General features: G+C 47.1%; 5 protein-coding genes and 1 long non-coding RNA gene across 16 annotated transcripts; 5 read left to right on the top strand and 1 right to left on the bottom strand.

Moving 5' to 3' along the window:
* The first annotated feature begins 13,602 nt into the window (after positions 1-13,602).
* Positions 13,603-28,036, top strand: LOC146337822 (protein NKG7-like). 2 transcript variants are annotated; one of them, XM_084815317.1, is made up of 5 exons: positions 13,603-13,759; positions 16,782-17,003; positions 23,207-23,353; positions 23,952-24,083; positions 26,100-28,036. In XM_084815317.1, the coding sequence occupies exons 2-5, from the start codon at positions 16,832-16,834 to the stop codon at positions 26,138-26,140; spliced, it is 492 nt and encodes a 163-aa protein (XP_084671443.1). In that variant the 5' UTR covers positions 13,603-13,759; positions 16,782-16,831; the 3' UTR covers positions 26,141-28,036. The 2 variants fall into 2 exon arrangements, with proteins under 2 accessions (XP_084671443.1, XP_084671442.1); XM_084815316.1 differs by having other exon boundaries at positions 13,632-13,759; positions 23,952-24,027; positions 26,100-28,030.
* Positions 28,037-35,344: 7,308 nt separating this feature from the next.
* On the top strand, positions 35,345-54,748 carry LOC146337821 (claudin-15-like). The gene is made up of 5 exons (XM_084815315.1): positions 35,345-35,655; positions 38,897-39,114; positions 45,774-45,920; positions 50,495-50,626; positions 54,432-54,748. Exons 2-5 carry the CDS (start codon positions 38,949-38,951, stop codon positions 54,488-54,490), a joined length of 504 nt encoding a protein of 167 aa, XP_084671441.1. The 5' UTR covers positions 35,345-35,655; positions 38,897-38,948; the 3' UTR covers positions 54,491-54,748.
* A 1,290-nt stretch (positions 54,749-56,038) lies between these two features.
* On the top strand, positions 56,039-72,606 carry LOC146337820 (protein NKG7-like). Of its 8 annotated transcripts, none has more exons than XM_084815309.1 (6): positions 56,039-56,182; positions 58,667-58,884; positions 63,369-63,515; positions 63,968-64,099; positions 65,848-65,959; positions 72,208-72,606. In XM_084815309.1, the coding sequence occupies exons 2-5, from the start codon at positions 58,719-58,721 to the stop codon at positions 65,940-65,942; spliced, it is 540 nt and encodes a 179-aa protein (XP_084671435.1). In that variant the 5' UTR covers positions 56,039-56,182; positions 58,667-58,718; the 3' UTR covers positions 65,943-65,959; positions 72,208-72,606. The 8 variants fall into 8 exon arrangements, with proteins under 8 accessions (XP_084671435.1, XP_084671439.1, XP_084671431.1 ...); XM_084815307.1 differs by lacking the exon at positions 56,039-56,182 and adding an exon at positions 56,814-57,502; XM_084815308.1 differs by lacking the exon at positions 56,039-56,182 and adding an exon at positions 57,610-57,766.
* A 24,417-nt stretch (positions 72,607-97,023) lies between these two features.
* On the top strand, positions 97,024-113,449 carry LOC146337819 (protein NKG7-like). Of its 2 annotated transcripts, XM_084815314.1 has the most exons (6): positions 97,024-97,107; positions 99,144-99,258; positions 104,963-105,191; positions 110,025-110,171; positions 111,208-111,333; positions 113,197-113,449. In XM_084815314.1, the coding sequence occupies exons 3-6, from the start codon at positions 105,011-105,013 to the stop codon at positions 113,286-113,288; spliced, it is 546 nt and encodes a 181-aa protein (XP_084671440.1). In that variant the 5' UTR covers positions 97,024-97,107; positions 99,144-99,258; positions 104,963-105,010; the 3' UTR covers positions 113,289-113,449. The 2 variants fall into 2 exon arrangements, 1 of the variants encoding a protein (XP_084671440.1); XR_014785105.1 differs by lacking the exons at positions 104,963-105,191; positions 110,025-110,171 and having other exon boundaries at positions 97,045-97,107.
* Positions 107,394-122,299, bottom strand: LOC146337818 (uncharacterized). 2 transcript variants are annotated; one of them, XR_014785107.1, is made up of 3 exons: positions 122,131-122,299; positions 121,451-121,799; positions 107,394-108,828 (listed from the first exon to the last, which is right to left on the bottom strand). It is a non-coding gene; the product is annotated as an uncharacterized LOC146337818 (long non-coding RNA). The 2 variants fall into 2 exon arrangements; XR_014785108.1 differs by having other exon boundaries at positions 121,451-121,802; positions 122,131-122,190.
* LOC146337817 (uncharacterized) lies at positions 122,097-134,763 on the top strand. The gene is made up of 5 exons (XM_084815318.1): positions 122,097-122,150; positions 125,971-126,190; positions 130,609-130,755; positions 131,782-131,913; positions 134,511-134,763. Exons 2-5 carry the CDS (start codon positions 126,031-126,033, stop codon positions 134,567-134,569), a joined length of 498 nt encoding a protein of 165 aa, XP_084671444.1. The 5' UTR covers positions 122,097-122,150; positions 125,971-126,030; the 3' UTR covers positions 134,570-134,763.
* Positions 134,764-142,294: the final 7,531 nt, after the last annotated feature.

The following is a 142,294-nucleotide window of genomic DNA, read 5'->3' as shown; positions in this document are numbered from 1 at the left end:
ACTTGATGGATGCGTGACGCCGACGCAGAGAGCGGTGCCAAATGGAGGGCGCGGAAAGGAGGCGTAGTGCCTGGTTGGCGCGCAAACAACAGTTGCACCCAGAGAATCCAAGGGAAAAGGGGAGGGACTCTTCCTAGCCCTTAAGTTCAGGGTCTGTCAGTGATTCCCTTTCAAACGGGGACCAACTGTTCCAACTTAGGGCATAGGTACTCTGCTGCTCATATCTAGTTGCTAACAGTAGAGTTGCTAAGCTGTAAAAGAGGAATAAAGCTTTGAAAAGAATCCCTTTGTCTGTGTCTGGAGTTGGCTACTGGATTAGACTGAGAGAGGCCTCCAAGGAGCCCTTGACAGTCAGTGCCCTCCACCCCACACTCCAAAAAGTTGGGAAGAAAGGACACCAAACACTGTCCTGAATGCACTGGCAAATTTTATTTGGGTCTTGCACAAGTGCATGCACTTGAAAGTCTGCTGCTTTGAAATTTTCATAATTTTCCATCCATTTTACTGCGTTGCCATGAAAGCTGCATAGATATACAGATTCCAATCACTGCTCTACCTTAACATTTGTGCATCTTTACCGATCCACCTCACTCACTGCTCTGCTTTGAAATTTGCGTATCTTTACTGATCCTCATCACTACTCTGTAACCCATATGTATATTTGACTGCTAACAATGGAGACCAGAGGAGGGAAGTGACAAGCATGAAGGGCAGGGGGACCTGAAAGCAGCTGGCAGAGAAGGAGCTTTGAGGGTGAATATAATTACATTAGTAGTACATGAAGAAGACTTAAAAAAGAAAAGAAAAGAAAAAAGAAAAGAAAAGAAAAGGGGTGTTCACTAGCAAGGGAAGTGCTGAAGTGGAGAATGAAATTGACAAGGACATTGACAAGAGGCAGATATTGGTTTGCTGGGCTAAAGAGAGGACAGGTAGTCTAGTCTCCTGCAAACTTGCAGAAAATATATGATTTGGTGATCTGATGCAGGAATGTGGGAGTTTCCCCCATGAGCTGGCAGCCTCAGCAAACAAATTGCACAAACAGTGCTGACAAAAGGAACAAGGAAACTAGGATTTCTGCCACAAAGGCACGAGATATGTGCCGGGAGTGGGCAGGAGGTCTGAATGAGGAAACAAGTAGGGATGTATGAAAGCCCCTTACCTTGCCCAAAATTTGATTCGCGGTGGGGGGGAGGCGCTCCATCCCTCCCCCCCAAATTCTGGCTGGGGGGGAGGTGCCCTGTCCCTCCCCCCCCGAAATTCTGGCTGGGGGGGAGGCGCCCCGTCCCTCCCACCGCGAATCATGGCTGGCCGGGAACGCAAATGGCGGCGGCCATAGCCGCCGCCGTTTGCGTCCCTGCAATCAGCCGTAATAGGCTACGTAAACATTTACGTAATCAGCTATCAGCTATCACGGCTGAGTAAAAAAACAAAAAACAAAACCCCACACGTACGCAAATGGCGGCGCCCATGGGCGCCACCATTTGCATTCCTTATTTTGGAACGTGTACTCTACGTAAACATTTACGTAGACTACGGCGAAAATAAGGGGGACACAAATAGTGTAGCGTCTACGCTATTTGCGTTGCCCTTATTTTCGCCATAGTCTACGTAAATGTTTACGTAGACTACACGTGCCAAAATAAGGAACGCAAATGGCAGCGCCCATGGGCGCCGCCATTTGCGTACGCGTGGTGTTTTTTTTTTATTTACTCAGCCGTGATAGGCTACGTAAACATTTACGTAGCCTATCATGGTATTTTTTAAAAAATATAGCTGTGATAGGCTACGTAAATGTTTACGTAGCCTATCATGTTTTTTTGGTGTTGTTTTTTTTTTTACTGGAAATGGCGGCGGCGGCAGCCGGTCAGAAGACCGGCTGCTGCAGCCGCCGCCGCTGCACCGCCGCCGCACCACTGCCGGAGCCGCCACCACCAGGGACATTCGCACAAGGTAAGTCCCGTCCTGGGGGGGGGCAGACCGTTTCGCCACCTATTTTGGGGGGCCGAATGCGCTGGCATTCAGCCTTCCCAAGATTTGTGGCGAAATTCTCTGACATCCCTAGAAACAAGCCATGGCAAGCCACAGAAAGCCCAACTGTCTGTCAGGAGTGATGAGCAAATCACCAGCACACCATGGCATGTTCTGAGGGTGGCTTAGTATGATGTGCAAACTCACCGTACAAGTACTTACAAGAAGGTGAGTGTAGAGTCCTCCCTAGGGATGTCAGAGAAATCTGAAATGAATTCACATAACGTCTGATTTCTATGAATTCAACTTGCAGATTCCAAAGTGGAATGGCATCTTCTGAGTGGCATGGATTCTTTGAACTTGTAGACCTCTTTTTTTTCCCTTTCCAAACTTATCTCTCTTCAGCTTCTGCTGTGTATCTCTCTTTACTTGTGCACTTTGCTCATTGATTGTATGATGATCTAAGAAAAAGACAAAATATTATGTAGCAGTGAAATGTATGTAAATTTCAGCAGACCTTTTTTGTGGTGTTTTCCAAAGAGGGTGGTGGAATCAGCTCCTGTCAATGAGTGAATGGCGGAACAAAAGATGCCTGACAATCCGCGGTGTACTTTCCAGGGCTGTGTACAAATTTAGTTGTTTGAAAATATGAACATTACTGGAAAATACACAAATGCATATGCCATTTTTAACACACACACAAACAACATTCTTTAGTCTCTTACCTCTCTTCAGCTTCTGCTGTGTATCACCTTTTACTTGTGCGCTTTGCTCATTGATTTATGCTTATCTAAGAAAAAGGCAAAATGTTATGGACAGTTCTGCAGAGTTTTCTGGGGGGAGGGAATCTGCTACTGTCAATCTGCAGATGCCTGAATGAAAGATGCCTGACAATACATGAAACACAGAATGGATTAAGCAAAATCCATACATCCCTAGTCATCCCACTGGGTGATCCTGCTGGAGCTGGCAATAGATGGCACAGTAAAATGCTTGCATGGCAATGCTGGGATGAAGAGTGGAGGCAGCTATTTAATGAGAGCTTTGCAATGATGAGGACACAGGGCCAGCCCTACCATTAGGCTGAATGAGGAGGATCTGGTGATTTGCATGATGATACTGTCATGTTCCCTTGGCCCCCACCTTCCTCATGCACAAGAAGGGAGGCTTCAGGCTCATGCCTTTAATTCACTATCGACAGGTTCATTACAGATACAAATCCCCAAAGGCTCTCAAGCTACAAAGAAATAACAGCAGGGAATCCAAATGGGAGCTACGAGATGTTGCTAGCAGTTTGAACAGGGACTTGCTGGCTAGAATAACTTAGGGAGGGAAACCTCTCCCATCCAGTAATGCTCCCCTACGTCGACCCTCACGCATCGCCAACCGGGTTGACCGTCTGAGCACTGCCTCTAACTTTTCCCGCTTCTCTCTGCACCACAGTCTAGCATCCCTCAGGTCATGCCCTGCATTCTCCTCCTTCTCCTCCTCCTGGATTCTCATGGGGGGGGGGCTTCAGGCCCAGCCATCTGGGTGCTGGCCTCCTGAGAAGCATGCCTCTCCATATCTGAACTCGCTGGGGAAGATGCCTCCCCCGGTTCTGGCTGTTCCCCTTCTGAATCTGAACTGCTAACTCTCTCCATACACTCAGAATCAATCCTGACAGATGCTGGGATTAAGTGGAGGTGGGGGGAGATATTAAGTAAGACCTTCATAATGGTGACTGTTGTCCCCCTCCCCACCAAACCCACCCTTCCCTCTTTCCTTCCAGAAGGCAACAATCGTGCCACCAGATTTTTCATGCTGATTTCAGAAGTCACTCCATCTTCAGTCTTTGCTTCTCATTTTGTTACTCACATGTTGGCTCCGTCTCCGTGGCCATGATGGCGGCCATAGCCAGCTTTATAGCAGGTATTCTATGTAAAGGTTTTATATTTATTTAATTAAAATGTCATTTAAACTCTTTCTATGCTGTCTTTTATCCATTCAGCCATGTTCAAATGCCATGAATTTGGGAATAGAGTGAAGAAGCAAGTTTGGTGGTGCACATGTCTGACTGCACTCACTTGGCTCCTCCTGCCAGGAGAGAAAGGCGAGGGGGAGGGGGGCACATCACCAGCAATGGCAAGCAGTATGAAGCCTTGTGGATTGGCCACTCACAGTATACATACTAGGAGCCCATTTTTAGGGATCTCCAAATGAGCAAAAACTGAGCTCACCGAAGTTATCCAAATCCCATCTCAAAGCTCATTTTGACTGGACTCTGTATCAGATTGAGAGCTTTGCTTTATTTTTCTTTTCACATGAAAATGTCTGTGGATTTTCATGTGGATTTTCCCAAATGTACACATATTTTGTGCACATCCTTGCAGTGTGTGCATTCTTCTCCCATTGATTAAAGTGTGTTTGTGAGCATTTTTTGGAAAGCACACTTCTTTTTTTCATTTGCATTTTTCAAATGTACACATGCTGGCAAATGCATTTCCCTTTGTTCTGCAAATCATGTTGCAATTGCGTAAATGTACGGACTTCGACACAGGTTGTGTCCAAGTCTGTGTGTGGTCTGGAAGGTCTGAACTGGGTAAATCCTAATAAAAAATGCACTGAAATTAATTTCTTGTACATCCCTATCTGTCTTCAAAGCAGCACTGACTTTTGTGCTTGGTCAACAGAGCACTTTTATCTGTCTAAATAACTGACCTCAAAGACCCTAAAGTAGAGTATGCACCTTCCATGCCTGGATTTGAGCTCAGCCACACATGGGCCTGGCCTCAGCCTGACACATTGCAACCCCTGTCTCCTTCACATCTGCTAAAGCCTAGGCTGCCTCCTGGAAATATCTGACTTTCAAACAGATCCCCTCTGTGATGAAACATGGAGACAAGTTCTGCAGCAACCCATGGTTCCCCAGTGGGGTGTTAATACACTGTCCTTTTGGCTTCTAGGTCTTTGTACCCTGATTGCCATGGCTATATTCCCAGGCGTGCATTCTCCTGGTGAGGGCTGGGCATCTGGGCTTCTGTTCCTATTAAGTGGTGAGTATGTGCAGAACAGGGACATCGACTTCTCTTAACACACAGGGATCCCAGACCTCCTCCCCTCTCCCCACACACACACACATTCTTATCGAACCTTTGGGATATGTCTCAGTGCCTTTTCTTACAAAACGATTAGAAATGGTGATGTCATAATTTTCCTGAATGTGTGGAGTAGAGCTGAGATTTCTCTCTTTATCTCACTTCTCTGGAAAAAGTGGGCCACTTTGCAGAGTTTTCTCTAGATATTCTCCACCATCATTTTATGCTGCCAGCCATACCCCCCCATGATGCTCCAGAACTCTGCTAGGGCCATGGCATTGTGGAGGATTTGAAATGGTGCCTAGGCTGCCAAAACAGTTGCTGCCAGTTCAAACGTTTTTATGCTTTAATTTCTAATAGCATTAACCCCCCCCATCACGGCAAAAAAAAAAGGGAATGCAAATGGCGGAAGCTACGGCGGCCGCCATTTGCATTCCCATTTTTTTGCCGTGATAGGCTACGTAAATATTTACATGATAGGCTACATAAATATTTATGTAGCCTATCATGGTAAAAAAAAAGGGAACGCAAATGGCGGCCGCCGTAGCCGCCGCCATTTGCGTTCGCTGTTTTTTTTTTGCTGTGATAGGCTACGTAAATATTTACGTAGCCTATCATGGCAAAATAAATACAGGGACGCAAATGGCAGCAGTTACGGCTGCAGGCTGTCCAGCGGCCGGATGTCCAGCTGTGGGCGGCCCCGGCCGGCGGCTCCACGGAATCTCTGTGTAGTGGAGCTGGCCGGAGAGAATTTCACCGCGAATGTCACCCTTCGAAATTGCAAGTGACTTTCGTACATCCCTACTAATTCCCCACATCCAGTCACACTATCTCGAGGCTGAGGAACCTGTGGATGCCTAGATGCTGGACTACATGCTCTGATAACTTCTCATCTGGATTACTGCAATGCTTTATACGTGGGGCTGCCTTTCAAAATGGTCTGGAAACTTCAGCTGGTCCAAAATAGGGCAGAAAGATTGTTAACAGGGACTGGCCTGCGAGCTCATATTATGCCAGTACTTTTTCAGCTGCACTGGCTGCCAGTCCATTTCCGGGCCCGATTCAGAGTGCTGATATTAACATTTAAAGCCCTTAACGGCTTGGGGCCAGGTTACCTGAAGGATCGCCTCCTCCCATATGTGCCTGCCCGGACCTTAAGATCATCATCAGCAGTCCTTCTTCGTGAGCCCCTGCCAAAGGAAGTGAGGCGGATGGCTACTAGGATGAGGGCTTTTTCTGCTGTGGCACCCTGGCTCTGGAATGAGCTCCCTAGTGAGGTTCGCCTGGCACTTACATTGTATTCCTTTCGGTGCCAGGTGAAGACCTTTTTATTTTCCCAGGCATTTTAGCATTTTAGCATTCTAGACTTTTAGCTTTGCTGTTTTAAATCTGTATTTTAAACTCCTGCACTGCTGCTGCTAGGTTTTATTGTGGTTGTATTGTTATATTGTGGTTTTAATGTTCCATATATTTTAAATTATTTTATTGTGTGCTGTTTGGTTTTAATTTTTGTGAACCGCCCAGAGAGCTTCGGCTATTGGGCTGTATAGAAATGAAATGAATGAATGAATGAATGAATGAATACAATTGCCATCATCCCTACACACTGGATGTGCTGGCTAGGATTGGAGGGATTTGGAGTCCAACATCTGGAGGGCCACAGGATCACTACCACTGCACTGTAGCATGACCAAGAGACAGTGGAGTGGAGCTATGCAGAGATGACCAGAGGGGTGGTGGGTTGAGAAGAGGGGCTAGGAAAGGACTGGAAATCTCCTTCCCTCTCCATAAATGGGGCAATGGATTTGGGGAGGGGTTGCCTCATGTGGTGCAGGGTGGTAGGTGGCAGTATTGCAACCGAAACTCTCCCCACGACCTGAGTTCAATCCCAGCGGAAGCTGGTTTTCAGGTAGCCAGCTCAGGTCGACTCAGCCTTCCATCCTTCCGAGGTCGGTAAAATGAGTACCCAGCTTGCTGGGGGAAAGGTAGTCACGACTGGGGAAGGCAATAGCAAACCACCTCACTATAGTCTGCCATGAAAACGCCAGCGAAAGCGGCATCCTAGGGGTCAGTAATGACCCGGTGCTTGCACAGAAGGAACCTTTCCTTTTTCCTTTCCCTTTTCACTCAGACCTCATCCCATTCTCCCTCCACAGATGAATTACATATGTGAAAAATTCTTAGTTCAGCCCACTCCAGAAGTCATGTTCAAAGAACAGTGGGAGGGAAGAGAAGGGGCATGTGGTGGCTTCGCTCCCCAAAAGCCCATCCCTCCTGGGTCCACTTTTCCATTTATGTGTTGAGTGAAAGGTCTGAAAGAACCTTTCAAATTCTTGAAAGAAGGAATTCAAGAACATGCAGCTGAACACATGTAGTCCTCTCCATGTGATCCGGACCCCCATACAATCAGGTTCCTGACCTGAGGTCATAGCTATTCACAGATAAAAAAACAAAAAACCAACTGGTTGCGCATGCCAAATCAAGCTTTGGAGTAAAGTTCAGAGTGTTTCAGCAAGTTCGAGGATCCCTGGTTCTCCCATTCCTAGGAATTAATTCAGCACGTGCAAGAATGTAAAATGTACATTCATGACTTTGGGGAAAGTAACTTGGTAGAACAATCATAAACATGTACATGCGATCAGTTAGGCTGTTCAGAACCTGTGTAGATAACCAGATGATGGGGGAAATAGCTTGGTTCTCTCTGAGGCTGGATCCGAGGGTTCCAGATCTTAAGTTTGGCCATGGATATGAGTTTTCAGTCCTTGCTGATACAGGATGGATGTTTAAGTGTGAGAGGTCCAAAGTTGGGGAATAAGCAAATTGGAGTCCCTAACATGATAAACGAAAAGAAAAGTGCGAGCATTTGAGAGTGGGGAGAAGGGAAATGAATCAAGAGGCTCATCCTGCTGCACAGACACAATAACAATTTGGGGATCAAAATTTGGGGATCAAGTTATAGCCCTTTGAGTGCTTCGCCCCGGATTCCTCTCAAAGACGGGCCCTGGTTTGCACCAACCAAATCCTGCATTCCTCAAGAAAACTTAGTCACTGGCCTGCTTTGCATCATCACCATGGCTTGTCAAAGCTGTGCCACTTGCCTAATCACCCACTTGGGAGCAGCTTGTCGTGTCATCCCAAACTGGGTGGCATGCCTTCTTGGAGGGGGAAACAGCCTTCCTATAACCCAACAACAGTCCTTGGGTGTTGGCTGGCTGGGGAATGCTGGGAGTTGTAGGCCTTTTCTCTGTCAAAACATGCATAGGATTGTGCCCTTAGCTACTCGCCTGCTTCTCAAGATCACCATGGCTTGTTTAAGCTGCAGAGAGTGCTGGTGCATGCCAGTTGCCTAATTACCAAGTACCAAGCCAGGAGCAGCTTGTCGTGTTGTCCAAAATTGGGCGGCATCTGTTCTTGGAGGGGAAAACAACCCTCCAATTAGGGATGGACTGACTCACCTCCATCTGGGGCCGTCAGTCATTCAACAAGCCACCACCATCCGCTTGCCATGCCGCGCAAGCCCCCCAACAGCTCATTGAGAGACAGACAACAAGTGCTGCGGGCCCACCCACTCCTTCCTCGAGCTGCCATCTTGTGCAAAAATGGTGGGTCAGGCATTTCCAGGAAGGGAATGTTGCATAGATTGTGGCCATAAAAAGGCGATCTACCCAACATTCCTGGCGTGAATAGGCCATTCTCACATGTAATGTTGCATAGATTGCCCTTTATGGCTGCAATCTATGCAGCATTCCCTTCCTGGAAATGTCCAAGCCACCATCGTTGCACAAAATGGGGCTTGGGGGAAGGAGCGGGCAAGTTGCTGGATGCTTGCGGACTGTGCAGCACTCATGGATGGGTCTGGTGAGTGCTGCATGGTCTGCGAATGGTGGCCCGGGGGGCGGGGGGGAGTCCATTGGACTTCACCCCTGTATCGGGCGCTCACAACATCCCTACCTCCAATAACCCAACAACAGCCCATATGTTATTAGAGGGTAGTTTCCCCACTCCAACAACCCAAGGTGGCTTGTATAATCCCCGGTGGTTGTGCAAACCAGATCACTACCAATCTCAACATGGTCAAGTTTCAAATTACGGAAATGTGGCCCTCGGCAGGAAAAGGTTCTGCACCCCTGTACAGCAAAGTAGAGGCTTAGCCTGGAAAACCCTTCCCCAACTTGGTGGGCTGCAAATGTGTTGGTCTACAACTCCCACCATCCTCAGCAGACATGGCCGATGGGGATGATGGGAGTTGTAGCACATTACAGTTGGAGGATCCAGGTCCAGACTGAGGGCTAAAGCACATATTACACACATCTAGGTGATGCGTTTGCAGAAGGCAGTGGCAGGAAGTGGGAGACTGATGGCCCTGGGGCAGCGGAAGGGAGATATAATCTTGCTTGCACCTAAATAAATAGGTAAGCAATTTTATGAACCGCACTTTTCTTTATTATATGTAAAATTACTTAATATGTCTTGTTAGAAGGGAAGTGTCCCAAGATGGGAGGGGTGCTGCCACATGGGCCCAGCTAAAGGAAGATGGAGGCTACAACATTAAGAACAGTGCCTACAAAAGACATCCCAGCATCACCTTCACCACACTGCTTACATGACAGTTCCTCAGCTGGCCCTCTGACATCTCAAGAACTAGGAATCCAAAACGTCTGGGAATGGTTTAGCGAGAGTCTCAAACCTTGACACTTTTCTTTATACACAAACGACTCAGCCAACTGCTCCATTCGGACTGGAGAGGATAACACCACGTGTCGAGAGTTTTCTCTTACCTGTCGTTTTGGTCTTTAACTCCTATCAGCCCTAGTCAGCATGGCCAATGGCCATAACAGAATTTAAAGGAAGATTGGCATTTGTCAGCCTGGAGCACGGTTCCATAATCAAGGGAAAAGCTGTGGGGAAACAATGGCTGTCTGGGAATCTTTGCCATCAGAAACACATTGGCCACATCCTGCAGCCCTCAAGCAGATGCACTTAAGTCCCATTGGCCATCATTGGTGTGGTCCATGCAGAGGCAGGCGCACCTCTGGAGGTTTATCCTGCGGACTAGTTTATACACAGGTGGCAAAAAGAGGTGGGAGAATCCCAGGATTTGAGAGCAGACTGTCGCCATTCGCAAGTCAGCGCGGACAGCAGCAGGTAAGTGCTCCGTTTCGCGCGCCTTTCGTGGGGGGGGGGCTTCGTTCCACCACAGATTTCGGGGGGCCGAATGCACTGGCATTCGGCCTCACCGAGATCCATGGCAGAATTCTCTGACATCCCTACTGCCCACACATACAGTGACCCTGGGAACAATGGTACATTGTCACCTACCATAATTTCCCAGAGCACTTTAGGCTCTCATAGTTAAGACACACTGCACCTTGCCTTTGAAATTAAGTTTACTACTACTAGTAGTAGTAGTGGATGCTGCTGCTAATGATGATAGTAATGAAGCATCAGCAGTAGCTCTCTCAACATTTTAACATTTGGTGTGCCATTTTATTTCCTTTTTAAAGTTTTCTTTTTAAGGACTTCTTCTAGAGAAGGGGTGCACAACATTTTCAGCTCGGAAGTCTGCTGCAGCGATGACGTCTGAACATGTGTGTGTGCAAGTGCATGAGCACACATGCACACACTTGTGCACATGCACACAAACAACAAAGATTCACATATAACTCACATGCAACATACAACTCACTCTTTCTCTCACACACACTCACACCATCCCCCTGCCCTCTCTCTCACACACATATCACTCACTCACTCGCTCACTTACTTTCAACTCCTGCCCATGAGCATTTTGGAGGCCTGGTCCCTGCTTTGATCAGACAGAACCAACCATCTCCCAGAAACCTTCATTCTCAAAATAAGAACAATTTGGAGACAGGAGCAGGCAGGGGGAACATCAGGGCCTGCTCCTGTTGAACTGCCCCCCGTCCCAAGGGTAACTGACATCAAGTGCCCCCTGGGAAGTAACCTCAGATGCTGACTCTAGGGTTGCAAGAGAATTTCATTTGGAATTGTTGTAGATCACAAGCTGAATATGAGCCAACAATGTGATGTGGCTGCAAAAAAGGCCAATGCTCTTTTGGGCTGCATTAATAGAAGCATCACTTTCAAATCCCGGGAAGTACTAGTTCCCCTCTACTCAGCACTGGTTAGGCCTCATCTGGAGTACTGTGTCCAGTTCTGGGCACTGCACTTTAAGAAGAATGCAGACAAGCTGGGGAGGGTTCAGAGGAGGGCAACAAAGATGATCAGGGGACTGGAGACAAAGCCCTATGTGGAGAGACTGAAAGAACTGGGCATGTTTCACCTTGAGAAGAGAAGACTGAGGGGAGACATGATAGCACTTTTCAAGGACTTGAAAGGTTGTCACAGAGGGGAAGGCCAGGATCTCTTCTCAATCATCCCATAGTGCAGGACACGGAATAATGGGCTCAAGTTACAGGAAGCCAGAATCTGGCTGAACATCAGGAGAAACTTCCTGACTGTTAGAGCAATACGACAATGGAACCAATTACCCAGGGAGGTGGTGGGCTCTCCCACACTGGAGGCATTCAAGACGAGGCTGGACAGCCATCTGTCAGGGATGCTCTGACTTGGATTCCTGCATTGAGCAGGGGGTTGGACTCGATGGTTTTGTAGGCCCCTTCCAACCCTGCTATTCTATGATTCTATGATTCTATGTCTTGTTCAAAGCCCAGAAGACAAGTGCAAACATGTGTCTGCTGAAAGTGTTAGTAAATTGCTCAACATGTCCTTGCATTCAATTTGCACACCTTTACCCTGCAGACTACAAGCCCTGCTTTAGTCTTTGGAGGAAACTTGTACAAATTAGGAAATTCTGCAGACTTACATTCGTGCAGAATGAGCAGCGATTGCAACAGACCGGAATTGGGCACAAGATGAGCGGCAAGACATTTTGAACATCGATCGGTCACCCACCCTTAGCTGGCTCCTGTGCCTCTTGTGGAGCTGGCTGTAGGGATGGACGAAAGTCCCTTACCTGGTCCCGCAGCTTTTTTCGGGGTGGGGGGGAGGCGCTTCATTTCTCCCCCCGAAAATTCTTGGCGGGTGGGAAGGCGCCCCGCCCCTCCCCGCCGAAATTCTGGCCGGGTGGGAGGCGCCCCATCCCTCTCCGCCGAAGTTCTGGCCGGGGGTGAGTGCCCCATCTCCCCAGCCGCGAAAGGAAAAAGTAAAGTGTAAAAAATAAAAATAAAAATGATAGGCTACGTAAAGATTTACGTAGCCTATCATGGCTAGATTTTCAAAGTCAGCTGTGATAGGCTATGTAAATCTTTACGTAGCCTATCATGGCTGAGTAAAAAAAAAAAATACGCCATTTGCGTATGCGCTTCTTTTTTTTTTTTTTACTCAGCCGTGATAGGCTATGTAAACATTTATGTAGCCTATCACGGCTGACTGCAGGGACGCAAATGGCGGCGGCTACGGCCGCTGCCATTTGCGGGCCCAGCAGGCCAGGATTTGGGGGTGGAGGGATGGAGCGCCTCCCCCCCCCAGCCAGAATTTCAGGGGGGGAGGGACGGAGCACCTCCCCCCTGGCCAGAATTTCGGGGGGAGGGACGGAGCGCCTCTCCCCCACCGCGAAACAAATTTCGTTAAGGTTAAGTGACTTTCGTACATCCCTAGGATTCACGTTAAAATCTACTAAAATAAATAAATAAACCACCCAGCCATCGAGGAATTCTGGCTCAGAGCCCTTCTCCCACCTCTAATCTACTTTCTTGCTGAAGTATCCTGATGTCAAACTCTTTGTTCTTTGGCACCTTTTCAGGAAAAAGAAAAAGTGGTGGGGGGACCCACAAAGATAATTTCTAGTGTGTGTTTTTCATTTATTTTTTCCTGGGAGTTTGGGGATCTACCATATAGGGCTGGGGTGGGGGGAGCCTGCAGCCCACACTTTTTGCACCCCATTATAGAGGGTCAAATACACCAATCCTGGTTTCTCCCTGTTTCTATCATTCTGTGTTCAAAGTCACAGGAAAACCTATGTTAGTTTAAAATCAACAAGTAGGCAATGTATATCTATTTAAATGGTAGTAATCATTTCAAAATTTGCATACATATAGGAAATAGCTTTTGCATATTTAATATCAATGTGTGCTACCATCTGTCGCTTTTTGGTGGTATTTCTTCTTTTGGAATCATGTGTAAGTGTCCACTTTAGCCAGGAGGCTGTGAGGGTTGACCGTGGGAACGGGTGTGAGCCTCAGCAAGGGCCCTCTAATGCCGGCTCTGAAAGGAGGTGCCTATGTGTGTTGTTTTAATCCATTCCGACCAGGGGCGGGCGGGATGGCTTGGATCCCAATTTAGTCAGATTTAGAAGGGACCCACTGAAATAACTGGGGATTAAATTAGTAATGACAAACTCAGGTCCCATTGATTTCAATGGATAAACTCTAGCTATGGGTAAAAATGGATCCATCCCAATATTCAGAAAGACTGAAACACTTTCACTGCCATTGGGACACCACAGCAGTTGAGAGAGGAAATGCAAAAGGGAAGAAATGTGTCGAAAGCTAACGGGAGGAGGGAGATGTGGGCCATTAGGGAAGTTTTTGCAATGTTTGTCAAGAGGTGCCAGTCCTGTCCATCCCTGTTAAAGTACGATCCCATGCGCAGTGGAGGTAGAGCATTCCGGGGACTCATTCCAGAGTGCTACCTTCACCTGAAGAAAGGAGGAAGGGGTGATTCTGAGCCAGGTGAGGAGCTACCTGTATAGCTTTCTGTGGAAGGGAATGTATAGTTCAATGGCTTGAAGGCTGGTAAATTTCAAGGTTACATGAGCGGAAGCAAGGAAGAGACACTAAATGCAAAGCTACAAATCAAATTATTTTGTACTGGACTTCTGCAGTAATTGTGTCTTTTCAATGTCTTATTATTAGTCCTCCTTCCTATCAAAGGATGCAATCCAGAAACCCAAAGGAGAACTTTGGGAGATTAGATCATCTAATCCAGTCAGTCACCCTCTTTCTAGCAGCGGCCATCAGCCAGCTGCCTCTGGAAAGCTAAGAAACAGGGCCTGAAGACAACAAACCTGCCTGGGTGTTTATCCCAGGCATGCGGGACACAGAGATAGACTGCTTCTGAACCTGGAGGTTCTTTAGCTGTCATGGCTGATAGCTGTTTACAAACCTGTCGTCTAGGCATTTGCGTCTAATCCCTTTTTCGATGCCATCTAAACCATTGCCACTACCAGGGGTGTTGCTAGGCCCTTGAAAGATCTGAGGCCAAGGCCCCTGGGACCGAAATCTGCATAAAAATGAGATGTTGATTTCTATCTATATATGTAAATGCAGAAATAATTGCTAGGATGTATTTAAATTTCACAGGCAGCAAAACCAGACACTTTTTTCTCAGCCAGATAATCTCAAATAAAATAAATTCTTCAGTTGATTAGTATCCTACACAAGATAAACCTAAACCAAAGGGAAACACTTTTTTTTTCTTCCTCTAAACTAAATTGCCATGCAGGGAGAGATTGGGGGGCTCGTGGTGAGGTATTGCAACATGTGGGGAGGACAGAGCTAACCCTTTGCTCCCCAGCTGCTATTCCCCCTTGGAATATGACCCCCTCCCTGGCAACTGAACTATGAAAAATAACCTCCCACTAGAACCTATGTACATGCAGGGATCTGGGAAATAGATCCAGGGCCTTAGGAAAGAGATTTGGGGTCCGGGCTCCATGGACCCAGGCCTAGCAATGCCCCTAGCCATGGCAATGAAGCCAGAAATGGATGGGCTTAAATGTGCTGAACTCTGTGCTGAATCATGCCCACTGGCCACCACCCAGAGATGTGCACAGAGAAGTCACTGGGGGCAAAAAAACCCCTTTCTTTTACTAACTGCTAACAACTGGTCTTTTTGGCACTCCCACATTCAGCTGCTGCTTCCTATCCAACATGGTGTGTGGCCAAGTGACCAGAAGAAGAAGGAAGGCCTGGTTTCCTCCTGTGTCTTACAGAGTGCAGGCAGACAAAGCTTTTGATGACAAGGAGATTAGTAGGATGAAGACAGAACTTGATTTTTAAAAGCTTGCAGTTCAAGCCACTATAACAGTTACAAGGGGACCAGTTGGTGAGCCTAAGACATGGGCTGCACCTGCACTTGAGGGAAAATTCCCTAAAAAGCCTGAAATTCCTGCACTTTTTCAAGAGAATTCATTCTTTCTTTCTTTAGGTATTGATTGATCGATTTGTAAAATGTATAAACCACCCTTCATCTGTAAGGGATCCCAGGACTGTGGATAGAATGTTATGAAAAGATGACTGCAATCCAACAGCAGTGATAACATCATGAGATAAGAGGAATAAAAGCTATCCAGCTACACACACACACACACAAGATTTATTATTATTATTATTATTATTATTATTATTATTATTATTATTATTAAATAATGTAGAATGCAAGATGCCTGGACAAACAGGAAAATTTTGATTTCATGCCAAAATGAAGGCAAAGTCAGCAACAGAAGTGTGTGTGTGTGTGTGTGTGTGTCCAGGGATGGGGGGGGCGGCGTTCAAAAGACAGATGGTCACAGGCAGATGGCCACTGAAAATGGGGTTTATTGAGGAACACAAATCCACACTGCAATATTTCATTGCAGGTCTGGTCTGACTTGTACTAAGTGCTTTAAAAAAATAATCTATAGAGTGGGTATCCCAGGATAAGAATTCCTAGCTTAGCCTCATCCAGTAGACATAAAAATATAGTCAATTGTGTTGTTTATGGTATTTTATTACCCCAAGCCACTTTCCAACATAGACTGGGGTGGTAAAATGCCTCGGAACCAGAAAGGTGTCCGTGGTGCAACAAGATGTATTTATCATAAACTGCCAAGGTAAAATTTTAGGTAAAATGTTATTATTTGTTAAGAACTACTGTTCCTTGGTGTTGTGGGATATTTCTCTGTCCCATCACCATTTACATTTCTGTCTCTGATGAAGTAAATTTCCCAAATGAAAGCCCATGATTTGTGCTAACCTACTGGCACCCAGAGGACTTAAGCTGGTTTCCCTAGACTAATTTTCTTCAGAGAATCCATGGGATATTTTTATACCCCAGGTACGTTCCTGGGGTTTGGGACATAAAGGTACCCCAAAGGCACAATCAATATCTTCCTGGGATATTTCATGCCCCAAATCTGGGTTTTCCCTCAGAAAGAAAGCAGCAAGTGGTTATAGGCTGAAATTAGGGGACATTATGTAGGTGACAGAAGACAACGATTTTGTTGGAGGACTATATTATAGGTCTACTTCTGTGTAAAATCTACAGTGAAAAGTGCAGTGGGGTAGCCCTTGGTAACCCCAGTAGTGTAAAATGGTAACCCCATTTTATCGGGGTTAAAGATTAAAGGATCAATAGTCTTTCACACTATCTTAGGACCTAAACAATGTCAGCTCTGGATAAGCTTATCACAAGGAAGGGAGTGCAAAGAGGGTGCAACAGTGTGTGTGATGCAGAGATGCCACAGCTGTGCACCTGCCTATAGCACACTGCAGGGGCTGATGACATCGTCTCTTAACATCTTCCACATCTGCTGTAGGATTCTGGACCTGGGCAGTTTTGGGGGCAGCTGCATAGCACACACTGGATGTTCCCTTCCCCATGGCCACTAGTGGGCAGTGAGTGACACTTGAGAAGGGCAGGGAGCCCCCTCCACACGCACACAAGCCACAATTGGTGGCGTGGCGTAACATCAGTGTTCCTCTCTTTCTTCAGGTTGATCCAACTGTGCTGTCCTGTGACCGGGAGACTTGCAACTCCCCACCATGGGTTGGCTGCAGTTTAGTGCTGCCATCAGCTCTTTCATCAGCTTCCTGCTGCTCCTCATTGCCCTGGCCACAGACTTCTGGGTGACTGGCAATGGCAGTTTGCACATGGGCCTGTGGAACATCTGCATCTCGGGTTTAGCATGTGTCCCATCTGGAATGAAGGTAGCAGGTAAGATCTGGCCTGGAAAATGACAACTAGAGGTGTGATCATCAGAAGAACATGGAGTACTACATTTTAGGGATGTACGAAAGTCATTTACCTTTTTGAAGGGTGACATTCACGGTGGGCGGGAGGCACTCCATCCCTCCCCCTGAAATTCTCTCCAGTTGGCTCTGCTCCACGGAGATTCCATGGAGCCGCCAGCCAGGGCCGCCCGGACATCTGACTGCTGGGCAGCCTGCAGGGACTGCTGCAGTGCAGGCAAAAAAAAAAGGGGGGGAATGCAAATGGCGGCCGCCATAGCCGCCGCCATTCGCATTCCCTTTTTTTTTTTTGCCGTAATAGGTTATGTAAATATTTATGTAGCCTATTACGGCAAAAAAAAAAAAGGGGGGGGGAACGCAAATGGCGGCCACTATGCCATTTGCGCCCCTCTCTTTTGCTGTAATAGCCTACGTAAATATTTACGTAGGCTATCACGGCCAAAATAAAAGGGGAATGCAATTGGCGACCGCCATAGCTGCAGCCATTTGCGTTCCCTTTTTTTTGCTGTGATAGGCTATGTAAATACTTACGCAGCCTATCACGGCTTCCGCAGGGATGCAAATGACGTCCCTGCGTTAGCCGTGATAGGCTACGTAAGTATTACGTAGCCTATCACAGCTATAGTGATGAAGCAAATGGCGGCCACGGCCGTGGCCACCATTCGCAAGTCAGCGCGAATGGCAGCAGGTAGGTGTCCCATTTCGCGCACCCTTCGCGAGGCGGGGGGCGGGGGGGCTTCGTTCCACCACGGATTTCAGGGAACGAAGATCCGTGGCAGAATTCTCTGACATCCTTACTACATTTGAAGTAGTTTGTGAGACACTTGATGGGTCAACCCTCTGATCATCCTATGTGAGAAACGATCGCTCCCCGGCTCTTGCATACGCCAGACACTTTCAAAGCCTCTGCCTTCAGGGAACTTTCTGCATTGGCTGTTCTGCCGAGGAAGCCTTGCTGTACATCCGACATAATGTCCCTCCCCATAGCAGAGGATTCTGGTAGGGATGTAGGAATCCCTTACCTGGCTCTGCGCCGGGGCATCCGTGGTGTGGGAGAGGCACTCTGTCCCTCCCCCCGGAATCCTCCCTGGCCGGCTTTGCTCTGCGGCGGCTCCGTGGAGCCGCCGGCCAGGGCCAGCCGCAGCCAGAGTTCCAGTTGTGGCCGGGCTGTTGTGGCCGCAAGTGGTGGCCTTCATAGCAGCCGCCATTTGCGTCCTTGCAAGCAGCTGTGATAGGCTACGTAAGTATTTACGTAGCCTATCATGGCAAAGAGCAGGGACACAAATGGTGCCTGCTACGCCATTTGTGTGGCTGCCTTCACCGTGATAGGCTATGTAAATACTTACGTATCCTATCACGGCAAAAAGCAGGGGCACAAATGGCATAGCGGCTGCCATTTGTGTCCCTGCTCTTTGCTGTGATAGAGTATGTAAATATTTATTTAGCCTATCATGGCTGCAAGAATGCAAACGGCAGCTGCAGCAGCCTGGCTGCAGCCTGCCGGGGGACCAGCCAGAGCCACCGCATCCACCCCAGGTAAGTTCCATCCCAGGGGGATTCCGCAGGGGGGCAGGAGGCCATTGCGCCACGGATTCTGGGGGGGGGGATTCTAAAGAATCTGGCCTCACTGGAATCTGTGGCGGAATTCTCTGACATCCCTAGGTTCTGGAGAGCTACCGTTCGGTGTGTGAGGCTATTGCCTCTCGCTCAGTTCACACTCCAGGTTCTTGACAAGCCTAGTCTATCTTTTGAGTATCCCCCCGTCACTCCCTGTGAACTAAGCGTGCATCTTAGAATGCATGCAACACTTCCGTCGCATCTCTGTGGGAATATCCACCTTTAAATAAATAAATAAATGCAGCACAGGAGGATTCTGGGGAGTGCTCTGGATCAGTTCACATACTGGGTTCTTGACAGGCCAAGAGCAGTGCAGCGGGGGGGGGGGAGCAAACATCCACCCAGAGAGAAGCAGCTGAGGACATCAGGGAAGCAGAACCCAGCTCCATTGTGTCCTTGCAATCAAGATGGTACCATGATTTCTGTGAGTTTAAAATGCAAAACTGCACATGCTCAGAGGTTGGTGTTGTTTTTTGGTGGGGCTATATCGTATTCCGTATTATATAAGGAATGCTGAAGAAATTGTAAAGCTTGGAATTGTGGTTGGTCGGGGAAGAGAAACGTTGCATTTCTTTGGGAATATGCATTTTTTAATTAAAGGAGAAAAGAAGTACCCATTTCATTAAGGCAATATCAGAGTTGGATTGTCCTTCTTCCCCCTTCGCAATCAACAACAGAAGGAGGCAGGGCTTCAGGCTATTACTACTTTATTTTGCTAGGAACTAGCCTCTTTACAAATGCAGATTCCAGGAAAACACTCAGACTGCCTCAGGCCCCTAAACAACTAATCTGTAATCCCCAATTAGAGGAGACAAACTAGAGGGCGATGAAGTTGCCAACAGTTTGGGTGTGAACCTCACAGCCAGATTTGCTTCACAGTATTGTCCCTCCCTTAGGGTGGCTCCCTCCTAAGTTGGCTTCCAACAGTGGCTATCCTAGTGGAGCGTCTGAGCCCTGCCCCTAACTTTTCCTGCTTGGCTTTGCGATGTGCTCTAGCATCTCTCAAGTCATGACCCACTTCCTCCTCCTCCAAAATGTGAGTTCTCACAGTGGAAGAAGGGGGCAGGGACTCAGCCTGGGCTATTTGTTTGTCAAGGTCTTTGGAGGAATCTCTCCCAGCGCATTGGCTCACTAGGGAGGATCCCTCCCCTGGCCTCTGATCTGTCTGCTCCAACTCTGATTCAGAATCTGAATCAGAAGCTGTCAGATATCTCAGGGATGGAGTAATCCCTGACAGGTGAGTAGCAAAACAAACAAACACGTTTCTGCCATTATAGGCCTCAAAATGCTATTGCTTATACAAAGAACATCAGTTGAGGTAATAATGTGAAGTGTGGCATCCACAATTGTCACGATGGCAAATTCCAAACCAATCCAGTGAAAATGGCCATAAGCGCAGCAAGTATAAAATTTCTGAAGATTGACATATTTACCTTTTTACTCCAATTTTTAAGCAGAAGTAGTGGTTAAGACGCTGAACTGCAGACCGGAAGGTCGGCAGGACAGCAGTTCGAGACCCGAGTGCCGCGTGACGGAGTGAGCTCCCGTCTTCAGTCCCAGCTCCTGCCAACCTAGCAGTTCGAAAGCAAGAAATTGCAAGTAGATAAATAGGTACCGCTTTGGCGGGAAAGGTAACAGCGTTCCGTGCACCTTGGTGTTCAGTCATGCCAGCCACATGACCACGGAAGCGTCTTCGGACAGCGCTGGCTCTTCGGCTTAGAAATGGAGATGAGCACCACACCCTAGAGTCGGACACGACTGGTTGGGGACACCTTTACCTTTACCTTTTATCATATATTGCTTTGATATTTTGGTGAAAACTACTGCTGTACTTTGCTCAGCCTTGTTGAGGAAGGGAATCCTACTTTCAATTGATGAAGTTCTGAGCAGTGTTTCAGAAGTTATGACGGTTTTCCTGGCCCATTAAAGCCTATGGCAGTAACAGCTGGCAAAGTACACATGCAGTGCATGATCGATTTCAGTCTGAAATTAGAATTTTGCCAGTACTGCAATGCTTTCCGAGAGATTCTGTTTTGGAGAGGGATCCTATGTGCATAGCCTATTCCTTTAGTTATGGAATGTGAGGTCTCAGGGTGAAACTACACATTAATGCATGGATTGGGGCCATAGTATGATGGGTGTGAGTGTGTGTGCAGGTTTCTCCTCCACTGTTTTCTCTAGTTAGTGCTTTTTATTCTCTCCCTCTCTAGTGACCCCAGTCTTTTCCTTTCTCAAATCTTCCACTGTCCCTCGGGATGCTTCACAAAAAACACCTCTACAGAATCTCAGTGGTCTCTCCTCAGGGCCAAAAAAGGGTTGAGCTCCAGGTGTTCTGCAGGGGGCTACACTTCCATAAGCTGGAAATACTGCAGGGATGTTGCATCAGTACTGTCTACTGTGAAGCACTAATACCAGTAAGGATTCTAAGCATCAGTTTGTGGCATGGAAAACCATGCAAACTTTATTTATTTATTTATTACATTTATATCCCACCTTTTTTCCTCTTTAAGGAACTCAAGGCGGTGTACATCCTCCTCCTCCTCTCCATTTTATCCTCACAACAAGAACCCTGTGAGGTGGGTTGGGCTAAGAGTCTGTGACTGGCCCAAAGTCACCCAGTGAGCTTCCATGGCCGAGTGGGGACTAGAACCTGGATATCCCAATTCCCAGTCCAGCACTCTTGCCACTACACTACACTTCTTCTAGGGGAAGAGGTAGGAGGGATGGAACACTGCCTGCTAAATTTCTGCCTCTGTAATATAAACTTTGATGTGAAAAGGTGTGTGGCATCATGTACCAGCAGATCAGCAGGCAGAAGCCCAGCAAGCAAGGCAAGAAACAGGGAAGGGCTAACAGGAGGAATCCTCTAGCAATCCACCAAGGCTCATGTGCTTCATAAGGCAATAGGACAACATGAAGCATCTTTGCTGGTCCCTGGCACTCCATCCCCCTTATCTGGCTTTGGGCCTGAAAGTAAAGTGTGGGTGAATGAAGGGTATTAGATAAAAAGTTCTTGCTTCTGGTTGAAAGAAAGGATGCCAGACAGGCAGCAGTGGATCCAACACTATTTTATTGAATGTTTTGCAAAACGGGTGCAGAGCAGTCAGCAGTCTGGACCCCGAGCTAAGCAAGCATAAGTCTTTTTATACCCCCTCCCCTTTACAATTTTTTGTTAGCCACATGTCAACTGATTGAGCCGTTAGCTGACTCCTTAGAGCACGACTGTGTCAACATGTTTATTTCTGATTATGCTTATGTGACTGTCTCACCAGACTTCCCCTTTTTAACAGATGTACACTGCCACTGGACATGTGTCCGGTGGGCTCATAATTATGACTAATAGCTCAAAGGTCTAGCAAAGAGCTGACAGCCAAAGAATAAGAGGACGGTCTTTTTCTAACAAGGGTAAGTTGTAAGCAGGCAGGGAATGAGGAAATAAGGATTGCAGCAACAAATGCATCCAGGATGACTGCCGGGAGTGGGAAGGAGGACTGAGGGGAAAACAAGCCATGGTAGGCCACAGAGCACCTGTTCATATGGCAGAAGTAACGCGCAAGCCACCAACCGTGGCTTATTCTCATGGTTGCTTAGCATGACTTGCCCTATAGGTGAGTGTGGTGTCATCCCTGCATAGGGCTGGATGTGCCCGATCTCATCTGATCTCAGAAGCTAAGCAGGTCAGCCCTGGTTAGTACTTGGATGGGAGACCGCCTGGGAATCAGGCTTCCTGCATTGAGCTGGGGGTTGGATTCGATGGTCTGTAGGCCCCTTCCTACCCTATGATTCTATGATGTTAGAGAAATCCGAAATGGATTCAAATGACATCTGATTTCAGTGAATTCGACCTGCAGATTCCACAGTGGAATGGCATCTTCCAAGTTGCACAGATTCTGTGGACTTCAGGACCACTTTTGTGTTTACTTTCCAGACCAGTAGGCAAATGTAGTTGTACAAAACTACAGAAGTCCCTGGAAAATACATGAATGTATGTTTATGCCATTTGTAAGATGCACACACACAGTTTTATACATCTATTTCTCTTCAGCTACAGCTGTGTATCACTCTTTACTTGTGCATTTTGCTCATTGATTGTATGCTGATCTAAGAAAGAGAGAAAATGTTATGTGACAGCAAAAGTTACAGAAATCGCAGTTGACATTTTTGCGGAGTTTTCTGAAGGGGGTGGAATATCTCCTTTGTCACTCAGAAAACGATGGAACAAAAGATGTCTGACAATCCATGAAACATAGATGGAATAGATTAAACAAAAGCCATACAACCTTGATCCTCCTGGATGTGGCAACATTAGGCACAGTAAAATGCTTGCATGCTGATTCTCAGGTGTAGCGTGGAAGCATCTACTCAACAAGAGCTTCACAATGATGCTTAAGGCAGGGCCTTCCCTACCATTAGGCCGAGTGAGGCGGATCTGTCAATGTTGCATGATGATATTGGGATTGGGGGTGGGGGGAGGTACTAAGTAAGACCTTCAAATTGGTGACTGTTGTCCCCCCCCCACCATCCCTATCCCTCTCTCTCGCCTTCCTGTAGACTACTTTCATGCAACAAGAGCGTTCCTGCTGATGGGAGCAGTTGGTGGTGCCATCTCCTTCTTTGGCCTTTGCTTCTCTGGTTGTTACCCACGTGTTGGGTCCATCTCCCTGGCCAAGATGGCGGCCATAGCCAGCTTTATAGCAGGTATTATATTTTGAGGTTTTATATTTATTTAATTAAAGTGTCATTTTAAATTCTTTCTACACTGTCCTTTATCCATTCAGCCATGTTCAGATGTCACAAATTTGGGAATAGAGCGAACAAGCAAGTATGGTGGTGCACATGTCTGATTGCATACGCTTGGCTCCTGCCGCTAACAGAGAAAGGCGAGGGAAAAGGGAGCACAACTCCAGCTCCTGAAATTAGCAAGCGGTATAAAGCCTTGTGGATTGGCCAGTCACAGTACAAAATACTAGGATCCTGGCTACAGAGCACTTCTGTACTTGGTCAACTAAGCACTCCTGTGTCCTGTCTGCCTACAAATAACTGACCTAGAAAACCCAAACGGGAGTTCGCAACCTTTAGGACTGCCTGGATTTGTGCAAATAGGCCTGGTAGGAGCATGAGATCTTGCAACTCTCTTCTCCTTCACTTTCACTAAGGCCCAATCTGTCTCCTGCAAATACCTGACTTTGAACATGCATCCTAACAGCTCCCCTCTGTGCTGAAACATGGAGAGGAGTTCTGCAGGAATACATGGTTTCCTACAGGGGTGTCAATATATTGTATTTTGGGCTCCTAGGTGCTTGTGCCCTGGTTGCCATGGCCACCTTCACAGGAGTGTATTCTTTATACTACGAACGGAGGCTGGAGATGAGGTATGACTGGTCTCTCGGTCTGGGCTGGGGCTCTGGGCCTCTCTTCCTTTTAACTGGTGAGTATGTGCAGAACAGGAAAGACAATGTCTCTTAAAACATAGGGTTCCCGGATTTCCCCTCCCCCCCCAAACACATATTCTTATTGGATCTTTGTGATATTTGTCAGTGCCTTTCATTACAAAGCCATTAGAAATGGCCACCTCATAATTTTCCTAAATTTCTGAAATACAGCTGAGAGTTCATTTTTTTATCTTCACCCTCTAGAAAGTGTTGGCCACTGTGCAGAGTTTTCTCTGAATATTCTCTGCAATCATTTTGTGCTGGCAGCCATTTTCCCCCCCATGATGCCTCAGAACAATGCTAGTGCCATGGCACTGTGGAAGATTCAAAGCCGTGCCTAGGATGCCAAAACAGTTTCTGCTGTTGCCAAAGCAGTTGATGCCACTTCCAATGTCATAAAATAAAAAAACAGAGGGGAAAAGAAAGAAGCTATGCTATTGCTATTGCACTGGTGAGTATATCTCAGTGCCTTTTATTACAAAAATATTAGAGATGGTCAGCTCATAATTTTCCTGAATATGTGTAGTAGAGCTAAGACTTCTAGAATCGTAGAATTATAGGGTTGGAAGGGGCTTACAAGACCATCGAGTCCAACCCCCTGCTCAGTGCAGGAAGCCTGATTCTCAGGCAGTCTCCCATCCAAGTTCTAACCAGGGCTAACCCTGCTTAGCTTCTGAGATCAGATGAGATCAGGCGCATCTCTTTCTTTATCACAGCTCTCTGGAAAAAGTTGGCCACTCTACAGCATTTTCTCTGAAATATTCTCCTCCATCATTTTGTGATTGCGGCCATTTTTCCCCATGATGCCCCAGAACAATGCAAGGGCCATGGCACTGTGAAGGGTTCAAAATGCCATTTATTTATTTATTTCATTTATATTCCACCTTTCTTCCATCGTGGAACGCAAGGTGGCTACATGTGGTTCCCAGGTAGTCTCCCTTCTAAGCACTGACCAGGCCTGGACCTGCTTAGCTTCAGCACGGTAGCTGCCTCATGTGCCTTCAGACTATGCCCTTGGGCAGAGTATGCCTAGGCTGCCCAAGTAGTTGCCGCTGATGACACCACTTCCAATAGCATTAAAAAACACACACCTTAAGAAAAAGAAAGAAGCTATGCTATTGCCATTGCTACTGGTGAGCCCAGCCCCTGAGAAAATGTTGAAGAATTTCTTCTCCCATTGGAAAAATTCAGCAAATGGTGTGTATCTGTACACATCTGTATCTACATTCAGGATGAAGAATATCAAGACTCTTTTGTACAACTAGTGGGAATGACTGCAAGAATCAGCAGGCCTCAAACACAACTGTCCTTTATTTATCACAGACAGAAGGGAAGAACTTAGCGGAAGCTCCACCCACTGTTGCTACTCCCAACATTACAGGAGCTGCCAAGGTTCAAAACAATAACCAAGCCACAGTAACCCCCCCCCCCGATACATAATAACTCCAGATGCAGAAAGCTCTATTCTGGAGTGCAACTGCATCACTGTAGGCTTCAGGTGAGGATTAAAAGCTATCTGGGACAATGGAGGGCCATCACCTGTCAGCCAGGAGATACAAGACAGGGCTATATAGAGTCATGGTCTGACTTGATAAGTCATCTCCATGTGTCCAAATTTGGCTCACCTACACATTCCAGGTTTGCAGTGGTCTAAGAGGGATCCTTTAGTATCAGCCTCACCATCGCCTCATTTAGAGGACCAGGGGCCACTCCCAGACTGAAGTTTACCATTATTCTGCTGGTCCTCCTTGGCAGGTGATAGGGAGTAGGATACTTCCAAATCTTTCAAACCTTGGCTTCTTAAAAAAAAAGTTTCAGGATACTCCAGCCATGCAAATTTTGTAGAAGAGAAGATATCTTGGGCTATGCATGTGAGAAGACTTTGAGGATCAGAGTATCAAGCCACTGATAAAAGTAGAAAGAAAGCCCAGGTGAGGATGGGCCAGGAATTAGTGGCTGATTTAATGTTATTTGACCTATTCCCCAAACCAATCCCTTCTCTCTCCTGACAGGTATGATTGCTTACAAAGTACACACCGAAACAGTGATATGAGGACTGGGAAAAGACCGTGCCACCTTCTTCAGCTGCACATGGGCTCAGATGCTCTTCCTTGGTAATATAGATGAATGGAGGCATACAAACAACTAAGTGGTTATTATAATCATCTCCAAAAATAGTGTTTCCTCCAAAATCAGAACGTCTGAGGAATTCTGAAGGAAGCTGAAAGAGTTTTAAACACCATGATGAAATTTCTCAGATGGTTTTTGTACTTCCTGCCAGAAATAAATAACAAACAAATAAATGAAGTTTCTTGTCCTTGTGATTGCAGAGACAATTGAGAAGATATAATGGCCATATATATGAAATACTCAGAAGCTAAATATCTCTCCCTATACAAGCTGAATCCCCACATCTTGTCACACTATCTCAGAGCAGAGGTGGGGAACCTGACACAGACACAAGTAGGGAGATCACCCAGCTGGGGAGCCACCAGGAATTAGTTTCTGATTCAATTATATTTGATCTCTTGCCTCAGCCAATCACTTTAACCTCCTAACAGCTTGGCTGGCTTTCAGAGTACACACCAAAATGTTCAGACCCTCTCCATGTATAAAATAACTGTATACAGGTATACAAACAACTAAAGAACTCCAACCCCTTCACGGATCACTGCCATGTTGTGGCAAAGGGGCTTGCGTGACTCAGTGAAGCCATAAGCTATGCCGTGCAGGGCCACCCAAGACGGACAGGTCATGGCAGAGAGTTCTGACAAAATGTGGTCCACTGGAGAAGGAAATGGCAACCCACTCCAGTATTCTTGCCAAGAAAACCCCATGGAACGTATCACAAGGCTAAAAGATATGACGCCGGAAGATGAGCCCCTCAGGTCGGAAGGTGTCCAATATACTACTGGGGAAGAGCAGAGGGTATTTCCAAGTAGCACCAGAAAGAGTGAAGCGGCTGGGCCAAAGCTGAAAGGACACTCAGCTGTGGATGTGTCTGGTGGTGAAAAGAAAATCCGATGCTGTAAAGAACAACATTGTTTAGGAACCTGGAATGTAAGATCAATGAATCAAGGTAAGCTGGAGGTGGTCAAACATGAATGGCAAGATTGAACATCGACATCTTGGGAATCAGCGAACTAAAAAGGACAGGCATGGGTGAATTTAATTCAGGTGACCATCATATCTACTATTGTGGGCAAGAATCCCTTAGAAGAAATGGAGTAGCACTCATAGTCAACAAAAGGGTGGGAAAAGCAGTACTGGGGTACAATCTTAAAAATGATAGAATGATCTCAGTACAAATCCAAGGCAAACCATTCAACATCACAGTAATTCAAGTCTATGCCCCAACCACTGATGCTGAAGAAGCTGAGATTGATCGGTTCTATGAAGACCTACAACTCCTTCTAGAAGTAACACCAAAAAAAGATGTCCTCTTCATCATAGGGGATTGGAATGCTAAAGTAGGAAGTCAAGAAATCACCGGGATAACAGGCAAGCATGGCCTTGGTGTACAAAATGAAGCAGGACAAAAGCTAATAGAGTTTTGCCAAGAGAACACGCTGATCATAGCAAACACTCTTTTCCAACAGCACAAGAGACGACTCTACACATGGACATCACCAGATGGTCAATATCGAAATCAGATTGATTATGTCCCTTGCAGCCAAAGATGGAGAAGCTCTATACAGTCAGTAAAAACAAGACCTGGAGCTGACTGTGGCTCAGATCATGAGCTGCTTCTTGCAAAATTTCGGCTTAAATTGAAGAACGTAGGGAAAACCACTAAACCATTCAGGTATGACCTGAATCATATCCCTCATGAATATACAGTGGAGGTGAGGAATAGATTTCAGGGATTAGACCTGATAGACAGAGTGCCTGAGGAACTATGGACAGAGGTCCATAACATTGTTCAGGAGGCAGCAACGAAATCCATCCCAAAGAAAAAGAAATGCAAGAAAGCCAAGTGGCTGTCTGAGGAGGCTTTACAAGTAGCTGAGGAAAGAAGGGAAGCAAAAAGCAAGGGAGAAAGGGGAAGATATATCCAACTGAATGCAGATTTCCAGAGAATAGCAAGGAGAGACAAGAAGGCCTTCTTAAATGAACAATGCAAAGAAATCGAGGAAAACAACAGAATGGGAAAGACTAGAGATCTCTTCAAGAAAATCGGAGATCTCAAGGGAACGTTTTATGCAAAGACGGGCATGATAAAGGACAAAGAAGGCAGGGACCTAACAGAAGCAGATGAGATTAAGAAGAGGTGGCAAGAATACACAGAAGGACTATACAGGAAAGATCTGAATGTCCCTGATAGCCATGATAGTGCGGTCACTGAACTTGAGCCGGACATCCTCGAGAGTGAAGTCAAGTGGGCCTTAGGAAGCATTAGTAACAACAAAGCTAGTGGAGATGACAGTCTTCTAGCTGAGCTATTTCAAATCCTAAAAGATGATGCTGTTAAAGTGCTGCATTCAATATGCCAACAAATTTGGAACACTCAACAATGGCCACAAGACTGGAAAAGGTCAGTTTACATTCCAGTTCCAAAGAAGGGCAACGCCAAAGAGTGCTCAAACTACCGCACAATTGCACTCATTTCACATGCCAGCAAGGTGATGCTCAAAATCCTACAAGCTAGGCTTCAGCAGTATGCGAACCGAGAACTACCGGAAGTACAAGCTGGGTTTCGAAGAGGCAGAGGAACTAGAGATCAAATTGCTAACATTCGCTGCATCATGGAGAAAGCAAGAGAATTCCAGAAAAACGTCTATTTCTGCTTCATTGACTATGCTAAAGCCTTTGATTGTATGGATCACAACAAACTGTGGCAAATTCTTAAAGTGATGGGAGTACCAGACCACCTTATCTGTCTCCTGAGAAACCTGTACAAGGGTCAAGAAGTAACAGTAAGAACCGGACATGGAACAACCGAGTGGTTCAAAATTGAGAAAGGAGTACGAGAAGGCTGCATATTGTCACCCTGCTTATTTAACTTATATGCAGAGTACATCATGAGAAATGCTGGGTTGGATGAATCAGAGGTCGGAATTAAGATTGCTGGGAGAATTATCAACAACCTCCGATATGCAGACGATACCACCCTAATGGCAGAAAGCGAAGAGGATCTAAATAGCCTCTTGTTGAGGGTGAAAGAGGAGAGTGCAAAAGCTGGTTTGAAACTCAGCATTAAAAAAACTAAGATCATGGCATCTGGCCCTATCACTTCCTGGCAAATAGAAGGGGAAGAAAGGGAAGCAGTGACAGATTTTACTTTCTTGGGCTCCAAGATCACCGCAGACGGTGACTGTAGCCATGAAATTAAAAGACGCTTGCTCCTTGGGAGGAAAGCTATGGCAAACCTAGACAGCATAGTAAGAAGCAGAGACATCACCTTGCCGACAAAGGTCCGTCTAATCAAAGCTATGGTTTTCCCAGTAGTAATGTATGGCTGTGAGAGCTGGACTATAAGGAAGGCTGAGCGCCGAAGAATTGATGCTTTCAAACTGTGGTGCTGGAGAAGACTGATACGAGTCCCCTGGACTGCAAGGAGGTCAAATCAGTCAGTCCTAACGGAAATCAACCCTGAGTGCTCACTGGAAGGACAGATACTGAAGCTGAAGCTGAAATATTTTGGCCACCTAATGCGAAGAGAAAACTCTCTGGAAAAGAAAGACCCTGATGCTGGGAAAGACTGAAGGCAAAAGGAGAAGGGGACGGCAGAGGATGAGATGGCTAGATAGCATCACCGATGCAATGAATATGAACTTGAGCACGCTCCGGGAGAGAGCGGAGGACAGGAAGGCCTGGCGTGCTATGGTCCATGGGGTCACGAAGAGTCGGACACGACTGAACAACAACAAAGAACTCCAAACATAGAGGTTCCTCCTCAAGTGAAACTTCTGAGGACTTATGAAGGAAGCTGAAAGGGTTTTGACACCATGATGAAGTTTCTCAGATGGCTTACTTAAATACTTACGTAGCCTATCATGGCAGCCTGGAAGGACGCAAATGGCAGCCGCTATGGCGGCCGCCATTTGCGTCTGCAGCAACTCGTCTGCGGCCGGAACTCCGGCAGCAGACGGCCCTGGATTCTGGGGGGGAGGACCGGATCACCTCCCCCCGGTCAAGGATTCCAGGGGGAGGGACGGAACAAAGGTAAGTGAGTTTCGTACATCCCTACTGCCTCCCTGCTCTTTGCTGTTTATGTCCCTGCTTTTGCTGTGATAGGCTATGTAAATCTTTACATAGCCTATCGCACAAAAGACTTATGTAGCCTATCACGGCAAAGAGTAGGGATGAAAATGGCTTCTGCTATGCTGGACGCCATTTGCATCTGCAGACCGGCAGTGGATGGCAGGGGAGTGAGTGGACGGACCCAGACCAAGCCGGTGGCAGGTAGGATCCAGCCGGCATGAACCTGACAGGGTGGTGGAGGTGAGTGGTCCGTTCCGCCATGGACTCGGGAGGGGGGGCAGATTCTTTAGAATCTGGCCTCAGGCTCATTGGACTCTGTGGTGGAATTCTCCACCATCCCTACTTGGAGGGGAGAGCAGGGCCATGTGGTGGCTCCACTCCCAACATGCCGACCCCTCCTAGTCTAACTTTCCATTGGTGTGTTGAGAGGAACTTCTGAAAGGGGAATCTAAGCATGCGTAGCTAAACACATGATGTGTTACCAAATATGCTGTTCTTTGACATGAGCACAAATTCGCAGATGTGCTGAGGACCAGCATTCATTAAGAACCGTTAGACCTTGTCATTCATGGCTAGGGATGTACGAAAGTCACTTACCTTTTCGAAGGGTGACATTCACAGTGGGGGGGGAGGTGCTCAGTCCCTCCCCCCAAAATTATCTCCGGCCGGCTCCGCTCCGCGGCGATTCTGTGGAGCCACCGGCTGGGGTTGCCCGCAGTTGGACATCTGGCCACTGGGCAGCCTGCAGGGACGCAAATGGTGGCTGCCGTAGCCGCCGTCATTTGCATCCCTGTATTTTGCCATGATAGGCTACGTAAATATTTACGTAGGCTATCACAGCAAAAAAACACAAAAAACAGCAGACGCAAATGGCGGCGGCTATGGTGGCCGCCATTTGCTTTCCCTTTTTTTTTTGGCTGTGATAGACTATGTAAATATTTACATAGCCTATTACGGCAAAAGAGATGGGTGCAAATGGTGGCCACTATGCCATTTGCACCCCTCTCTTTTACCGTAATAGCCTACATAAATATTTACGTAGGCTATCACGGCCAAAGGAAAAAAGGGATCTCAAATGGTGGCCGCCGTAGCCGCCGCCATTTGCGTCCCCTTTTTTTTGCCGTGATAGGCTACATAAATATTTACGTAGCCTATCAGGGCAGCCTGGAGGGACGCAAATGGCAGCTGTTATGGCGGCCGCCATTTGAGGCCACAGCAGCCAGCCAAGAGACCAGCCACCGCTGCTGGAGCGGCCGCCGGAGCTGCCTCCGCCCCAGGTAAGCTCCGTCCCGGGGGGATTCCATGGAGTGGGGGTGGGTGGGAGGCTGTTCCGCCACGGGTTTTGGGGGGCCAAATGCCAGTGCATTCAGCTTCACTGAAATCTGTGGTGGAATTCTCCGCCATCCCTATTCGTGACTGATGAATTTGGTTGTGTTGCCTTCTTTGGAAGTTGACATTCCATGCCATTTTCTGGAATATGCACTATTAGGGATGTACGAAAGTCACTTACTGTTTCGTGGAATCTTTCGCGAAGGGGGGGGAGGCGCTCCATCCCTCCCCCTGGAATCCTCGATGGGGGTGAGGCACTCCATCCCTCCCCGCTTGAATCCTCGACGGCTGGCTCCGCTCCGCGGGGATTCCGCACAGCCACCAGCTGGCTTCACCAGCAGCCGGACATCCGGCCACTAGGGATGGCAGAGAATTTCTCCCCGAAACTTCGGGGGGCCGAGCGCCAACGTGTTCGGCCCCCCGAACAAGTTTCGGGGAGAAATCCTCCCCACCCCCCCGCACCCCGCCCCACCCCCCGAGACGGGACTTACCTTCCCTGAATGTCCCTCCAGGCGGCGGGTCCGGCTGGCGGTTCGTCGGATGTTCGAGCAGGGCGGGAGCAGCAGTCGGTCTTTCGACCGGCTGCCGCCGCTGCCATTGCAATAAAAGAAAAAAAAAAAAGTCCCCTGATAGGCTACGTGACGATTCACGTAGCCTATCACGGCTAGATTTGCAAAGTCAGCAGTGATAGGCTACGTCAATCGTCACGTAGCCTATCACGGGTGACTTAAAAAAAAAAAAAGAAGTGTGTATGGATAATGGCGGCCCCCATAGGGAGCCGCTATTCCCGTTCCTTATTTGGTCGCTGTAGTCTACGTAAATGTTTACGTAGACTACGGCGAAAATAAGGGCAACGCTATTTGCGTTGCCCTTATTTTCGCCGTAGTCTACGTAAACATTTACGTAGACTACAGCAACTAAATTAGGAACGCGAATGGCGGCTCCCTATGGGGGCCGCCATTCGCGTATGTGCTTTTTTTTTTTTTTTAAGTCACCTGTGATAGGCTACGTGACGATTCACATAGCCTATCACGGCTGACTTTGCAGATCTAGCCGTGAAAGGCTACGTGAATTGTCACGCAGCCTATCAGGGGGCGTTTTTTGTTTTTTGTTTTTACTTTCGCGTTCGCGGCCGGGCGAGGCGAGGCGCCTCCTCCCCAGCCTGAATTTCGGCCGGGCGAGGCGGGAAGCCTCCCCCCCGGCCTGAATTTCGGCCGGGCGAGGCGGGAAGCCTCCCCCCCCGGCCTGAACTTCGTGGGGGGAGCAGCGAAGTGCTCCCCCCCCACCGCGAACAAGCTGCGAGAAAAGGTAAGTGACTTTCGTCCACCCCTACCGGCCACTGGCTAGCAGGGATGCAAATGGCAGCTGTTGTAGCCACTGCCATTTGCATCCCTGTATTCAGCCATGATAGGCTACATAAAGACTTATGTAGCCTATCACGTCTGTTTTTTTTTTAAAAAAAAAACGCATACGCAAATGGCAGCGGCTACGGCCGCCTCCATTTGCATTCCTTATTTTTGGCCGTCGTAGTCTATGTCAATATTTAGGTAGACTAAGACGGTGAAAATAAAGGGGAACGTAAATAGCGCCCACTACGCTATTTGCATTCCCCCTTATTTTTGCCCTCTTAATCTACGTAAACTACGTAGTTACGTAGACTAAGAGGGCAAAAATAAGGGGGGAACGCAAATAGCGTAGTGGGTGCTATTTGCGTTCCCCTTTATTTTCACCGTCTTAGTCTACCGAAATATTGACGTAGACTACGACAGCCAAAAATAAGGAACGCAAATGGAGGCGGCCGTAGCTGCCGCCATTTGCATATGCATTTTTTTTTTAACCCAGATGTGATAGGCTACGTAAGTCTTTACGTAGCCTATCACATCTATGTAAAAAAAAAAAAACCACAGAAGTGACCAGACTGCAAATGCCAGCGGTGGCAGCTGGTCGGAAGACCAGCTGCCGCCGCTAGAGCTGCCGCCATCCTGAACATCTGCCCCTGGTAAGTCTCTTCCTGGGGGGGATCCACGGGGGGGCAGGCCATTCCGCCATGGATTTCAGGGGACCGAATGCACTGGCATTCGACCTCACCGAGATCCATGATGGAATTCTCTGACATCCCTATGCACTGTTGCCTGGAACAGCTACTGAAACATGATTTCAGTGGAAGCTTGGTAGCTTATTATACCAATCCCATGCAGTTATATGTTGTGATGTCAGAGAAAACCATTTGGCAGGTGGAGTTCGACAAGGTATCCTTGGTTTGGGTCATATGAACGTTCCAGTTCTTGCTGCGGAAGCCGACTGTCCACAGGGTGTTGGACCAGTTCATGGATTTTCTGGGCATTTTGTGCATTTGTTGCAGGGTTTGCAATTTGTGCAAATTTTGAGCACTTTGGGCACGTTATAGCCAAATTTGTGCAAATCCAGCTGTAATTCACATAAATTGCTCAGAATTTGTGGAAATAGCTCAGAAATTGGCACAAACTGCAAAACCCGGGAGAAAATCTGCAAAAAATGTTTGGGGAAAAGCCCACACCTTGGCTCGCAAACGCAAATGAAGTCGTACATACTGCAGAACTCCATCCAAAAAGAAAAAAAGTCCTGGATTTCCCAGCAACAGACCACCCTAATCTTATGTGACTGGTGAGTTTCATTGAGTTGGCTCACTGGGAAGTTGCCATTCCAGGCCATTTTCCAGAATACCAAATATTGTCCAAAATGGATATTGGAATGTGGTTTCTGTAGAAGTTTTTTTGGAATGTGGTTTCACACTTTTTGGAACGTGGTTTCACATTTTGGAACGTGTTTTTTTGGAACGTGGCTTCTGTAGGAGGTTTTTTGGGGGCTCATTGCACTCTTCCCATGCAATTATATCTGACTGGTGATTTGGCTCACTTGGAGGCTGCCATTCCAAGCCATTCTGTTCTGTTCCAGACATTATGCGGTTAATAATAAGAGAATATTGCAGTGGCTTCAGTCCTAAAATACTGTTCTCAAGTGTCTCTAACAAATGCCATTGTATTTGGCATGTCTGTCTGTCTGTATACAGATATATATATATATATATAGAGAGAGAGAGAGAGAGAGAGAGAGAGAGAGAGAGAGAATCCATTCTGTTCCATCTTTTACACCATCCCCTTTTTTTCTCCTCCCTGGATGGGTAGGAGAGTTTCCCATTTCAGCTGTATAGGAAGACGCCTCCACAGCTAGTATTTCCCTGGCTATTTAAACTGCTCCCCCCCCCCCCCCGTTGAGAAGAGGACCAGGGAGAATAACTATGTAATGTCGAGCTCTGAGGAGTGTTCTTTCTTTCTTTCTTTCTTTCTTTCTTTCTTTCTTTCTTTCTTTCTTTCAAGGAGTTGCTTTAGATTAGGTACTAATGCTTTGGTGGGGTGGGGGTCTCCATCTCCTCCAATCAGGAAGAAAGCTTGAAGGCAAGCATCATCCTTGCTTTCAAAGGGCGCTTTTCCTTCTCTGCTGAGGAGGTGAAGGGATAGCAGAAGAATATATGAAAAACAGGCAATCTCTCAGCCAACAACTTCCTGGAGTGTCTATGGAAGAACCTCATGATGGGTATTCTTCCTTTTATGGGTATTTTTCTCCTCCCTGCTGTGGAGGAGAAGTCATAGCGAAAGAGTCAGTGAAAGATGCAGGCAGGCAATCTCACAGCTAGCATACTTCCTGGAGGGCCCACAGAAGGACGTCACAAGACTGTTTTATGGGTATTCCAGGAAGTACACGAACACAGGAGACTTTGAAGAACAGCAGACGAGGCTTTTCACTTGTGGTTTTTAGCATATTGCCATTTTCTCTCTTGCTGGTTGACAATATCCAACTGGTTATTTTTAGAAGTTTTGGTTTGTTTAAAAAAAGGAGTTGCTTTAAACAAAGTAACTGGAAAGGCAGAAAGGCCTCAGGAGGACTTACACATGCTAATAGTAAGAACAGGTGCCCTGGAGGCTTAGGACTGCAGGATAGATTGTATAACGGAAGAACACACACGCATATCCCTCGCCCTCAACAGCTCCTCATAAGGTAAGCAGTAAGCTATCCTATCACAGAAAATGTCACTGAAAGATTCCACCCTTTCCCCCAAAATCAGACAAAAATCTTTTCACCCTTCAAGCAAATGGGTGGGAAAAATTGGCAGCCAACATTTTGGCATAGCACTGATTATTGCTGCTCCTTCCCATCTAGCCCATTGCACTGCAGAAAATGTGCATCAAATGGGGCCTGAAGACAACTGACCTCCCTGGTTTCTTATGCCAGGCATCTGAGATGCACAGGTGGGCAGCCTCTGAACATGGAGGTTTTTAGCTATTATGGCTAAAAGCCATTTACAGACCTGTCCTCCAGGTGTTTGTGTCTAATAGCTTTTGATGCCATCTAAGCTCTTGCCACAACAAGGGGTGATGATGGTAGGCACTTGAAAGATCTGGGACCCAGGCGTATGTTTCTCTCTCTCCATATATATAAATATATATATATATGTGCATGCATTTGTTGTTGTTGTTGTTCAGTCGTGTCCGACTCTTAGTGACCCCATGGACCATAGCACGCCAGGCCTTCCTGTCCTGCACTCTCTCCCGGAGTGTGCTCAAGTTCATATTCATTGCATCTGTGATGCTATCTAGCCATCTCATCCTCTGCCGTCCCCTTCTCCTTTTGCCTTCAGTCTTTCCCAGCATCAGGGTCTTTCTTTTCCAGAGAGTTTTCTCTTCGCATTAGGTGGCCAAAATATTTCAGCTTCAGCTTCAGTATCTGTCCTGCATGCATGCATGCATGCATGCAAATGCAGAAATAATTGCTAGGCTGTATTTAAAGTTCACAGGTGGCAAAGCCAGTCACTTCATTTCTGAGCCAAAATCATCTCAAATAAAATAAATTCTTCAGTTAATCTGCATCCTACCAAGGATCATCCCAACCCAATGGGAAATGTTTTTTTTTTCTCTTTCTAAGCTTATTTGCCACGCAAGGAGAGATTTTGGTGATGGTATTGCAACATGTGGGAAGGGTAGAGCTAAGCTTCCCTCCCCAGCTGCAATCCCCCTTGAAAAGTCACCTTCTCCATGGCAATTGATCTATAAGAAGAAGATGAAACCTCCCATTGGAACCAGTGGACACTCAGAACTTTGGGAATAGATCCAGGGCCCCAGGAAAGAAACTTGGGGTCCAGGCCCCATGGACCCAGGCCTAGCAATGCCTCTAGCCATGGCAATGAAGCACGGAATTGATGGGATTACATGTACTTAACTCTGTGTTGGATCTTCCCGCTGGCCACCACCCAGAGATGCACAGAGAAGTCACAGGGAGCAAAAGCGCCTTTCTTTTACTACCTGCTAACAACTGCTTTGTTGTGACCAGAAGAAGAAAGGCTTGGTTTTCTCCTGTGTCCTCAAGGATCCAGAAACCTGCAGGTGAAGCTTTTTATGACAAGAAGATAAGTACCATCATGATAGAACTTGATAATAAACATTGAGGTCCAAGCTGCTATAAGAGTTATCAGGTGACCAGTTAGTGAGTCTAAGAGTGTGGCTGCACTTGAGGGAAAACACCCTAAAATGCCTGCAAATCTGTGTGCTTTTTAAAGAGGAGTTCTTTATTTATTCAGGTATGGATTGATTTATTTGTGGAATGCATAAACCACCTTCAACCGCAAGGGATCCAAAGACTGTGTAAAGAATGTTATGAAAAGACAAATACAATACAGCAGCAATGATAACATTATAAGATAAGAGGAATAAAAACTATCGTATCTATCTATCTATCTATCTATCTATCTATCTATCTATCTATCTCTATCTATCTATCTATCTATCTATCTATCTATCTAATCAATCATCTGTCTAGTCTGTCTATCTATCTATCTATCTATCTTTCTATCTATCTATTTATCTATCTATCTATCTATCTATCTATCTATCTATCTATCTAATCAATCATCTGTCTAGTCTGTCTGACTGTCTATCTATCTATCTATCTATCTATCTATCTATCTATCTATCTATCTATGAATGTTAAAAAAAATAAAACCAGTAAAATGTAAGATACCTGGACAAACATGAAAATTTTGAATTTGTGGCAAAAAGAAAGCAAGGTCAGTGCCAAAATATTTTCCATGTGTGCATGTGTGGGGACCAGGGTGCCAATGCTGCACCCTGGTCCCCACCCTAAGGCAGATCATCACAGGCCACAGAAAGTGAGGGTTTGTTGAAAAGCACAATCTCTGTCATGGAACACTCCACACAGCAATATTTTGTCTGGTCCCACTTGTTCTAAGTGCTTTAAAAAAATCTCCAGAGAGGATAAATCAGGATAACGATTCCTATCTTCACCTCGTCCAATAGTCATAACAAATATACACAATTTTGTTTTTGTACGATTTCATTACCTCAAGCCACTTTCCAATGTAAACTGGGGTGGTAAAATGCCTCACAATGAGAAAGGTGTCTCCAGTGGAGCAAGATGGATGTATCATAAATGGTCAAGGTAAAACTTTATCTACAACTTTATTAGGATTTATTAAAAACTAATATATCTTTGTGTTGTGGGGTATTTTTCAAACCCATAACAATTTAGCTTTCTGCCTATGGTGAGGTAAATGTTCCCAAACTGAATTCCATGGTTTGTGCCAAACTATTGGCACCCAAGGTACTTAAGCTGGTTTCCCTAGACTAGTTTCTTTTGAAAATCCATGGGATATTTCTATACCAGAGGTACGTTCCTGGGTTTGGGGACATAAAGGTACGCCATTGGCAAAACTTTTTGATTCTTCAGATATTTCATGCCTCATTAATGGGTTTTTCCCCATAAAGAAAACAGTAAGTGGTACTGGTAAGAGGCTGAAATTTGGGGACATTATGCAGGTGACAGAAGACAACAGGGTTGTAGGACTATGTTGTAGGTTGCCTTCTGTGCCAATTCTGCAATGAAAAGTGCATTGGGGTAGCCCTTTAGGCTGCTCCATTTTAGCAGGGTTAAAGATTACCAGGATCAATAGTCACTCGCACCATCTTAGGACCACTAAACAATGTCATGTCTGGATAAGACATGATTGATCAAAGGAAGGGGAGTTCTGGTGGTGCAGATGCAGAAATGTTCCTGCTGTGCACCTGGCTATAGCACATCATCACCGTCTGCTATAGCAACTGTATTGCACAAACTAGGTGTTCCCTTCCTCAGTGGGCAGCAGCACTTAAGGTGGGCCAGGAACACCCCAACACAAGTGGGCAGCTGATTGTGTGGCTTTAGCATGCATGTCTCTCTCTTCCCTCAGATTCATCACAACTGTGCTGTTCAGTGACTGAGAGACCTGACATTTGCCCACCATGGGCTGCCTGAGGATCAGCGCCATGGTCTTCTCCTTCGTCAGCTTTGCACTGCTTCTCCCTGCCCTGGATTCAGATAACTGGGTGACTCAGAGGTTCCATATGGGCCTGTGGAAGATTTGTATTTTGGATTCCGGATGTTTCCCACTTGGAATGGATGTGGAAGGTAAGATCCTGCCTAGAAAATGACAATGAGTTTTCCATATTTCTTAATGCTTGCTTCTTGTTGGTGGCCCCCAAATTATGGAATGATCTCACTGATGAGGCCCACCTGGATATCTTTTTTGTTACCTTTTCAGCAGCAGGTTAAGACCTTTCTCTTCTCCTTGGCATTTGGCAGCATATGATAAGTTTTCATCTATCCTGGAATGTCTTATGGTTATGGTTGTTTGCTTTTGAGATTGTTTGTTTGAGGTTGTTTTAGATGCATGTTTCTTTTGTGTGTATTGTCGGTTCATGTCTTTTTTATGTAAATGGTTTTTAATCTCTGTATATTATATTTTAAAGGGGCCGCGGTGGCTTAGTGGTTAAGACGCTGAACTGCAGACTGGAAGGTCGGCAGGTCAGCAGTTCAAGACCCAAGTGCTGCGTGACGGAGTGAGCTTCCGTCTTCAGTCCCAGCTTCTGCCAACCTAGCAGTTTGAAAGCAAGAAATTGCAAGTAGATAAATAGGTACCGCCTCGGCAGGAAAGGTATCAGCATTCCGTGCACCTCGGTGTTCAGTCATGCCGGCCACATGACCATGGAAGCATCTTCGGACAGTGCTGGCTCTTCGGCTTAGAAACGGGGATGAGCACCGCACCCTAGAGTCAGACACGACTGGTTGGGGACACCTTTACCTTTACCTTTATATTATATTTTTAATGTTTTTCATCTTTGTAAACCTCCCAGAGAGCTTCAGCTATTGGGCGGTATAGAAATGTAATTAATAATAATAATGATTATTGTTGTTGTTGTTGTGGGACAGTTGATAGGTCAACCCTCTGATTATCCTATGTGACCAAAGTTAACTCCCCTGCTGTTGCATACACCGGGCACTTTCAAAACGTCTGCCTGCAGGGAACTCTTGCTGCATTGACCGTTCTGTGGAGAAAGCCCTGTTGTAGATCAGCCAGAATTTCCCTCTCTGACAGAGGGAAATAACAGAGGTTTTGGGGGGTGCTGTCACTCAGTTCACACACTGGGTTCTTGACAGACATACAATGAAGCAGCTGGGGGAGGGGGAGTTCAAATGACCACCAAAAGAGCAGCAGGAGAGGACATCAGGGTAGCAGAAGCAAGCTCCACTTGATTCTTGCAATCATGATGGTGCCAAGATTTATGGGAGTTTAAAATGCAATACCACACATGTTCAGAGCTTGTTGGGGGGTGGGGTGGGGGTGGGCAGGGTTAGCAAACAGTCTATCTTATAAGGACTGCAGAAGCAGTTGCAAAGCAGGGGATGGTGGTTGGTGGGGGAAGAGAAATGTAAGTTGTGTGCTTCACCATTGAAGTAATACGCAAGGCTGTATGAAGCCCCTGACCCAGACCCATAAGAACATTAAGTCTGGGGCCTAAAATTACCTAGCTGTACCACTGCAGGCCTAACTTTTGAGTATCCCCTGTAAATCCATGTGAAACGAGTGTGTATCTTAAAACGCATCCAACACTTCTGTTCAATCTCTTTGGTAATATGCACTTTTAAAATTCGAGGGGCACAGGAGTGCCCTTTATTTAAGGCTAGTACCAAAACAAGAACACCAACAGCAAAAGATTCCGCCATTATAGGTGTTGTGATGTCATTGTTTATACAAATAACACCACTTGAGCTAATAACGTGAAGTGTGGCACCCGCTGATCCTCATGATGGGGTAGACAAGGTGAAGTGCTGGTGAATGGAGGGTTAGTTGTAACAAGCACAACATAATTACTGATCACGGAGCATGTCAGTTAAGGCATGAGCCTTAGCTTCCAAGTCCTAGCATTGTGTAGGGATGTCAGAGAATTCCGCCATGGATCTCGGTGAGGCTGAATGCCAGTGCATTCGGTCCCCTGAAATCTGTGGCGGAACAAAGCCCCCTGCCCCCTTCCTGCGAAAGGAGCATGAAATGGGATACTTTCATGCTATTTTGTGAATTTGCGTTCCCTATTTTTGCTGTGATAGGCTATGTAAATACTTACGTAGCCTATCACGGCTAATGCAGGGACGCCATTTGCATCCCTGCGGAGGCCGTGATAGGCCACGTAAATATTTACATAGCCTATCATGGCCAAAAAAGGGAACGCAAATGGCGGCCGCCATAGCCGCCATTTGCATTCCCTTTTTTGGCCATGATAGGCTACATAAATATTTACGTAGCCTATCACGGCAAAAAAAACAGGAACACAAATGGCGGCCGCTACGCCATTTGCCCCCCTGGTTTTTTTTGCTGTGACAGGCTACGTAAATATTTACGTAGCCTATCACGGCCAAAAAACAGGAACGCAAATGGCGGCCGCCGTAGCCACCGTCATTTGTGTCCGCAGGCTCCACACGGTGCCTGCGAATGCACCTGGCCTGCAGCTGTGCAGAATTGCTACAGAGTGGAGCCAGCCGTGTTAAGATTTTGGGGAGAGGCGCAGAGCGCCTCCCCCCAACCGTGAATCACCCTGTCGAAAAGGTAAGTGTGACTTTCGTACATCCCTAGCATTGTGTAGCTTGAACCAACATAAGATAGCCTTAACCCTGGCCTTCAACCAGTGGATGGTTGTGCTGGTGGCTAATAATTAAATCTCACCCTTGGCTCTCAAGCAGCACAAGAAGTGATGACTGCATTTTTTAAAACCATGGCTGTATGCCAACAGTCTCCTTGAGCTGCTGCAATTGAGATGTCTTTTGGACAACCGCAATATGGTGAAAGAGTTTTGACCATCTTTTTTTCTTTTTTCTTTTAAACCTGTTCGAAGGGAGAAATCGTAATTTAATTTACAATCCATTTGTTTAGACTTGTATTATTTGAAGTTGATTTTTTAAAATTGTATTGCTTATATTTTTAGTTAGAAAAGGACTTAGTTTGAATCAGTTTGACTGGAGGTAAAAAAAAAAAAAGACCTAGGGATGTGGTCAGCTTAGCTGAGGTATCAAGGGGGGTAAACAGTGTAAAATTGACTTACTTTTTAAAGAATGAAGATGAGCTAATTATAATTGATATTTTCAATGGCGAGTTGATAAAAATGGTCAGTCCACTTGAAAACAGATTCGCTTAATGCCAGAAGACGTACACAGGATGCCCCCACAATATTTTCCCAACAAGGCTACAGAGAGTATTTCAGCCTCAGCTTGGATGTTAGCCTAACTTCAGAAGGTTGGACAGGTAGAGTCCTTGGAACCAAGACACTTCAAATCTCCCACCAAAATAGGAGACAAAGTTGCCATGGTTTATCTCCTCTATACCATTCATGGGCTTGTACTCTATTGGCCTAGAGCCCTGCTTGTCACAGCAGATGAGAGAGGAGGCAGCCAATAGGAGCATGGAGTGAATGGGCAGCCAAAGCCACCACTCTAGAATCACTAGGCTACATCCAGGTGGCCTGCTGAGGATTCAGGTATCTGGGATGATGTTGCAGTAGTAGCAGGAGGTGATCTGTTTCACTCAAGACAATAAGCCACGTTGGGTTATCACTGTGGGTTGTTTCAAGGTTGCTTCTCATTACATCTGAACCTAGAGCAGCTTTTTCTTTGTCTTGGGTTGCCTTCCACAAATAAGCCACCCTGAGAACCCATGGCTTCTTGCTGGGTAAATCAGGGTGGGGTTTTTTCAGGGTAGCTTGTCGTGACATCCGAACTTTGCACTGTGACTTCATCATGGGTGGTTGGAATGGCTAGACGCCCACCCAGCAAGAGCAGTGAAAACCCCTGCTGCTGCTTATCATATCTCCATCCTCCCTCATCCCTTTTCAGTGTCCTCCCATGCACCAAAAAATTGCGAAGAAAGGACACCAAACACTGACCTGAACGCATTGGCAAATGTTTTTTTAGGTCGTGCAGAAGTGCACACATTTGAAGGTCAGCTGTATGAAATTTGCATATTTTCCCCCTCCACATTACTGCTCTCCCCTGAAATTTGCATATGTTTACCAATCCCCCTCATTCCTTACAAACTGCCTTGATTTTTTTTTGTAACTTTACCAATCTCTATCACCGCTCTGCCTTGAAATTTGCATAATTTTAGCGATCCCCATCATTGCTCTGTAACCCATATGTATATTTGACAGCTAACAATGGAGATCAGTGGAGGGAAGCAAAAAGCATGAAGCAGGGTGGGGGGAGGGGGGAGCCAAAAGTGGCTGGTGGCTGCAGGAGAAGGAGCTTTTGGGGCAAGTGTAATTACTTTATTAATATGTGAAGCAGCCTTTAAAAAAAAAAAAAAGTGTTCACTAGCAAGGTAAACCCTGAAGTGGAGGATGATATTGACAAGCACATTGACAAGACGGGAGATATTGGTGTGCTGGGCTAAATAGAGGACAGGCAGACTTGCGCTCCTGTGAACTTGCGCAAGACCCTGAATAAAATGTTTTTAAATAAAGTTTTAGAATGTGTTAGTCCGCTAATAAGGCTCAGAAAAGTATAGGCATTTGGCAATCTGATGTGGGAGGGGGGAGTTTCCCCCATGAGCCAGCAGCCCAATGAACCAATTACAGAAATGGTGCTGACATAAGGAATGAGGAAACTAGAATTTCTACCACAAAGCCACCTGGTCTCACAAATCCCTTGGCCCCCTCGATGGCCTTGTAGGCCCCTTCCAACCCTACTATTCTATGATCCTTAAGCACGCACACACACACAAAAGGAGAGGCTTCAGTCTCATGCCTTTAATTCATTATTCACAGGTTCATTACAAATGCAAATCCTCAAACACTCTCTGGCTGCAAAGGAATGCCTCCAGGGGATTCAAATGGGATCACCGAATGTTGCCCGCAGTTTGAAAGGGAGGCTTTCTGGCTAGGCTAACTTAGAGAGGGAGGTCCCGCCCCTCTTGTGATGCTTCCCTGCATAGCCTGTCACTCATCGCTAACCGGGTCGACCGTCTGAGCTCCGCCCGTGACGTTTCCCTCTTAGCTTTGTGCCGCTGCCTTGCATCTCTTAGGTCACAGTCCTCAATCCCCTCCTCCTCCTGCTCGCTGCTTCTCACAGCGGGGGCCAGGAAGAAGCTTCATGCCCAGCCACCTGGGAGTTGGTAACCTGAGAAGCATGCCTACCCATATCTGAATTGGCTTGTGAAAATGCCTCCCCCAGTTCTGGCTGCTCCTCTGCTCAATCTGAGTTGCTATCTCCCTGTGCTCAGAATCAATCCTGACACCTGGGATATGTGCCAGGACTGGGTGGGAAGACTGAGGGGGAAACAAGCCAGGGCAAGACACAGAGCCCCCATCTGTTGGAAGTAATGAGCACACCACCAACCCAGCCTGGCTTATTCTCAGGGTGGCTTAGTGTGACGTGTGAACTCACCTTACAATTATTTACATGGAGGTGACTGCAGGATCATCCCTAGGAATGTTGAAGAAATCCAAAATGGATTCAAGTTACTTCTGATTTCTGTGAATTGGACCTGCAGATTCCACGGTGGGTTGGCAACTTCTGTGTAGCATGAGTTCTGTAAACTTGTGGAACTTTTTGTTTTACTTTCCAGACTTGTACACAATTTTAGTTGTATGAAAATATGGAAGTTGCTGGAATATATATACCATTTTTAAATTATGCACACATATACAGCGTTTTATATATCTCATCTCTCTTTAGCGTCTGCTGTCTATCACTCTTTACTTGTGTGCTTTGCTCATTGATTGCATGCTGATCTAAAGGAAAGAAGAAGAAAAATTACGTGACAGCAAAAGCTATGTAAATTGCAGCTGATATTTTTGTGGAGTTTTCCAAAGTGGGGAGGGATACGCTTCTGTCAATGAATGAATGAGGAATGAAAGATGCCTGACAAGCCACAGACAGAACAGGTTAAACAAAATCCATACATCCTTAGTCATCCCACAGGGTGATCCTGCTGGAACTAGGGATAATAGAGAATTCCACCACAGACTCAAATGAGGCTGGATTCCAAAGAATTCGACGTTCAGAGTCCACTGTGGAGTGGCTGCACTTACCTCCAGATCTGGGGGAGATCCAGTGGGGTGGCTCTCTGGCTCCCTATAAGACATGATACGCTAATTAGCTTATTAGGTTATCACAGGAAAATTTCAGCCATAAATGGCATATTGTATGCCATTTGCAGCTGTAAATAAAGCACTTACTTTGACCTAAATACAGCCATAAACAGCTGCAATTTAGGTCAAAATCAGTGATTTATGGCTGCAGATGGCAGAAAATACTCCATTTAAGGCTGTATTTTTCCCACGATAGGCGAATGGCTGCCACCATTAGTGTATTGGGTATTACAGGGAGCCAGAGAGCTGCTCTGCCAACTCAGGCAGACACGACTGGGCTCCAGAGGATTCTGTGGGCCCCTGAGAAGCCCGAATTACCCCTACACGGACCCCCCCCAGGACCAGACAGTGGGGGGGTTGTACATCCCTAGCTGGAACAGGCAATAAGAATCACAGTAAAATGTTTGTATAGCAGTGCTGGGATGAAGGGTGGAGGCAGCTATTAAACAAGAGCTTTGCAATGATGCTGACACAGGGTTGGCCCTAGCATTAGACCATGTGAGGCAGATCTGATGACATTGCACGATGATGTTGGAATTAAGTGGGATGGGGGGAGATATGGTGGGGCAGGGAGAGATATTGAAACCTTCATAAAGGCGACTGTTGTCCTCCTCCCCATCAAACCCACCTCTCTCTCTTGCCTTCCTGTAGGCTTCATTAATGGCACCAGAGCTTTCATGCTAATGGCAGCAGTCGGTGGTGCCGTCTCCCTCTTCAGTCTTTGCTTCTCATGCTGTTGCCCACATGTTGGCTCCGTCTCCCTGGCCAAGATGGCGGCCATAGCCAGCATTATAGCAGGTATTATGGTTAGAGGTTTTATATCGACTTAAAATGTTATATTAAACTCCTTCTATGCTATCTTTTTGCCATTCAGCCATGTTCAAGCATCATGAATTCAGGAAGAGTGAACAAGCAAGTCTGGCTGTGCACTTTTCTGGTTGCTCCTGCTTAGGTCCTGCTGCCGGGAGAGAAAGGGGAGGGGGAGGGGGCACATCATCAGCTCCTGCAATTGGCAAGCAGCATGAAGCCCTGTGGATCAGCCAGTCATAATATAAATACTTGGAGCCTGTATTTAGGGATGTGCAAAGCAGGAGAACTTTAGGTCACCAATGTTCTCTGAATCCCATCTCAAAACTTGTTTTGACCTGAGTCCGTATCAGATGGTGAGCTTCTTTTTTTTTCTTTCCATATGAAAATCCATGCATATTTTCATGTGTATTTTTCCAAATGTACGCATCAGTTGTGCACATCTTTGCAACGTACACATCCTTCTCCCATTGATTAAAGTGTGTTTGTGAGATTTTTTCAAATATATGCATTTTTTCACATGCATTTCTCAAATGTGCCTGTGCTGTCAAACGCAGGCCGTGGGTGGGGGGAGTGTCTGTGAATTGCAAGCTTGGAAATGTATGGACTTTGACCGTAGGTTGCGTCAGAGTCTTTGTTCAGTCCAGAAGATGTGAGCTGGATACATTCTGATAGGGATGTCAGAGCTTTCCGCCACGGATCTCAGTGAGGCCAAATGCTAGGGATGGGGGAGAATTTCTCCCCGAAACTTCGGGGGGCCGAGTGCCAACGCATTCGGACCTCCAAAGGTTGTTCGGGGAGAAATTCTCCGCCACCACCCCACCCCCCGCCCAGGATGGGACTTACCTTTCACGAATGTCGCTCCCAGCGGCGGGTCCCGGCGGCGGTTCGGCAGGTCTTCGTCAGGGGCGGGGGCGGGGGCGGCAGCCGGTCTTTCGACCGGCTGCCGCTGCCGCCATTGCAAGAAAAGTAAAAAAAACCACCGCCCCTGTGATAGGCTATGTAACGATTTACGTAGCCTATCACGGCTAGATTTGCAAAGTCAGCCGTGATAGGCTACGTTAATCGTCACGTAGCCTATCACACAAATAGCGTTGCCCTTATTTTCGCCGTAGTCTACATAAATCTTTACGTAGACTACAGGGACCAAATAAGGAACGCGAATGGCGGCTCCCTATGGGGGCCGCCATTTGCGTACGCGCTTTTTTTTTTTAAGTCACCCGTGATAGGCTACGTGATGATTAATGTAGCCTATCATGTCTGACTTTGCAGATCTAGCCGTGATAGGCTACGTAAATCGTTACGTAGCCTATCACGGGGCTTTTTTTTTTTTTTACTTTTCTTTTGACGTTCGTGGCCGGGGAGACGGGGCGCTTCTCCCCGGCCTGAATTTTGGCCAGGCGAGGTGGGAAGCCTCCCCCCCCCCCGGCCTGAACTTCGGGGGGAGAAGCGAAGCGCCTCCCCCCCACCGCGAAGCAAGCTGCGAGACCAGGTAAGTGACTTTCGTACATCCCTACCAAATGCCACTGCATTCAGCCCCCCAAAATCCATGGCGGAACGAAGCCCCCCCCCGCCCCACCACACCATGAAAGGCACGCAAAACGGAGCACTTACCTGGTGCCATTCACGCTGCTTCGCGAATGGCGGCCACATCTGCGGCCACCATTCGCTTCCCCATTTTTGCTGTGATAGGCTACATAAATACTTACGTAGCCTATCACGGCTAACACAGGGATGCCATTTGCGCAAGACAGGGGCGCAAATGGCGGCTGCTATGCCATTTGCGCCCGTTTTTTTGACGTGATAGGCCAGCTCCTTGGTATACACCTGAGCTGAGGGCAATGAAGCAAGAGGGGAGACGGCTAGAACGCAGGTGGAGGAAAACCCGTGCTGAGTCTGACCGAACACAGGTAAGAGCCCACTATCAAGCCTACTCTGTGACGGTGAGGGTGGCAAAGAGGCAGTTCTTTTCCACCAGCATTGCATCTTCTCATTGTCATCCAGCGGAGCTTTTCCGAGTGGTTCACAGCCTGTTACATTCTGGGCCAGGGAGAGAGACGGTGGAACCCTCGGTAGCACGCTGTGACAAGTTTGCGCGGCACTTTGAGGATAAAGTCGCTCAGATTCATCATGAATTGGACACCACCATTAATGCAGTTCCATTGGTGGAGGCGTTCAGAGCACCGTCTGGTCCAGTTTTATTGGATGAGTTTCAGTTACTGAGGCCTGAGGATGCGGACAAGGTGCTTGGCCAAGTCTGTTCGACCACTTGTGTGCTTGACCCTTGCCCTTCATGGCTTATTAAATCAAACAAGGAGGGGTTGTCCGGCTGGGTCCAGGAGGTTGTAAATTCCTCCTTGAGAGAGGGAGTGGTGCCTGCTGCTTTAAAAGAGGCAGTAATTAGACCACTCCTGAAAAAGCCTAACCTGGACCCAGAGGATGTTAACAATTATAGGCCAGTGGCCAACATCCCCTTCCTGGGCAAGGTGCTTGAGCGGGTGGTTGTAGGACAGCTCCAGGCACTCTTGAATGAAACGGATTATCTAGATCCATTTCAATCGGGCTTCAGGCCTGGTTTTGGAACGGAAACTGCCTTGGTCGCCCTGTGGGATGACCTCTGCCGGGAGAGGGACAGGGGGAGTGCAACCCTGTTGATTCTCCTGGACCTCTCAGAGGCTTTCGATACCATCGACCATGGTATCCTTCTGGATAGGTTGTCTGGGTTGGGAGTTGGAGGCACTGCACTACAGTGGTTCCGCTCCTACTTGGATGGCCGATTCCAGAAGGTGGAGCTGGGAGATTATTGCTCTGTGCCATGGCAATTGTGCCATGGGGTTCCACAGGGCTCTATTTTATCCCCCATGCTGTTTAACATCTACATGAAACCGCTGGGGGAGGTTATCCGGAGGTGTGGGCTGAGGTGCCACCAATATGCGGATGACACCCAGCTCTACCTCTCTTTCTCATCAAAACCAGGTGAGGCAGTGGCTGTTCTGAACCAGTGCCTGGGCACGGTAATGGACTGGATGAGGGCTAATAAACTGAAACTCAATCCAGACAAGACGGAGGTACTGTTAGTGGGTGGTTCATCTGCCCGGCTAGGTGATATTCAACCTGTTCTGGAGGGGGTTGCACTCCCCCTAAAGGATCAGGTTCATAGTTTGGGGGTGCTCTTGGATCCAGAACTGTCACTTGAGGCACAGGTGAACTCAGTGGCACGGAGCACTTTTTATCAGCTTAGGCTGGTATACCAACTACGCCCTTATCTGGACAGAGATAGCCTAGCTACAGTTATCCATGCTCTGATAACTTCTCGTCTGGATTACTGCAATGCGTTATACGTGGGGCTGCCTTTGAAAATGGTCCAGAAACTTCAGCTGGTCCAAAATAGGGCAGCAAGATTGTTAACAGGGACTGGCCTGCGAGCTCATATTACGCCAGTACTTTTCCAGCTGCACTGGCTGCCAGTCCATTTCCGGGCCCGATTCAAAGTGCTGGTGTTAACATTCAAAGCCCTTAACGGCTTGGGGCCAGGTTACCTGAAGGATCGCCGCCTCCCATATGTGCCTGCCCGGACCTTAAGATCATCATCAGCAGCCCTTCTCCGTGAGCCCCTGCCAAAGGAAGTGAGGCGGGTGGCTACTAGGAGGAGGGCTTTTTCTGCTGTGGCACCCCGGCTCTGGAATGAGCTCCCTAGTGAGGTTCGCCTGGCGCCTACATTGTACTCCTTTCGGTGCCAGGTGAAGACCTTTTTATTTTCCCAGGCTTTTTAGCTTTCTAAATTTTTATCTTTGCTGTTTTAAATCTGTATTTTAAACTCCTGTACTGCTGCTAGGTTTTATTGTGGTTGTATTGTTATATTGTGGTTTTAATGTTCTATATATTTTAAATTGTTTTATTGTGTGTTGTTTGGTTTTAATTTTTGTGAACCGCCCAGAGAGCTTCGGCTATTGGGCGGTATAGAAATAAATAAATAAATAAATAAATAAATAAATGTAAATATTTACATAGCCTATCACGGCAAAAAAACAGGAACGCAAATGGCGGCCTCCATAGCTGCTGCCATTTGCGTCTGCAGGCTCCACACACCTGCAAATGCACTCGGCTGGCGGCTCCGTGGAGTTGCCGTGGAGCGGAGCTGGCCGAGTTAGGATTTGGGGGGGAGGTGCAGAGCACCTCCTCGTCACTGCGAATCACTCCTTCGAAAAAGTAAGTGACTTTCGCACATCCCTAGAAAAAATGGACTGAAATGAATTTCTCATACTTGTCTTCAAAGCACTTTCATGCTTGGTTAGCAGAACACTTCTGTCTGTCTGAATAACTGACTTCAGGACCCTAAACTGGAGAACACACCCTCCAGGCCTGGATTTGAGCTCAGCTGCATATGGGCCAGGCGTGGGTTTGACACCTTGCAACCTTGGTAAGGCCCAATTGGTCTCCTGGAAATATCTGACTGTCAACGCACATCCCAGCAGTTCCCCTCTGTGATGAAACATGGAGGGGAGTTCTGCCAGAATACATGGCTGCATAGAGGGGTGTTAATACATGGTCTTTTTGGCTCCTAGGAATTTGTGCCCTGGTTGCCATAGGCACCTTCACAGGAGGGCTGTATGGAAACTATGAGCAGAAGCTGCAGCCATCCTATAATTGGCCTCCTGTTGTGGTCTTGGTCTCTGCGCCTCTCTTCTTATTCTCTGGTATGTTCAGAACAGGAATGACATTTCTTAACACATAGGGTTCCCAGACTTCCCAAACCCCACTCCGCACACACAGACATTTTTACTGGACCTTTGTAATATGTCTCAGTGCCTTTTATTACAGAATAGTTACAGATGGCCACCTCATAATTTTTCTGAATGACTGTAGTAGGGATGTTGGAGAATTTTGCCACGGATTCCAGGGAGGCCGAATGCCAGCACATTCAGCCCCCCAGGATCCATGGCGGAACGAAGCCACCCACCCCACCACCCCACGAAATGGGCCCAGAATGGAGCCTACCTTTGTCGGCCATTCTGGTGCTCCCTGAATGGCGGCCGCATCTGCAGCAGCCATTCGCCTCCTTTCGAATGGCTGTGATAGGCTACATAACTATTTATGTAGCATGTGACGGCTAACACAGGGATGCCATTTGTGTCCCTGTGGAGGCTGTGATAGGCTACGTAAATATATACATAGCCTATCACGGCAATAGGTAGGAACGCAAATGGCGGCTGCTGTAGCCGCCGCCATTTGCATCCCTGTCTTTTGCCATGATAGGTACGTATATATTTACGTAGCCTATCACGGCCTCCGCAGGGACACAAATGGCATCCCTGTGTTAGCCGTAATAGGCTACGTAAATACTTACGTAGCCTATCACGGCCATTCAAAAGGAGGCGAATGTCTGGCTGCGTGTGGCCCCTGCTGACGGCTCCGCGGAGTTGCTGCGGAGCAGAGACGGCCAGGGAGAATTTTGGGGGGAGGAACGGAGCGCCTCCCCCCCCCACCATGAATGACCCCAGACAAAATGGTGAGTCAATTTCGTACATTCCTATGGAACAGAGCTGAGACATCCTTCTTTCTCTCTTTCTGGGAAAAGTTGGCCACTTTGCAGAGTTTTCTCTGAATATTCCACACCATAATTTTGTGCTGGCAGCCATTTCCCCCCATGGTGCCCAGAACAATGCTAGGGCCATGGCATTGTGGAGTTTTGAAAATGGCACCTAGGTAGGGATATAAGAAAGGCTCTTACCTTTCGCGGATTATGTTGATGGTGGGGGGGGAGGCGCTCCGTCCCTCCCCCCGGAATCCTGGATGGGGGGGGGAGGCGCTCTGTTCGTCCCCCCCCCCGGAACCCTGGCCGGCCGGCTGTGCTCCGCAGGGATTCTGCGGAGCCGCCGGACGGCTCCACCAGCAGCCAGACATCCGGCCGCTGGCTAGCAGGGATGCAAATGGCAGTGGCCATTTGCGTCCCTGCAGTCAGCCTTGATAGGCTACGTAAATGTTTATGTAGCCTATCACGGCTGACTTAAAAAACAACAACAATGCGCGTACCCAAATGGCGGTGGCCACAGCCGCCACCATTTGCGTTCCTTATTTTGGCACGTCTTAGTCTACGTCAAGATTTACGTAGACTAAGACGGCAAAAATAAGGGGAATGCAAAAAGCGTAGCGCGTTTTTTTTTAAGTCAGCTGTACGTACACATTTACGTAGCCTATCACTTTTTTAAAAAAAACTTAGCCGTGATAGGCTACGTAAATCTTTACATAGCCTATCACTTTTTTTAAAAACTGGAAATGGCGGCGGCGGCGGCAGCCAGTCAGAAGACTGGCCGCTGCAGCCGCCGCCGCCAAACCGCCGGCGGAGCTGCTGCTGCCAGGAAGATCCGCCCCAGGTAAGTCTTGTCCCGGGGGGGTGGGGGGGGTGGCAGACCATTCTGCCACCGATTTCGGGGGGCTGAATGCGCTAGCATTCAGCCTCCCTGAGATCCGTGGTGGAATTCTCTGACATCCCTATACCTAGGCTACCAAAGCAGTTGCTGGTGCTTCCAATGTTATAAAAAAAAAAACTTGTGGGAAAAGGAAAGAAACTATGCTACTGCCATTGCTAGTTATGAGCCAAGCCCCCAATAAAATGTTGAAGAATTTCTCCTTCCTCCTGGAGAAATTCAGTGAAATGGAGTGTGTGTCTTCATGCCCCCCCCCCCAATATCTGTATCTACATATAGGATGAAGAATTTGAAGGCACCATTTTCACAAGGCTCTATTCTGGAGTCATTCCCCAAATATACTACTGTAGGCTTCAGGTGGACGTTCACAGCTACCTGGGGAAACGGAGGGCCACCACCTGTCAGTCCTGGAGGAGATGTCTATCAATGGAACTAGGCTTGTGGGATATGTGCTACCTTGAGTACCTGAGGCAGTATGCCTATGTACACCAGTTGCTGGGGAACCTGATGTACTTGTGTCCTGATGCTGATGTACTTGTGTGCTGCTTGTGGGTTCGTGGTCAACAGCTGGTTGGCCACTGTGTAAGCAGAATGCTGGACTAGTAGGGATGGCGGAGAATTTCTCCCCGAAACTTCGGGGGGGCGAGCGCCGACGTGTTCGGCCCCCCGAACAAGTTTCGGGGAGAAATCCTCCACCCCCCCGCACACCGCACCGCCCCCCCCGGGACGGGACTTACCTTCGCCGAATGTCCCTCCTGGCGGCAGGTCCAGCCGGTGGTTCGGCGGGTGTTCGTGCGGGGCGGGAGCGGCAGCCGGTCTTTTGACCGGCTGCCGCCGCCGCCATTCCAATGAAAGGAAAAAAACAAACAACGCCCCCTGATAGGCTACGTGATGATTAACGTAGCCTATCACGGCTAGATTTGCAAAGTCAGCCGTGATAGGCTACGTCAATCGTCACGTAGCCTATCACGGGTGACTTTTTTTTTTAAAAAAAGCGCGTACGGATAATGGCGGCCTCCATAGGGAGCCGCCATTCCCATTCCTTATTTGGTCGCTGTAGTCTACGTAAAGGTTTACTTAGACTACGGCGAAAATAAGGGCAACGCAAATAGCGTTGCCCTTATTTTCGCTGTGGTCTACGTAAATCTTTACGTAGACTACAGCGACCAAATAAGGAACGCGAATGGCGGCTCCCTATGGGGGCCGCCATTAGCGTACGTGTTTTTTTTTTTTAAAGTCACCCGTGATAGGCTACGTGACGATTGACGTAGCCTATCACGGCTGACTTTGCAAATCTAGCCGTGATAGGCTACGTTAATCGTCACGTAGCCTATGAGGGGGCGTTTTTGTTTTTTTTTAACTTTCGAGTTCGCGGCCGGGTGAGGCAGGAAGCCTCCCCCCCGCCTGAATTTCGGCTGGGCGAGGCGGGAAGCCTCCCCCCCGGCCTGAATTTCGGCCAGGGCGAGGCGGGAAGCCTCCCCCCCCGGCCTGAACTTCGCGGGGGGAGCAGCGAAGCGCCTCCCCCCCACCACGAACAAACTTTGAGGACAGGTAAGGGACTTTCGTCCACCCCTGTGGACTAGATGGACCCTTGGTCTGATCCAGCATGGCTCTTCTTACGTTCTTATACAAGACTGGGCTATATAGTGTCATGGTCTGACTTGGTATAAGTCAGCTTCATGTGTTCAAATTTGACTCACCTATGATTTCCAGATTTGCCAAGTCCAAGAGGGATTCTTTAATAACAGCCTCACCATCATCTCATTTAGAGGACCAGGGGCCACTCCCAAATTCGCGTTTATACTTTCTCTGCTGGTGCTCCATTGGCAGGTGTTAGGGGTGTCTGATTCATCCAAATCTTTGAAACACTGGCTTCTTAAAAATAAAGTCTCAAAATACACCAACCATGCAAATTGGGTAGAAGAGATCTTGGGCTATGCACATGAGAAGACTTTAAGGATCCGTCCCTGACACAAGTAGGGAGATCACCCAGCTGGGAGGAGCCAGGAATCAGTAGCCGACCGAGATAATATTTGATCTCTTGCCTAAACCAATCCCTTTTCTCTCCTAATAGGTGCACTTGCTTGTAAAGTACACACCAAAATGCTCAGACACTCTTCGTCCATAATATAAATACACACAGTTATACAGACAACTGAGTAGTACATATAAAGAATTCTGAACATCAAGGGTCATCCTAAAGCAAAAATTCTGAGAAACTCTGAAGGAAGCGAAGAGAGTTTTAAAAACCGCAATGAAGTTTGTGTGCCTTTGTGCTTTTGTGTGTGTGTCCTTTTTGCACTTTGTTGTACTTTTATGTATTTGTTGTACTTTTTTTGTACTTTGGTACTTTTGTGCTTCCTGACATAAATAAATAACAAATAAAATGTGTCTAGTCCATTGAATTGCAGACTGTGAAGATGTAATGGCCACGTATATGAAATACTCAGAAACTAAACATCTCTCTCTGTTCCTCTCCATGAATGAGGCAATGGATTTGTGAGGGGGTCCCTTCTCATTTAGCCCCAGGCCCGTTCACTCTCCATAGATGCAGTAAATATGTGCAGTGGCCTTGGTTTAGCCCACACCAGAAGTCATGTTCAAAGAACACTTGGAGGGGAGAGCAGGGCCATCATGTGGTGGCCCCCCTCCCAGCAGGCTCATCCTTCCTAGCGCTACCCTTCCTTCACATGTTCAGATGGATATTTGTTTCAGTAGGAATGTTGGGAGCCTTTACCTTTGTTGTTTCGCTGCCTTAAAGAAAGACATAGAGCAACTAGACTTAGTGCAGACCCATTCAAACCATGACTAACGAGTCAAGTTGATTTCACCGGGTCTACATTAAGTATATTATTATTACCATTATCATCATCATTACTACTACAAATTTATATCCTGCCTTTGTTCCACTTGTAAGGAACTGAAGGTGTTTTACATGGCCCTCCTCTCCATGTCATCCTCACTACAACCCTGTGAGGTAGGTTAGGCTGAGAGTCAGTGACTGGCCCAAAGTCACCCAGTGAGCTTCATGGGGGGGGGGGCTCTAGAATCCAGATTTCCTGAGTCCCAGTCCACCACGCTAACTACTACATCACACTGGCCCTCAGTATGACAAAGTGTAGCTCCAACCAACGATTGTTACTTTTGTTGAACTTTAATTAAGACTCTCTTCTTTTTTTATAATGTGTTCTGGAACTCATGAGAGAGAGAGAGAGTATGATGGAAAGTTCTTTCTGCAGTAGTTACACTTATAAAAATGTAGCACTAGGGAAAAGATTAACAAGCTTTCTATTCTTTGAATCAGAAGCACCCTCTGCACATGCTCAGTGAATGACAAAATGAGGAATAAACATACCCGGGAAGAGGAGCTACATTCTTCCATTATGTGTGTGTAGGGGGGGAGCCCACTCCCACCAAGAACTGTAGGGGCAACAAGGGTGCAAGGTTGGCTCACACACATACACCCCCCCCCGCTGTTTTTCTGGAAGCTCCCCCCCTCCGCCCCTCCCCCAAGGCTCTTCTGAGGGAAACTAAGGGGGCATTTGGAAATGAGCCCAGTATGGAAATGCAAACCTGAGCTGGAGGCAAGGGGGGGGGGGATGCTGACATGTGCAGGTAAACAGCGCATCAGGAAGTGATTATGTGAATGCCATTGAGGCTGCAGTTGCATACACACTTCCTGGAGAGTAAGTCCATCTGAACTCAGTAGGCCTTTACTTCTGAGTTGGCGCACACAGATGTGTGCTGTAAATCAGTTAAACATCCCCAAGGCTTCTCGGAGATCGCACTGAACACAGCAATGCTTGCTTCTGAGTAAACACATGTGTAAGTATGTAGGAAATTGGCTGCGGATTGCTAAGGTGGGCGAGTGTGCGTGTTTGAATTGAACTTTCACTCCGCTGGAACAGCGGCAACCTAACCTTCCTCAAGAGCCATTTTTGTATACATGCATATCTGCATCTGACGGGCGCAGGACGTCTTGTCTAGTTCAGCAAGCCCCGGTGCTTTGCTGCTCGGGACCCGGCGTCAGTTCTACGTCCAACAGGATTCGACTGGACTTCAGCTCGGGCCGTTGGGCTGAACTGACTGTGGATCATGCTGTAAAGCAGGGCTCGGGCCGCGTGGCCCGATCCCTACGCATCAGCCTTTCCTCTCCTGCGAGTAAGCGCCGCTGAGCTCAGCGGGGCTTGCTTCTGAGTAGGCTTGCGCAGGCGCGCGCTGGGAGGCTGCCCAACTCCCCCAACCCGGCCCTTGCTCAAAGCATGTGCGCGCAACCTGCGCAGCCAGCCCCCTTGACTTCAGCGGAGCTCGCTTCCCGCAAGGGCTCCTGAGAAAGACCGGGCTGGGGGAAGCGGAGACACGTGTGTGTGTGTGGGGGGGGGGTCAGGGACCCCTCGCCCCCCCCCGCGTGCTCGGAGGCGGAGGCTTGGATGCTCCGCCCCGCCTGCCGCTCCTCTCCGTTCTCCCAGTATTCGCCCCGGGAAGCGCCGTTTTGCCAGGGCCAGGAAACAGCAGCGAGCGCCCCGGCTCTACCGGCCAGGGAGAGGGGCAGAGGCCCCTCGCCGAGGCTCCTCGGGGCGGAAAGCGCGCGCTCGCCGGGGGGCTGAGGCGCTGCCACGGAGGGCTCCGCTGCCCTCGCGGGGTCCCCCCGGGAGGGAAGCGCCGAAGACGCCCGCGCGCTCCGTCCATCCGGCTGCCTTAAAGCGGGCGGCCCCAAGCAGCGGGGCGAGGAGCCGCCTGCCCTTCTCCCCCGGCGCGGCGGAAAGGCAGCTCGGATCGCGGCGGCGGCGGCGGCCCAGCGCATCCTCGCTTTCAGGGGGCGGGGGGGGCGGGCCCCCTTTCGGCCCCGCGGGAACAAGCCCCGAACGCCGGGGTTTCCCCGGCCGCGCAGCTGCTTTCCTCTCCGATCCGCGGAGGGAGGGTAACTCCGCCGCGAGCAGCGGCACGGCGCTTTTTTGGACTCGCGGCGCTGCTTTCCGCAAAGCGCTCGTCGTCGGAAAGTTCCCCGCAGCCCGCCTTCTGGAAAGCCCCCAGGCCGGGAGGCGGCGGCCCACGTGCAGAGGGCAGGTCCGGCTTCTTTCTTTCTGCGCCGAGAAAGGGAGGCTCGCGCGCGCATTCCCCTGTCCGGCCCCAGCTCCTCGGAAGGTAAGGACCAACCCATCTCGCCACACAAAAGTCCGCCGGATCTTTCCAGCCTTTGCCAGGAAAATCGGGGGGGAATTGGATTTCCTCCTCCCTCCCAGCGAACGGGTGAGAAAACCGAAAGCGAAAGTGCCCGCGCAGCCCGAGGTACTGCTGCCCCTTCCTTTTCTGGCGCGTCGCGCTGCAGAAGATGGCTCTGTGCGTCGAATGGGGCCGGAAGACCACAGGCCCCCCTGGTTGCTTCTGGCAGGCATCCGAGACGCGCAGGTAGACTGCCTCTGAACAGGGAGGTTCTTTAGCTATCACGGATGACGGCCGGTCGCAGACCTGTCCTCCGGGCGTGTGTGTGTCTAATCCCCTGTTCGATGCCATTTAAGACCCTGCCACTGCCAGGGGTGATGCGAGGCACGTGAAAGATCCAGGGCCAGGGCCGGAGTATGCAAGCCGGCATAAACACTGCGTGTGTTGATTTACATCTATATACGCAAAAGCAGAAATTATCACTAGGATGTATTTCAGTTTCGCGGGAGGCAAAGCCAGCCAATTTGTCTCTCAGCCAGATAATCTCCAATAAAACAAATGCTTCAATTAATTTGCACCCTACCCAAGATAATCCCAAACCAACGGGAGACTCCCCCCCCGCCAAGGTAAATTGTGACAGAGGGAGAGATTTTGGTGATGGTTGTGTGGCGTAAAGTTAACCTTCCCCTCCCAAGCTCCAGTTTCCCATACAAACCTATCCGAAGACAACAAAGCTGTGGGAGGACTATGCTGTAGGTCTACATCTGTGCACCTTCTGCAATGAAAAGTGCATTGGAGTAGCCCTTTAGGCCACCCCATCTTAGCAGGATGAAAGATTAGAGGATCAATAGTCAACTGCACCATCTTAGGGCCGCTAAACAATGCCATGTCTGGGCAAAGTGCGACTTATCAAGGGAGGGGAGTGAAGAGAGGCTGCCACAGCTCAGGTGCTGCAGATGCAGAAATGCCACTGCTGTGCACCTGCCTACAGAGCATCTTCACGGTCTGCCATAGCCTACTGAACATGGGAAGCTTGGGCAGATGCATGCATCACACAAACTGGGTGTTCCCCTCCGTATGGCCACCAGGGGACAGCAACACGCAAGGTCACCCCAAAAGAACATGACCTTCCCTCTCTTCCCTCAGATTCATCTCAGCTGGGCTGTTATTTGTCTGACAGACGTGACACTTCCCCACCATGGGCCACCTGAGGAATACCACTGTGGTCATCTCCTTCATCAGCCTTGTGCTGCTCCTCGCTGCCCTGGCCACAGACTACTGGGGGACTGGCGATTTCAAAATGGGCCTGTGGAGGGTTTGCAAAACAGATTCCCAATGTGTCCCGCTTGGAATGGATGTGGACGGTAAGACTGTGTCTGGCAAATGACAACTAGAGGAGTGGTCAGAAGTACACTACGTTCTTCTTCACCACTTATTGTTTGCATTGTGGGATGGTAGATGGGTCAACCCCTTGATCATCCTATGTGACAAAAGATAGTGGTGCTGCTGCTATCACCAGGCACTTTCAAAGCTTCTGCCTTCAGGGAACTCTTTCAGCGTTGACTGTTCTGCCAAGAAAGCCCTGCTGTACGTCCGCCAGAATTTTCCTCCCCATAGCAGAGGTTTCTGGAAAGCACTCCCCCTCCCTTCACACACCAGGTTCTTGACAGGCATACAGTGGTGCAGCCTGGGCATGGTGGGCAGGGGGTAGGGATGACCAACCACAGAGCAGCAGGTGAGGACGTCAGGGATGCAGAAGCAAGCTCCCTTGTTTTCTCACAATTGTGGTGGTGCCGTGATTTATGTGAGGATAAAATTCCAAACTGCACATGTTCAGAGGTTATTGGGGTGGGGTGGGGGGCATATTAGCAAACATTCTATCTTGTATGGAATGCAGAAGCAGTTGCAAAGCAGGGGATAGTGGTTGGTGGGGGAAGAGAAATGTTAGTGGTGTGCTTCACAAGTGAAGTAATACCCAAGGCTGCATGACACCCCTCCCCTAAGAAAATGTTCTGAGGTTTAAATTATCAAGCCACACCACTGCAGGCCTAACATCTGAGTATCCCCCGTCAATCCATGTGCACTGAGCATGTATCTAAGAACATATCTGACACTTCAGTTGCATCTCTTTGGGAATATATATATTTTTTTAATTAAATGGGCATAGAAGTGCCCATCTTGTTAAGACTAGTAGCAAAAGAACAACAACAAAAGATCCCACCATTATAGGCCCCCAAATGCTCTTACTTATACAAATAACACCAGTTGAGCAAAGAATGTGAAGTTGTGGCCTCCGTGATCCTCATGATGGCGAATTTCCAATGTATCCAATAAAAATGGTCATGAGCACAGCAAGTAAAACAGTGCTGAAACCTGACATATCTCCTTTTTTATTCCATTTTTTGAACAGGCATACTATATATTTCTTTCACATTTGGGTGAAAATTACGGGTGTACTTTGCTCAGCCGTTTTGAGGAAAGAAATCCTACATAGGCTTGTTGAATTTCTGAGCAGTGTTAAAAAGCTCGTGAAGGTTTTCCTTCCTAAGACACCCTATGGTAGCCGCTGCTGGCAAAGCACTAATGCAGTGCATGGTCAGTTCCATTCCGAAGCTAGAATGTTCCCAGCACTGCAGTGTTTTCAGCGGGATTCTTGGTAGCTGAGGGATTCTAGTGGATTCTGTGTGCAATGTCTATTGCTTTAGTTATGGAATGTAACTGTCAGGGTGAAACTACACATTTTCCTGCAGTGGAGGAAGAAATCCGTATACGTGTTGCTCCTCCCACTTGCTCCGATAGGCAAGAATATGCACATTAACTGAATTAATATGCCGCTAGCTACGGCAGGCAAAATCCTGGCAAGGATCCTCGCAAACCGCCTTTTACCTATCTCAGAAGATATCCTCCCTGAATCCCAAAATGGCTTCCACTCCTCCAGGGGGACAGTGGATATGATCTTCACCGCACGACAGCTCCAAGAAAAATGCAGGGAGCAAAACCGACCTCTGTACATGGCGTTTATTGGTCTGACTAAGGCCTTCAACACTGTTAACCGAACTGCTCTCTGGACCATCCTTTTGAAAACCAGGTGCCATAATAAATTTGTCAACATCTTGTGGCTCCTCCATGACGACATGATGGCAACAATCTTGGATAACAATGGCTCTCAAAGTGATCCATTTAAAGTGGGATCAGGCGTTAAACAGGGATGCGTTATTGCTCCAACTTTATTCGCTATCTTCATCGCTATGATTCTACACCTTGTTGTAGAAATCATATATCGAACAGATGGAAAACTTTTTAATCTCAGTAGGCTGAAAGCAAAAAGTAAGGTAATTACAACCTCTGTCACAGAACTTCAATATGCTGATGATAACGTAATCTGCACACATTCAGAGGAAGATCTCCAAACTATCGTAGACATCTTTGCAGAAGCATATGAAAAGCTCGGCCTCTCACTTAACATCAAAAAAACCAAAGTGCTTTACCAGCAAGCATAAACCAACCCATCTGTAGCGCCATCAATCCAGCTTAATGGTGTGATGCTGGAAAATGTCAATCACTTTTCTTATCTTGGCAGCCATCTCTCCACAAAAGCCGACATAGACTCTGAAATTTAGCATCGCCTGAGCTCTGCGAGTGTAGCATTCTCCCGAATGAAGTGTAGAGTGTTCGAGGATTGGGACATTCACAGGGAGACCAAAATGCTTGTTTACAAAGCCATTGTACTACCGACCTTACTGTACGCCTGGGAAACATGGACCATCTATAAACACCACCTCCAACTAGGGATGTCAGAGAATTTCGCTACGAATCTCGGGGAGGCCGAATGCCAGCGCATTCGGCCCCCCGAAATCGGTGGCGAAACGGTCTGCACCCCCCGCCCCCCCAGGATGGGACTTACCTTGGGCGAATCTTCCTGGCGGTGGCGGCTCCAGCGGCAGTGCGGCGGCGGCCGGTCTTCCAACCAGCTGCCGCCACCGCCATTTCCAGTAAAAAAACCCCCAAAAAGTGATAGGTTACGTAAAGATTTACGTAGCCTATTACGGCTGATTTAAAAGAAAAAAAATGCGCATATGCAAATGGCGCGCCCATGGGCGCCGCCATTGGCGTTCCTTATTTTGACACGTCTTAGTCTACGTAAACATTCATGTAAACTAAGATGGCGAAAATAAGGGGAGCGCAAATAGTGTAGACGCTACGCTATTTGCGTTCCCCTTATTTTCGCCGTAGTCTATGTAAATGTTTACGTAGACTAAGATGTGTCAAAATAAGCAACGCAAATGGCAGCGCCCATGGGCACCGCCATTTGCGTACGCGCATTTTTTTCTTTTAAATCAGCCATGATAGGCTACGTAAACATTTACGTAGCCTATCACGGCTGACTGCAGGGACACAAACTGCGGCAGCTACAGCCGCTGCCATTTGCACACCCGGCCGGCCAGGATTCGGGGGGGGGGAGGGACGGAGCGCCTCCCTCCCGGCCAGAATTTCGGGGTGAGGGACGGAGCGCCTCCCCCCCACCTTGAATCAAATTTCGTTAAAGGTAAGTCACTTTCGTACATCCCTACCTCCAACTTCTCGAAAGATTTCATCAACGCTGCCTCCGAAAAATTCTGCAAATTACTTGGGAAGACAGATGGACTAATGTCAGCGTATTGGAAGAAGCAAAGACCACCAGCGTTGAAACACGACTCCCCAACATCAACTTTGTTGGACCAGCCATATTGTTCGAATGCCTGACCATCGTCTTCAAAAGCAGCTATTTTATTCCCAATTTATGAATGGAAAACGGAATATTGGTGGACAAAGCTAATCTAAAAAAATTAGGACCGGGAAGCTCTAACCCATGAGCGTTCCAACTGGAGGTCAGCCTATATTAAAGGCGTTATGGACTTCGAAGAAGCATGTGCACAGGGAGAAAGGGAGAAACGAGCTCAGCAGAAGGCACATCAAGCAACCCTCATCATGATCGCCTCCCACCTGGAAACCTATGTCCTCGCTGTGGGAGGCTGTGTGGATCCAGAATTGGCCTTCACAGCCACCTACAGACGCACTGTCAAGACTCTACCCCTGGAAGACCATCTTACTTGGTCACGAGTGATTGCCAAGAATGGATTAACTGAATTGCCTTCTCACATGGGAGAGCAACCTACTTCCAGTTTTGTTTCCTGTCTCAGCTCCGAGCAGTTTGCTGGAGTAGCTCCTTTAGCACTTCAGCCCTTGATAGCTACGGTTTGCACCACTTTTTTCTTATCTCTTCCTCTCTATCCTTCCTCTCTATCCCACACATGCACAACATCGTGTACATATCTCTGTTTAGATTCCACTGTGTATCTATCTTTACTTGTGTACTTTGCTCATCGATTGTAGGATGATCTAAGAAAAATGACAAAATGTTTTGTGACAGGAACATTTACATATATTGCAGCAAACGTTTTTATGGAGTCTTCCACAGTGGGGAAGGGGGAAGGGGAGGGGGATGAATCTGCTCCTGTCAATGAGCAAATGATGGAAGAAAAGATGCCTGCAATCCATGAAACAGAGAACTGATTAAACAAAATCTGCGCATCCTTAGTCATTCCACAGGGTGATCCTGCTGGAGCTGGCGATGTGTGGCACAATAAAACGCTTGCATGGCAATGCCAGGATGAAGGGTGGAGGCAGCTATTTAAGGAGAGCTTTGCAATGATGAGGACACCGGTCTGGCCTTACCATTAGGCCGAGTGAGGCGGATCAGATAACATTGCATGATGATGTTGGGATTTAGGGGAGTATTGAGACCTTCATAATTCCGACTGTTGTCCCCTGCACACCAACCCCTTCCCGCTCTCTTGGCTTCCTGTAGGCTACATTCATGCAACCAGAGCATTCATGCTGATCGCAGTGGTCCCTGGTGCCATCTCCTTCTTTGGCCTTTGCTTCTCATATCGGTGCCCGAATATTTGCTCCTTCTCCCTGGCCAAGATAGCAAACATAGCCAGCCTTGTAGCAGGTATTGTATTTAAAGCTTTTATATTTATTTAATTAAAACGTCATTTTAAATGTTTTCTATGCAAATCTGGTGGTGCACATGTCTGATTGTTCCTGCTTGGCTCCACCTGCCAGGAGAGAAAGGCGAGGGGGAGAGGGCACATCATCGGCTCCTGCACCTTTGTGCTTGGCCAAGAGAGCACTTTTGTCCATCTGAATAACTGACCACAGGACCCTAAGCTGGAGTACACAGCCTCCAGGTCTGGATTTGAGTTCAGCTGCACATGGGCCTGGCGAAGGCCTGACACCTTCCAACCCTCATCTCCTTCACACTCGCTAAGGCCCAATCTGTTTCCTGCAAATATCTGACACCCATCCCAGCAGATCCCCTCTGTGACGAAACATGGAGAGCAGTTCTGCTGGAATACATGGCTCCCCAAAGGGATGTTAATACACCCCCTTTTTGGTTCCTAGGTTTATGTGTCCCGATTGGCCTGTTAACCTTCACAGTGGTGCACTATGGAGATTTTGAGTACGAAAAGATGTCACAAAAGGCATGGTCTCTTTTTATGGCTAGTTTATCTGGGCTTCTTTTCATGTTCACTGGTGAGTATGTGCAGAACAAGAATCACATCTCTTAACACATAGGGTTCCCAGACTTCCCCCGCCCCCACACACTCATTTTTATTGGATGTTGGTGATATATGTCTCAGTGCCTTTTATTGCAAAACCATTATGAGATGGTCACCTAATAATTTTCCTCAATATGTGGAGCAGAGCTGAGATTTCTTTATCTTCCCTCTCTGGGAAACGTTGGCTACTTTGCTAGGGATGTACGAATCCCTTACCTGGCTCCTCAGTGGGGGATCCGCAGTGGGGGGGAGGCACTCCATCCCTTCCCCCCGAATCCTCCCTGGCTGGCTCCGTGGCTGCTCTGCAGAGCCGCGGGCCAGGGCCGTCCACAGCCGGAGTTCCGGCCACAGCCGGGCTGCTGCGGCCGCAAATGGTGGCCCTCTTAGCAGCTGCCATTTGCATCCTGCCAGGCTACCGTGATAGGCTACGTAAGTATTTATGTAGCCTATCACGGCAAAGAGCAGGGACGCAAACGGCGGCTGCTACGCTGTTTGTGTGGCTGCCTTTACCGTGATAGGCTACGTAAATACGTAGCCTATCACGGCAGCCTGGCAGGATGCAATTGGCAGCTGGTATGACAGCCACAATTTGCGGCCGCAGCAGCCAGCTGAGAGACCAGCCACTGCCGCTGGAGCCACTGCTGGAGCTGCTGCCACCGGAGCATCCGCCCCAGGTAAGCTTCGTCCCGGGGGAATTCTGCGGGGTGGCGGGGGGTGGGAGGCCATTCTGCCACGGGTTTCGGGAGGCTGAATGCCAGTGCATTTGGCCTCACTGAAATCCGTGGCGGAATTCTCCGCCATCCCTACGTTGCACAGTTTTCTCTGTTTTGTGCTGGCAGCCATTTCCCTCCATCATGCCCCAGAACAACGCTAGGGCCATGGCACTGTGGAGGATTCAAAATGGTGCCTAGGCTACCAAAGCAGTTGCTGCTGATGGCACCACTCCCAATACCATTCCCCCTGCCCCCGCCACCTTCAAGAAATTAGGAAAAAAGAAAGAAGCTGTTGTATTGCCATTGCTAGCGGTGAGTCCAGCCCCTGAGAAAATGTTGAAGAATTTCTGCTCTCTTCTGGAGAAATTCAGTAAAATGGTGTGTGTGTCCATCCCCACCCCCACCCCGTATCTGTATCTATGTATAGTATGAAGTTCTAGACCCCATTTGCACAAAGCTCTGCTCTGGAGTCATTCTCCAAATGTTTCACTGTAGGCATCAGGTGAAGGTTCATAGCTACCTAGGACAATGGAGGGCCACCACCTGTCAGCCAGGAGATACAGTATTGGAACATGTGGAGTCATGGTTTGACTTGGAACGAGTCAGCTTCATGTGTTCAAATTTGACTCGCTTATAATTCCCACATTTGCCAGGGTTCAAGAGGGAAGCTTTAATAATGGCCTCAACCATCAGCTCATTTAGAGGACCAGGGGCCACTCCCAAACTGGAGTTTACAATTTCACTGCTGGTGCTCCCTTGGAAGGTGTTAAGAGATTATTATACATCCAAATCTTTCCACCACTGGCTTCTTAAAAAAAGTCTCAAAATACTCCAGCCATGCAAATATCCTAGAAGAGAAGATATCTATTGAGATGAGTGGGCTTTGAGGATCCGAGTGTCAAGGCACACAAGTAGGGAGATCACCCAGGTGGGGTGGGGCCAGGAATTAGTTTTTGATTTCATGGCATTTGATCTATTGCCCAAACCAATCACTCTTCTCTCCCAACAGGTGTTGTGTTTCAGTTTGATGAGCACTTGAAACGAGTTCACCACCTTCTTCAGTTGCAGAGACCTGCAGAGACTGAATTACTGGAGGCACAGTAGTGCCTCCAGTAGATAAGGTGATCAGTCAAAAGAGGATTCTGCCATGTTAAATGAAAATCAGGGGTGGGTGGGTTATTCTAACCTTAATAAAATTGAAAGGGTTTCACCAGTCTTCCTAAAACATCTCAAGTACCAGAAAAAAAATATCTTTTTTACATAACCTGAAAGTTTCAAGAGGATTGGTTAAAGATTAATGGAGAAAAGGCAGTTAACAGAAAAAAATAAAATAAATACACTGTCACACAGTTTGGGCACTGAAAACATGTGTTGGCAACTTTTTGTGCCCATCATTTGCCAAAAGCCTGGAGGCCAAATATCAAAACCATATATGTTTTCCTATTCTGTTTCTATTGTAGTTGGTAGGGATGTCAGAGAAATCCGCCGCAGATTCAAGTGAGGCCAGATTCTGTGGAATCCGGCCTCTGGAACCTGCGGCGGAATGGCCCCACTTACCTCTGCTCCAGGAGGATTCCCTGTGGAACGGCACTCAGCTTTAGGCTTAACCGGACCCATGTGCCTCTGTGCCGATCGCCATGTTGCTTAAAAAAATGGCAATTGGCAGATGTGCCCATAGACTCATATGCATAATAGAGCCAGGAATCTTGCATATACCTTTATGGGCACATCCTGCCGATTGCCATTTTCTAAAGCAATATGGTGATCGGCATGGAAGCGAACGGGTCCAAGTAAGTGGCCCTCAAGCCAGGTGGCTCCGCAGAAACCTCGCAGAGCAGAGCTGCTCCAGAGGATTCCGGGGAGGGGGAGGGATGGATAGCCTCTCCCGTGGGCAGATTCCCCAGCGGAACAGACGGTGGGGAATCTGTACTTCCCTAGTAGTTGGTGGAATGGATTTTTAAAAATTTAATTTACTTATTTTTAAAGTAATTTTTATTAGTATAATGAATCCCTATGAGATTTCATAAGCCGGCACTCAGAATGTTGAGCGTGGGTGGGAGAACTGCCATGTAGAGAAAAAGCAGCAGCAGCAACAGCTAACTGGGTTTCTGGGACCTCTGTGTGTCTATGCAGACAAGCTATCTAGGGATGGACCAAAGTCCCTTACCTGTCCTCGAAGCTTGCTTCGCGGTGGGGGGGAGGCACTTCGCTTCTCCCCCCAAAGTTCATGTGAGGGGGGAGGTGCCCCGCCTTGCCCGGCCGAAATTCAGGCCGGGGGGGAGGCGCCCCATCCCTCGCCGCCGAAATTCAGGCTGGGTAGAAGCGCCCCGTCTACCCGGCCGCGAAAAAAAAAAGTAAAAAAACACACAAAAAAACGCCCCTGTGATAGGCTACGTAACGATTAACGTAGCCTATCACGGCAAGATTTGCAAAGTCAGCCGTGATAGGCTACGTTAATTGTTACGTAGCCTATCACAGGGGCATTTTTTTTTTTTTACTTTCCTTGTAATGGCGGCAGCGGCAGCTGGCCGAAAGACTGGCTGCCGCCCCCGCCCCGGACGAAGACCCGCCAAACCGCCGCTGGAACCCGCCGCCGGGAGGGACATTTGGCAAAGGTAAGTCCCATCCCGGGCGGGGGGGGGTTGGCGGAGAATTTCACTGCCGATTTCGGGGGGCCGAATGCGTTGGTACTCGGCCCCCCGAAGTTTCGGGGAGAAATTCTCTCCCATCCCTAAATCCCCTCAGTGTGACCAGGTCTGCACTCCCAGCCATTCCCCTTCTTCCTCTGCTCCCCACTATCCCCTTAAGCATTTGTGTTACTAGGGGCACAATCCTCTGCATGTTTAGACAGAGAAAAGGTCTACAGCTCCCAGCATTCTCTGTCTAAACATGCATAGGATTGTGCCCTAGGTTCCCTTTTGGAATTCAAGTACTGGGAACAGATGGCTTAGAAGGAAGCTATGGAATGGAATGGGAGTGAAACTTTGCTTCATAGCAGGCTGTCTTTCCTTGAGGGCAGAAAGTTTTGCTGCCTGGAGTTTGAGAAGCAGGCAATCATGCTGACAAAGCTGTGGTCAAGCCATGGCACAATACAGCAGTATGAGAAAAGGTTACCTTTGTTACTCCCTGCAGTTAGCAGATCCAGGAGTCTGGAATGTTCCCCTGTACCCTGATCAGGCTTAGAGTAAGATCAGCTGCTGAAAACAATGAGAAACTCTCCCTGCAGGTTTCTGCAATATGTCATTAAGAACCAAATGTTCTAGATCCCAACTACAGAAAAGAGCCAATCAAAAAGCAGAAAATTGAGGGCTGTCAGGGGTTTAAAGAAAGCAACAGCACCCTGTGAAAAAGACAAGAACCACATTTGTTCCAACCTGGCTTGCTTGCTTTTTACCTTGTGCTTAATTCTGAACTTTATTAGCAGATTTTGATTTGGTTTGAGAGCTTTTTTGGTTCTTGCCTCCTTTCTGAGAGAAGAAAAATCCTCTTTTCTCTTTTTCAACAAGTTTGACCATGTTTTCTCTTGGTTTGGAGACTATTTGGGGCTTTCTTTCCCCAAGCCTGTTTCTCTGAGCCAGGCACCTGGCGCCTGAGCAGCTCGGTGTAGTTTTTCCCTGTTACTTTATTTTGCTTACTGGTGAAGCATTTTTCAATTTAAAATATGGTCTTCATTCTCTACCTTGATTAATTTTCCTTACCTGGCCTTTGCTGAGTTCTATATTCTGGATTCTAAGAGAGGTCTCTCAGCCTTCTTCTGGATCCAAGAAAGCCTGGTCTTCAGATCTCTGTTTGGGATAAGTAGCTATTGTTGTTGTTCAGTCGTTCAGTCGTGTCCGACTCTTCGTGACCCCATGGACCATAGCACGCCAGGCCTTCCTGTCCTGCGCTCTCTCCCAGAGCGTGCTCAAGTTCATATTCATTGCATCTGTTATGCTATCTAGCCATCTCATAAGTAGCTATACATTCCTTTTAATTCTCTCCCCCCCCCCTTCCTTTTCTCTAAAAGTTTGGACCATACTGTTATATAGTTGAAAGCTTGAAACACTGCATTTAACTAGCTTGGATTGGCGGAAGTTTAAGTGCAGCTAAGTACAATTGAAACTATTGCTGGGCCTACTAACATGAATGTTTGTTTTTTTCAATAGGCCATAGCAAGAGTTAAACTGCATATGAACTATAGTGCACACATGTATTTTCTTTGTAATCATTAAATGTTTCATGTTTTACTTCTGTATGTGTACTTTTATTTATAAACCATTCATATCTTATGACTTCTCATGTGGCATGATTTCATGCGTTTAACAACTTAAAAGGGTATTCACTATTTTGCTGCTTAAGTTATAAAATATATTTTCAAACATAATTGAACTTTTAGATAGCTTTTTATATAACAAGGATCTGTATTGGGACCAATGCTTCTCAACTTTTTCATAAAGGCAGTGTGGTGTAGTGGTTAGAATGTTGGACTGGAACCTGGGTGACCTGGGTTCTAGTCGCCACTCGGCCATGAAGCTCACTGGATAGCTGTGGGCCACCCACTAACCCTGAGCCTAACCTACCTCACAAGGTTGTTGTGAGGATGAAATGGAGGAGGAGGATGCCCATGTAAGCCTTGGGTTACTTGCAAGAGGAAAAAGGGCAGGTTATAATGCAATATCAAGAAATGTACTAGTAGAAATGATCTGGAACTAGGGCTAAGCACCACATTATTTAGGGTAGTTAAAACAAGGAGAGATTGCAAAGAGCTCCCAAAGGATCGCTCCATAGTGGACAAATGGACATCAGAATGGCAAATGCAGTTCCATATAAGCAAGTGTAAAGTGATGCGGTGGGGTGGGGGGGAATCCCAACTTCACTTGTGTGTTTGTGACTGACCAAAACAAAGACCTTGGGCTTATGTTTGGCAGTTTGATGACAAATGTCAATGCGGTATGCAGCTGCTGTGGAAAAAAAGGCACATTCCATGTATTCCAAGGCATAACTAGGAAAGGAATCGACTTGGCTGAGGGGATGGGAAAATGCTGTAAGTCACTGATGGTTCAACACACTCTGCCTACCCTACCCCCTGGATCCATGACTTTCTGGTTCAAGTCAGGCAGATACTGTATAAGGACAGTAACTATACATCTTCTCAGGGCAATTTCTGTGGATTCAAACAAAAAGTGCAAACTTCCCAGTTACACAGGATCCTTTTGTACAGCAGAATCAGAAGTATGCCGTATCATGCAGTCAGAAACTTTCATTTTTTTAAATCACAGAAGCTTCCATAGTGCCAGTCACTTTTCGAAACCACTTTTGAGTGAGAGGTACAGGTTGACATTGTATGCAAGCCTATTTATTGAATTTTATTCTGCCTTTTAGCTCAAAAGTCTCCCAAGGTAGGAAATAAGACAGCCCCTGTCCACGGGCTTTCATTCTAAAAGACATGAAAGGAAAGGGGATTGGGAGGGAGGAGGAATCACAGAGCCAAAATGAAGAAGCCATGTGGCATAGCTGTTTCTCATTGCATGGTGTCTACAAGAACACAGTGCAAAAGGAGGATCATCAGATCAAACCAAACATACTATAAAGGCTTTGGACAAGTGAAGTTTACAACCCAACAAATCACATGCATGTTGAACCCGAATAAACAGTAATTGAAGACAATTCGTGCCTGCAGGCTTACAATCTAAACAAACAAATGAGGGAAAAAAGAATTGGGATGAGGGGAAAAAACTAGGATGCAATCCCAGGCATGTTTAGATAGAAATAAGTTCTACAATTCCCAACATTCCCCAGCCAGCCTTTCAGTAGGAATAGTGCTGCTTCTCCCTCTCATCTCTTGTCAGCACAGCCTGCTGGAATGGAATTTTTAGACCACCTTTAAGGGTACAACTTATGCAGGTAGAACTTAAAGGATAAAGAAACAATACAAAAGTATACAAATTGTCATTTTTTTAAAAAAAAATAAACATTTCATTTTTGAAATAGATTATCTTTTCCTACAAGAAAACAGTGCTGATTCGTAAGTAAATGTGTTCAGCATCAGGACAGCAGAAGCAAGCTTCATTTTATTTCTGCAGTCATAGTTGTGACAAAACTTAAGTGAGTTTAAAGTACAAAACTACACATGCTCAGAGTGCTATTATTTTTTAATCAGGGTTGCTAAACAATTCTGCACCATGGATTCATGAGGGAGGGGTGTGAACTTGTTCCTGTGTTCCAAAGCCTGATTTTTGTGTGATTCTGAGAATATAATGTGTTATTTTAACATCATCATCATTGAAGTTACGGTTTGGGGCGTTTTTGTGTATGTGTGTGAAGAAAAGAGCCAGTGTGGTGTAGTGGTTTGAGTGCTGGACTGGGAGCCGGGAGATCCGGGTTCTAGTCCCCACTCTGCCACCGAAGCTCACTGGGTGACTTTGGGCCAGTCAGTGACTCTCAGCCCAACCTACCTCACAGGGCTGTTGTGAGGATAAAATGGAGAGAAGGAGGATTATGAATGCTGCTTTGGGTCCCTTGGAGGGGAAAAAGCGGGATATAAATGCAATCAATCAATCAATAAAATAAAGGTGATTGCAAAGCGTTCCTGCTGGCTTGTAAGGTTTATAATCATCCTTACCATCATTACATATAAAGGGATGCCTGTACTTTCTCCTGAGCAGTCCAGTTCTTTCTTCTTACAAGTAAGACATGCATAATTTGGAATTTTATACTGTGCTGCTTCTGAGTAGGCTTGCCCTGGTGGATGTTTTGTGATGGATTTTTGGATGCTTTTAGAATGGTGCTTCATAAGGCAATGCAGGACCAGGATAACGTGGAGCATCTTTGCTGGTCCCAGGCACTCCATCCTCCCAATCTGGATTTGGGACTGAACGATCCAGGAAAAGTATGGGTGCATGGAGGGTAAGCTGTCAGCAAGCACAATTTGTGACATTGCACAACATTATGACTGATCACGGGGCACGTCAGATAATGCATCAACCTTAGCTTCCAATTTCCTGGCTTTGTAGAGTTTGGACCAATGTGAGATAACCTTATCGTCTGGTCTTTTAAACTGGCATGTTTTTTATGATTGAATAATATAAATGAATAGAGGTATAGAAACAACTAACTGGTAACTATAAAGATCTCCAAACATAAAGGTTCTTCCCAAAGCAAAACTTCTGAGGAATTCTGGAGGAAGCTAAGAGAGTTTTAACAACCATGATGAAGTTTCTCAGATGGCTTTTGTATTTCTTGCCATAAATATAGAACAAATACATAAATGAAGTGTCAAGTCCTTGTGACTGCAGAGACAATTGAGAAGATGTAATGGCTGTATATAAGAAATACTCAGAATCTCTCTTTATATGAGCTAATTTTCCACATCCTCTCACACTTTGTCAAGGGTGGGGAACCTGTGGACCTCCAGATGTTAGACTACAGTTGCCATCAACCCTAATCACTGGATGTGCTGGCTAGGATTGGAGGGAGTTGGAGTCCAAAAGCATCTTCCGGATGGAGATGGTGTCATGATCGGCTCTTCGCTGCGTCTCTCCCGAGTTTCAGCTTTAAAAATACCTCTTTGAGACTGTTGCATTATCTGGGTATGTGCTATTAACTTTGCTTAAGCTTTTGGGTTTTTTTGTTTTCCACATTTATATTTGCTTGTTGTGCTTTCGGAGGTGAGAGGGAGATGTCAACATAGAAAGGAAAGAAAAGCTTGGGAACACCACCTACTCCCCCCTGTGGGCCCCCCTGCAAAAGTTTCTAAAAATGTGGCAGAGGGAGAGGAGCTGCTGGTTTTAATAAAAAAAAAAAATGTCTTCGCAGTTATCTTTCCAGTCAAAGCAGCTCAAACAGCTTTTCAGTCAAAACTAGGGATGTTGGAGAATTCCGCCATGGACTCCAGTGAGGAGTCCGTGGAAGAACGGGGCAATCTTCACCACCACCCTGCGGAATCCCCCTGGGACGGAGCTTACCTAGTGACAGCGGTGGCTCTGGTGGCAGTGGTGGGTCATCTTCTGGCCGCTGCCAGGCTGCGGCCGCAAATGACGGCCACTATGCCGGCCACCATTTGCGTCCCTGCCAAGCTGTGATAGACTACATAAGTATCTACATAGCCTATCACGGCAAAAGGCAGGGATGCAAATGACAGCCACTACACCATTTGCGTCCCTACCTTTTGCCATGATAGGCTATGTAGATACTTACGTAGCCTATCATGGCTTGGCAGGGACGCAAATGGTGTAGCGGCCACCATTTGCATCACTGCAGAGGCTGTGATAGGCTATGTATATATATTATTTACGTAGCCTATCACGGCAAAAGGCAGGGGCGCAAATGGTGTAGCGGCCGTCATTTGCATCCCTGTGGAGGCCGTGATAGGCTACGTAAATATATACATAGCCTATCACGGCCTCCACAAGGACGCAAATGGTGGCCGCTATGGTGGCCGCCATTTGCGGCCAGCACAGCCCAGCAGCAGACGAAGTCAGCCGGGCAGGATTCCCGGGGGAGGGATGGATTGCCTCCCCCGCACCATGGATGCCCATCAGCGGAGCAAGGTAAGGGATTCGTACATCCCTAGTCAAAACAGATCGACCCAGGATTCCATCGTTACTTTTCAAGGGTCTGTAGATTCGATGAATGTTTGCCTTCAAAAGATGCAGTCAAAAGTTAATGCACTTGAAGACCAGATTAGTGCTCATGTACACCCCTCCGTACACCCCTCCGTACACCCCTACAGCTTGATGTTGTCATGGCTTTTTTACAAGAAACTCATTTGATGGCTGCAGATTGACAGATGTTGCGAAAAAACATCTGGGTTGGCGAGGTTACAGACACTTCAACACAGTGTAAAGGGGTTGCAAATTTAATACATAAGCAATCTTCTATGGTAGTTTAACAGGTGATTCTTGAGGCATCCCTACACCAGCCTAAAATCCTGCATTTAAAATGGGGTTTCTGCTTCCGTTTTAAATGCAGGATCACAACTCCCTTTACACACACTCCCTTTCCCCCCTCCCCTTCCCCCCTCCTTCTCCCCATATCTGAGTCTTCCATTATCGTTCATTGATCTTGCTCTTCTTCTTGCCACTTTTACTCTTTTCATGGAGGAAACTGAAGCGGAACACAACAGGGTGATTTGATAGTTCGTTAACTGCAATCTATTTAAAAACAGAACAAAGGGCATTTGGTGCAGGAGACGCCTTGAATGATCACGGCATCGTGTAAAGAGCCCGCAAACATCCATGAAGGAGCAATCTCAATCACAGGATAAAAGCTCAGTGTGAAGGAGCCCTTGATACTGAAGGGCATTTTTTTATTATTCTGGTAGGGAAGTATATGGGTAAATTAGTTGCAATGATCAGTGTATATGGGCCAAACATTGATTGTCTGGTCATGTTTCATGATTGTTTTGCAAAATTGATTGATATTGTATATGATAATTTGATTGTGGGTGGGGACTTTGAGGTCTTAGATCCTCTGTTAGGTAGGAGTACACCTTCTCTTAAGACCCAGTCTGCTATTGTAGCAGAAATCAGAGTCAGAGAGACCACAGAGTGAAGGAAAATGAGTACTTCTTTATTTAACGCGCGGGCTTAAGGCTGGAATCACTTCCAAAGAGCCAGAAGCCCCGAGGCATAGCCACACATTACTTTCATAGAGATGATGACACACAAGCGACCCTTTCTCCCACCCCCTCTCTTGTGGTTTTACAGTTGGTACAGTTGTTTATAGTTAGGGGTGGACGAAAGTGACTTACCTGTCCTCGAAGCTTATTCGCGGTGGGGGGGAGGCGCTTCGCTGCTCCCCCCGCGAAGTTCAGGCCAGGGGGGAGGCTTCCCGCCTCGCCCGGCCGAAATTCAGGCCGGGGGGGAGGCTTCCCGCCTCGCCCGGCCGAAATTCAGGCCAGGGAGGAGGCTTCCCGCCTCGCCCGGCCGCGAACTCGAAAGTTTAAAAAAAAAAAAAATGCCCCCGTGATAGGCTACGTGACGATTAACATAGCCTATCACGGCTAGATCTGCAAAGTCACCCGTGATAGGCTACGTGACGATTGACGTAGCCTATCACAGCTGACTTTGCAAATCTAGCCGTGATAGGCTACGTTAATCGTCACGTAGCCTATCATGGGGGTGTTTTTTTTCTTTTTCTTTTATTGCAATGGCGGCGGCGGCAGCCGGTCGAAAGATCGGCTGCCGCCCCCGCCCAGGACGAACACCCGCTGAACCGCCGGCCGGACCCGCTGCCGGGAGGGACATTCGGCAAAGGTACGTCCCATCCCGGGGTGTGTGTGTGCGGGGGGTGTGTGTGGAGAATTTCTCCCCAAAACTTGTACATGGGGCCGAACACGTTGGCGCTCAGCCCCCCGAAGTTTCGGGGAGAAATTCTCCGCCATCCCTATTTATAGTACAGGAAATGGGCCATAGGACATTCTATCTTGAGAACAAGGATACAGTCTTGCAGTAAGCAAAAAGGCAAAATCATGACTGTGTTGTGCAATTCGGCTTGCTGACAGGGGAAGTCTCTACATTGCTGTTCCTGCCAAACTATGCTAGCTCAGCAAGAACATGAGACCACTTAGTCTGACCCCCGACATGGCTGCTACATTCCCCCCTTAAATGCATAATCTTATTACAATTATAGCATTTCATTACACAAGTAGACATCTCGGTTGGCAAGGCATAACACAGGATTTTTATGGCAACTTTCTTATTTAATATCTTGTTGAGCTATTAAAGCATAGCGGGCGGCTGTTTTTGTGGCTGAGGCAATAAACAGATTTTTTAAGCAATGCATAAACCAGGGGATGCAGAGGCATAACAGTACCTCTACCACTGCTACTGGTAAAATCAGAAGAAATAATGCTTTGAGCCAGCTGAGATCTGGAAGCCAAGAGGTCAACCAGTTGAGCCAATTATGTTGCTCTATTTTGATGTCAGCGACTATTTGGTGCAGTTTGTTGATCTGTTCATCTACAGCATTGCCATTATCAGTTAAGTTAAAGCAACAGAGCTTTTGGTGTGTCTCACAACCCAAATGATGAAGTAGGAAGAGGTAATCTATACCAGCTCTATTTTCTAGAACCGCACCTCTTAGATCACGCAACTTCTTTATTTAATAATGACAATGCTCGTGAGGTGGCATTTATACTTTTGGCCAAGCTGCACGCTAAGCGGTTGATTTTCAGACCATTAGCCAAGGCTAAACCTGGAACACCAACTAGTGACATCGCTAAGGCCAATTTTTCCGAGTCAGAGTATAGCTGCACATGACTATTACAGTCTTCAGTCAGTTGCAGTGCTTGAGGCTGCTGTTGATGGATTTTTTTAGGCCACGGGGGAAGGAATGGCACTAGGCGACTGAGGCAACATGGTTGGTTATCGGACAAGTTGGCAGGAATAAATGACCAAGTGCGGGAACTACATGTCTAAAACTATCCATGAGGCAAAAGTATGTGGGCCTCATTAAAAGATATATTTTGAATTTCATTACAGTGGAAGGGGGGGACCAGGGATGGCTTTACATTTTCCAGAAGATTTTTGACAATTGGGCATTCACGCACACGTAGCATTTGTTCCAGCAACAATGGGGGTGTGTAAATTCTGTAGGGGGTAGGATCTTTGCAACCACGCCCTAATCAGCATTTAGGGAGTAAGTTAAACTTACACTATAAACTTTTAACATGGTATCTTTTTGAATTCTTTCAGGAAAGGGGTACAAAGTATCACGAGAGAAGGCTCAAATATGCCAACCAAAGGTCACTTTCTTAGGCTATGAAATTGAAATGGGAACAAGAGCCCTGAGCAAAGATCGAATTCAAGCTATACAAAATATGCCTGCTTCTAAAAGCCCAAAGGAGCTACGAGCCTTTCTGGGTCTGACAGGGTTTTGCAGAATGTGGATTCCTGATTATGGGGGAAAGGCTAGGCCCCTGTATGAGTCTCTTACCAAAGAGGGCCTTGCAAGTTGGAAATGGACCAAAGAAAATCAGCATGCATTTGAACTATTGAAGACTGCCCTCTCACAACCTCCAGCACTCATGATTCCAAATGGGTGCAAGCCCTATAGATTGTACGTGCATGAGAACAAGGGAGTTGCCTCGGGAGTCTTGACTCAACCAGTGGGCCCGACATGGAGGCCTGTGGGCTATTACTTCAAGGTCCTGGACCCTGTAGCAAAAGGGTGGCCAGCATGTCTGAGAGCCATTGCGGCCACTGCTACCCTTGTAGAGGAGGCACAAAAGATTGTCATGGGAGCTAACATGGAGATACACACCCCACATGGCGTGCCCCAAATCCTTGGAGCAGAGGGAGGAAAGTTCTTAAACCCTTCCAGACAATCTAGATATGAGATCTTTTTGTTATCTAATCCAGGCCTCAACTATAAGCATACCACGGCCCTGAATCCAGCCACCCTTCTGCCAGAACCAGAACCCCCATGTCATGATTGTCTGGAAGTGTTAACTCAAACAGTATTGATTCGATCCGACTTGACAGATGACCCGCTTGAAAATCCAGAAGAAGAGTTCTTTGTAGATGGCTCAAGCAACGTAGTCGATGGCACATGACATACAGGATGCGCCGTGGTAACGCTGACTGAAACTATGTGGAAAGAGAAACTCCCCGCAAGTTGGTCAGCGCAAGCAGCAGAACTCACTGCCTTGACACGTGCACTAGAATTGGGGAAGGGTAAAAGAGTGAACATATTTACAGACTCACGCTATGCCTTTGCCACCGTACATGCCCATGGACTACTGTGGAAAGAACGTGGGTTCATCACAGCCTCTGGACAGAAGATTGCAAATGGACCGCAGATTGTGGCACTACTGGAGGCTCTCCAACTGCCAAAGGAGGTAGCTGTGGTGCATGTAAAAGCGCATGGCAGAGCCACAGATGAGCACCAGAGAAGGGGAAATGCGAAGGCCGACATGGCAGCCAAAGAAGCAGCGCAGATGGGAGGAGAAGTAGTGTTTCAAGGCTTAGCCCATGAGATACCCCTCCGCTTGGAAGACTATAAAACAAAATACACCCAGGCTGATGACAAAGCTGCCGAGGAAAACAAGGCCACAAAAAATCCCCAAGGGTGATGGATAGTCCCAGGAGGAAAAGTCATGCTACCCCGATGGCTGGCAGAAGAAGTGGTAAAACAACTTCATGCGAAGACCCACATGGGAGGCACCGCAATGGGAGACTTACTTGTTCGACAGGTTGTGGCACTGGGATTGTATGTAGAAGCCCAACGAATCGCAGCAAGATGCCCCACCTGCCAGAAGGTAAATCCAAAAGGGGCCCGAGCGCCACCGCCAATGGGAGGACGACAGTGGGTGCACTACCCTGGACAGGCCTGGCAGACTGACTTCGCAGAGCTTCCAAGGTCAGGCCGACACCAATATTTATTGGTACTGGTGGACCAGCTAACGGGATGGGTAGAGGCCTACCCTACAAGGACAGCTACAGCATCAACAGTGGCACGCTTCCTGCTCCAGGAACTGATACCTCGGTTCCTGTTGCCTGAGTCTATTGAGTCGGATCAAGGGAGCCACTTTGTGGGAAAGATAGTGCAAGAAGTGTCTAAAGCTTTAGGCATTAAATGGAGACTCCATACCCCATGGAGGCCTCAGAGTTCAGGTCAGGTGGAGCGCATGAATAGGACATTAAAGACAATGATAGCAAAAATGTGCATAGAGACCCACTTAAAGTGGCCCCAGGCGCTCCCACTGGCTTTAACTCGCATTCGTAGCACTCCACGTAGAGGGATAAAATTGTCACCTTTTGAATTAATGTTTGGAATGCCTCCTAGGGTTCTGCCAGCAGGGTGGAGGGAACAAGTCACTGTCGATTTGGGAAAAACTGAAATTGGAGAACATGTTATTGCCTTGCAGTCTGTTTTGTCATCCCTTCACAGGTTTGCTGCACCATTCCAGAGCCTACCGCTGGATGCTCCGATCCACAACTTCCAGCCGGAGGACCAGGTGCTGCTCCAAAAGTGGAAAAAGGGCCCCCTAACTGAGAGGTGGGAGGGACCATACCAGGTGTTGTTGGTAACCCATACAGCTGTCAAGCTCAGCGGAAATGACAGGTGGACTCACTGTTCCAGAATAAAAAGGTATAACCAAGGTGAGGACACCAACTCCCAGGGCGTGGTCACTCCGGAAGCTGACCTCCTCTTGGAAGAAGAAGCCTGCAAGCAGTGGGATAAAGACAACTGGCATAGTTATCCTATTTCAGAACTGAAATTAAGATTATGTAAAACAAGGACCAAAGATTAAGTATGCAGCAGCTGTGTCTGTTAGTAATAATCCTAAGGCTAAATCTAGCTGTAGGAGAAAACAGCATGCTGTTTCTAGCCGAAGCTGTAGCCAGATACTTGAACCTCTCGAACTGCTGGGTCTGCATACAGGCCGAGAATGAGGGAAAGGTAAGCACATGGATCCCTCATCCTCTGAACCTGACTGAATTAGTACACACCGATTATAGAATACATAAACAAACAAATGTTACTTGGGAAGATGATTTTATCTTAAGTCAAACTCCATCATGGGAAGTACGGCCCCAATTAGGAGAATGGTGCTTCATGCAAAACAGGTCTGACACACATACACACTTTGTAGGAAATTGCAGCTGCAGGAATTATATAGTAAAGGGAGGTGCATGGCATAACAACCACACCTCAAAGAGAACTTTTTGTGCAGGATATGCAGATTACATCACCCTTCGGCCCGAGGTTTCAAGGGTGATAGGTGGCCACAAGTGTGTGTTGTGGTCAATCCCTCATAGTAGCTCACAATCCTTGTTCTATTGCATTCGAAACCAGACAAAAGATCAAAATGCTAGAGCTTGCTATATGAATGGAAATCTCAGCCCGCGTGGAGATTCAACCCTATATTTGGGATATTATAATCAGTATTTGGATCCCCAAAAATATGGCCTAGCAGACAAGTCTTGGCCTGCTTTGACTGGCCATTATTGGATCTGTGGGACTCATGCATACACCCAGTTGCCCGCCAACTGGACTGGCGTGTGTTATCCTGGGATATTAAGGCCCCCATTCACGCTGTTGCCTCAAAGGGCCTCAGTACTGCACCGACTATACGGAATAGATAAAAGATCCCTGAGCATGGAAGACTTGTCTGCTACACAAAGATGGGGAAATGATGAGTGGCCGGCAGAAAGGATAATAAGGTATTATGGGCCTGCCACTTGGGAACCCAACGTGGTGGGGAGAGAACCCACGTACCTTACTAACCGCATAATCCGGCTTCAGGCAATAGTGGAAATCTTCGCAAACGAGACTCCAAGGGCCATAGATTTAGCAGCCACACAGCTAACCCAACTCCGCAATGCTGTCACCCAAAATCGGATGGGACTTGATTACGTGTTAACAGCAGAGGGGGGCCTTTGTCAGAAGTTTAATTGGACAGACTGCTGCTTGCAGATTGATGACAATGGCGATATCCTTAGGGATATTGCAACCAAAATTAGAAAAATAACTCACGTCCCAGTACAAACCTGGAACGGGTGGAGTACTGACTGGCTGACTTCATGGTTGCCAAACATTCGCTGGTTGAAGACTGGATTTATGATATTCTGCTTAGTTATGCTAATTTTGTGCTTATTACCCTGCATACTTCCCTGCATTATAGCCCTAGTCAAACGTACAGTAGAATCTGTAGTCAGCAGGGAAATGTTTGTACATTACCAGAGATTAGCGATGGCTGAAGTAGACTAAGTGTTATAAGAAGAAAGCATCTTGAGGGGGGAATTGTAGTAAAAATGTAACCTAAAAGCCATTGTATGTGCCTTAAGCACCACGTAGCATTGTAAGAGCTGCGCATGCCTGGAATGAGCGGACAGTAACCCTAAGATAAGGTTGCTAAGCAAACCTCTGGCAACCAATCAAAAGTAACACGCTGGCTGAGGAATGCAAGCTAAGTGATAAAACTGCAGCGCGGGGGTTGCCGGGGGTCGACTCTGCTTTTGAGCGTGAGCTCCTTTGTCGAACTGTTTGCAAACAATAAAATCGAGTTGGACCCAGCCTGAAGTTGACTCTCCTCTTTGGGGCAAATTGGACTAGCCTCCAGGGGGCGAAACTAGCATTTTGTGCAACACTGCCTTTTCAGAATGATTTTTAAAGGATTTTTAGGATGTCTGTTTACAGTCCATCCCCTCCTTTCGCTCTCTTGACTCGTGTTTAGTGTACATGAGTTCATAGCTGTGGGGGTGGAAGGTATAACAGTTTTTGGTCCTCTCCATCTGGGAGTCAAAGGGTCATTTTTCCCTCTTTAACTCATACTTTATCTCCTGGTTGGAAAGGATGAATCTCTGTAATGGGAATTGGGGCTTATTTTCTAAGACAAAGCGACGCTGGGCTTGGAGAACTTTGCTCAGTGTTTGGACTTCTTGTTTAAGGCTCACGTTTGCTTGCTCTTGATGCTGCTCCAGTGTCAATTATGAAGTCAATGTCATGGCCCCTCACAGTGGCAGTGACTAGGGGCTTCCCAGGGCTGAGATTAAGGGGGCCTGGTCTGTCTTATTTAAGACTTTTGGCTTTAGCCACTTTAATGAAGGGGGCTTCTTTATACATTTTTATAGACCCCTGCTTTCCAGTTTGGTTGCTAACTAAGCTGTCTCCTCTCTCGCCCGTTCTGGCCCCTTTGGTTTTCTCTTTCATGGATTTGATTTATTTCATTTGGGCATTCACGCCACCAATGTCCATCTTGTCCACACTGGGAACACTGTTTTTTTCTTAAGAATCTTCTGCCTCTGCCGGTTCTTTTTCATTTCTTCGTCTACGTTTTCTTGGGCCTCTGGGTCGAGGGGGCATACTGGCAATAGGCATTTAAAAGACGCTCCAAGTACGCTCTGGGGGCTTCGGTGGCACCTTGCAGCACTTTAGACACTTTGGTTATATTAACTGACTTTTTCATACTTGCTGTCATGGCTTCTAACAGCAGGGTTTGATACTGGCTGAGGCACTTTAGCCCCGCTTGTGTGTTGGGAGAGAGAAACCTCTCTCCCTCTCTTGCTTTTTCTCTCTTTTGCTGATCTGCCTGTATTGCAGATCATGTTTCAAACTTTTTATATAAAACTTTCCGCTCTATGCACCAGCCTTGTCTTTTTGCAAGTTAAACTCACTTACTTAAACTTTTCTGCCCTACACTAGTCCCACACACGCACATTTGGGATAGGCTCTTCTTCTCTTTTTAGTTACATTTTCTCATCTTAAAGAACTATTACATTATTGTGGCTACTTTATACACTGGTAATAAGCTCTGGGCATAACCAGCTGCTTCCAATTTACCCTGGGGCAACTATGGCCACGCTTTTTCTTTATAAATGTTTTCTCTCTTTGCTTCTTGCCTCCTTTTTCTTCTTTTTTTTCCTTCTCTATCTGTCTGCCACTTTTTCGATTTCTCTGTCTTTTTCTACTTGTCAACTATTGGGAACCACACTCCGTATCATTTGGAGTTGCAACTAACAGTAAAAACATCTGCAAATATCACATATATTTTATGATATCTAAGAAATCATAAAATATACACAATAAACTTTTTTTTGCAATTTAACACAATGAATGGAAAACACTTTTTGCATGGTAAGGCATGATGGAGCAGATCTAGCAATTATACTGCTTTTCTGGCTGAAAGCTCAGGGCCCATTAAAATCAAGGGATGGGCATACTCACACACGCAAAGAGTTTTAGGTCACCATTTTTGCATCGGCAACTCTATGCTGCATGAGTTTTGGCAGAAGGAAATCTAAAAGTTATAGATCAAACTTAGCCTGCTGTACACTGAGCTGACTACAAACACAGACACACGGTCTACAGCAATGAGAGTTCAAGTTTATGAAAAGCTTCACAGCACTGTCCATGGAAAGTCTTTGACAATTCAAAATTTTAGTCCATGTGCATAGTGTCTCTAAAAAGCCCAGATGATGGAGCCAAACAGAGAAGGCTCTGGGCAATGAAGATGAGATGTTTCCAGCAAAGGCTCCCCACTTTTGCATCAGTTTAAAAAAGGGGAAGTGTGGCCCTACACCCCTTCTGACAGACAAGGGCCTTTAACTTTTTAGCAAGACCTCTGTCTAAACAGAGCGGCACAGCTCAGCTCTCTAGCCGTGGTGCTTTAACCTGGGCAACTCCTCTGTAAATTTTATTTTACTTCCGTCAGGTTCTCACAGACAACTTTTCTAGCTTCTCTGCCTGCCAAGGCCAGACCAGCTAGGGAGTTGGGTGACTCCGCCTGGCTCTGAGAATGCTGACGGAGATAAGCTCATACAGACTTTGACATTTTAAAAACTTACTCTTTTTTCTCTTTCCTTTAATCTGGTACACGAAAGCAAAGTGCCGAAACTCAGGACACTGGGGGGGTGATGGGCATCGCCTTATACTTGCATTTTTTTCAGGCAGCCATTAATCTTCTTCGGGGAGGCGGTGGGGTGATTTGCAGGACTTCAAAGGCAAGCTTCCCAGTTTGTTTGTATTTGTAAATCCCAAGCTTAAAACAGGACACGATGAGGTACAGGGCAGCCAAATCTTTGCTTTGGCACGGGCAACAAATAACTCAGGTTAGCTTTCTTCGCTGGGGTCTCAAACAGGAAAACAGTCTTAATTTAAAGTTGTAACATCACTGACAGTGTCAGCCAGCCAGCTACACAGATTTCACTGTTTTTCAAGACAGTTACTCCAATATCTTCTTTTCTTCTCAATCAGGTTGGGTCTCCCACCTTACACAGTTTATTGCAGCTTTCAGGAGCATGGTAGTAGCATAATTTTGGCTTGGCCAGGAACATGCTGTCTGGTTTCTCGGTCTCTTCAGCACACACACTCAGGCAGTTTAACACTGGACACTCAAATCAGTGAGATTTCTTCATTGCAGGGAATCCCACGGCAAAAGCTTAATGGTTACGCTCTTCAGAAATCATATAGCTGATGGTCTACAAGCTCTATGAAATTCTAGGACAGTTCAAAGCTAAACACGGCTACCTTGACAGAGATCTTCATCATGGTCTCTCCGCTTCATTCTGCCTTGGGACCGTCCTATGGGCATGGCACACTTTCCACTCGAAGAGGGGTCTAGCCTGTGCCCTGGGGGCTGATTCTTCACCTTTATTTCATTTTGCGCCTTCATCTTCTGGGTCTTCATTTTCAGTTTCCATTTCTTAGGGATTTCATCTCAATTAGGCGAGGTGATGATGTTGCACAACTCAGAACGTTGTGGGCAATTCTCCTGCTGCCCTCCCGGCGCACTAGGCTAACGGTTACTTCTTCGGCCTCACACTCCAACGCTTCATTAAAAGCCAGGCTGTCTTGCAACATTTCTCTGATTAACAGCCTCAGATCTTGTTCTTTTTTTTCTCTCAGCTCGACCTTGAGCTTTTTTGCTATTCCCTCTCTTTATTCTGAATCTTTTTAAAAAAATCTTTTTCCTTTTTTTTTTTAACATACATCTCAAGGGGGTGAAAGTTTTGCTTCCCCCACCTCCCATAGCCTCTTTCCTAAGATAAAGACAGACACAAGGAGGGAATGGGGATTGGTCAGTGAGTAAGGGGTCTCACTGGCCGACACAAAAGGAATTTCCCACCACGCACTTTGCTACTGGCCTGGGCACCCGGACGGTCAACGGTATGCATCAGAAATCACAGTAGCCACTCACACCATCATCAATCTCTCTACTGCATTCATATGTCCCTGCCACCCACTTTTCCCACTTTTCACCAGAGCGGAAAGCGGCTTCCCCAGCTTCCTCAGCTTCCTACCGAGTACTGGCGTGCTGGGTACTGGCGCCCGCTCGAGGGTGTGATCAGGCCCCCCTTCTACTCGCAAGGAGTAGGTTTTTTTCGTATACATATACTAACACTGACCTTCTTCATAAGGCGGGGCCCTCTTTTTTTCTGCCCAGTGGCCTTTCTCCCTAAAGGCGGGGCCCACTTTTACTCCATACTTGCCTTACTCCTGAAGGCTTCCAATGTGGGTTTCAACTCAATTGCAGCTGCGATACAGGCAGGGCTCAAGTTCCTTCCTCCGCTTCCCAAGGTTCTCTTGCTGCTCGCTGCCGTTTGGGCGATCCCGGCGCAGGCTCCCTCCCATTTACCTGACAAAAAGGTCGGTGGCGCCAAGAAAGGGAGGCGTGCGCCAAGCTCTCCCTCCCGGTGCGGCGATAAACAGCAGGCAACTGCCACCTCTCTGTCTCAGAGCCTGCCACATCCGAGTCACGGCACCATTTATGTAGCAGAAATCAGAGTCAGAGAGACCACAGAGTGAAGGAAAATGAGTACTTCTTTATTTAACGCGCAGGCTTAAGGCTGGAATCACTTCCAAAGAGCCAGAAGCCCCGAGGCATAGCCACACATTACTTTTATAGAGATGATGACACACAAGCGACCCTTTCTCCCACCCCCTCTCTTGTGGTTTTACAGTTGGTACAGTTGTTTATAGTACAGGAAATGGGCCATAGGACATTCTATCTTGAGAACAAGGATACAGTCTTGCAGTAAGCAAAAAGGCAAAATCATGACTGTGTTGTGCAATTCGGCTTGCTGACAGGGGAAGTCTCTACATTGCTGTTCCTGCCAAACTATGCTAGCTCAGCAAGAACATGAGACCACTTAGTCTGACCCCTGACATGGCTGCTACACTATGGGATTTGTACTCCAGCCTTATATGATGGAATATGGTTTAATTGATGCTTGGAGAATTTCACATCCTACTGACAGAGAGTATACTTTTATTTCACCATAATTGCTTTACATTAGGCTATTTTTTCCTACATATTTAGTATATCACATTAAAGACTGCAAGATTCATACACTGGTAGTGTCAGATCATGCCCCAGTATGTTTGGAACTGCAACTTTGTGACATTCCTAGGGCCTCCGGTCTTTGGCATTTTAATGTTTCTCTACTCAATGATGAAAAGTTTTAACTCGGATGTTAGCTGAACTAATAGAGTATTTTAATTAGGGACGGCGGAGAATTTCTCCCCGAAACTTCGGGGGGCCGAGCACCAACGTGTTCGGCCCCCCGAACAAGTTTCAGGGAGAAATTCTCCACACACACCCCCGCCCCCGCATCCCCCCCGGGATGGGACTTAAAGTCACGGGTGACTTAAAAAAAACAAAAAAAAGCGCGTACGGATAATGGCGGCCCCCATAGGGAGCCGCCATTTGCGTTCCTTATTTGGTCACTGTAGTCTACGTAAATCTTTACGTAGACTACGGCGACGAAATAAGGAACACGAATGGCAGCTCCCTATGGGGGCCGCCATTTGCATACGCGCTTTTTTTTAAAGTCACCCGTGATAGGCTACGTGATGATTAACGTAGCCTATCACGGCTGACTTTGCAGATCTAGCCGTGATAGGCTACGTTAATCGTCACGTAGCCTATCATGGGGGCGTTTAAAAAAAAAAAAACTTCTGAGTTCGCGGCCGGGCGAGGCGAGGCGCCTCCTCCCCGGCCTGAATTTCGGCCGGGCGAGGCGGGAAGACTCCCCCCGGCCTGAATTTCGGCCGGGCGAGGCGGGAAGCCTCCCCCCCCGGCCTGAACTTCGCGGGGGGAGCAGCGAAGCGCCTCCCCCCCACTGCGAACAAGCTTCGAGGACAGGTAAGTGACTTTCGTCCACCCCTAATTTTAATACTAATGAGAGTATGGCGGCTTTGTGTGCCATTGAGTGGGAAGCCAGTAAAGTTTGTATATGGAGCCGAATTATTTCTTACACTACTTATCAAAAGAAACTTAAAAAACCCTCAACAGATGTTTTTAAACAAGAAGCTGAAATCTCTAATAACTCAGTTTGCCACTTCCTCCACAGCATAACTATCAAGAACTACAGAATACTAAGCATGAGCTGAATAATATTCTTTCACAGCAAGCAGAATTTGCTCTGACCTGTCTACAACAGGAATATTGGGGAAATGGTGAACGGCCTAGTAAGATCCTTGCACATTGTCTTAAACAGCATCTACATCAAAATGTCATTTCAGCTATTAAAGATGAGAGTGGCAAAGTATATACCTCTCCTACAGACATAAACTCACAGTTTTTAAAGTTTTATTCTGATCTTTACACTACTGGTAATTAGTGATGCTGGAGAAATTCGAGATGGATTAAAATGAGCTTGGATTTCTAAGAATCCGATCTGCAGAATCTGCTGCGGAGCACCCCCCTCCCCAGGCCTCACGGAGTCCGTGGATTTCTGGATGATTTTCTTACTTTCCCGAAATTTACACATATAAATACATAGAAAAATATGTTTCTGCTGAGGAAACGTTGAATGGAATGGGGGACGATACACTAAACATTACGTACTGAGGTACATTATGTAAATACTTACATAAATATTTACGCAATTATTTGTGTATTTTTCTGCATATTGAAAAAATAATATTCACATCTGCCTGTGGGGCGACGACAGAATGAAAGGCACCTGACAATCCACAAAACACAGACAGAGCAGATTTTACACAGCCGTACTTCCCTACTGGTAATAAGATACCAGAGTAAGATATGGAAGTTTTGTTTTGTTTTTCCCTCAGATCAATCTCCCATGTTTAGATTCTTCACAATAACAGATCCTTTTAGCTCCTCTGCATTTAAAGAAAATTATGAATGCAATAATGAAAATGAACACTGGGAAATCACCTGGTCTGGATGGATTCACAACTGAGCGAAAAAATTTTTTTTCCAGTTTTTTCGCCCCGAAGTTGTATTGCCTCTATAACCATATTTTTGAGTGGGGCTCTCTTTCTTCATTGTTAAATGATGCTTATATTACTGTGATTCCTAAGCCTGGCAAGGATCATTCTTATTGTGCTAACTATCGACCTATATAATTAATTAATGTAGATATCAAAATATTAACAGCAATCTTGGCCGATAGATTGCAACAAGTCATGCCCACACTGGTTAGACCGGACCTGGTAGGATTTATTAAAAACAGACAGAGGACTCATAATGTTACATTAGTTGTTGATCTAGTTGCTTTAAACTCTGAAAGAACTGACCAGGAGGCCATCATTTCCTTGGATGCAGAAAAGGCCTTTGACAAAATTATTCACTGGAAATTTATTTTTACCACACTAATTTTGGTTTTCCTATAGCAGTTTTGAAATGGGTTAAAATCTTATACTCAGCTTCAAGAGCGAGAGTAATGACTGTTTATTTTTTACTTTTTTTTTACTTGGGTGGGGCAACAGACAAGGTTGTCCACTTTCCCCATTGATATTCAACTTATGTTTGGAACTGGCATGTGCTATTAGACAAAATAGTAGTATTCATGGATTTGTCCATTTTTGGTTTAGAATTTAAAATTAGCCTTTATGCTGATGATCTCTTGATGTTATCTCAAAACTCCAGTCATTGGTTCCAGCTTTGATGAAATTGATTAATACTTTTGGTGAATTGTCTGGCTATTCAATTGATTGGTTAAAGTCAGAAATAATGCCAATTGGAGATAGGATATACACTAGTGTGTTAGCCAACTGGCAATTTCGACGGTGCCCAGACTCTATTACTTACTTGGGAATAATTATCCGTAGAGATATATCTCAAATGATTAGGTTAAATTTAAATAAGTTGATTAATGATATTCCACGAGATATAGATACATGGGCATCTTTAAAGTTGAGTTTATGGGGTAATGTTAATGCACTTAATATGAATACTATACCTTGAATTATTTATGCTATATGTGGGATCCCTATACTTATACCTGGCAAATATTTTCAAAAACTTAATGCTTTGTTTCGTAAATTCTTTGGGGGTTCCTTTTCTCCCAGAATATCTTTGAAAAGGATTCAACTTCCAATTAACAAAGGTGGGATTGGTTTTCCAGATCTAGCTACATACCATCGGGCTTATTTGCTGACACGTACCAAAGGTTGGTCTTTTCCACTCAGATTTGATTTTCCACCTTGGTCAGTACTGGAATCTTCTTGTCTGGAGCCTCTATTTAAATGGATAGCATTAGGTTCTCGGTACATTAAGGCAGACAGAGCTCCTCCCACAGTTATGGGAGTCAGAGATGTGTGGTGTATAATGTCACTCCTATTACAATTTGACCCATTTTCCCATGCCAAATTGACTTTATGGGGAAATCCAGATTTAAGAATTGGAAAGAAAATGGTTTTATGGCGGACCTAAACAGATAAAAGGTTCTTTACCCTAGATCAATTAATGGGTGTTGATGATGAGTTTTCACTATTTAAAACTTTGCGAGATAAATTTGGTTTGCCTGCTACAGCAGAATGGCAGTATTTACAATTGAAACATTTGTTAGTATCTAGATTCAGTCCTGCTGCTTTTACTGCTTTGGAGTCTCCTTCGTTACTGGAAATACTTATTGAAGCTGACCAGATATATTGACCTACAATTCATGTTTATAAGTGCTTATTATCAGTAAACAAATTTGATACATGTGGTTTACAGCAGGAATGGAACAGGGAATTGGAATGACCTATTTTGTTTACTCAGTGGACTGCCATGTCGGCATCTGTATTGGATGTCTCTATGAATCTTCAGTTATGCCTTATTCAGCAAAAATGTTTGCTTTGGGCTTATTGGACACTACAACGTCTCTTTAATAAAGGCTTGTCAAATTCAGCCAATTGTTGGAGGTGTAATGCAGTCGATGCTTCTCTTATTCATATGTTTTGGAAATGCCCAGTAGTTGCCGCCATTTGGGAGGAAGTTATTATATGGATAAATTTTGTATTGGAAAGCTCTTTTATATTTACTGATGTAACTTTTCTCTGAAATTACTTACCTGCTTCTTGGAATTTAACACATGGGCAGCGTAAATGGATTTTTCACGTGTTTTTGGTTGCTAAAAGATTGATATTACGATATTGGAAGGATAAAAGCTCACCACCTATACACAATGGACTGAAGACCTAACAACACTAGCAACATTTGAAATACTGTTATATAGGCATAACTTGCAGATGGACTTATATGTGGTTATTTGGTCTGCTTTTACTGACATGTATGTGTAACCTATTTTCTCCCCCTTTTTTTTTCTTTCTTCCTCAAACACTAATATTTGAAACTGAGGATGATGTTGTATTTTTTTTAATTTGCATTTTTTCTCTTTTTTGCTTTTGTTATGTTTTCAGTTTGTTTCGTTTTGTTAAAACACACAATAAAAAATTGGGGGGGAAATCTAGGGATGTACGAAAGTCACTTACCTTTTCAAAGGGTGACATTCCCGGTGGGGGGGAGGCGCTCCGTCCCTCCCCCCAAAATTCTCTCTGGCCGGCTTCGCTCCGTGGAGATTCCGTGGAGCCGCCGGCCAGGGCAGCCCAACAGCCGGACATCCGGCTGCTGGGCAGCCTGCAGGGACGCAAATGGCAGCTGCCATAGCCGCCGCCATTTGCGTCCCTGTATTTTGCCATGATAGGCTATGTAAATATTTACGTAGCCTATCACGGCAAAAAAACAAACAAACAGCGAATGCAAATGGCGGCGGCTATGGCGGCCGCCATTTGTGTTCCTTTTTTTTTTTTTTCCGTGATGGGTTACGTAAATATTTATGTAGCCTATTACGGCAAAAAAAAAAAAAGGAATGCAAATGGCAGCCACTACGCCATTTGCGTTCTTTTTTTCTTTTTTCTTTTGCTGTGATAGGCTACGTAAATACTTACGCAGCCTATCACGGCTTCTGCAGGAATGCAAATGGCGTCCCTGCGTTAGCCGTGATAGGCTACGTAAGTATTTACGTAGCCTATCACGGCTATATGGAGGAAGCGAATGGCACCGCAGATGCGGCCGCCATTCGCAATGCAGCACAGACGGCAGCAGGTAGGTGCTCCATTCCGGGCCCATTTCATGGGGTGTGGGGTGGTGAGCTTCGTTCCGCCATGGATTTCAGGGGGCCGAATGCACTGGCATTCGGCCTCACCGAGATCCATGGTGGAATTCTCTGACATCCCTAAAAAAATCCTAAGTTGCCCAGGACCTAATGCCTAGGAAGTCCAACACAGTCACATTTGATTTCAAAGGAGGAAAGTTCTCTAAAATGGTGGAACTGGTAAAAAAGAAGTTGAAAGGGGGACTCAAGAAGGCTAAGTCACTTCAAAATGTTTGCAGGGTACTCAAAACCACCATAATAAAAGCTCAGGAAAAATGTATACCGCAGGTTAGGAAAGGTTTAGGGATGTCAGAGAATTTCTCCCCTAATCTCGGGGAGGCTGAAAGCCAACGCATTCGGCCCCCGAAATTGGCGGTGAAATTCTCCGCTCCCCCCCCCCCAGGATGGGACTTACCTCCTGCGAATGTCCCTCCCGGTGGCGGGTCCCGGTGGCGGTTCGGCAGTGGTTCGGCGGGGGTGGGGGTGGCAGCCGGTCTTCTGACCGGCTGCCGCCGCTGCCATTACAAAATAAAGTAAAAAAAAAAACCCCGTGATAGGCTACGTAACGATTTACGCAGCCTATCACGGCTAGATTTCCAAAGTTAGCCGTGATAGGCTACATTAATCGTTACGTAGCCTATCACGGGTTTTTTTTTTTACTTTATTTTGTAATGGCAGCGGCGGCAGCTGGTTGGAAGACCGGCTGCCGCCCCCGCCGAACCGCCGCCAGGAGGGACATTCACAGGAGGTAAGTCCCATCCCGGGGGGGGGGGGCGCGGGGGGGGGCGGAGAATTTCACCGCCAATTTCGGGGAGCTGAATGCGTTGCCTTTCGGCCTCCCCGAGATTCGGGGAGAAATTCTCTGACATCCCTCCCTCCCGCCCTTCCAGGGTCCCAATCTGTGTAGTTTCACCCTGACAGGGACATTCCATAACTAATGGAATAGGAACTGCACACAGAATCCACTATATTCCCTCAGCTACAAAGAATCCCATGGAAAGCACTGCTGTGCTGGGAACATTCTGGCTTCAGAATGGAACTGACCATGCACTGCATTAGTGCTTTGCCAGCAGCTGCTACTGTAGAGGTTTCTTGGTCAGGAAAACCTCAGTGACCTTTTAACTCTACTCAGAACTTCACCAAGCCAATGTAGGATTTCTTTCCTCAAAAAGGCCGAGCAAAGAACGCCAGTAGTTTTCACCCAAATGTGAAAGAAAAATATGACAGGCCTATTCAAAAACTGGAATAAAAAGATAAATATGACAATGTTCAGCCCTATTTTACTTCCTGCGCTCATGACCATTTCTATTGGATCGGCTTGAAATTCACCATCATGAGGATCACGGAAGCCACAACTTCACATTCTTCGCTCATCCAGTGTTATTTGTATAAGAGCATTTGGGGGCCTATAATGGCAAGATCTTTCGTTGTTGTTGTTTTGCGACTAGTCTTAACTAAATGGGCACTTCTATGCCCATTTAATTTAGAAACAAACAAAAAGAATCTCCCCACAGAGATGCAACAGAAGTGTCAGATATGTTCTTAGATACAAACTCAGTTCACATGGATTGACAGGGCCACAACCCCCCCCCCCCATTGCAAATGTTAGGCCTACAGTAGTGCAGCTTGATAATTTAAACCCCAGAACATTTTGGGGGGGGCAGGGGGGGGCTTCATGCAGCCTTGTGTATTCAGTTGTGAAACACACCACTAACATTTCTCCTCCCCCACCAACCACCATCCCATGCTTTGCAACTGCTTCTGCATCCTTATGAGGTAGAATGTATGTTAACCCTGCCAAAAACAAAACAAAACCCAACAACCTCTGAACATGTGCAGTTCTGAATTTTATACTCGCATGAATCATGGCACCACTGCGATCGTAAGAATTTCAAGGGAGCTTGCTTCTCCTTCCCTGATGTTCTCACCTGCCGCTCTGTGGTTGGTCATTCCCTCCTCTCCTCCCGCCCCCAGGCTGTACCACTGTATGCCTGTCAAGAACCTGGTGTGTGAAGGGTGCGAGAGCACTTCCCAGAAACCTCTGCAGTGGGGAAGGACACTATTCCTGAAGTATAGCAGGATTTCCTCTGCCAAACAGTCAATGGCATGCAGAAAGAGTTCCCTGAAGGCAGAAGCTTTGAAGGAGCCTGGTGATAACCACAGCATCTTTTGTCACATAGGATGATCAAGGGGTTGACCCACCTACTGTCCCAGAATGCTAGCATTAAGATGTGAGGAAGAACACAGTGTACTTCTGAGTCTGAACACCACGTCTCTAGTTGTCATTTCCCAGGCAGGATCTTACCATCCACATCTATTCCAAGTGGGACACACTGGGAACCCCATTTGCAAATCTTCCACAGGCCCATGTGGAAAGGGCCAGTTGCTCAGTAGTCTGTGGCCAGGGCAGTGAGGAGCAGCACAAGGTTGATGAAAGAGATGGCCAGCACCAATCCTCCAGTATTCCATGGTGGGGAATTGTCACGTCTCTCAGACAAAGAACAGCCCAGCTGAGATGAACCTGAGGGAAGAGAGGGAAGTTCAGCTGCCGCTTGTGTCAGGGGCTTCCTGGCCCACCTTAAGTGTTGTCACCCAGTGGGGGGGGGGACTCCCAGTTTGTTTCATGCATCTGCCCAAGCTGCCCTCGTTCAGTGGGCTATAAAAGATGTGAAGATGTGCTATAGGCAGGTGCACAGCAGTGGCATTTCTGCAGCTGCAGCACCTGAACTGTTGCAGCCTCTCTTCCCTCCCCTTCCCTTGATAAGTCATGTCTTACCCAGACAAGCCATTGTTCAGTGGCCCTAAGATTTTGCAGGTGAGCAGTGATCCTCTAATCTTTCATCCTGCTAAAATGGCTTAAATGGCATAAAGGCCTAGCCCAGTGGAAGAACATTGTGTATCGAAGATACAGTGGTGCATGGAATTCCCCTGCCCATGTCTAGAGTGCCGTTGTGCCTGTTGTTTGACCTGGTGGGGTGGGAAGCTATTCTGGTTCCCAGGTTTAAGGTTGTTGATGCTGTGTGAAAGCTGGTGGATAACAACGTGCGAAACAACGATCCGGTGGATCCACAGTTGGCTACAGAATCGGACTCAAAGAGTGCTTATCAATGGGACCTTCTCAAACTGGGGAAAGGAGAGGTAACGAGTAGGGTACCGCAGGGCTCAGTCCTGGGCTCAGTGCTCTTCAACATTTTTATTAATGACTTGGAGGAGGAGGTGCAGGGAATGCTGATCAAATGTGCAGATGACACAAAATTGGGCGCGATAGCTAATACTTTGGAAGACAGAAACAAAATTCAAAGTGATCTGGATAGACTGGAGCGCTGGGCAGAAAACAACAGAATGACATTTAATAGGGATAAATGCCAAGTTCTGCACCTAGGAAAAAGAAACCGAATGCACAGTTACAAGATGGGGGATACGTGGCTCAACAACACTACAAGCGAGAAAGATCTTGGAATTGTTGTCGATCACAAGCTGAATATGAGCTAACAATGTGATGTGGCTGCAAAAAAGGCCAATGCTCTTTGGGGCTGCATTCATAGAAGCATAGCTTCCAAATCCCGGGAAGTACTAGTTCCCCTCTACTCAGCACTGGTTAGGCCTCCTCTGGAGTACTGTGTCCAGTTCTGGGCACCACACTTGAAGAAGGATGAAGACAAACTGGAGAAGGTTCAGAGGAGGGCAACAAAGATGATCAGGGGACTGGAAACAAAGCCCTATGAAGAGAGACTGAAAGAACTGGGCATGTTTAGCCTTGAGAAGAGAAGACTGAGGGGAGATATGATAGCACTCTTCAAGGACTTGAAAGGTTGTCACAGAGAAGAAGGCCCGGTTCTCTTCTTGATCCTCCCAGAGTGCAGGACACAGAATAATGGGCTCAAGTTACAGGAAGCCAGATTCCGGCTGAACATCAGGAAAAACTTCCTGACTGTTAGAACAATATGACAATGGAGCCAGTGACCTAGGGAGGTGGTGGGCTCTCCCACACTGGAGGCATTCAAGACGAGGCTGGACAGCCATCTGTCAGGGATGCTCTGACTTGGATTCCTGCATTGAGCAGGGGGTTGGACTCAATGGCCTTGTAGGCTCCTTCCAACCCTACTATTCTATGATTCTATGATTCTATAAGGCCTTTGGCATCATGTCAAGGCCAGCCAAGGACAAAGACAGGAGCTATCTGTGTCGGGCTCCCTGCCTGACAAGATGCTGGTTGTTTTCCAGTCTGCAAGAACATATGACATCATGGGACCATGCCCAGAATGCGAGGGATCAGTGGGATAGTATGTGATTCCTTGAGACCCTCCCAAGGCAGATCTTCTCTGTGCCTAAATAAACAATTTTGGGCACCACACTTGTCTTTATTATATGCAACATGACTTCATATGTGTTAACAGAAGGGAAGTGTCCAAAGATGGGAGCGGTGCTGCCCCGTAGGCCCAGTTAAAGGAGGATGGGTGAGGCTACAAGATTATCAGCAGCACCTACAAGAGACACCCACCACCGCACTGCTTACATCAGCATTCCACAGCCGGCCCTCTGACATCTCAGGAATGGGGAATCCGAAACTCCCAGGAATGCTTTAGAATGAATGAATGGAATGCTCCATTCTGACCAGGGAGGAGAAAACCAGGTGCTGAGGGAAACTTTCATCATCTACATTATTTGTCTAATGCAGACTTCCCCTATCTGATGTTTTGGAGTACAACTCTCACCAGCCCAGTCAGCATGGCCAATGGCCATCACAGATTTTAAGGGAAGACTGGCATTCGCTAGGCTGGAGCACAGTTTCATTATCAAGGGGGAAATATAACAACGGCTGTCTGGGAAACCTTGCCAGCAGAAACATATCGGTCATGGTCACATCCACCAGCCTGCACCTAGATGCACTTAAGCCCCATCGGCCGTCATTGGTGTGGTGCATACAGAGGCAGGCATACCTCTGGAGGTATATCCTGCAGCCTCATTTACACACACGTGGCAGAAACCCTGGAATCCCAGGGTTTGAGAGCAGACTGTCCGATTTCTGGGTGCAACCGTGCAACTGAACAATGTCCCATTTCAGCCTTCACCAACCAAGCACCCTCCGGCTGTGTTGGACTACAACCCCCAGCACCCCCAGCAATCATGCCCTGTGCTGGCTGGGGATGATGGGAATTGTACTCCAGCACATCTGGGGGGTCCTGGGTTGGCAATGACACCCTTATTTGCATGCTACCCCAAGTTAAACAACAACAACAACAACAACAACTGGAAGACTCCCTGCAGGTGAAAAAAGAAAAACCTAACCCTTCAAGGAGAAAGGTTCTATCATGGTCCATTCCTGCTCTGCTGATGTTCTACTTGCAGGGAGGGTTGGTTTTCTTTGTTGTTGGTTTAGTTGGGGAGAAATTAAATACGTGACCCCAACTTCAGTCTGAGAACAGTGAACAACTTGGGGTGACCACATGGCTATTCAAGGATCATCTCGCCCTGGCATCCCCCTTGACTTCAGTGGAGTTTGCTTCCACAAGGGCTCGAGTAAGATCGGGCTGGGGGAAGCAGAGACGTGGGGAGGAGGGGGCCAGGGACTTCTCTGCCCACCCCACCCTCACCCTCTTGCTCTCGGTAAAGGACACGGAGGCTTTGGAGGAGGATGCTTCGCCTCGCCTGCTGCTTCTCTCTGTTCTCGCATGATTTGCCCTGGGAAAAGCCATTTTGCAAGGGCCCAAGAAACAGCAGCGAGAGCCCCGGCTCTATAGGCCAGGGAGAGGAGCAGAGAACTCGAGCCAAGGGCTCCTCTGGGAAGAAAGCGTGCTTGCCTGGGGGACTTTAGAGTCGCTGCCATTAGGGGACTGCACCACTGGCCTGCGTCCTCGCAGCGATCTCCCGGGAAGCATTGAAGACACCCGTGTTCTCTGTTCACCTGGCTGCCAGTAAAAGGGGACGGCTCCAAAAAGCAGGGCAAGGAGTTGCCTTCCCTCCTCTCCCCCCGGCACAGCAGAAAGGCAGCTCCGATCACACTGGCGATCACCAGCGCGGTGCTTGCTTTCGATGGGCTTCTTTCCCTCCCTGGGTGGGCAGGGGAGTCTCCCTTTTCAGCCCCGCGGGAACAAGCCTCGAAAGCAAGGAGGTCTCTGGCTATTGAAACTGCTTCTGAACTGCTCCCACCCACCCACCACCGCACTGAGGAAGGGAGGGTGGAGAATAATTCCCTGATGCCAGGCTCCGAGGCGTGGCATTGTTATTTTAAAAGGGGTGGCTTTTTTGTTGTTGTTTGCTTTTTGAAGGAGTTGCTTTAAATCCATCCGTCGTCTTTCAGGCACGCTTCAGACAGTCTTGCCGTGCCCTGCTTTCTCCTGGGAAGCGCGCGATGTGAGCTGACAGCATGTGCAGCTAGCCTGGGAACGGCTGGAGAAGGTGAGTCAAGGAGGAACCCGCATGCACGCACCTTGCCCTCCACAGCTCCTCACAAGGTAAGCACCAAACGACCCCATCACAGAGAATTTGACCGAGATTCTCCACGCGTCCCCCACCCCACCCCCGGAAGACATTCTTCTCTCCCCTCCCTCCCAGCAAACGGGCGAACAAATTGTCAGCAAAAGTTTTGGCACAGCGCTGAGTATCACTACTCGTTTCTATGTGGCCAGTTGCACTGCAGAAAGCAGCTCCGCGCATCAAACGGGGCCTGAAGACAACAGACCTCTCCGGTTGCTTCTGCCAGAAATCTGAGATGCACAGGTGGACAGCCTCTGAATATGGAGGTTCTTTGGCTAGCGTGGTTGATGGCTGTTCAGAGGCCTGCCCTCCAGGCGTTTGTGTCTAATCTCTTTCTCTGTGCCATCTCGGCCACTGCCACTGCCAGGGGTGTTGCTAAGCTCCTGAAAGATCTGGGGCCAGGGCCAGGGGACACAAAGCTGCATGAAAATGTTTCTGTTGATTTATATCTATGTATGTAAGTGCTGAAATAATTAGGTATTTAAACTTCACGGGAGGCAAAGCCAGACAGTTCATTTCTCATCCAAATGATCTCAAAAAAATACATTCTTCCATTAATTTGCATCCTACCCAAGGTCATCCCAAATCAATGGGAGATTATCCCCCCCCCCCAAGCTAAATTGCCATGGATAGAGAGATTTGGGGAATGGTTTGGGGGCACAGCAATATGTGAGGAAGGGAAAGTTAACCTTCCCTCCGCAGCTGCAATTGCCCATGAAAACCTCCAACCCCACCCCCATTCCCCACATTAGAACCTTAAACCTTGGACCACGGAGAGGCAGGCAGCTGGGACATCCTACAACTTCGGGTGGGGGGGTGGGACCAACTGACCGTCTTCCTGGACCCGCCTGGCACACTGTTGCTGTGGTGTTGCTGCCTGAGAGAGTCAGGGATGTTACCTCTGAGGCTGGACCTGGAGAGAAAAACCACAAGATCATTCCAAACCAATGGCAGATGTTTTCTTCTTCTTCTTCTAAGCTTAATTGCCACGCAAAGAGAGATTTTGGTGATGGTATTGCAACATGTGGGGAGGGCAGAGCTAAGCTTCCCTCCCCAGCTGCAATCCCCCTTGAAAACCATTCACGGTTCACTATATATATATATAGTGAACCACCCAGAGAGCTTCATCTACTGGTCGGTATAAAAAGGAAATGAAATTTCCAGCTGAACATCAGGAAAAACTTCCTGACTGTTAGAGCAATACGACAATGGAACCAATTACCTAGGGAGGTAGTGGGCTCTCCCACACTGGAGGCATTCAAGACGAGGCTGGACAGCCATCTGTCAGGGATGCTCTGACTTGGATTCCTGCACTGAGCAGGGGTTTGGACTCGATGGCCTTGTAGGCCCCTTCCAACCCTACTATTCGATGATTCTATGAGGCTGGGCAGCCATCTGTCAGGGATGCTCTGACCTGGATTCCAGCATTGAGCAGGGGGCTGGACTCGATGGCCTTGTAGGCCCCTTCCAACCCTACTATTCTATGATTCTATGAAATAATAACAACAACAACAATAATAATACTCACCCCCTCCATGGCAATTGAGCTCTTAAAAAACAACAACTCCGATTGGAATCAAGGGGCACTCAGGGCTCTGGGGAATAGATCCAGGGCCCTAGGAAAGAGATTTGGGGTCTGGACCCCAAGGATCCAGGCCTAACAATGCCCTTAGCCATGGCAATGACGCAAGGAATCAAGGGGCTTCAATGTGCTGAACTTTGTGTTGGATCATGCCCACTGGCCACCACCCAGAGATGTGCACAGAGAAATGTTCCCAGTGTGGGAATAGATGTTCTATTCCCACACTGGAGGCATTCAAGACGAGGCTGGACAGCCACCTGTCAGGGATGCTCTGACTTGGATTCCTGCATTGAGCAGGGGGTTGGACTCGATGGCCTTGTAGGCCCCTTCCAACCCTACTATTCTATGATTCTAAAGCGGGGGGGGGGGGGGGCAAAAGCCGCTTTCTTTTACTAACTGCTAACAACTGTTGTTTTGCATCCCCACCTTCAGCTCCTTCCTATCCAACATGGTGTGTTGGGCTGCCAAGTGACCAGAAGAAGAAGGAAGGCCTGGTTTCCTCCTGTGTCTTAAAGAGGGCAGGGACCAGCATGCGAAGCTTTTGATGGTAAGGAGATTAGTGGGATCATGGCAGAACTTGATAAAAAAAAAAGAGAGAGAGAAATTCTTGCAGTTTGAGCTGCTATAAAAGTTACAAGGTGATCAGCTGGTAAGCCTAAGAGAATGGGCTGCATTTTAGGGAAAAACCCCTAAAAAGCCTGCAACTTTATGCACTGTTTCAAGATTTCTTTCTTTATTTAGGTATTGATGGATTGATTTGAATAATGCATAAACCACCCTTCATCCATGAGGGATCCCATGCTCTGTATAGAACATTATGAAAAGACAAATAAAATACAACAGCAATGGTAACATTATGAGATAAGAGGAATAAAAACTATCCAACCACAAAAAAGAAAAAAAATCTTTTAAAAAATCATGTAAAAAGTAAGATGTCTGGAAAACAGGAAAATTTTGATTTCATGCCATAATGAAAGCAAGGTCAGGGCCAATCATGTCTCATGTGTGTGTCTGTGTGTGTCTGCATGCAGGTGGGGGGGGATTCAAAGGCAGGTGGTCACTGGCCACACAAAGTGGGGGTTTGTTGAGGAACATAATTTCTGACTGGAAAATTCCAGACAGCAATATTTTGTTGTAGGTCTGATCCTGCTTGTTCTAAGTGCTTTACGGAGCAATCCTATGTGGATAGGTGCCTAACCAATGCAAAGCGGGCGGAGTGTGGAGGGGATCTTCTCCTCCGTGTCTGGCTGCCTTGCATTCCCCGCTAGACAACTGATTTTGGCTGCCTAGCTGGGGACTTTGGGCCACAAGGGGGCAGGGGAGGGAGGCCGGACGACGCACTGGAAGTGTTGTACTGGCCATTCCGAGTTCCCATGCCTCCCTGCCCCCAGGAATGCCCCTTTTTGCCCCACTCCACCTTGATCTTCTTAGCGCAGAGCCCAGGGACGATCCACACTGCGTACAAGCCAGGGGGAAGGTGGCAGTTTTTCTGGAACCAACCACAGAGCACAATTAAACCGAACAATCCTAGGGCCATCTAGCTGCTGTCTCGTGGCCATAGGATTGCACCCTTAAAGAACCATCTCCAGAGAAGATAAGACAGGATAAGGATTCTTATCTTCACCTCATACGATAGACATCTGATTGTGTGTTTGTGCTCTTTTATTACCCCAAGCCATTTTCTGAGGTATTCTGGGGTGGTATAACACCTTGCAATCAGAAATGTATCTGTGGTGCAACAAGACATATGTATCATAAGCTGTCAAGGTAAAACTTTGGGTAAAACGTATTTATTATTATTTATTAAAAACCAATGTTTCTTGGTGTTGCGGGGTACTTCTCTACTCCACGACATTTTACATTTCTGTCTCTGGTGAGGAAATGTTCCCAAATGAAATCCCATCATTTGTGTGAACTTATTGACATCCAGAGTACTTAACACATTCTCCCTAGTCCAGTTTTCTTTGGATAATCCATGGCATATTTTTATACCCCATTTGCGTTACCAGGGTTTTCAGACATAAAAGTACCCCAATTGCAAAATCAATAGATTCTTGTGATGTTTGATGCCCCGCTGCTTTGCCATTTATTTTGTCAATAGGCAGTGATTCTTTTTTGCATATTCAGAAGCAATGAACACACCAATGGGTGAAGGGAAGACATTGTCAAGGGCTCCTTGGAGGTCTCTCTCTGTCTAAACCAGTAGCCAAGTCCAGACACAGACAAAGGAATTCCTTTCAAAGCTTTATTCTTCTTTTACAACTTAACAACTATACCAATTGCAACTAGATCTGAGCAGCACAGTACCTATGCCCTAAGTTGGAACAGTTGGTCCCCGTTTGAAAGGGAATTACTGGCAGACCCCTGAACTTAAGGACTAGGGAGAGTCCCTCCCCTTTTCCCTTGGAGCCTCTGGGCGCAGCCATTGTTTGCGCGCCAACCGGGCACTACGCCTCCTTTCCGCGCCCTCCATCTGGCGCCGCTCTCTGCGTCTGCGTCGCACATCCACCAAGTCTGCTATCTGTGCTTGGTCACTCCCTGGACTGCTAACTAAACTAGGAATGCTGGTGGGAGAATCTCTGTCAGCTGTTGGTCCTGGGAAAGAGTAGCGCGCTCCTCTCCCAGGAGCGACTGCTCTTCCTCAGAATCAGAACTACTCTGGGATTCTATGGGCTCAGTGTCCACCCTGACAGACATTTATTTAGCTAAAATAGGCTAATGAAGCAAGAAAAAGCAAGATAATACATTCAAAGCATAAAGCAGGGCTTCCCAATCTTTTTGGACCCATGGGCCCATTTTGGAATTTCAGACTGTGGGCACCACCACAAAATGCCTAATCAGTGGATCTACACTTTGGGGTCTACCTGATGTGTTTAGGGATCTTAGGCTGTGTCTTATGCAGCAAAAACTTCTGTTTTGTGTCTATTGGACACCACAATGTCTCTTTAATAAGTGATCGTCCAATTAGGCTAATTGGTGGTGGTGCAATACAGCTAATGCTTTTTTTAAGCATATGCTCTGGTAATGTCCAGTAGTTGCTTCTTTTTGGAAGGAGGTTATTACACAGATAAATTTTGTAGTGGAACAGTACATGCTGTTTTGGACATACTCTTTTAAATTCTTTACCTGATTCATGGAAATCAACAAATGGTCAGCGTGAATGGATTCTCTACACCCTTTTAACAGTGAAAAGTCTGAAATTACAATATTGGAAGAATGAACATTCACCTCCTATAATGCAATGGTTTGAGGACCTTACAGTTCTATCAATATTGAAATGGGCGGCATATAGACGGCACCTTCAAATGCACAGTTATTTGTAGATTTGGTCTGCTTTTGCTGAACCCCATATATAATTCCTAGAAAGCTGTATGCATTTCATACATACAGTCAGGGCCAGAAATATTGGAACAAGGATAACTGTTTTGGCAGTTGGCCTCTGTACACCACCACATTGAAGTTGAAAGGAAACACACGCAGATGGGAGCGAAGTCAGGACTTTCAGCTGTAATGCAAGGGTTTGACAAAAGTGGGCACTAACCATTCAGGAAGTACAGCCAATGGCATACACACACACCCATCATTGGTGGCTCATCGTAAGTAATGGAACAAACCAACATCATTTCAAACTTAAGGATCGCCTTTAATACCTGGATGAAAATCCTTTGCAGTCCATGACTGTCTGAAGTCTGGAACCCATGGACATGACCAAATGCTGAGTTTCCTCCCTCGAGATGCTTTGCCAGGCCTTTACTGCAGCTGCCTTCAGCTGCTGCTTGTTTGTGGGTCTTTCTGCCTTCAGTCTTGTCTTCAGTAAGTGCAAAGCATGCTCTATTGGGTTGACATCAGGTGACTGACTTGGCCATTGAAGAACATCCCACTTCTTTGCCTTCAGAAACTCTTGGGTAGCTTTTGCTGTCTGTTTTGGGTCATTATCCATCTGCAATATGAAGTGGTGTCCTATCAGTTTGGCAGCATTTGGCTAAACTGAGCAAAAAGTATAGCCCTATATGCTTCAGAATTCATCCTGCTGCTTTTATCAGCAGTCAGGTCATCAATAAACACCAGTAACCCGGTTCCATTGGCAGCCATACATGCCCATGCCATAACACTGCCTTCACCATGTTTGACAGATGATGTGGCATGCTTTGTATCATGAGCTGTTCCTTTCCTTCTCCATACTTTTCTCTTCCCATCATTCTGGTACAAGTTAATCTTGGTTTCATCAGTCCAAAGAATCTTATTCCAGAGCTGGGCACGCTTTTTTAGGTGTTTGCTGGCAAAGGCTAATCTGGCCTGTCTGTTCTTGAGCGTTACCAGTGGTTTGCACCTTGTTGTGAAGCCTCTGTATTTACCTTCATAAAGCCGTCTCTTGACTGTAGATGTTGGCAATGACATGCCTACCTCCTCAAGAGCATTCTTGACCTGGGCTGGCTAGATGTTGTGAAAGGGTTCCTTCCTCTTCACCCTGAGCAGAATTCTGCGGTCATCCACTTTAGTTGTCTTCCGTGGTCTTCCAGGCCTTTTGCTGTTGCTGAGCTTGCCAGTTATTTCCTTCTTGTTCAGGATGTTCCAAACTGTTGTGTTGGCCACTCCCACTGTTTTTGCTATCTCTCTGATGGGTTTATGTTGTTTCCTTAGCCTAATGATGGCCTCCTTCTCTCGCATGGACACCTCTTTGGACCTCATGTTGGGGGTTCCAGTGAACAGCTACCAAATGCAAATGTAACACTCAGAACCACCTCCAGGCCTTTTATCTGCTTGATTGGTCATGGGGTACCTAGGAAACAGGCCACACCTGGCCATGCAGCTGCTTGTCAGCCAGTCGTTCCATTACTTATGAGCCACCAACAATGGGTGTGTGTGTATGCCACTGGCTGTCCTTCCTGAATGGTTAATTAGTGCCCCACTTTTGTCAAACCCCTTGAATTACAGCTGAAAGTCCTAACTTGGCTCCCATTTGGGTGTGTTTCCTTTCAACTTCAATGTGGTGGTGTACAGAGGCCAACTGCTAAAACAGTTATCCTTGTTCCAATATTTCTGGCCCTGACTGTATCCGTGTATGTATCTTAAAAAGATGGGAAAAAATAAAAATTAAAAATAATTAAAACAACAATAAACACTTCCAGTGCCCACAGGGAGCGTGTTGGGGACCCATTCATGGGCACCATTGCAGGTGACTGTGGAAAACATAGCACCCGTGGGTGCCATGTTGGAAACCCCTGGTATAAAGCATACATTCCTTCAGCTACTAGGAAACCAGACATCTTGTCAAGATAAGATCAGCAGCAAACATAACCCTATGATGGCCTGGCCTGCAGCACTTGTTTAGAAATGGGCTGCAGAAAGGTTCTGTCTTCGGATGGTCCCAAGGCATCATATACTATCACCGTGACCTCTCCCATTCTGGACATGGTCCGAGGACTTCATACATTCTTGTAGACTGGAAAACAAGCAGCCTCAGCAACTGGCTGGCTGGCAGGCAGGCAGCCCAACACAGAGAGCTCTCATTTCTGCTCTCAGCTGGCCTTGACATGATGCAATTGCCTTATCTACCAGCTCGAGCACAGCATCAACAGGCTTAACCCTGGGAACTAGCATAGCTACCCACCCATCAGGTCAACAAACAGGCACAATGCCACTGTACACATGGGCAGGGGAATTCCGTGCACCACTGACTTTTGGATATATAATGTTCTTCCGTGTTTCTGTTACACCTGTGTCTGGGTTTACCCCCAGAAATGAAACAGTAAATGGCTAGTGGCTGAAATTTGGGGAGATTATGCAGGTGACAGAAGACAACAAAGCTATGGGAGGACTGTGTTATAGGACTACTTCTGTCCAAATTCTGCAATGAAAGGCACATTGGGGCAGCCCTTTAGCCCACCCCATTTTAGCAGGCTTAAAGGTTAGAGGATCAATCGTCACCTGCACCACCTTAGGACTGCTAAACAGTGCCATGTCTGGGTACAGTGTGACTTATCAAGGGAAGGGGAGTGCAAAGGGGGTGCAACAGTTCAGGTGCTGCCAATCCAGCAAGGTTTCTGCTGTGCATCTGCCTGTAGTACATCTTCACCATCTGTTACAGCCCACTGTGCATGGGCAGCTTGGGGTGGCTGCATCACACAGGCTGGGTGTTCCTCTCCCTGTGGCCACTAGTGGGTGGCAGCACTTAAGAAGGGCAAAGAACCCCCCAACATAAGCAGCAGCTGATCATGTGGCATAAGGTGAACGTCCCTCTCTTCCCTCAGGTGCATCTCATCTCAACTGTGCTGTTCAGGGACTGAGAGACCTGACAAATGCCCACCATGGTCTGCCTCTGCCTGCAGATAACAGCTGCGGTCATCTCCTTCATCAACTTGATGCTCCTCCTCATTGCCCTGGCCACAGATTACTGGGGAGTTGACAGGTTCCACATGGGCTTGTGGAACATTTGCAAATGGGATTCCCAATGTGTCCCACTTGGAATGGATGTGGAAGGTAAGATCCAGCCTGGGAAATGACAACTAGAGGTGCTGCAGTCAGCAAGACACTAAGTTCTTCCTCATGTCTTAATGATTCTGTTGTAGAATCTACTGTTGATGGGTCAACCCTCTGATCATCCTATGTGATCAAAGATAATCCCCTGCTGTTGCATATTCCAGGCACTTTCAAAGCCTCTGCCTTCAGGAAACTCTTTCTGCATTGGCCATCCTGCCTAAGAAGCCCTGTTGTACACACTGGGTTCTTGACTGGCATAGAGTGGTGCAGCCAGGGGCGGGGGGGATGACCACCCAGAGAGTGGACGGTGAGGACATCAGCATAGCAGCTGCAACTCCATTGTATTCTTCCAGCCATGATGGTGCCATGATTTGTGTGAGTTTAAAATACACAATTCAGAAGTTATTGGGTTTTGTTTTTGGGTGGCGTTAGCAAGCATTCTATCATATGTGGAATGAAGACACTGTTGCAAAGAATGGAATGGTGGCAGATGTACACCATTAGATGTCAAAACAGTACTTTTCCTCCTCTCAGTAGGCATCTGAGCATGCTCAGCTCTGCTATTCATCTCACTTAGACACTCTGCCAGCACGCTGTAGCCTTGAGCATGCTCTGTGAAACCGCTTGTAAAGACAGCTGCATTTTTCCCCTTCTTCAAAGACAGCCCTGAAAAAACTCAGAGTCTCAGTTAGTGAAATAACATCATTTAGCATAGAATCAAGCTTCACAGTCTTCTCACCCAGGGGTCAAGAGTCTGGATTATAAAGCTGGTTATGAGTCTGGGACCTTCTAGGGGCTCTTCTTGTAGACCTCCCCCAGATTAAATCAGCCATCTTTACTCTTTGTTAACCCTTTTTAGTACCCGATTAAAAGTTGGTGGTGGAAGAGAAATGTTAGTTGTGTGCTGCAGACCTGAAGAAATACAGAAGGCTGCATGAAGCCCCCGCCCCCATAAGAACCTTACGTCCAGGGTCTACCTAGTTGCAGCATTGCAGGTCTAACGTTTGAGTATCCCCTGTCAATCCAACTGAGTATGTATCTTAGAATACATCCAACGCTGCTGTTGCATTTCTGTGGGAATATGCATTTTTTAAAATTAATGGGGAATGGCAGAATGAAAGATGTCTGACAGTCCACAAAACACAGACAGAGCGGATTAAACAAAATCTGTACATCCTTAGTCATCCCACAGGTTGATCTCAGCCCTCGGCTCTCAGCCGGAGGTGAGCAGCATGATCTGGACCAGCACAAGAAGGGAAGACTGCATTTTCGAGAACCATCTTTCTATGCCTATCATCTCCTTGAGATGCTGCCATTGAGATGTCACTTGGACAATGAAAATGTGGTGAAGAAGTTTTGCACATCTTAAAAACAAATGACCTGTCAGAAGGGAGAAATTCTGCTATCCATTTGTTTATGGTTGTCTTGTTTGAAGTTGAGTTTTACTGCGCATTTTTATTGCACATCATTTTACTTAGAAGAGTATTTGTCGTGCATCAGTTTTAATGGGAGGCAAAATGACCTAGGGATGTCGTTAGCTCAGATGAGGTATGAAGGTGTAAATAGAGTAAAACTGAACCCTTTTTAAACCATTAGGATGAGCTAATCATAACTGATATTTTCATTGACCGGTTGATAAAAAAAAAATGAGAGTCCACTTAAAAACAGATTTGCTTTAGTCCAGAAAAAGTAGACAGGATTCCCCTACAAGATTTTCCCAATGTTGTGGCAAAAAGTAGTTCAGGCCCACCTTGGGTGCCTCTACCACTTTAAAAAGTTGGGGAGGTAGAGTCCTCGGAATGGAGACACTAGACAGAGACCTTCGACTCTCCCAGTAAAACAGGAGACAAGGCAGCCATGGCTTCTCTCACCTGTTCCTTCAATGGGCTTGTCATGCATTGGCCTGGGGACCTGCTTGTCACAGCAGAGGAGAGAGGAGGCAGCCACTAGGAGCATGGCGTGAATGGGCAGCTGAAGCCACCACTCCAGAGTCACTAAGCTATGTCCAGGTGGCTTGCTGAGGGTCAGGTGACTGGGATGGCATTGCACTGGTGGCAGGAGGGGAGGAGCGGACAGCCAATCTGTGACATGGTTCGCACAACATGATATGCCATGGTGGGTTCTCATCATGGGTTATTTCAGGGTAGCTTGTCATTATATCTGAACCCAGAGCAGCTTGTTTTTTTCATTGTGTTTTTTTTTCCATGAACAAGCCACCCGGAGAAGCCATGGCTTGTTGTTGGGTTGTCTAGGGTTGCTTCTTTTCTGGGTGGGTTCTTGTGAGATCCGAACCCAGTAGGGTGACTTCATCTAGGGTTGTTGGGAACAGTTAGAGGCCTTCCCAGCAAAAGCAGCAAAAACCCTTGCTGTGCCTTGTGATCTTGCCATCCTCCCACATTCCTTGTCAGTGCCGTTCACCCCGTGCTACAAACCATTGAGAAGAACAGACACCATCCACAATAAAGCGCTGTTTGTGTTGGCATATGTTTTTGGGGGGTCTTGCCAATTCAGAAGTCAGTTTCTATGAAATTTGCATAATTTCCCCTTCCACTTTACTGCTCTGCCTTGGTATTTGCATACGTTTACCAATCCCCCTCACTCCCTGCTCTCCTGTGAAATTTGTGTATCTTACCAATCCCTATCACTGCTCTGTAACCCATATGCATATTTGACAGCTAAAAAAGGGACCAGTGGAAGGAAGAAACAAGCATGATGGGGGGCTGGGACTTGAGAGCAGCTGGCTCACTTTTTTGGCGAGTGTGATTTCTTTGTAATTTCTTTCATGAAGCAGCCTTTGAATGATGTGTTCATTAGCAAACCAAGCACTGAAATGGAGGATGACATTGACAAGCATGTTGACAAGGCGGGGGAAATTGGTGTGCCGGGTAAATAGAGGACAGACAATCTTGTGCTCTTGCGAACTTGCAAAAGACCCCAAATAAAATGTTTTTAAATAAAGTTTTCAAATGTGTTAATAAGGCTCAGAGAAGTGTAGGCATTTGGTGATCTGATGTGGGAGGGGGGAGTTCCCCCATGAGTCAGCAACCCCAGCAAACCAATCGCAGAAAGGGTGCTGACATAAGGAAAGAGGAAACTAGGATTTCTGCCCCTGAGGCACTTGAGATATGTGTCGGGAGTGGGCGGGAGGACTGAGGTCGAAACAAGCCATGGCAAGCCACGGTGCACCCAATCGTCTGTCAGGAGTAATGAGCAAAGCACCAGCCCGCCATGGCTAATTTCTGGTGGCCTAGCATGACATAGGAAGTCACCCTATATGTATTTACATGGAGGTGAATGTGGAGTCATCTCTAGGGATGTCAGAGAAATCTCGAATGGATTCAGATCTGAATCTGATTTCTATGAATTTGTCATGGGAATTCCACAGGGGAATGGCATTTTCTGAGTCGCATGGATTGTGTGAAGTTGTGGGCCCTTTTTAAAAAAAACTTTCCAGACTTATAGGTACATTTAGTAGTGTGAAAATATGAAAGTTACTGAAAAATACACAAACGTATATGCCACTTTTAATACACACACACAAGGTTTTATACGTACATCTCCTATCTCTCTTCAGCCTCATCTGTGTATCACGCTTTACTTGTGCGCCGCTTTGCTTATTGATTGCATGCTGACTGATCTGAAAAAAAAAAGACAAAATGTTATGCAGCAGCAAAAGTTACATAAATTGTAGTGGATATTGTTGTTGCATTTTCAGAAAGTGATGGGGAGGAGGGGAATCCACTCCTGACTGTTGATGAGTGAAATGAAATCCACTTCTGTCAAAGAATCCATTCCTGTGAATGAGCTGCGTTGTTTGTGGGCGGGTGATATCTGCTTCTGTCAGTGAGTGAATGATGATGGAACAAAAGTTGCCTGACATTCCACAAAACACAGACAAAGCGAATTAAACAAAATCCATATATCCTTAGTCATCCGACAGGGTGATCCTGCTGGTAGGGTTGGCGGAGAATTTCTCCCTGAAACTTCGGGGGGCCGAGCGCCAACGTGTTCGGCCCCCCGAACAAGTTTCGGGGAGAAATCCTCCGAACCCCCCCCGCCCCCCGCACCCCCCCCGGGACGGGACTTACCTTCACCGAATGTCCCTCCCGGTGGCGGGTCCGGCCGGCGGTTCGGCGGGTGTTCGAGCGGGGCGGGAGCGGCAGCTGGTCTTTCGACCGGCTGCCGCCACCACCATTGCAATCAAAGAAAAAAAAACACGCCCCCTGATAGGCTACGTGACGATTCACGTAGCCTATCATGGCTAGATTTGCAAAGTCAGCCATGATAGGCTACGTGAATCGTCACGTAGCCTATCAGGGGGCGTTAAAAAAAAAAAAAACTTTTGTGTTCGCGGCAGCGCGAGGCGGGAAGCCTCCTCCCCGGCCTGAATTTCAGCCGGGGCGAGGCGGGAAGCCTCCCCCCCGGCCTGAATTTCGGCCGGGGCGAGGCGGGAAGCCTCCCCCCCGGCCTGAACTTCGCGGGGGGAGCAGTGAAGCACCTCCCCCCCACCGCGAACGTCCTTCGACGACAGGTAAGGGACTTACCCCTACCTGCGTCCACCCCTACCTGCTGGTGATGGCAATAGGTGGTACGGTAGAATGTTTTCATGGCAATACTGGGATGAAGTCTGGAGGCAGCTATTCAATGATACCTTGACAATGATGAGGACACAGGGCCAGCCCTACCTTTAGGCCAAGTGAGGGGGATTGGGTGTCTTTGAATGATAATATTGGGATTAAATGGGATGGGAGGAAATATTCAGTGAGACCTTCATAATGGTGACCATTGTCCCCTTCCCTACCAAACCCACCCCTCTCTGTTGGCTTCCTGCAGGCTACATTCATGCCACCAGAGCTTTCATGCTGATAGCTGCCATTGCTGGTGCTGTCTCCTTCTTCAGCTTTTGCTTCTCATGTTGCTGCCCGTGTGTTGACTTCAAAACCATGACCTTGATTGTAATTCTAGGCAGCTTTATAGAAGGTATTATATTTAAAGGTTTCATATTTCTTTGATTAAAAGGTCATTTGAAATGCTTCTATGCAGTCTCTTATCCATTAAGCCATGTTCAGATGTCACACATTCAGGAATGGAGTGAACAGGTAGGTCTGGTGGTGCACAAGTCTGATTGTTCCCGCTTGGCTCCTGCTTGGCTGCCAGAAAGGAAAGGAGAGGGGGAGGGGAGCACATCATCCATCCTGCACTTGGCAAGGAGCATGAAGTCTTGCGGATCAGCCAGGCACAGTATAGGTATTAGGAGCCTGTCTTGAGGGATGTGCGCATGAGCAAGACATGAGTTCATTGAAGTATTCCGAATCTCGTTCTGAATCAAATCCACATCAGATGGTGAGCTTTGCTTTTTTTCTTTTCCCATGAAAATCCATGCACATTTTCATGGATGTTTTTCCAGATGTTCACAAGAACTGTGCATGCCTTTGTAATGTACCCATTCTTCTCCCATTGATTAAGACGTACAGTACTTGTGACCATTTTTCAAAAGTACGCATTTTTTCACACACATTTTTCAAATTTGCGCAAGCTGTCTAATGCATTTTTCTTTGGTCTGCGAATCACACTGCAAGCTCGGAAATGTACGGACTTCAACTGAAGGCTGCATTCAAGGCCATATTCAGTCCGGAACCTGTGAACTGGCTAAATCCTGATGAAAAATGAACTGAAATGAATTTCGCATACATCTCTACTGGTCTTCAAAGCACTTTCATGCTTGGTCAACAAAGCGCTTCTGTCTGTCTGAATAACTGATCTCAGGACCATAAATGGGAGAATACATCCTCCAGGCCTGGATTGGAGCTCAGCCACACATGGGCCTGGCGAGGGCCTACCACCTTGCAACCCTCGTCTCCTTCACACTCTCTAAAGCCCAATCTGTCTCCTGCAAATATCTGACGTTCAACACACATCCCAGCAGCTCCCCTCTGTGATGAAATGTGGAGGGGAGTTCTGCAGCAGTGCATGGTTCCCCAAAGGGGTGTTAATACACCGTCTATTTTGCTCCTAGGTATTTGTGCCCTGATTGCCATGGCCACCTTCACAGGAGTGCACATTGCACACTATGAGCAGAGGACTTCGTATGATTGGTCTCTTGGTGTGGGCTGGGCTTCGGCACTCCTCTTCCTGTTAACTGGTGAGTATGTGCAGAACAGGAATGAGAACAACTCTCAACACACAGAGTTCTCAGACCTTCGCCCTCCCAACACACACACACACACACACACACACACACACACACATTCTTACTGGACCTTTGTGGTATATCTCAGTCCTTTTTATTACAAATCTGTTAGAGATGACCACCTCATGATTTTCCTGAATGTGTGGAGTAGTGCTGAGATTTCTCTCTTTATCTCACCTCTCTGGAAAATTTTGGCCACTTTGCAAAGGTTTCTCTGAATATTCTCCACCATCATTTTGTGCTGGCAGCCATTTCTCCCATGATGTTGCAGAACAATGCTAGGGTCATGGCATTGTGGAGGTCTCAAAATGGTGCCTAAGCTGCTCAGGCAGCTGCTGCTGCTGACACCACTTCCAATAGCATTAAAACAACAACAACCAAGAACTTAGGAAAAAAGAAAGAAGCTATTGTATTGCCATTGCTAGCAATGAGCCCAGCTCCAAGGAGAATTCAGTGAAATGGTATGTGTGGCTCCATCCTCCCCACCCATATCTGTATCTACTTCCAGGATGAAGAATTTCATGACTCCATTTGCACAAAGCTCTATTCTGGAGTCATTCTCCAAATGTACCACTGTAGGCTTCAGGTAGGGATGGATGGACTCACCTGTGCCAGGCTTCATTGGGTGCTTGCCTAGCCAGCCCTGTTCATAGCTCCTCACAAGCTTCTGGATGGCCTGGCAAGTGCCTGACGAAGCCACAGGGCAGTCTGCCCTCTTAGCAATCCACCCTTTTGCTCAGCAGTGGTAGCTCAGGCTGTTCTGGGAAGGTCATGTTGCATAATTGGTTGCCATAGGGGCCATTTCCACAATGTTACAGGCGTGAATGCTCCATTCACATCTGTAATGTTGCATAAATCTCCCCTTTATGCACAAAATGGTGGCTCTCTATGATGGTGGACTGCTCGCTGCCAGGCGCTTTCCGAGGTGTGGGTCACTCAGCAACTGGGTCCATGAGTGCCCTGTGGTTGCATAATTGGCAGCCATAAAGGGGACATTTACGCAACATTACAGGCATGAATGGAGCATTTATGCCTGTAACGTTGCAGAAATGGCCCCCGCGGCCATCAATTATGCAACATTACTTTCCCAGAAGAGCCTGAGCTGCCACTGCTGCACAAAATGGTGGCTCGCTGCAAGGGCGGACTGCTGCCAGGCGCTCGCCAAGGTGCAGGACATGCTACAACGGAGTCCATGAGTGCCCCACGGCTGAGCGAGCGGGGCCTGGGTGGGTGAGCGACGGGGACTCTGTCAGACTGCACACCCCTGTGGACTCTCATGACATGCCTAGCTTCAGGTGAAGGTTCACTGCTTCCTGGCACAATGAAGGGCCACCACCTGTCTGCCAGGAGGAGATGCAAGACTGGGCTATATGGAGTCCTGGTCTGGCTTGGTAGAAGTCAGCTCCCTGTGTTCAAATTTGCCTCGCCTATAATTTCCAGATTTGAAGGGCTCCAAGAGGAATTCTTTAAGAATGGCCTCACCATCACCTCATTGAGAGGACCAGGGGCCACTCCCAAATTGGGGTTTACAATGTCTCTGCTCATGCCCCTGTGGCAGGTGTCATGGGTAAAGATACTACCAAACCTTCCCACCTCTGGCTGCTTAAAAAAAAAAAAAAAAAGTCTCAAGATCCTCCAGCCATGCAAGTTTTGTAGAAGAGAATTGGGCTATGCACATGAGAAGATGGCGAGGATCAGAGGATCAAGCTACTGACACAAGCAGAGAGAAAGCCCAGGGGGTTTGGCCAGGAATGAGCGGCCAAAATAATGACATATGTTCTATTGCCCAAACCCATCCATTTTCTCTCCTTGCAGCTTTTCTTGCTCACTTAGGTGAGGAGTGCACAGTGACTACAGTCCCTTCTTCATCTGCACGGATGCGCAGATATCCTTCTTATATAAGATAACTGAATGGAGGTATACAAGCAAATAAGTGGTAACTATAAAGATCTCCCAACACAAAGGCTCCTCCTGAAGCAAAAATGTCTGAGGAATTCTGAAGGAAGCTAGGAGAGTTTTTTAACAGTCATTATGGAGTTTCTCAGATGGCTTTTATATTTCCTGCCAGAAATAAATAACTAAATAAATGAAATGTCTAGTCCTTGTGATGGCAGAGAAGATTGAGAAAATGTAATGGCCCTATATGTGCATTAAATATGTGCAGAAGTCTATGTTTAGCCCATTCCAGAAGTCATATTCAAAGAACACTTGGAGGTAGGGATATCCAAACCCACTCTAGTCCAGTTTTTTTAAAGGCACAATTGCAAACAATTCCAACAGGAAAAAATGGTGGAAGACAACAGAAGAAGCCAATGCGGCTTCACAAAAAGCTTAGAGATGGCCTGGAAACAAAAAAGGACACATATGAGAAGTGGAAGGAAGGCCAAGTGACAAAGGAAAAGTGCAGGCAGGTAGCACAGAATTGCAGGGATGGTGTCAGGAAGGCTGAAGCTGAGAATGAGCTGAGGTTAGCGAGGGATGCTAAAAGCAACAAAAAGGCTTTCTTCAGATATGTGCATAGTAAAAGACAAAGGAAAGAAATGGTGTGTCAGGGTGGATACTGAGCCCATGGAGTCCCAGAGTAGTTCTGATTCTGAGGAAGAGCAGTCGCTCCTGGGAGAGGAGCGTGCTCCTCTTTCCCAGGGGCAACAGCTGACAGAGATTCCTCCCACCAGCATTCCTAGCTTAGAAAGCAGTCCAGGGAGTGACCGAGCGCAGATAGCAGACTTGGTGGATGCGCGACGCAGACGCAGACAGCGGTGCCAGATGGAGGGCGCGGAAAGCAGGCGTAGTGCCCGGTTGGCGCGCAAACAACGGCTGCACCCAGAGGATCCAAGGGAAAAGGGGAGGGACTCTCCCTAGTCCTTAAGTTCAGGGGTCTGCCAGTAATTCCCTTTCAAACGGGGACCAACTGTTCCAACTTAGGGCATAGGTACTGTGCTGCTCAGATCTAGTTGCAAACGGTATAGTTGTTAAGTTATAAAAGAAGAGTAAAGCTTTGAAAGGAATCCCTTTGTCTGTGTCTGGACTTGGCTACTGGATTAGACTGAGAGAAGCCTCCAAGGAGCTCTTGACATGGTGGTTCAACTATTAAATAAGGATGGCAAAATGATAACAGATGACAAGGAAAAGGCAGAAGTGCTCAGTTCCTATTTTGGCTCAGTCTTCTCCCCAAACAGGGTCTATGAGCCCCCTGGCAAAGGTGAAGTACAGGATGAAGGGGCAGGATTGCAGCTCGAGATCAATAAGCATATGGTCAAGGAACACCTAATTACTTTGAATGAATTCAAATCTCCAGGGCCAGATGAACTGCACCCTAGAGTAATAAAGGAACTGGCAGAAGAACTCTCAGAACCACTATTATCTTTGAGAAATCATGGAGGACGGGTGAAGTACCAGATGACTGGAGGAGGGCTAATGTTGTCCCTATCTTTACAAAGGGCAAAAAAGAGGAAGCTGGGAACTACAGACCAGTCAGTCTGACATCAATCCCTGGGAAAATTCTGGAGCAGAATATAAAGCAATCAATCTGTAAGCACCTTGAAAACAATGCAGTGATTACTTGAAGCCAATGTGGATTTGTCAAGAACAAATCCTGCCAGACTAATCTGATCTCATTTTTTGACCAGGTAACCTCCCTTGTGGACTGTGAGAATGCTGTAGACATAATATACCCCGACTTCAGCAAAGCTTTTGATAAAGTGCCCCATGATATCCTGATGAGCAAGCTAGCTCAAAGTGGGCTAGATGAAACAACTCTCAGGTGGATCCACAGTTGGCTACAGAATTGGACTCAAAGAGTGCTTTTCAGTGGGATCTTCTCAAACTGGGAGAGGTAACGAGCAGGGTACCGAAGGGCTCAGTCCTGGGCCCAGCGCTCTTCAACATTTTTATTAATGACTTGGAGGAGGAGGTGCAGGACATGCTTACCAAATTTGCAGATGACACAAAATTGGGTGGGATAGCTAATACCCTGGCAGACAGAAACAGAATTCAAAGTGATCCTGTAAAAAAGGCAAATGCCATTTTGGGCTGCAGAGATCAAATCGCCAACATTCGCTGCATCAAGCAAGAGAATTCCAGAAAAACGTCTATTTCTGCTTCATTGACTACGCTAAAGCCTTTGATTGTGTGGATCACAACAAACTGTGGCAAATTCTGAAAGTGATGGGAGTACCAGACCACCTTACCTGTCTCCTGAGAAACCTGTACGAGGGTCAAGAAGCAACAGTAAGAACCAGAGATGGAACAACCGATTGGTTCAAAATTGGGAAAGGAGTATGACAAGGCTGCATATTGTCACCCTGCTTATTTAACTTATATGCAGAGTACATCATGAGAAATGCCGGGTTGGATGAATCAGAGGTCGGAATTAAGATTGCCGGGAGAATTATCAACAACCTCCGATATGCAGACGATACCACCCTAATGGCAGAAAGCGAAGAGGATCTAAAGAGCCTCTTGTTGAGGGTGAAAGAGGAGAGTGCAAAAGCTGGTTTGAAACTCAACATTAAAAAAACTAAGATCATGTCATCTGGCCCTATCACTTCCTGGCATATAGAAGGGGAAGAAATGGAAGCAGTGACAGATTTTACTTTCTTGGGCTCCAAGATCACCGCAGATGGTGACTGTAGCCATGAAATTAAAAGACGCTTGCTCCTTGGGAGGAAAGCTATGGCAAACCTAGACAGCATAGTAAGAAGCAGAGACATCACCTTGCCGACAAAGGTCCATGTAATCAAAGCTATGGTTTTCCCAGTAGTAATGTATGGCTGTGAGAGCTGGACTATAAGGAAGGCTGAGCGCTGAAGAATTGATGCTTTCGAACTGTGGTGCTGGAGAAGACTCTTACGAGTCCCCTGGACTGCAAGGAGGTCAAATCAGTCCATCCTAAAGGAAATCAACCCTGAGTGCTCATTGGAAGGACAGATACTGAAGCTGAAGCTCCAATATTTTGGCCACCTAATGCGAAGAGAAAACTCCCTGGAAAAGACCCTGATACTGGGAAAGACTGAAGGCAAAAGGAGAAGGGGACGGCAGAGGATGAGATGGCTAGAAAGCATCATGGATGCAATGAATATGAACTTGAGCACGCTCCGGGAAAGAGCGCAGGACAGGAAGGCCTGGCGTGCTATGGTCCATGGGGTCACGAAGAGTCGGACACGACTGAACGACTGAACAACAACAACAACAACAACAATAGAAGTATAGCTTCCAAAACCCGTGAAGTACTAGTTCCCCTCTACTCAGCACTGGTTAGGCCTCATCTGGAGTACTGTGTCCAGTTCTGGGTGCCACACTTTAAGAAAGATGCAGACAAACTGTAGAGGGTTCAGAGGAGGGCAACGAAGATGATCGGGGACTGGAAACAAAGCCATATGAAGAGGGACTGAAATAATTGGGCATGTTTAGCCTTGAGAAGAGAAGACTGAGGGGAGATAGGATAGCGCTCTTCAAGTACTTGAAAGGTTGTCACAGAGAGGAAGGCCAGGATCTCTTCTTGATCATCCCAGAGTGCAGGACACGGAATAATGGGCTCAAGTTACAGGAAGCCAAATTCCTTCTGAACATCAGGAAAAACGTCCTGACTGTTAGAGCAATACGACAATGGAACCAATTGCCTAGGGAGGTGGTGGGCTGTCCCACAGTGGAGGCGTTCAAGATGAGGCTGGACTAGGGATGGGTGGAACGCTTGCGTCCGGGTCCGGGGGGGTGTCTGCGGGGGGGGGGGGAGGTGATCTGTCCCTCCCTCCCCGGAATCATAGCCGGCCGGCTCTGCTCCATGGTGATTCTGAATGTGCATATTTGTGCACACAAAATGCCAGTTTTTGTGCATACGCAAAAATGTGCACTTTTGCAATGCAGTTTTATTTTTCCAAAGATTGTGACCATGGAGCTCAATGAGGCCACTGGGGTGAGTGTGGGCCACTCGCTAAGTGTCAGGAGCGCCTTGGCGGCCTCTCTCAGTATATTCCAATAGCCAACTCAAGACACAGACGAAAGGAATTCTTTTCAACGCTTTAATCCTTTTACAACTTAATGACTCTTTCAGATGCTAGTCATCAGCAACTAAAGCAAGGAACAGCAGAGTGGCCTAAGCTTCAAGTAGGCAGTTGATCCCCGTTTGAAAGAGAGTCACTTAAAGACCCAGAACTTAGGGGCTAGGGAGAGATCCTCCCTCTTTACCTTGGGTCCATAGGAGGCGGCTGTTGCTTGGACGCCAAACGGGCGCTATGCCTCCTTTCCACACCCTCCATCTCTCCTCGCTCTTTGTGTCTGTGTTGAGCATCTAAGAAGCCCCCCTCCCGCACTCCCTTACTACCAGGGTCACTATCTATCTCAGGAATGCTGGCAGGAGGAATCTCTGCCAGGTGCTGAGCCGGTGAGGGATGAGCTGGCTCCTCTCCCATGGATTGCTGTTCCTCCTCAGAATCAGAACTGCTCTGGGGCTCTCTGGGCTCAGTTTCCACCCTGACACTAAGCGTGGGCAGGGGGCGAGTGTGGGCAGGTGCTTGGCAAGTGGGGCTCAGGGATGTGTGTGTGTGGGGGGGTTCCGCCAGATTCCTGGATGAAATCGGGTGCCTGTGCCATCCATACTTGGAGGTGAGAGCAGGGCCATGTGGTGGCTCCCCTCCCAGCATGCCCATCTCTCCCAGGTCTACTTTTCCATTCCTGTGCTGAGAGGAAGTTCTGAACAGGGAATCTAACCATGTTTAGCTGAATGTACCTAAGGTCCTTGATGCAATCAGGAGCCATATCTAGTTGTGTTCCCAATCTCTTGAAGGAGCCTAATCGGGTTCAGACCTTTCATTCAGAGGTGGAGCCAGAGATGATGGGGATGTTGGTAGCAAGACCAACAAGGAATGCATGGAGGGGCTGTCTTTTTAGGCCAAGGCTAGGAAATCCCCCTATTGCGGGCTGAATGCAGAACTCCAGGCCTCTCAATATGGGCCTCCACACTCCCCCTAAACTTCTCCCAGGCCACGCCCCATTTTCCCATGACACACCCACTTTCCACACCATCTCTAGCTTGTCAATATTATTTACTCCATCCTGCTGTGCCTCTGTCAGGATCCCTTTTGCCCCTACTGAGAACTCCAAAAGCCAAATCAAAACCCAGACAAGAGGCTTCAATTCCTTCCACGGCTTTAATCCACTTACTCCAATGGGTTATACAGATGCAAATTGCTAGCACCTCACAGACTACAAAGGAAAAGCCTTCAAGGAGATCAAAGGGAAGCTACGAAAGTTGGCCACCTGGGAAAAGGCAGCAAGCCATCCTAACTTAAGGGGTGGAAGTGGAAGATCTCCCTCCCTCTCTCCCGTGACACCTCTAGATGCAACTGTTGACGCCGAGCCTATCGGGCAGACTGCCTAAGCTCTGCCCCTGCCATCTCCCTCTTGTCTCTGCATCTGCACCTGGTGTCTAAGAGTTCAGGTTGTCATTCCCCCGCCTTTCCCTGTTCGCTGTCTATCACAGGGATGTGTGAAGGGGGCCCCTCTCTGTCCAGCTGTGCCTCTGAAGCCTGGGAAAGTTCCTCCCCCATGTTCTGCAGCTCTTCCTCAGAATCTGAACTGCTCTGCCACTTATATGCTCAGAGGCTACCCTGACAGCGCTCCCCCCCCCCAGTCAGTGGAGGGAACCTTGTATAAGTAGAAAGAGAATGACTGGATGCAAATATCTGTTGAATAATGAAAGAAGGATAGAGGTCCTGTCCATAACACCACACCATGTTGGCCTAGAAAAGCCTTACACAACTTTGTGGCCTCCAGATGTGGCCTATCATCCCCAGCCAACATGGCCAATGTGGATGATGGGAGTTGGATCCCAGCTCATTGCTAGGGCTCTAGATTGAGAGAAGCTGATCTAGGGTATCCTTTGTCCTACTTATCTGAGGAGTGAAGTCTTAAATACATATTACACACATTTATGTGACGTACACTAAAGGCAGAGGCTTGAAGTGGGAGACGGTGGCCAAAATGAGCAGAAAGGGGAAATAACCTTCCTTGTAACTAAATGAATAGGGAATTAATTTTATGCACCCCAATCCACTAACAGACAATGAGTCTCACAAGCAACCATTTCCTCCATGAGGTCACTGGTCCTTCCCAGCGCTTTTCGGGAAGAGGGTCTCTGAGAATGAGCTGGGGGCTCACCAGTGGAGTCTTTATTTTTGTGGTTCCTCTGCATTAAATAAAAGACATAGGGATGAAACTAGATTTATAGTAGACCCATTCAGACCATGACAAAGAAGTCAAATTTGTTTCATTGGGTCTACAGTAGTATTACTATTACAATTACTGTTGTTGTTGTTGTTCAGTCGTTAAGTCGTCTCTGACTCTACTATTACATATATATCCCATCTTTTTTTCATCTTGCAAGGAATGCAAGGTGCCCTACATGGTCCTCCTGTCCATTTTATCCTCATAACAACCCTGTGAGGTAGGTTACGCTGAGACTCTTTGGCTGGCCCAAAGTCACCCAGTGATCTTCATGGCTGAGTGGGGACTAGAACCCAGATCTCTCGAGTCCCAGTCCAGCACTCCAACCACTGCACCACACTGGCCCTCAGTATGACCAAGTCTGGCTCCAACCAACAATAAACGTTAATTAAAACTATTTTTTTTTACTAGGTTATGAAACTCATGAAAGAGAGTCTAACGGAAAGTTCTTACTGAAGTAGTTAGACTTATAAAAATGTAGCATGAGGAGAAAGACTAACAAGCTTTCTATTCTTTGAATCAAAAGCACACTCTGCACATGTTCACTGAATGACAAAATAAGGAATAAACATATCAGGGAATATGAGCTACATTATGTGTGTGTGTGGGGGGAGACCAACCCTCACTAAGAACCACTGGGGCAACAGGGTGGGGGGTTGGCTTCTCCCCCACTCCAGCCATTTTTCTGGAAACTCTTCCTCTGCCCCTCACCCATGGCTGTTCTGAAGGAAACTAAGGGGGCATTTGAAAATGATCCAGATACGGAAATGCAAAGCTGAGCTGGGGGCGGGGGGGGGGGGGTTGCTGACATATGCAGGATGGCTCTGGAAACAGCGCATCAAGAAGTGATTATGTGAATGTGATTGAGGCTGCAGTTGCATACACACTTACCTGGGAGAAAGTCCCATTGAACTCAATAGCACTTACTTCTGGGTACACATGCACAGATAGGGATGTACGAAAGTCACTTACCTTTTCGAAGGGTGACATTCACGGTGGAGGGGAGGCTTTCCATACCTCCTCCCGAAATCCTACCCTGGCCAGCTCCACTCCACGGAGCTGCTGGCCGGGTGCATCCGCACAGCAGGTCTGCGGACGCAAATGGCGGCCGGCATAGCGGCCGCCATTTGCATCCCTTTGCTGAGCCGTGATAGGCTACGTAAATATTTATGTAGCCTATCACAGCAAAAGCGGGGATGCAAATGGATGCTGCTACACCATTTGCGTCCCTGCTCTGAGCCATGATAGGCTACGTAGATACTTACATAGCCTATCACGGCTTGCCAGGGATGCAAATGGCGGCCGATGTAGCGGCTGCCATTTGTGGCTGCAGCCCAGCAGTGGCTAGAGCCTCCAGAGCCAACGCCAGAGCTGCCGCCGCCACCGCCGCCACTGCCGCCACCGCCGCCACTGCCGCCACCGCCGCCACCGCCGCCGCCAGGTAGGCTCTGTTTCGCGGGGCTTTCGTGGGGTGGTGGGGTGGGTTGCTCTGTTCTACCACAGATTCTGGGGGGGCCGAATTCACTGGAATTCGGCCTCCCTGGGATCCGTGGCGGAATTCTCTAACATCTCTATGCACAGACAGGTGCTGTAAATTAGCAAGGGTTCTCCAGGATCTCACTGAACACAGCAATGCTTACTTCTGAGTAAACACATGTAGGAATTTGGCTGTGGCTTACGATGGCTTTTTTATATATATAAACAGAAATTTCACCATGCTGGAATAGTGCTGATCTAAACTTCGTCAAGAATATATATATATATATATATATATATGGATAGAAAAATAGATAAGGCATTTTGCAAGGGCCCAAGAAGCAGCAGGAAGACCCCCAACTCTACATACCAGGGAGAGAAGCAGAGAACTCTCACCAAGGGCAAGAAAGTGTGCTTGGCTGGTCATCAAGGGACTCCACCGCTGCTCGGGATCCTGTTAGGGTTCTCCCAGGAAGGCTTGAAGACACTCGTATCTGGCTGTCAATATAACGGGATGGCTCCAAAAGCAGGGCAAGGAGTTGCTTTCCTTCTCTCTCTCACCATCGCAGCAGAAAGAAAGTGCCAATTATGCCAGCCGTCATCAGTGCGGTCCTTGCTTTCCATGGGCTTTACTTCCTCCCTCGGTGTGCCAGGGAGTCTCCGTTTTTCCAGCCTTGCAGGGCTACGATTTCAGGTTTTCAACTGCTTTTTTCACCTCCCTGCTGAGGAGGGGAGCAGTGAGAATAACTACACTCTGAGGAGTGGAATGTTTTTTTTGGGGGGGGGGGGTTAAGGGATTTTTTTTTTAAAAGACGCTGCTTTAAACAAATTGGTCCTCTTTCAGGCACACTTCAGACAGTTTTAAATGTATGCTTAAAACAAATCAGTCCTCTTTCATGCAAACTTCAGACAGTTCCCCAGCGCCCCCGCCTTTGGGAAAGCCCCTGGGAGGAAGCCACAAAAGGAAGTATACAGGCCGATAGTAGTAAGTACGGCTGGGGACGGCTCGAAAAGTTGAGTAAAGGAGGAACACGCATGCATATACCTCACCCTCAACAGCTTCTCACAAGGTAAGGACCAAACCATCTCATCACAGAAAATTTCACTGAAATTGTCCAGCCTTTGCCAGAAAAATCAAGAGGGGGGGAATCATTTCCCCCTCCCTCCCAGTAAATGGGCAAAAACATTGAAAGTGAAAGTTTCAGCACTTTTTATTACTACTACTTCCTCCTTCCTGTCTCTCCTGTTGCACTGTAGTAAATATCTCTGTGCATAAAATGGGGCCTGAAGACAACAGACCTCTCAGTTTGCTTATCTGAGATGCACAGATAGACTGCCTCTGAACAGGAGGTTCTTTAGCTATCATGGCTGATAAGCCATTTACAGACCTGTCCTTCATGTGTTTGTGTCTAATCCCGTTTTGTTTTTTTTTAATGCCATCTAACTAAGTTGCTGCCACAGCTAGCGGTGTTGCTAGGCAATTAAAAGATCTGGGGCCAGGTCCAGAGTACACAAACTGGCATGAACATTGCATGTGTTGATTTATATCTATATATGCAAATGAAGAAATGATTACTAGGATGTATTTAAATTTCACAGGCGGCAAAGCCAGACAGTTCGTTTCTCATCCAAATGATCTCAAATAAAACAAATCCTTCCATTAATTTGCATCCTACCCGAGATCATCCCAAACCAATGGGAGACCTTTTTCTCCTGTAAGCAAATTGCAATGGAGGGAGAGATTTTGGTGATGGTTGTGTGGTAATGCAACTAGGCAGCTGCAATTGCCCATGAAAACATACCCCCTGTATGTCAAATGAGGTATGAAAAGAACCACCCACTGGAACCAATGGACACTCTGGGCTCTGGGTTATAGATCCAGGGCCCTAGGAAAGGGATTTGGGGTCCAGGCCCAATGGATCCAGGCCTAGCAATGCCTCTAGCCCTGACAATGAAGCAAGAAATCAATGGACTTAAATGTGCTAAAGTTTGTGCTGGATTATGCCCACTGGCACAGAGATGTGCACGGAGAAATCACGGGGGGCAAAAGCACCGTTCTTTTACTAACTACACTCAGTGAAGCCATAAGCTATGCCGTGCAGGGCCACCCAAGACAGACAGGTCATGGTGGAGAGTTCTGACAAAATGTGGTCCACTGGAGAAGGAAATGGCGCAACCCACTCCAGTATTCTTGCCAAGAAAACCCCATGGAACATATCACAAGGCTAAAAGATATGATGCCAGAAGATGAGCCCCTCAGGTCAGAAGGTGTCCAATATACTATTGGGGAAGAGCAGAGGGAATTTCCAAGTAGTGCCAGAAAGAGTGAAGCAGCTGGGCCAAAGCTGAATGGACTTGAGCACACTCCGGGAGAGAGCGCAGGACAGGAAGGCCTGGCGTGCTATGGTCCATGGGGTCACGAAGCGTTGGACACGACTGAACAACTGAACAACAAGAACAAAACCACTGTTTTGCTTTGTACCTCACGTTCCACTCCTTCCTATGCAACACGGCGTGTAGGACTGCCATGTGACCAGAAGAAGAAGAAAGGCCTGTCTGTTTCCTGTGTTTTACAGAGTGCAGGAACCAGCAGGCGAACCTTGATGACAAGGAGATTAGCACAATCAAGACATAGCTTGATAATACAGTTCACTGTTCAAGCTGCTATACAAGTTACCAGGAGACCAGTTGGTGAGCCTAAGAGCATGGGCTGAATGTGAGGAAAAACACCCTCAAAGGCCTGCAACTTTGTGGGCTTTTTCAAGAGGAGTTCTTTCTTTCTTTAGGAACTGATTGATTGATTGGTTTGTAAAATATATAAACCACCCTACATCCACAAGGGATCCCGGGGCTGTGAATAGAACATTATGAAAAGACAAATGCAACAAAACAGCAATGATAACATTATGAGATAAGAGGAATAAAAACTAGCCAACCAAAATAAAATAAAGTTCTTTTTTTAAAAAACACACGTAAAATCTAAGATGCCTGGACAAACAAGAACATTTGATTTCATGCCAAAATGAAAGCAAGGTCAGCAACAATAACATTTCGTGTGTGTGTGTGTGTGTGTGTGTGTGTGTGTGTCTGCAAGGGTGGGGGATTCCAAAGGCAGATGGGCAGTGGGCACAGGCAGTTGGCTACAGAAAGTGGGGGTTTGTTGAGCAATGCAGTCTTTGTCAGGAACACCCTATACTGCAATATTTTCTTGCAGATCTGGTCCCTCTTGTTCTATGTGCTTAAAAAAAAAAAAGAGAGAGAGAGAGAGGATAAACCAGGATAAGGATTCTTATCTTCACCTCATAAAGTAGTCATTCAAAAAAATACTCAAGTGTGTTTTTATTACACCAACCCATTTTGCAATGTATCCTTTTGTGGTAAAATGTCTCGCATCCAGAAAGGTGCTGTGTTGTGCAAAAAGACGTGTTTATCATAAACTGTCAAGGTAAAACTTTATTGTTATTTATTAAAAACAAATGTTTCTTGATGTTGTGTGGTACCTTTCTACCCTGTAACAATTTACATTTCTGTCTCTGGAGAGGTAAATGTTCCCAAATGAAATCCCATGGTTTGTGCCAAACCTATTGGCACTCAGAGTACTTAACGCAATTTCCCTAGACCAGTTTTCTTTGGAAAATCCATGGGATATTTATACCCCAGGTACGTTGCTTGGGTTTGGGGACATACAGCTACCCCAATGGCAAAATTAATACATTCTTATGATATTTCATGCCCCACTGTTTTGCAATTGATATTGTCAATAGGCAATTGTTCTTCTTCATTGCCTATTGACAATGAACACACCAATGGGCGAAGGAAAGACATTTATTTAGCTAAAATAGGCTAATAATGCAGGAAAACAAGACAACACGTTCAAAGCATAAAGCATACTTTTCTTCAGCTCCTGGGAATCTTTACATCTTATCAAGATAATAGCAGCAGAAAATGTTATCCCAAGATAGCTTGGCCCACAGCACCTGTTCAGGATTGGCCTGCAGAGAGGTTCTTCCTTGGGATGGTCCCAAGGAATCATACACTATCCCCTTGACCCCTCCCATTCTGGACATGGGCCTATGACTTCGTATGCTCTTGTAGGCTGGAAAACATCCAGCCTCAACAATTGGCAGGCAAGCAGTCCTACACAGGTAGCTCCCATCTCCGCCCTCGGCTGGCCTTGACATGATGCCAAAGACCTTATTTATCAGTCTGAGCACAGAATCAACAGCCTTAATCCTGGGAACTAGCATCTCTACCCACCTCATCCCATCAACAAACAGGCACAATATCACTCTAAACATGGGCAGGGGAATTTGTGCACCATTGACTCCCTGAGATACAATATTCTTCTGCATTTCCATTACACTGACATCCAGGTTTTCCCCAGAAAGAAAACAGTAAGTGCTAAGAGGCTAAAATTTGGGGACATTATGCAGGTGACAGGAGACAACAATGCCATGAGAGGACTATGTTGTAGGTCTACTTCTGTGTAAATTCTGCAAGGAAAGGTGCATCGGGGTAGCCCTTTAGGCCACCCCATTTCAGCAGGCTTAAAGATTCGAGGATCAATAGTTGCTTGCACCATCTTAGGAATATTCAACAATGCTGTGTCTGGGTAAGATGTGACTTGCCAAGGGAAGGCGAGTGCAAAGAGGGTTCAACCTTTCGCACGCTGCAGGTGCAGAAATGTTCCTGCTGTGCCCCTGCCTATAGCACATCTTCACCGTCCGTCATAGCCCACTGCACATGGATAGCTTGGGGCATTGCACAAACTGGGTGTTCCCCTCCTCATGGCCACTAGGGGCTGGCAGCATTTAAGAAGGACATTGAACACCCCAACACAACTGGCAGCTGATCATGTGGAGTAACATGAACGTCCCTCTCTTCCCTCAGATTCATCTCAACTGTGCTGCTCAGTGAGAACCTCAGTGAAGGACCCGAGAATTCCCCACCATGGACTGCCTGCAAATTACCACTTTGGGCTCCTCCTTCCTCAGCATTGTCCTGCTCCTCGTTGCCCTGGCCTCAGATTATTGGGGGGCTGGTGGTTTGGGCCTGTGGAAGATTTGCATTTTGGATTCCAGATGTGTCCCACTTGGAATGGATGTGGAAGGTAAGATCCAGCCTGGGAAAGGACAACTAGAGGTGTTGCAGTCAGAAGGACACTAAATTCTTCCTCACGTCTTAATGATTCTGTGGTAGTGTTTCTTGTTGATGGGTCAACCCTCCGATCATCCTACGTGATCAGAGATAACTCCCTGCTGTTGCCTACACCAGGCACTTTCAAAGCCTCTGCCTTCAGGGAACTCTTTCTGCATTGGCCATCCTGCCGAGGAACCCCTGCTATGCATCAGCCAGAATGTCCCTCCCCGTAGCAGAGGTTTCTGGGGTGTGCTGTCACTCAGTTCACACACTGGGTACTTGGCAGGTCTGGCCTATCCTTTGAGTCTTTCCCCTTCACTCCATGTGAACCAAGCGTGTATTTTACTTCCAGCACTTCCATTGCATCTCTGTGGGAATATCCACTTCACCCCATGTGAACTCCATGTTCCCCCTCCATGTTCCCTCTCCATGTGAACCAAGTGTGTATCTTAGAAGACATGCAACACTTCCATTGCATCTCAGTGGGAATATATCCACTTTTAAATTAAAGGGCCACAGGAGGATTCTGGGCAGTGCTGTTGCTCAGTTCATGCACTGTGTACTTGACAGGGGTACAGTGGCGCAGCTGGGAAAGTAGAGCAAAAGATCACCCAGAGAGGAGCAGGAGTGGACCTCACGGTAGCAGATGCAACTCCATTGGCTTCTTGCAGTCATGATGGTGTCATGCTGTGCCTAAGTGAATTTAAAATCCAAAACTGCACATACTCGGAGGTTGTTGGGCTTTGTTTTTGTTTTGCTTTCTGTGGGGTTAGCAAACATTCTATCATATATGGAATGCAGAAGCAGTCGCAAAGCAGGGGATGGTTGTTGGTGGGGGAAGATAAATGTTAGTTGTGCGCTTCACAATGGAAGTAATACCCAAGGCTGCATGAAGTGACCCCCACCCCCAAGAATACGAAGTCTGGGATCTAAAACTGCCTAGCTGACTGCAGGCCTAACGTTTGAGTATCCCTTGCCAGTCCATGTGAACCAAATGTGTATCTTAGAACACACCCGACACTTCTGTTGCATCCCTTTGGGAATATGCATTTTTAACCTAATGGGGCACAGAAGGGCCCATGTAGTTAAGGCTAGTAGCAAAGCAACAACAACAAATGTTTCCACCATTATAGGCCTCAAAATGCTATTGCTTATAACAGCAGTCACTGTTTTAATAACACCAGTTGAGCTAATAACGTGAAGTTGTAGCATCCACGATTGTCATGGTGGCAAATTTCAAATGCATCCAATGAAAATGGTGATAAGTGCAGCAAGTTAAAAAGTGCTGAAGATTGACATATCTACCTTTTTACTCCAGTTTTTAAACAGGAACATCATTCTGAAGCTGGAATGTTGCCAGTACTGCACTGTTTCCAAAGGGACTTGTTGTTGCAGAGGGGATCTAGTGGATCCTGTGTGCAATGCCTTTCCTTTAGTTATGGAATGTGTCTCTCAGGGTGAAACTACTACAGATCACTACACAGATTGGGACTCTGGCATGGGGGAGGGCTGCAGCTTTCTCCTCCAGTGTTTTCCTTAGTTGGTGCCTTTTATTCACCCCCCCTGTAGTCTCCCCAGTCTTTTTCCTCTCTCAGTTCTTCCACTATCCCCCAGAAAGCCTCACAAAAACAGCTCTACAGAATCTCTGTGGTATCTCCTAAGGGACAAAAATGTTTGCGCTCCAGGTGTCCTGCAGGGGGCTCCACTTCCATAAGCTGGAAATATTGCAGGGCTATTGCATCACTACTGTAGCAGAGCTAATATCTGTAAGGATCCCCAGCATCAATTTCTGGCATGGAAGACTGTGTAAACATGGAGGGGAATCTTCATTTATTTTAGCCTGGGACCCATTCCACCATATGTATTCTTGGACAAACTGCTTGGAGGACTGAGGGCTACTACTTTCCCCGTAGATCCTAGTCCATCCTGGCTTGTGAAATCTGCCAGAACTGGGCTGGATATCTTGACTTCCAAAATGCCTCCTTGATAGGAATGGCAGAGAATTCAGCCACGGATTCCACTGAGTCTGTGGCAGAACAGCCCCCCGCCCCCCCCCCGCGGAATCCCCCTGGGACGGAACTTACCTGGGGCAGATGCGGTGGATTCAGCGGCGGCGGTTCCGGCGGCGGTTCTGGCAGCGGAGGCTCCGGCGACTGGTCTCCTGGCCAGCTGCGGCCGGGCTGCTGCGGCCACCATTGGCATCCTTGCAGCTGTGATAGGCTACATAAGTATTTACGTAGCCTATCACGGCTAACCCCCAAAAACCCACCCCCCAGCGTACGCAAATGGTGGCGGCTACGGTGGCCGCCATTTGCGTTCCCTATTTTTCGCCGTTCTAGCCTACATAAACATTTATGTAGGCTATCACGGCAAAAAAAAGGGGAACGCAAATAGCTACGCTATTTGCGTTCCCCTTTTTTTCACTGTAGTAGCCTATGTAAATATTTACATAGGATAAAATGGTGAAAAATAGGGAACGCAAATGGCAGCCGCCGTAGCCGCCACCATTTGTGTACGCCTTTTTTGGGGGGGGGGGGTTGCCGTGATAGGCTACGTAAATACTTATGTAGCCTATCATGGTAGCCTGGCTGGACGCAAATGGCGGCCGCAGCAGTCTGTTAGCGGCCGGAAATCCAGCTGCGGACGGCCCTGGCCGGCTGCTCCACGGAGCCTCCATGGAGCAGAGCCAGCCAGGCAGGATTCCGGGGGGAGGGACGGAGCGCCACCCCCCCACCGTGAAAAATTCTGTGAAAAAGTTAGTTTCGTACATCCCTACTCCTTAAGGGACGGTGAGTTCCCTTCTTTGAAAGAAGCTTTGGTGAGACCCTTGTTGAAGAAACTAGGAGTGCACGAAAGCCACTTACCTGGTCTCGCAGCTTGCTTCGCGGTGGGGGGGAGGCGCTTCGCTGCTCCCCCCGAAGTTCAGGCCGGGGGGGGGAGGCTTCCCGCCTCGCCCGGCCAAAATTCAGGCCAGGGGGGAGGCTTTCCGCCTCGCCCGGCCGCGAAATAAGAAGTTTAAAAAAAAACGCCCCCGTGATAGGCTACGTGACGATTAACGTAGCCTATCACGGCTAGATCTGCAAAGTCAGCCGTGATAGGCTACGTTAATCGTCACGTAGCCTATCACGGGTGACTTAAAAAAAAAAAAAGTGTGTATGCAAATGGCGGCCCCCATAGGGAGCCGCCATTCGTGTTCCTTATTTGGTCGCTGTAGTCTACGTAAATCTTTACGTAGACTACGTCGAAAATAAGGGCAACGCAAATAGTGTTGCCCTTATTTTCGCCGTAGTCTACGTAATCTTTACGTAGACTACAGCGACCAAATAAGGAACGTGAATGGCGGCTCCCTATGGGGGCCGCCATTAGCCGTACGCGCTTTTTTCTGCAGCCGCCATTCGCTTCTTCCATATAGCCGTGATAGGCTACATAAATACTTACGTAGGCTATCATGGAAAAAAAAAAAAAGCCACTACGCCATTTGCGTTCTTTTTTTTCTTTTTTTTGCTGTAATAGCCTACATAAATATTTATGTAGGCTATCATGGAAAAAAAAAAAGGGAACACAAATGGCGGCCACCATAGCTGCCACCATTTGCATTCCCTTTTTTTTGCCATGATAGGCTACGTAAATACTTACGAAGCCTATCACGGCTTCCGCAGAGACGCAAATGGTGTCCCTGCATTAGCCGTGATAGGCTACATGAGTATTTCTGTAGCCTATCACGGCTATATGGAAGAAGCGAATGGTGGCTGCAGACGTGGCCGCCATTCGCAATGCAGCGTGGACAGCAGCAGGTAGGTGCTCCATTCTGGGCCCATTTCGCAGGGTGGGGGTGGGGGGCTTCATTCTGCCATGGATTTTGGGGGGCCGAATGCACTGGCATTCGGCCTCACCGAGATCTGTGGCAGAATTCTCTGACATCCCTAGAAAAAACAAACAAACACGACAGTGAAAGTTACATAAACTGCAGCAGACATTTTTGTGGAGCGTTCTGAAGTGTGTTGGGGATGTCCACTTCTGTCAATGAGCGAATGATGGAACGAAAGATGTCTGACCATTCGCAAAACACCGATGGAACGGATTACACAAAATCTATACATCCTTACTTATCCCAGAGGGTGATCCTCCTTAAACAGGCAATATGTGGTGCAGTAAAATGCTTGCATGCCAATGCTGGGATGAAGTGTGGAGGCAACTATTAAACAAGAGCTTTGCAATGATGCTTAGACAGGGCTAGCCCGACCGTTTGGCTGAATGGGGGCGGCGACCTGGTGACTTTGTATGATGATACTGGAGTTAAGTGGGATGGGGGGAGATATTAAGTGAGAACATAATGGTGACTGTTGTCTCCCTCCCCACCAAACCCACCCTCTCTCTTGGCTTCTGTAGCCTACGTTCATGCCACCAGAGCTTTCATGCTGATAGCAGGAGTCGTTGGTGCTGTCTCCTTCGTGGGCCTTTGCATCTCATGTTGCTGCTTGCATGTTGGCTCTGCATCCCTGGCCAAGATGGCGGCCATAGCCAGCATTTTGGCAGGTATTATATTTAAAGTTTTCTTATTTATTGACTGCAAATGTCATTTGAAACTCTGTCTACACTGTCTTTCATCCATTCAGCCACGTTTAGTTGTCACACATTCAGGAATAGAGTGAACAGGCAAGTCTGGCGGGGCACATGGCTGATTGCTCCTGCAGCCAGAAGAGAAAGGCCAGGGGGAGGGGAGCATATCATCAGCTCCTGCAACTGGCAAACAGCAGGCAGCCCTGTGGACCGGCTAGGCACAGTGTCAATGCAGGAAGCCTGTCTTTAGGGATGTGCAAATCAGCAAAACGTGAGCTCACTGAAATTCTCCAAATCCCATCACGAAGCCCATTCCAAATCGAGTCCACATCAGATTGTGAGCTTTGTTTTGTTTTTTCTTTTCATGTGAAAATCTGTGTGCATTTTCATGTGTATTTTTCCAGATGTATGCATCAGTTGTGCACATCGTTGCAATGCACGCATTCTCCTACCATGGATTAAAGCGTATGTCTGAGCATTTGTCAAAAGTGTGCATTTTTTCAGGGATATTTTTCGAATGTACCCATGCTGTCAAATGCATTTGTCTTTCATTTGCAAATGATCTTGATAGCTTGAAAATGTATGCGCTTCGACAGCAGGTTGCGTCCAAATTCATGTTGGTTCCAAAGGTGTGAACTGGCCAAATCCTGATTTTAAAAAAATTGAACTGAAATGAATTTCTCATACTTTCCTATCTGTCTTCAAATTTTGTACATCGTCAACAAAGCACTTCTGTCTGTCTGAATAATTGACCCTAAGGACCCTAAACTGGAGTACACACCCTCAGACCTGGGTTTGAGCTCAGCATGCACATGGGCCTGGCGTGGGCCTGACAACATGCAACCCTCATCTCCTCACTAAGGCCCAATCTATCTCCTGCAAATATCTGACATTCAACACTCATCCCAGCAGCTCCACTCTGTGATAAAACATGGAGAACAGTTCTGCAGGAATACATGACTTCCTAAAGCAGCATTAATACACCATCTTTTTGGCTCCTAGGTGTTTGTGCCTTGGTTGCAATGGCCACCTTCTTGGGGATACGGTATGGAAAGTACGAGTGGAAGGTGGGGATATTCGATAATTTCTCTCCTGTTACGGCCTTTGCCTCTGGGTTTCTGTTCCTATTTACTGGTGAGTATGTGCAGAACAGGGATGACTACAACTCTCAACACATAGGGTTCACAGACCTCCCCCCGACATGTTCTTATTGGACCATCATGATAGGTCTCAGTGCCTTTTATTCCAAAAGAGTTAGAGATGGCCAGCTCATAATTTTCCTGAATGTGTGTAGTAGAGCTGGGACTTCTTTTTTTAATCTCACCTCTCTGGAAAAAGTTGGCCACTCTGCCGAGTTTTCTCTGAAATATTCTCCACCACCATTTTGTGCTGGCAGCCATTTTCCCCCGTGATGCCCCAGAACAATGCTAGGGCCATGACATTGTGGAGGATTAAAAATGATGCCTACACTGCCAAAGCTTTTCCTGCTGTTTCTGATGTTATAAAAACAAAAAACTTAAGGAAACATGAAATAAACTGTGCTATTGCCATTGCTATCAGGGAACCAAGCCCCTGAGAAAATTTCTGCTCCCTCCTGGAGAAATTCAATGAAATGGAGTGTGTGTCTCTATGCTCCTCCCGCCCCTCGGCATCTACATAAAGGATGAAGAATTTCAAGACTCCATTTGCACAAAGTTGTATTCTGGAGTCATTCTCTAAAAGTACCACTGTAGGCTTCAGGTGAAGGTTCACAGCTACCTGGGACAATGGAGGGCCACCAGCTCTCAGCCAGAAGACACAAGACTGGGCCCTATAGAGTCCTGGTCTCTGACCTGGTATAAGTCAGCTTCGTGTGTTCAAATCTGACTCGCCTATAATTTCCAGATTTGCAGGGCTCAATGAGGGATTCTTTAATAACTGTCTCACCATCACCTCATTTAGTGGACTCCTAAATTTAGCCACTCCCAAACTAGGGTTGTCCATTGCTGGGAAGTCCAGCCCTTTGGGGGCTTGTCGCTGTCTTGGCTTGCTTTTGCTAGTCGAGCTGTGTGTTTTCCCTGAGTTCTGGGAACTTTTACGCATTTTTTTTTTTAGTCTCAGCCATAAGTTGCGCAGAGATTTGTGCAAAGTACGGCCACAAATTGCATGAATTTGCATAATTTACAGAAATTATGCAAGTAATTTGTGCAAATTATGCCAATTCATGCAATTTACAGCCAAAATTTGTGGAAATGTTTGTTTGTTTTTCACACAAGTTTACCAGTTGCTTTCCGGGCCAAATTCAAGGTGTTGGTTTTGACCTTTAAAATCCTATGCAGTTCTGGCCCAGCCTATCTCAAGGAGCACCTCCAGCAACACCAGACAGGACGCTTAACAAGATCAGCCTTGGATGGCCTTCTCTCTGTCCCATCAGCCAGGACAGCTAGGTGTCAGGGTGGACACTGAGCCCATAGAATCCCAGAGTAGTTCTGATTCTGAGGAAGAGCAGTCGCTCCTGGGAGAGGAGCACGCTCCTCTTTCCCAGGGCCCACAGCTGACAGAGATTCCTCCCACCAGCATTCCTGGATTAGATAGCAGTCCTGGGAGTGACAGAGCGCGGATAGCAGACTTGGTGGACGTGCGACGCCGACGCAGAGAGCGGCGCCAAATGGAGGGCGCGGAAAGGAGGCGTAGTGCCCAGTTGGCGCGCAAACAACGGCTGCGCCCAGAGGATCCAAGAGAAAAGGGAAGGGACCCTCCCTAGTCCTTAAGTTCAGGGGTCTGCCAGTAATTCCCTTTCAAACGGGGACCAACTGTTCCAACTTAGGGCATAGGTGCTGTGCTGCTCAGATCTAGTTGCAAACAGTAGAGTTGTTAAGTTGTAAAAGAAGAATAAAGCTTTGAAAGGAATCCCTTTGTCTGTGTCTGGACTTAGCTACTGGATTAGACTGAGAGAGGCCTCCAAGGAGCCCTTGACACTAGGCTGATGAGGACAAGGGAGAGGGCCATCTCTGTGGTGGCCCCCACTCTGTGGAACTCTCTCTATAGGGAACTTCGCCATGCCCCCTCTTTAATGAGCTTCTGCATGCACTGAAAACTTGGTTATTCAGGAAGGCATTTGGGGTGGGGTGGGTATTTTTAAATAATGTTTTAATGTATAATTTTACTGTTTTAAATTGTACCATTGGACATTGCCCAGAGTGGCTGGGTAACTGGCCAGATGGGCAATTAAGAAATTTAATAAATAAATAAATAAATAAATAAATAAATAAATAAACAAACAAACAAACACAAGACAACTGCCCCCCCCCCCCAGGAAATTCTACCAGCTGGCCCAACTCATTGCTCATCAGGTCAGGTCAGCTGGCGGAAGACGGAATGGAGTTCGGGGCGTTGAGCCAACGAAAGCTCGTCAAGCTCCACCCCCTACCTGGATTCTTCCGACATCCCTATCCCAATCTGGAGTTTACAGTTTCCCTGCTGGTGCCCCTTGGCAGGTGTTAGGAGGTTATGATACTTCCAAATTTTTCTACCACTGGCTTTTTTTTAAAGTCTCAAAATACTCCAAAAATGCAAATTATGTAGAAGAGATGATATCTTGGGCTGTGCATATTAAAGGAGTTAGAGAATCTGAGTGTCAGGCCACTGAGACAGGTAGGGAGAAAGCCCAGCTGGGGAGGGGCCAGGAATTAGTGGCTGAGATAATGATATTTGATCTATTGCCTAAACCAATCACTTTTCTCTTCTGACAGGTGCACTTTCTTCCGAAGTACACACCAAAATGCTCAGGCACTCTTTGTTTATAATATAAATGCATGCAGGTATGCAAACAACGAAGTAGCAAGTATAAAGAACTTAAAACATAGAGGTTCCTCCTTAAGCAAAACTTATGAGGAATCCTGAAGGAAGCTAAGATAGTTTTAACAACCGTGATGAAGTTTCTCAGATGGCCTTTGTACTTCCTGCCACAAATAAAAAAGAAACAAATAAATCAAGTGTCTAGTCCTTGTGATTCCAGAGAAGATTGAGAAATTATAATGGCCATATATGTGAAACACTCAGAAACGAAACATCTAGGGATATACGAAACTCTTACCTGGCTCCACGCCGGGCAATCCACGGTGGGGGAGTGGCGCTCCATCCCTCCACCTGGAATCCTCCCCGGCCGGCTCCACTCCGCAGCGACTCCATGGAGCTGCTGGCCGGGGCTGCCCACAGCCGGACATCTGGCTGCTGGGCTGTGCAGGGACGCAAATGGCGGCCGCCGTAGCTGCCACCATTTGCGTCCGTGTCTTTAGCTGTGATAGGCTATGTAAATATATACGTAGCCTATCACGGCTAAAGACATGGATGCAAATGGCGGTGGCTACGGCGGCTGCCATTTGCGTTCCTTCCTTCCTATTGCCGTGATAGGCTACATATATATTTACGTAGCCTATCATGGCAAACGACAGGGGTGCAAATGGCGGTGGCTACGCCATTTAGTCCCTGCCCTAAGCCGTGATAGGCTACATAGATACTTACATAGCCTATCACGGCTTGCCAAGGACGCAAATGGTGGCTGGCGTAGTGGCCGCCATTTGCAGCCTCAGCCCGGCAGCAGCTGGAGCTGCCGGAGCTGCCACTGTCACCAGAGCCACTGCTGCCGCCGCTGGAGCTGCAGCCAGGTAGGCTCCATTTTGCGGGGCTTTCGCGGGGTGGTGGGGTGGGTTGCTTCATTCCGCCACGGATTCCGGGGGGCCGAATTCACTGGAATTTGGCCTCCCTGGGATCCGTGGCGGAATTCTCTAACATCCCTATAAACATCTCCCTCCATGCAAGCTAATTCCCCACATCCTGTCACACTATCTCAGGCGTGGGGAACCTGTGGCCTTCTAGATGTTTGACTATAATTGCCGTCATTCCTAACTACTGGAAGGAGTTGGAGTCCAACAACATCTGAAGGGCCACAGGATCGCTACCCCTGCACTATAAGATGACCAAGAGACAGAACTCAGAGCGGAGCTATGCAGCAATGGACAGAGGAATTGAGAAGAGGGGCTAGGAAGGGATTAGCAATCTCCTTCCCTCCCTGTGAATGGGGCAATGGATTTAGGGAAGGCTCCCTTCTCACTCAGCCCTAGTCCTTTTCACCCCCAACAGATTCAATAAATATGTGCAAAGGTCTTGGCTTAGCCCACTCCAGAAGTCATGTTCAAAGAACACTTGGAGGGGAGAGCAGGGCCATGTGGTGCCCCCCCCTCCCAACATGCCCACCCCTCCTAGCTCTACCCTTCCATTCATGTGTTGAGAGCAAGTTCTGAAACGGGAATCTAAGCATGTTTTGCTGAACACAGATAAGCTCCTCCTTGTGACCAGGAGCCCCACGCAATTGGGATTTATTCATTCATTCATTCATTCATTCAATTTCATTTCATTTCATTTCATTTCTATACCACCCAATAGCCAAAGCTCTCTGGGCAGTTCACAAAAAAATTAAAACCAAAAAGTACACTGTAAAACAATATAAAATATAAAAACACAATATAACAATACAACCAGAATAAAGGCAGAATAAAACCTAGCAGCGATGCAAAGATTTAAAATACAGATTTAAAACAGCAAAGCTAAAAGTCTAGAATGCTAAAATGCCTGGGAAAATAAAAACGTCTTCACCGGGCACCGGAAGGAATATAATGCAGGTGCCAGGCGAACCTCACTAGGGAGCTCATTCCACAGCCGGGGGGCCACAGCAGAAAAGGTTCCCAGTCGCATGGCACAGCCTAGCCATGTTCAGCCAAACATGCAGGGGTCCCGCCTTCTGACCTTTCATTCAGAGGTGGAGCCAGTGATGATGGGGACACTGGAGGCAGGACAGACAAGCATGGTGTCTCTCCCCATGTTCAAGAGTGCTTGGAGGAATACCTTCGGAATGGGCTGTTTTTATAGGGCAGGGCTGAGAAAAACTACACATAGTGGGCCAAATGCAGGACTCCAGGCCTCTCAATCTGGACCTCCACACTCCCCCTACACTGTCCCTGGGCCACATCCACTTCTCAGCCTTGGTCTGGCTTATCGATATTATTCACTCCATCCTGCTCTGGCCCCCAAATGCAAAGTTGATGGAGGGAACCTGTGTATGCGGGGGGGGGGGGGGAGAGAAAACCCAATGCAGATATCTGTTGCATCTTGAAGAAAGGATAAAAGTCCTGTCCATAACACCACACCCTTTTGACCTAGAAGAGCCTTTCGAAATGTTGTGGCCTCCAGATGTTTTCTAAGACAACTGCCATCATCCCCAGCCAGCATGGCCAATGGGGATGAGGGGAGTTGGGCCCCAGCACATTTGTAGGACTCAAGATTGAGAGAGACTGGCCTGAATAATATCCTTGTCCCGCAAATCAATTTCCGTTTCTGAAGACCGAGGTCTAAAATGCATATGACACACATTGATGTGACATGCTAAAGGCAGAGGCTGGAAGTGGGAGACGGATGTCCAGGGGCAGCAGAAAGGGGATATAATCTTCCTTGTTGTGACTAAATGAACAGGGAAGCAATTTTATGAACCACATCCGGCTAATAGACAATCACAAGCAGCCGTTTCCTCCTTGTCGTCGTCGCTCCTTCCTCGCACTGTGTGGGAAGAGAGGATCTGAGAATAAGCGGAGGGCTCACCAATGCCTCGCTGCAGCAGTGGTGATTCGGTGAAAGTGAACAAGTGCAGTCGGGAATGGAGTGCCCGGTTGAAGTTTAGGGGCAGGACTAGGATGCCACCATCACCTTACAAATCATGATCTCTAAAGCTTTCAAAATGTACCTCATTCCGAGAATGGCCCAGACATCTCCTTGTTCACCTAGCCTAGCATTGTCTGCTCTCACTGGCAGTACCACTCAGATGGAGGTCTTTCGCTCACCTCAGACCCTTGTAACTGGAGATGCTGGGAATCAAACGCCAGACACTCTGCATGCAAAGCAGAGGCTGTTCCACTAGGGATGTGCCGATTCCGTTAAATGTGTTCCATCTGCATATTGTCCATTGCCAGGAGTCTATCACTGGTTCTTTGAAGGAAATGGATTTATATTATTTTATTTTTGCCAGAATTTCATTCTAATGGCAGTTATTTGCATTAGTGCCAGTGGAGGCTGGTGGCTCTGATTTCAGTGGGGCAGTAAATCCAATCTGGGTTTCAGTCAGAACCAGCCAGAACTCTAAAGAAGCTATCCAAGCTGCTGGACCTAGAGGGGGATAGAGTTCAGGCCATTGGGTAGTTTGTTTAGAGTTCTGGCTGGTTCTGACTGAAGCCAACAATGGATTCATAGCCCCACCAGCATCAGAGACACCAGCCTCCACTGATTAGTGCTAACTTCCACCAGTGCAAGTAGGCATTAGTGCTAATGTGAATTAGCACAAATCCCGCCCCCCCCCAGTGAAAAACTGGTCCACATGTGTGCAGAATCCACACTTAGTGACTTAGAAAAAGCCAATCTGCCGTGAAATCTGCAAGTTGGATTCATAGAAATGTATACTCATTTGATTCCATTGAGGATTTCTCTGACCTCCCTATAGTACCACTGGGCGATGCTTCCTCCTCTCCAAGTGTAGAGCTCAACTTGTTAAATGACAGATTCAAGTGCTTATGCCTGTATAGGAACCCTGCCGACTGCCTCTTGCAAAGAAGCTCTACTAGTTATTTTTAAGGCAGAAATTGCCCTGTGGTAAATGAAAGACATATTCAGAGGCAGTTTTTTGTCTGCACATGCTCAGAGGTACTTTTCTTTATTATATGTAATATTATTTAAAATGCCTTTTAGCAAATGACATGCTAAAACACCAGGATTTGAGAGGAGACTGTCCGACGTCTGGCCGCAAGTGAGCAATGCCCCGTTCCCACCTTCACCAACCAAGCACCCTCCTGCTGTGTTGAACTACAACTCACATCTCCTCCAGTAATTATGCCCCATGCTGGCTGGGGGTGATGGGAGCTGTAATCCAACACATCCGGAGGGCACCAGGTTGGCAAAGACTTCCTCATTTGAATGTTCTTCCACACTGAAATCAAAGAATCCCTGCCAGTAAAAAAAACAAAAACGTAACCCTTTAAGGGAAAGGTTCTGTCATGGACCATTCCTTGCTCTGCTGATTTTCTACTTGCAGGGAGGGTTGGTTTTTTTTCTGTTGTTGTGGTTTTTAACAGAGGGAGACATTCAAATGTGATCCCCAGCTTTACTCTAAGAAGGTGAACAGCCTGGGGAACTGCCCACCATCTAATTCCTCATGTTCAGGCTAAGAAAGCCCCTTGCACGGTTGCACCCCACTCCAGCCCCCACTTCTATCACAGGGGTACTGAATGGCCATCTTGCCCTCAGGAGATGGGAGAATCTGCTTTCAAAAACTCCCCCCCCCCATGTCTTTACTGTTTTATTATATGGGTTTTTTTTTCCACTTTGTTTCTTCAAAGTTTTGAGTTTCAGCCCACAGAGAGAGAGAGAGAGAGAGAGAGAGAGAGAGTCCTTTTTTTAAAAAAAAAAATGTCCACAATAATGATTCCAAAATGATTTATTTGTATGTGTGACTTATATTCATTGACGATGTTTGTTATAATCCAATAGAAACTTCTGTTGGTACTTATCACCCACCTATGGGTGTTACAAATACAAGCACAGTGTGCAGAAATGTGGAGATTAAATAATACGATATCGCAGGATAAATATTTTTTTATTTTTAAATATTGAATCTGAGGCAACAACTTCAGGTTTAAGGGGGTCCTTGACAAAGCTGATGCACATTAGTGTAATGCAAATTTGCACTAATCCACATTTATGCTAATGAAAATTAGTGCAACCCCCCCAAGTGAAAAACCAGTTCACAAGTCCATGGAATCCAAGTCTCTTGGAAACAGTTGGTCCACTGCAGAATCTGCCGGTTGGATTCAAAGACATTTGAACTCATTTGAACCCCTTGTAGATTTCTCTACATCCCTACAACATACAACACACTCGCTCACCCCCCCAGCCCCCACTCAAATCCAACTCCTTCCCAAGAGCATTTAGGAGGCCTGGCGCCTGCTTTGATTGGATAAGCCAACTCACCTCCTAGAAACCTCAGTTCTGTTTGGACTTTGGAGACAGGAGCAGACAAAGTGAACATCAAGGCCTCCTCCGATTGGACTGCCCCTCCCTCACTCTCCACCCAGTGCCAAGTGACATCAACGGCTCTGTGGGAAGGAGTAAGGAGTGAGGGAAACAGGAGCAGACAAAGGAAACATTAAAAAAAAATCAGGGTCTGCTCCAGTGGTTTTTGACCATGCAGTTTTTGCTATACCTGTTATGTTTTATAAATATTGTAACCCACTTGGAGGATTTGAGTCCACTCTCTAATCCTCTAACCCACTCTCTTGCTGAAGGATCCTGACATTCAACACTCTGCTCTCTAGAAACATTGGGGGGGGGGAGAGGAAAGAACCTGATAGATCTCTGCCCTAGAAGTTTTTTTATTATTATTTTTTCCTGGAAGGCCACCATATAAGGTAGAGGGGGGATGCCTGCAGGCCCACACTTTTTGCACCCCACTATAGTTTCTTCCAGTATCTATAATCCTTTGTTCAAAATCAGAAGAGAATCTATGTAATTTAAAATCCACAAGAAGTGAATGAATATGATGACAACTATTTCAAAATTTGCATATTTTAAATATAACATAAATATAAAATATAATATAAAATATAAAAAATTTCATGTGCAAAGTGAATGCAAATTTATGGAATCATTTTCCTCTTTCACGGTGGTGTATTTCCTCTTTTGGGGTGATGTGTGAGGGACACCCTAGCCAGGAGGCTCTGAGAGCTGACAGTGGGCAAGGTTTTAGTCCTCAGCAGGGGCCCAATCATGCCAACCACGGAAGCCGAGCTGGGAGGGATGGGCATCTGTGTGTCACTTTAAAGTGTGTCACTTTAATCGGATAGGAAACAACAGGAAATCACTGGGCTTAAATTACTCAACTCCCATAGATTCCCATGGGTTTACTCTAGGAATGGCTAAAGCTGTATCCAGTGCAACATTCGGAAAGACTGAAAGATGTACAATGCCATTGGGTCAACTAAACAGTTCAGAGAGGGAATGCAGAAGAAAGTCAAAGGGCCATACAGTTAACTGGAGGGAGATAAGGGTCATTCATGAAGGTTTTGCAACCCTCAGCAGAATGTGGCAACCTTGTCCATCCCTCATGGTGGTTAAACTTAAAGCACAGTCCCCATGGCTGATGGAGCCATACCATGCCAGTGACTTATTTCAGAGATCTGCCTTCACCTGAAGAAAGGAGTAGGTGATTCTGAACCAGGTGAGGTGATGTTTCTGTAGACTTCTGTAGACTGCTGTGGGAGGGAAAGATATATAGATATATATATAATAGAAGGCTGGACAATTTTGATGCTACCTGAATGGAACTAAGGAAGAGACCCTGGAAGTGAGTTTATAACCACTGCACTGGATTTCTGCAAGAATTGTGTGTGTGTGGGGTGTGTGTGTGTTAAAATCGTTATTGTTGTCGTTTCTTCTTATCTGGCCCATTGCACTGCACAATCCAGCTCTGTACATTCTAGGGTGCAACCCACCCTGAGGAGGGCCTAAGGCAATTAGATCATCTCATTGGGTAATTTTATTTCCAGTTGGGAAATAAAAGCTTATAAACTGGGCCTGAAGGCAACAGCTACACAACTGCTGCTTTCCGTCCACATTCTCTGCTGCTTGTTGAGATGCAAAATGGTGTGTAGGACTGCCAAGTGACTAGCAAAAGAAAAAAAAGGGGGGGGATTAAGCCTGTTTTTTCTCCCTGTGTCTTAAACAGCAGGTGAAGCTTTTCACAGGAAGGAGATAAGCATAATCAAGATAAAGGTCGAAAATAAAGGGGAAAGTAAAAGAAGGAAGGTGGGACTCTTAAGGAACCAAGAGATCCTTAAGGAGTTACTCAGGGGGTCCAGACCATAAGGGGAACCCTGACAAACACAGTGGAAAATGAGGGGCAGGGGTGGAATGGACTATACTGGTAAAGGGCATGGGTGGCTGGCTAGAACTCTGAAAAGGAACACTCCACACTGCAACATTTTGTTGCAGGTCCCACTTGTTCTAAGTGCTTCCTCAGGATAGATAGATGAGAGAGAGAGAGAGAGAGAGAGAGAGAGAGAGAGAGAGAGAATGAGAGAGAGAGGATAAACCAGGATAAGGATTCTTATCTTAAAGTTACAGAATCAATTGTCACGTGGACTCTCTTAGGACCACTAAGCAATGTCACTTCTGGACAAGATGTCACTTATGAGGGGAGGGGGATTACAAAGAATGGTTCATGTGCTGCAGATGCTCACAGTCACATGCTACGGCTGTGCACCTACCTATATAACACACCTTCACCATCTGCTATAGGGGATAGCTGTGCTGCATGAACTGGGTGTTCCCCTTCCCATTGCCACTAGTGGGCGCTGGTGCTTAAAAAGGGCACAGAAGAGCCCTGCACAAATGACAGCTGATAAGAGTAGCATAACATGCATATCCCCCATCTTCCCAT

This window comes from Heloderma suspectum, chromosome 10 (genome assembly GCF_057233095.1).
Source record: "Heloderma suspectum isolate Gila_16-S chromosome 10, 16-S_ref, whole genome shotgun sequence".
Lineage (NCBI taxonomy): Eukaryota > Metazoa > Chordata > Lepidosauria > Squamata > Helodermatidae > Heloderma > Heloderma suspectum.
This window is presented reverse-complemented; position numbering and strand designations above follow the sequence as displayed.

Coding starts and splice junctions, on each gene's coding strand:
- LOC146337822 (XM_084815316.1), top strand. CDS start 16,832: ATGGGTTGGCTGCAGTTTAGTGCTGCCATCAGCTCTTTCATCAGCTTC. Junction 23,354..23,951: donor CATAGCCAGCTTTATAGCAG/GTATTATATTTT, acceptor TTGGGCTCCTAG/GTGCTTGTGCCCTGGTTGCC. Junction 24,028..26,099: donor GAACGGAGGCTGGAGATGAG/GTATGACTGGTC, acceptor CTCTCCTGACAG/GTATGATTGCTTACAAAGTA.
- LOC146337821 (XM_084815315.1), top strand. CDS start 38,949: ATGGGCTGCCTGAGGATCAGCGCCATGGTCTTCTCCTTCGTCAGCTTT. Junction 39,115..45,773: donor ACTTGGAATGGATGTGGAAG/GTAAGATCCTGC, acceptor GCCTTCCTGTAG/GCTTCATTAATGGCACCAGA. Junction 50,627..54,431: donor GCCTCTCTTCTTATTCTCTG/GTATGTTCAGAA, acceptor CTCTCCTAATAG/GTGCACTTGCTTGTAAAGTA.
- LOC146337820 (XM_084815309.1), top strand. CDS start 58,719: ATGGGCCACCTGAGGAATACCACTGTGGTCATCTCCTTCATCAGCCTT. Junction 58,885..63,368: donor GCTTGGAATGGATGTGGACG/GTAAGACTGTGT, acceptor GGCTTCCTGTAG/GCTACATTCATGCAACCAGA. Junction 64,100..65,847: donor GCTTCTTTTCATGTTCACTG/GTGAGTATGTGC, acceptor CTCTCCCAACAG/GTGTTGTGTTTCAGTTTGAT.
- LOC146337819 (XM_084815314.1), top strand. CDS start 105,011: ATGCCCACCATGGTCTGCCTCTGCCTGCAGATAACAGCTGCGGTCATC. Junction 105,192..110,024: donor ACTTGGAATGGATGTGGAAG/GTAAGATCCAGC, acceptor GGCTTCCTGCAG/GCTACATTCATGCCACCAGA. Junction 111,334..113,196: donor ACTCCTCTTCCTGTTAACTG/GTGAGTATGTGC, acceptor CTCTCCTTGCAG/CTTTTCTTGCTCACTTAGGT.
- LOC146337817 (XM_084815318.1), top strand. CDS start 126,031: ATGGACTGCCTGCAAATTACCACTTTGGGCTCCTCCTTCCTCAGCATT. Junction 126,191..130,608: donor ACTTGGAATGGATGTGGAAG/GTAAGATCCAGC, acceptor TGGCTTCTGTAG/CCTACGTTCATGCCACCAGA. Junction 130,756..131,781: donor CATAGCCAGCATTTTGGCAG/GTATTATATTTA, acceptor TTTGGCTCCTAG/GTGTTTGTGCCTTGGTTGCA.